The following is a 144,179-nucleotide window of genomic DNA, read 5'->3' on the forward strand; positions in this document are numbered from 1 at the left end:
CCTGTCGCCTTAAAAAGGATTTTTAAAAGAGTCTTGATTAGAAAGTATAATGAGACTGAGAGGAACGCTGCACACTATCTCTCCAGAGGCTGATGAAAAACAAATTAATGTAGCTATTTTGTTTTAATTCCTATTTTTCCACATTAGTCCGCAGCGCGTCCTGAGTAGTTGTCATCGTCGCCCACCAGAGCCCATGCAGCCAGAGTTATTGATTTTCTGTAGACACATCAAGGGAATGCAGAGAGTAATCTTCTGCCTTTTTTTTTCCAGCAAAAACAATAACCATCCAGCACAAAAAGAAGGAAGAGGACAAAAGGAAAGGTTGAGGAAAAACAAATGAATCATTCTTCTTCCAAACCTGTAAATTTGTGTCATTTGATCAAATGGGCTGGAGTGTTTTATAGTAACACAAACCAACTAACACCACAAAACATCACACATTTCATCAAATCCATTGAGAATATTAGTAATGTTTGAGCTGCTGTTTTCACCAAAATGATGTCACTTCCTAGACCTCGAGGATGATGATATTTGTTTATACAAGTTAAGATGACACAAATATAACCTATAATATTCCCATGCAAGAAAACAGGTTTTGTTTGAATCATTTGGATTGGAGAAAGAAAAAAAGAAAGATCTGGAGATGGGTCAATGACGTGACAGGTCATTTTTTGTCCAAAGGCCTTAATAATAATAAAAAACAAAGATATGACATCTAAAGTATGTAAGTCAGTACAACTAGATCTCTTTTATTGAATCCCAAAGGTTTTAATTATATTTTGCTACATATAAATGTATTTTAAAGATTTTGAAGTCTCAAACGGTCATTCGGTTTAACCCAGCAATTTCATTTGTGATTAAAACATCTTAAAATGTAAATATTTTTTATTCTGGCAGGATTTTATAACATCATATATCAACATAGTGCAAAATGGAATTAAATTAAGTGTATAAGTCATTGCTTTTGTTATGAGAAAGAATGTCCGGAAAAATGAATTTCATTGATGTCATTCGGAGCAACCAATATAAAGGGACCATTTTGGATCAAGTCATGTGTTCAATATCATGTGATCATTCAGACACCTGCAAAGGACCACATGGTCGTGAAGCAAAGTAACTAACTGTCTTTTATCAGTGTTGATTGATTATAAAACCACATAATCTCATTGTTAACACTTAATAAATCTTCAAAATTAATTATATCTCCATTATGTTTTTTTTTTTTTTACACTTTTAAAAACCTTATTCGTCAATGACCCACATACAGTAGAAATGACCCATATACTCTTCTTAAACACAGTTTTTTACACAATTTTGCACTAAAAAAAATCTAAATTAAGAAACCCACAATCTTGCCATTTGTTTGCTATTGCACTATTAACCTGCATTAAATTAAAGACAGAGTAACTGTGGCTTTGTCTCTCTGGTAAATGTTCTCTTAAATAGAGTAATTGCTCTATTATTGCAGATGAATCTGACAGTGGCAGGAATTAATTACTGTCAGATTGTACGGTGCGTATCATTTAGATGGGTGACTATTCAGCTGCTTGCTGACATGGATAATGTATTCAAATATTCAAACGATTCATCTCTCAATGGTGGTTTTGTGTTTGTATTTATAAATTAAAAATACCCTTTTATTTCACTGCACAATTTACATATGCATATTAATAATTCATGCATTCGAAAACGAATGAAAGCAAGCACATTTTGATTGGGCATCAAAGCAGGATGAGCATTAAAAGAGCATTTGAGTTCGGTTTTTTATTATCTGATGGAGAAAATCATTACTCATTTATATTACTGGAAACATTGTGTGTCTTTGTGGCCAGAGATACTGATACTGACAGAAAAGAGATGTTGAGTTCTGTGATCTCTAATGACTGTGCTAATTTGTGAGAAAATGTACAGTCAGCTGGCCATTATCTCAAACTAAACCCAAACATGTTGGTCAGGACCCCAATGCACTAACCAACTACTTAAATATATCAACATGGGTTGAAAGCAGTACAAGACGAGAAACTAGAAATGAAAACATGTTGGATTCACTTGGCTGCTTATATATATATATATATATATATATATATATGATGACAAATAAAAATTGCTAAAACATGCCCTTACTTCTTCAAAACTAACCAAAATCACGAATTGAATGTAAAAATAATGACCCCTGGTGGATTATATTTAAAGGGACTATATGTAGAATTCAGAAACCCTTGTTATTAGCGACACCAGTGGCCGTTAAGTGAACTGCAGCCATCATCTTATTGCTCGTGCACAAGTAACGTACAAGAGACTGACCGTAATAGAAGGTTCGTTCTTTGCTAAGAAGTAAAAAGAAGTTGGAAATACCTTAGCAGCGATATACGGCTAACACAGGAAAGTGTTACGGCGAACATCCAGACGCCGTCCACGCTACCTAGAGCGATGTTTAGATGAATATGTTCTGCGTGCTTTCAACAAAATAAACAAACAACAAATACGACAGCAGTTAAGAAAGTATTTGATCATAGCGATGTGGATATGTTTGCACCAGCTCCGCGATTCACCGGCGTCATGTCGACAGAGATGAGGTAATTAAAACTACACTGTTATGAAAGTTTGATTATGAAGTATGTTTGAGACTATCTGGCTATGTGAGACTATAGTTTGAATTAATCCCTTTTTTTGTATGACACATTGACATTACAGTACAGAATAGCTCTTTTGGCATTGCATAATCATTCATTTCATGTGTCATTGAACGGTTCTCGGGACCGCGCGTAACCGTCACATCCTTTGAATTTTCCCGGCAAAAACGTCCCGAGTCCTTCACATAAAAATAAGTCTACAGGCATTCATAGACAACCTAGGAAGTCGGAGAAGGTCTCGTTTTTAAAGTTTCGTTACAAGCTGTTCAAACATTTGCAGTATAAAGCGATTAATACATGAAAATTCTCACATATAGCCCCTTTAACCATGATGCATGCATTGATATTTCTAAATGAATCATCCAGGACAGAATCCATTTTAGGGATTTTATTTCAAATCAACCAGTGTTGATTTCATTTTGATTATGTGTTGTCTTGAAAAGCCAACACACACAAACAGAAAACTGAATGTTGTTGAGACCAAACGACTTGTTAAATCTTCCAAATCAAGAGAACAATCTGGCCATTGCAAGAATCAAGTGTTATCATATGACCCTGGAAAATCCCCTGCTTTTTGTCAGGCAACATTAAGGAACGTTCCATTAAGGAAACACATATCATCCAGCGAACAGCGAGAGCAGTGTTGATTTGACAAGATGAATGAGTGCAGGATCACAGGACTTGTATTACCCAGCAGCCTCTTGGTTCCTTCCAGTGGGCGGCCGTCTTAATGGTCCTGCTTGTTTTGGCTCTGTTAATTGGGGCATGCTCACAGATGAAGGCCATGCCGGAGACGGCAGAGCACGAGAACAGAACAAAAGGAAAGAGAAGCACTATTGTTAAGAAATAATAATGAGTTTAGCTCGACCAAAAGAAACAGATGTGAACGGAAAACTAACTTTGAATGATATTTTTGATGTTTCAACATTCTGATTAGCTCTGTGTTTGTCTCTCTAAAGCCTCAGAAGTGCTTTAGAGGCCTTAAGCCACAAATGTGGCTAAAAATTCTACATTTTGTGAGGCATACATGTGCCCTTTTAAGCTATCTATTAGCTCTACGGAGCACTGCAGTGATGATGTATTTTTGTAGGCCAACCCAGTTCCCTCGACAAAAACCCAACAGGATTTTTCCATTAGCTTTTGGATTATAGCTCTGTGACCAACAAAAGTTTGTGATTCTTACACGTTTTGTTCATAATGACAATCTTCCCAAATGAACACAACTTTTATGAAGCCTAAATACGATCACCAGAAGTAAAAAGCTAAACATAGGCTATAAATGAACTACACCATGGTCGCATGGCTTCAAAGTCACAACAATTAAGCTTCCGGCAACTCTATCGGTTTTTATTTAAAAACATTTTCATTGAAAGTTTGAGTTAGAATAGTTTGCAAGAGCGTGACTACAAACACAATGAGGCCGTGAAAGTGGATGACGAGTTTACCTGTTCAGCATGATGATGTTTAATGTGCCTGACAATATTTGTAGTCCTAATTACTCTTTTTTTCAAGACAAGTAAAATCACAAAGGGAGTATTACTGATGTATTTTATGTTGTGGAATAAAACGACTTACAACACCCTACCATCATGCAGGTGACTTCTGCATAGTAAGCTCCACTCTTTTTCTTTGGAAAATATAAAATCAAATCATCTAGTTCTAGGTTAATCATGCAAATCTGTCATGCAGTTTTGTATGCAAACACCATATTGTCTTAACAAAGGACGTGAGAAAACGGCACATGTCTGGTGGTGTGCACACAGCATCTGGCATGCACATTTCCATGCCAACTGTCAGTTTGTGTCTTGTCATATTAACGCCGAACGTTGTCCCTTTTAATTAGCTGTGTCAGGTCAGCGCTAACCTTTTCCTCCTTCGTGCATCAGCATGAGAAACGAGAGACGTGCGAATGAGATGCCTTTGGTGTTATTTGATCAAAAACAGGCCATTACAGCCATAATCACAATGGTGGCAGGCTTCTCCGTAATGTATGCTCCTCAGAAACCATCCATCTCCTGGACAACAGACGGCTGGAAAAAAGTAAAGAGGGAGACGGAAGACAAAAGCCAAGGTCTGTTTGAAAAATCAAGCACCGCGTGACACCGTGTAATTAAAGTGGAAGCGGGTGGCATCATTTTAAAGGACTCTGGCTTTTCCTGCATTTGTACCAAATTAATCACGGAAATCATCCAATTTGAAAATGCAATGCAGGAGGCACATAATTCATTCATTTCCAATGCTATAATATTTTTTAAGCAGCAGGAGGGATTATTTTTTATAGAGTCAAATTAATTAAACAGTGGAAGGGTCACAATAAGCACAAAATCATCACAAATAAACAGTAATTTACTTATGATAGAAACCTTAGTGAATCTAACCAAAACCATTTCACCCTTAAATCAAAAAAATAATAATAATAATAATAAAGAAATTATATTTTGCATAAATAACATGAAACCTATTTTCGGGTCAGTTCATTTTTTGCATTTTTTTTCATGACATTTAAGTTTGTTTGTTTTTTGTAATTTCCATTAGATCCTCTTTAATACATTAATTTTGTATTACAAAAATATTTAAATAAGTATAAATTTGTGCTGTCAAATTAATTGTATATATATATATATATATATATTAAGGCTGTGCATTTAACGTGATAATTAGGTTAATTAATTACGGTGAAAAATAATGCTTTAAAATTATTAACGCATTTAACGCAGTTGCCCCGCCCCAGACCTACTTTTTATATATATATATATATATATATATATTCAAACTTTTTTTGTTAGATGTGATTAATTGCGATTAATTGATTTGACAGCACTAGTATAAATGAAAGGCAGTACATAAAACAATACTATGATGTAGAAATAACTTGAATTATGAATAATATATCATATTTTTTTTCACATTACAGTAATGAGAATTAGATTGTTTTGCATTATAGTAATGAGAATTTGTGGGGGGGAAATGTGCTTTATTGTTATGAAAATAATTAATGGCTGACTGATAAGGGTTTTTTAATACTTTAATGCCAATACAGAGAGACTGGCTGATGCCCGTTTGCTGTAATACAATTTAATGATGACAAACGAGACACACAAAATTGCTGAAACATGTTTACTTATTTATATACTTATTTATTCAAAACACAACAAAAACATGAATGGAAGGTCTTAAAAATCTTTTAAAAAAATCCTTTAAGCAAAATCAAATTTCTTTCTTTTGATCTTGGGGTGAAATATGATTCAGTTTTGTGACACTTACCCTTGTAAGAATACTGCTGCCCAGTTGAAATCTGAAAGAAGAAGAAGAAGAAGAAGAAAAGAAAACGTACGAGTCACTCAAGGGAAACACTTGGGTTTGTCTATTGTTTCATTATTATTATTAGGCCGCGTCTCTTTCTCTCAGACACACAGATGCAGGATCCTCCCCTCTGTACTGCCCCTCTCCCTGAGAGCAGCTATTGTGTCCCCCTCTAATAAATTAGGCTTTGTTGACCTGGCTTTTGTCATGTCCTAAGAGGTCCAGACAGCAAGCTGAACCCTGGGAAAGTGTGAGAAACCAGTACAAATCACCAAACCTTCCTCAGCTGCCTGGAGTCTGACAGCATTTCTGCCCTTCACACCCACAACACCCTAGCAACCGCATAGAAACACACCAGTGACCACTCTTAACACCTTCGCACCTAGCAACTACACAGCAACACACTAACAACCATTCAGAACACCTTAGAAACCACATACAGTAGCAACGCCCTGGCAACCACCCAGAACACCCTGGCAACTGCATAGAAACACACCAGTGACCACTTTTAACACCTTCGCACCTAGCGACTACACAGAAACACACTAACAACCATTCAGAACACATTAGCAATTACATGACAACACCCTGGAAACCACATGACAACACACTAACAACCACAAAGAACACTTTAGAAACCACATACAGTAGTAACACCCTGGCAACGATACAGAACACCCTAGCAACTGCATAAAAACACATAAGTGACCACTTGTAACACCTTCACCCCTGGCGACTACACAGCAACACACTAACAACCATTCAGAACACATTAGCTATTACATGACAATGCCATGGCAACCACATAGCAACACACTAACAACCACAAAGAACATCTAGAAACCACACACAGCAGCAATGACCTGGCAACCACCCAGAACACCCTAGCAACTGCATAGAAACACAACAGTGACCACTCGTAACACCTTCACCCCTAGCGACTACACAGCAACACACTAACAACCATTCAGAACACATTAGCTATTACATGACAACGCCATGGCAACCACATAGCAACACACTAACAACCACAAAGAACATCTAGAAACCACACACAGCAGCAATGACCTGGCAACCACCCAGAACACCCTAGCAACTGCATAGAAACACAACAGTGACCACTCGTAACACCTTCACCCCTAGCGACTACACAGCAACACACTAACAACCATTCAGAACACATTAGCAATCACATGACAACGCCCTGGCAACCACATAGCAACACACTAACAACCACAAAGAACATCTAGAAACCACACACAGCAGCAATGACCTGGCAACCACCCAGAACACCCTAGCAACTGCATAGAAACACAACAGTGACCACTCGTAACACCTTCACCCCTAGCGACTACACAGCAACACACTAACAACCATTCAGAACACATTAGCTATTACATGACAACGCCATGGCAACCACATAGCAACACACTAACAACCACAAAGAACATCTAGAAACCACACACAGCAGCAATGACCTGGCAACCACCCAGAACACCCTAGCAACTGCATAGAAACACAACAGTGACCACTCGTAACACCTTCACCCCTAGCGACTACACAGCAACACACTAACAACCATTCAGAACACATTAGCAATCACATGACAACGCCCTGGCAACCACATAGCAACACACTAACAACCACAAAGAACATCTAGAAACCACACACAGCAGCAATGACCTGGCAACCACCCAGAACACCCTAGCAACTGCATAGAAACACAACAGTGACCACTCGTAACACCTTCACCCCTAGCGACTACACAGCAACACACTAACAACCATTCAGAACACATTAGCAATCACATGACAACGCCCTGGCAACCACATAGCAACACACTAACAACCACAAAGAACACCTTAGAAACCACACACAGTAGCAACGACCTGGCAACCACCCAGAACACCCTAGCAACTACATAGAAACACAACAGTGACCACTCGTAACACCTTCACCCCTAGCGACTACACAGCAACACACTAACAACCATTCAGAACACCTTAGCAATCACATGACAACGCCCTGGCAACCACATAGCAACACACTAACAACCACAAAGAACACCTTAGAAACCACATACAGTAGCAATGCCCTAGCATCCTCCCTGAACACCCTAGCAATCACATGGCAACTACACTTTAGAAACCATGTGACAACTACCCATAACACCCTGGCAACCACTTACCAACATACAACTATTCCGGAAATCTTAACAACCACATAACAAAGGCCTGGCAATCACATAGCAACACATCAGAAACCACAAAGAACACCTTAGAAACCACATACAGTAGCAATGCCCTGGTAACTACCCAGAAGACCTGGCAATCACATAGCAACACAGAACTATTCAGGACACCTTAACAACCACATAACAAAGGCCTGGCAATCACATAGCAACACACTAACAACCACAAAGAACACATTGGAAACCACATAGCAACACCCTGACAACCACCCAGAAAACCCTATTTTCCACATAGCAAGACACCAACAAGCACCACACCCTAACAACACACCAACAACCACAAAGAACACCTTAGACACCACATAGCAACACCCTGGCAACCACTTAGAATACCATAGCAACACAATAACACGCATTTAGAACACCCTACTTGGAAACCACATGGCATCCTGGCAACCACCCAGAATAACAACATCTTAGAATACCTTAGCAACCACCTAGAACACCCTAGCAACACACTAAAAAACACTCAGAACACCTTAGCTACCACATAGCAACACCCTGACAACCACCCAGAATGCTCCAGCATTATGATACTGAGTTTCAGACATGCAAACACCAGGTCTAGTGTTTTCTATAATGTTCAAAACGGTTTCACAAGACTGGAGACATGCAGGAAGCACAAACTGAACTGCGTGTGTGTGTGTGTGTGTGTGTGTGTGTGTGTCTGTAGTTGGACTTTGCTCTGACAGTTACTTGCAAAATGATTCACAATGACTAAACCACACAAGATAAGAACTGTATTTCCCATCAGCTCAAAGGCACTGTCCTTTTCATCAGTTCACAATAGATTCATAATAAAACAGCAGGACAGGCCTTCTTCTTGAGAAACAATCTGTTAAATCTTAAATCTGTTGGCATACAGTATGTGTTCTTAACCGGATGTGTTTGATGCTGTTGTGTGTATTGATATTTTGATAAACTTTGGTCAACTTGTGTTGTTTTTAAATGTTCTATAGAAATGTTGTTGTTGTTGACTTATTTGTAGTCTGAACAGCAAAACTTGGATTTTTACAAAAAAGTTTCAGACACATCATAAGTAAGAATGTGTAAACATACAGCAATGTCTTTATTGCTTACATTGTCTGATGCTTGAGTTCTGCATCTCAGTTGTCTGAACAAATTGATCTGATTTCATTACTCACAGAACAACAGTGACAAGAGTCTGTCCTAAAGATTGGATTGGAGATTTGTGTGCAGTTTGAAGCCTCATGATAGTCATTAATGTTTCATTTATTCACGACAAGTGCAATAAAACTCAGACTTTGTGTCTTTCTAAGCGTCTTAGTTCCTTGCTCAATCTTGCATCTTGCTGAGGTTTGGTGTTGTTGACGTGACTGCAAGTCATTACTAATTCACCCAACATAAACTTAAAACCCTAGAAATATGTGCAAGGTGAGTGCTTTCAGTTCCTGCCAAGAACAGAGCGTTTTATCTGTGGCAATCTGTGCAAAGAGGCATATCGCTGACTCCTTCTGAACTCTCTTTCCCTGTGCTGAGAACTGTGAAAAAACTGACCAAGACACAATGACACTTCGATATCCTGACCCAGACTGGACACACAGATGAGAAATACATTCATATTATGAATCTAGAAATGCATTAAAACAAGAGAAGTGAACAGGAAGAAACTGATTGTGTATTCAGTGAAATTGTGTCACAGGTCTTTTCTGATCAGTTTGAGGATATGCAATACTCAGTTGCAACTAATCATGCATAGTTAATATGTTAAAGAAGGAGAAAATATATCCTACTCATATCTTTTCTTGTTGATGTCAAAGGTTGTGTGTCAAACCCTACAACATTTTTGCACAAAATTCATCTGTCACTTGATTTCTCTGGCCTGGCACGGTCTGTCTAAATGTATCATTTCACAAGTAACAGCGTCCTCTAGTGGTCATCAGTGACAACCTTCAATGTCAGATGAGGACAGTGCACCAAAAAGATTGTAGTTTGCATGAATCTTAATAAATCCACATTTATAGCTGCAGAACAGTTACCAGTGCTGATGGAAAGTTGGATTAATTATTGCTAGCATTACTATTAAATCAATAATTTTGTTTATAAATGAATTAAAACAAGCCTAAAGACTCTTACAAGCCATATTATATGAGGATCTGTCATTTTCTCCAGTGAAACCACTTTGGAAATGTCAATAGAAAGCAGTAAAATGATTTATAATTCTAATTTATAATAATAATAATAAAAAAAAAAACACTAAAATGAACAATATATTAAAATAAACATGTCCCCCCTATTTAAGAAAGCTTTAGGTTTAGCTTTTAGTTTTGAGAAGGGTTATTGTGTTTTAAAACAATTCTTGTTTTTAAACTGCTGTAACTGTGCCATATAATGAAAGTTCACCAGAAATGGAGAATGCATGTTATTTCTGTAGCTAAAGTTATTAATATCAAGTTATTGTGGCTTTTTGCTTTTTCTGTAATATGATCAAAACAACTAACAGCACAAAACATCTCAGAATTCATCAAATCCATTGATGATACTTATTGATGTTGGTGTTTATGTTGTTTTCCCACCAATACAGTGATGACTAACAGGATGGAAAGTGACATTGAGGACACAGGAAAAACCTTGATTATCAGCCTCGAATTGTGTGCTGAATTACTGCACAGGTTTAAACACAAATTTAACTTGCAGTACACAAAATCCTTATGCAGTAGCAGTTATAACATGAACAAACATGTGCAGACGAAGCAGCTGGAGATACAGAGAGAAACTGACACTTTCAGGGTAGAATAATGACAGTGATCTATAAAAACCCCAGAGGGTAATTCATCTGCCCTCAATTAGCTGTCCCACTTCATCCTGATCTCTCTCTCATTACACATCCAGCACACAGATTCATCTGCAGCTCATCTGGACACAGGAGTCTGTTTATTTGAGAGTGTAGGAGCTTCTTTATTCAGAAACTGCCTGCTAATTCTGCAAGTCTGCACTCTAAAAAATGCTGGGTTTAAAACAACCCAAGTTGGGTTGAAAATGGACAAACCCAGCGGTTGGGTTAAATGTTTGCCCAACGTGCTGGGCAGTTTTATTTATCTCAACTGTTGTTTAAATTTATTATATGGCTGGCTGGTCTGATAAAAACCAGAGACATAAATTACTAGAGGCAACAATAATAATCAAAAGGTGAACATTTATTACACTCTAAAAAATGCTGAGTTGTTTCAACCTAAATTTGGGTCCAATATCGACAAAGAAACCCAACCGTTGGGTTAAAGGGGTCCTTGATTATGATTTCACTTTTTTAACTTTAGTTAGTGTGCAATGTTGCTGTTTGAGCATAAACAACATCTGCAAAGTTACAACACTCAAAGTTCAATGCAAAGGGAGATATTTTCTTTTACAGAAATCGCTTTTTAAGGACTACAACAAACGGCTGGTAGGGACTACAACGAGCTTCTTCCCGGGTTGGTGACATCACTAACCCTAAAATTTACATAAACCCCGCCCCTGAGAACACACAACAAAGGGGGTGAGGCCATATTGGGCTGCTTTAGAGAAGAGGAAGAGTTGTTGTAGTAGAGTGTTGTTGACATGCCGTCATTTTATGCCGGACTGCTTCACAAACGAGGGTCAATTCAACGCTGGATTTGCACAAAAGATTAACATGACGGCACATGCTAGTCGATGAGTTGAATCAACTCCACAGCAACTACATAAATTTATCCACTAACCATTCAGAAACGTCCAGTTTCATTCTAAAAGTTGTAACTTCTTCCTGAGTCTCTCCATCAGTGTCGACTCCGGTTTGAACAATGTAAGGCTGAACACCGTTACTGACAATCCTCATTTTGGCTGCGTGAGATTCTCCAGCTTTGTTGTTGTTGAGCAACCGAAGCGTGAGCTGTTAAAGCTCCACCCTCTTCTGGAAAGGGGGCCGGGAGCAGCAGCTCATTTGCATTTAAAGGGAGACACACAAAAACGGTGTGTTTTTGCTCACACCCAAATAGGGGTACATGTAAACAAAAAAGGTAAAATGTGAGACTACATACGTTTTCCTCTTTGTATAGTAATAATTTAATAGAAATACAATGTAATACCTTAATTTCATTCAGGAATTTCCCTCAGGAAGTTTTCTCTCAGAACAGAAAACAAAATGGCCGTTAAGTTCCAGTTTTAACCGGTTTGACACAGACAACCCAGCGCTGGGTAGGTGTGTGAGGGCACCCCAAATTACCCAACACCTGGGTAAAAATATTAAAAATAACCCAATAAAATTACCCAGCAGGCTGAACCCAGCATTTGGGTAAAAATAAATAAATAAATAACCCAGCATTTTCAGAGTGACCCAGCAAATGGTTAAAATATTAAAAAATAACCCAATAAAATTACTCAGCAGGCTGAACCCAGTATTTTTTAGAGTAATAAGCAATTTAATAAACATTTGTTTCATTATTATTCATTTAACATACTAATAAATGTTAATTTCCATCATAATTTGGATTAATTTTAAGCGAGCAATACAGTAATTTTTAAACAATAGTTTAGTTAAATAAAACTACCCAGCAGGCTGGGCAAACATTTAACCCAACCGGGTTTGTCCATTTTCAACCCAACTTGGGTTGTTTTTAACCCAGCATTTTTTAGAGTGTATTTTCAGAGGTTTCAATGAGCAGCCGTGTGCTTGAAGTTAGCCTGCAGCATTAAATCTAAGCTCATCCGTGTATTCTAGGTTTTAGATCAGACAGTAAAAACAAAAAACAAAATGAAATGTTTGACAAATCTTTATTGGCTTTAAAAGACCAACAGCTGATTAGTTTCTCTTTGAGAAATGGCTCGTTGTTCATGTATGGACAAATAAAGCCTTAATCAATGTTTACAAAATGTGATTCATTCATAACAATATAGATACAGACGACTGTTAGTGGCAAATCCAAATCATAAAAACAACAACATTTATAAAATATTGTGATTGGTGATCAGGAAGTATCCATATCTAAAAACGTATACAGTGCTAGCAGTGACAAACATGTATTTGTAACCTTTTCAACTGAGAATGAAAGAAAATAAACACTGGTCCTACTGCAAAAAAACAAACAAATCTGACAAAAACTTCCCATTTTGTAAATCTCACAACAGGAACAAGCAAATTTGGCACTCGAAACATTAACACGTGATCTCTGTTTGATTTGAGAGCTGCAGCAAGGCAAGATTTCACTGAATTATGACTAAAACGTTCAGTCCGTTTCTCACACAAATCTATAAACTGACCTAGATTATAGTGCACAAAAATATATGGCATTTTTAGCCCTTTTCAGAGCTTGATAATAAAGAAACTAATCTCACCAATTTGACACAATGCAGCTCAGAGGAAATATTAGTAAAGCAAAAAGAGTCAATAACCATTTGAGTCTTGAGGGAGAAAGAAACATGTGCTTAATTTTCCTGTGTAACGAAGCCCCAGCAACTCTTTCATGTTTATTTCACACATGGCATTCATATTTCCCCATCCAGTCCTCCATTCCACCCAGGAGAGATCATTTGACTTGTGTTTTGCTCTGTGTGGACCATAGCTGAGGAACCCTGAGGAACCAGTGAAGAGGGAAGAGTTCACTGTCTCCATGAACGCCTGCTGCTTATTCTAACATCATCATCACCACAGCATTGAGCTCTAAGGCATCTCCTCAATTTCTTCAGCTTCTACCAAGCAGGTCTGATCATTGGACGGGGATCTGAAGGGCGGGTGGTACTCAATCAGGTTGAGGATGGATGAACCCGGGTTGTTTCTTTGTTGAAGGAACCAAATTACTGCAGAAACGACCAGTATCAGAACCACACTGATGATGACCAGAGCTGAGAGAAGAGGACTGTTCTCTGGAGAGGAGGAGAATGAAGAAGTGTATGATGAACACAAAAACAAGATGATTTACTCCAGTCATGATCACTCCAGAAAAAAAAAAAAAAAACCCTGAGTCAGGAATTAACACATTTTGGTATGGAAGTTTGTCTCCGCCACTAAATTAAAAAAGGTAATTGTGACTTTTTAATCTCACAATTCTGACTTTTTTCTCACAATTGTCAGTTTACATGTGAGGAAAAAAAGTCAGAATTGTGCATTATAAACTCACAATTGTGTGATACAAACTCGCAGTTCTGAATTTTTTTCTTGCAATTCTGACTATACCTCGCAATTCTGACTTTATAACTCGCAATTCTGACTTTATAACTCGCAATTCTGACTTTATATCACTCAATTCTGACTATATCTTGCAATTCTGACTATATCTCACAATTCTGACTTTATATCTCGCAATTCTGACTTTATAACTCGCAATTCTGACTTTATATCACTCAATTCTGACTATATCTTGCAATTCTGACTTTATATCTCGCAATTCTGACTTTATATCACTCAATTCTGACTATATCTTGCAATTCTGACTTTATATCTCGCAATTCTGACTATACCTCGCAATTCTGACTTTATATCACTCAATTCTGACTTTATATCTCACAATTCTGACTATAACTCGCAATTCTGACTTTATATCACTCAATTCTGACTTTATAACTCGCAATTCTGATTATATCTCACAATTCTGACTATAACTCGCAATTCTGACTTTATATCACTCAATTCTGACTTTATATCTCACAATTCTGACTATAACTCGCAATTCTGACTTTATATCTCACAATTCTGACTATAACTCGCAATTCTGACTTTATATCTCACAATTCTGACTTTATATCTCACAATTCTGACTTTATATCACGCAATTCTGACTATACCTCGCAATTCTGACTTTATATCTCACAATTCTGACTTTATATCTCACAATTCTGACTTTATATCTCACAATTCTGACTTTATATCACGCAATTCTGACTATACCTCGCAATTCTGACTTTATATCTCACAATTCTGACTATAACTCGCAATTCTGACTTTATATCACTCAATTCTGACTTTATATCACTCAATTCTGACTATATCTTGCAATTCTGACTTTATATCTCGCAATTCTGACTTTATATCACTCAATTCTGACTATATCTTGCAATTCTGACTTTATATCTCGCAATTCTGACTATAACTCGCAATTCTGACTTTATATCACTCAATTCTGACTATATCTCGCAATTCTGACTTTATATCTCGCAATTCTGACTTTATATCTCGCAATTCTGACCATAACTCGCAATTCTGACTTTATAACACTCAATTCTGACTTTATATCCCGGAATTCTGACATAAAAATTTTTTTTTAAAAAAATCATACCTCGCAATTCTGACATCTTTTCTCAGAATTGTGAGATAAAAACTCGCAATTGCGAGTTATAAAGTCCAATTCTGAGGGAAAAAAGACTGACATTTTTTCTCAGAATTGCGAGTTTATATCTTTATAACTCACAATTCTGACTTTATAAGTCACATTTGCGTGATATAAAGTCAGAATTGCAAGATACAAAATCAGTTCTGAGAAACTCGCAATTGCGACTTTGTCACGCAATTCTGAGGAAAAAATTCAGAATTGCGACTATCTCGAAATTCTGACTTTATAACAGAAAAAAAGTCAGAATCGTGAGATAAAAAGTCGTGGTTATGTCTCTTAAAAAAAAAAAAAGATGGGAAAAAATTAGGAAAACTCCTTAATTTATGTGTACAGGTATAATAGTTAGATCGCATTCACAAGAAAAAAAATATTACAAAAAATAAGATCATACTTACTGGGTGGGGGTATCCAGACTGCCTCTGAAAAACATATCAGAAAGATTGAGGGTCAAGTTACACCAAACATTTTTTTATGGAAATTGATAGTTAAAAATAGATGAAACACCTAAATGTTTACCTGCCATAACTTTGGAAAAATAAGCGTGCATAAGCATGTTCTTTCCACAAGTGTACCACTTCATGTTACTTTCTGTTTATTTTAGCAAAATTATATTACACCTGAAACCTATGTAAGGCCAAATTACTCAAAATTACTACCAAATTACAAATCTCTACACATATCAATACTGAACTGAGTTCAGCTGAATAATGACACTATTGTTTTTTTTTAGAGCTGCTTTACAGCAGAATTGAACTCTGTTTAATCATCGAATCATTTTCCTGTTATCACTGTAAAGCTGCTTTGAAACAATCTGCATCGTATGAAGCGCTACAGAAATAAAGGTGACTTGACATATCAAATTTGAGCTTTTCCGCTGTGTCCCTAGTTGTCAGTACAGTCAGACATTTATGAAAACATTTATAGCATGTCCCCATTAGCCACTGAATTAGTCACAGAATTGTGAACTTACTCGACTGACACACTACTCCGTTCTCGGGTTCATCCGTGCAGCTGATGTTTTCCCACTTCCCCGTGTTGGAGTGAAGAACGACACACGTGTCCATGAGAGGCAGATCTGTGTCATCATAGCCGCCGTCCTCCCAGTTATTATAGCGCAACACGCTGTTATCGTCATGCCACTTGAAGACGTCTTCTGCAAGGTACATAGAGACACAGAATGGGAAAGTAATGCTTAAAACGAGACATGTTTCATATAAATATTCTTAGTGAAAATAAATTATGCACTACATGGCTTAACAATAATAGATTTCACTGTGAAATATATTTCACAAGATCACATAATCCTTTAGTATAACGAATGTAAACACATAAGCTTGATCACTAAAGCCCACCCGGACAGCTCAATAATGAAGTTAGTAATAAATTAAAAGAAATAAAGGTGGTTTTGGAGTGGTAATTATGCAAGCAGCTGTTTATATATATATATGTGTTGTGATGCGTTATGACTGACAGGATTACGTCCTCCCAAAACTTCATTTAAAACTCAATTTCTATGTGTAATTTCTTATGTTTTTAACTGTCAATAATAGATGGAATTTATAATTCATTCACATATTTTTGCTGGAAAACAATGACATATAGTAACTTGTTTATCATTTTCAACCCAATTGCATTTCATTCTTTCACTTCAAACCTCATCTAGATGACATTATCTTGACATAAAGCCAGATGTTTAGGTTTGACACTCATAAAAATACATGCAAACACCTGATGAAAGAAACATTATGTAGCGCTTGCTGAATCTGTCACACCGGTCATCGGGTCATTCTTCTTGAGCCAAACTGATGATCAAAGTTCACATTGTCCTTTGGATCATTGTTCAATAACTAAGTGAAGTCTTTCATCATGAAGCCTAAATAGTCTCATGCAAACATGTGGCGTCTGGAATATGTTTCTATAGTTTTCACTTGAAAGCATCTGGACTCTGGGTGTGGGTGATGTATTCTTTGAATCCGCAACCCCTCGATCAGACCGTAAAAAAACAGGATTTCCTTGTGTTGTGACGACACGTGTGAAAAGTGTACATTATGTATGGACTAGAGATATAACCTGAAGAGCAACTTTAAAGGGCTAGTTGTCACCATGCCATTCAAACACATATTAAAACACATTTTTGGCGTCAGTGATGTCAAACCTGGCACAGGGATCAGAACAAACACAAAAGAACAGCTTGAATATTCTGCCTAAAATCTCATTTTGTGTTTCATGAAAGAAACAATGTGAAACTGGTGCCAAAATGTTTGCTTAATGAAACATTTGAAACAAAGTAGCTACTCATGATTCACTCAATTATAAGTTATACAAACTGTCAGCAACACCAGGCGTATAATCCTCTATAACTAAACAGACTGGTTACGATTTTTCAAAGCACTCCTTTAAAGGTCGAAACTAAAAAGCACTGACTAGGCAACAGTCTGGTAAACAACTCTTTTCCAAGGCCCTGGGATTGAGCAGATTAGTGAAGTTCAGCTGCATTCCAGTACAGAGAAGCTGGACCGCGTCCAATAACATGCTTAAGCATATACTGCATACATTTTTAGAACGTATAACTTAAGAATAAAGTAGAACCCGCACATTAAATCAAATAGTAAAAATGATTTACTGAAGAATTAAATAAGATTTACATAGTGAAGAACAAAAAATGTGCATAAAGTGCACAACAAAAAGCGATAATGTTTTTAAACTATTATTTAATTTTAAAAATTCTATAAATTACTATTTATAATTTCACACTCAAACTTTAATTTTTAGGTGAAAAAAACACTTTAAAATTACCATGAAATTGTATTAGATTACCTCTATAATCTTACATATTTCTTAGTGAAACGGGATATTCAGTGAGGAAAAAAGAATGCAAGGCGGGACTTGATTTTATTCAGGAAATTGATTGGCTCCTGAAAAGTAAGTGTGTTAAGGCCTGTTCACACCAAGAACGATAACTATAAAGAAAAATATATAGTTCTAAAAATCGTTCTAAATGTAAAATAGCAGAGTCCACACCACAACTATAATAATAATGGCACAGGGGAACGATATCATTGGAATTACTTTCAGAACAATTTTTTCCCAGCTGATGACTGACTAAAAACATCGACAGCCAATCAGAATCCATCCTGCTTTAAAGAGCTCTAACATTTAAAGCGACGGACGACAAAACTGCAGCGCGCTTATAATAAACAGAACTGTATCGTCTGCTGGTGTGGTATCGATAATTATCACGATAAATGTCAATCTTTATTTCTTTCAAGGCAGATTTTTGCTCCTGAGTGAAAGTTGTAGAAACCAGACAGTTAACTGTGTTTTTATCATCAGAATTAGGGATGTACCGAAATGAAAATTCTGGGCCAAACTGAAACCGAAAATTCTTTGCCAAAAACCAAAACAGAAAATGCTTTTTTTATTTTAAATTAGCTTTTTTTGTATAATTGTATTAATATTAGACTTTTTCATTAAATTCAGTCATTTTAATGATACTGAATTTGAAAAATACAAACCAATAAAATAAAATAACCACACATTTATCAAAAGTAACTAAAATTAAACAGAAAAAAAAACATTAATATTAAATTTCAATATATTATTCTTTATTCAGTTCTATGCAACAGAACTATTTTTGGGCATTTTTCTTTTTTGGGCATTTTTCTCTCTTGGCCCAAAACTGAAAATGCCATTTTCGGCATGCGGAATTTCATCCCTAATCAGAACATGACAAACACTTGTCAGACAGGTGAACATTTCACAATATTACATGTTTTGTTTCTTAGAAATGCACATTTGACAGAAGCTTGAGCTGAGTGACAGTAGCAGTAGTTTGAGATGCAGATGTAAATTTATGTTCATTCACAAAAATAGAAACATCTATAAAAAGTTTGGACATTCAAGCGATTTTAGACGATCAGATGTGTATTATTATATTGAGCTACTGTTCTTGCGCCGCTGCATTGTTGCACACGAACACTCATATAAACAGTAGCTGTGCAAAATGTGAAGATCACACGCAGAAACTAGTTGTCAGCGCTGTCCTTTGATTTATCACTAAAGTAGCTTAGAAACTCAAAACTTATTATAGCATATATTTTTCTACTTTTGAAGGAACTATTTACAACCCTACAACAGCTTCACAGTTATAGAGACGGTATGACTAATTCACACACGCAATCGCTGTCATTACTGGTACTGCGCTAATTTATCTTTATCTGATTTACAACGAGCAGAAATCTGTAAGAAATGTTACAAACCATAGATAAAATAACTGCTGAAAATGAGCCGTTATGTCAATCACTCTTTCAAAAGAAAAAAATATCCCACTTTTAATGGTCAAAATGAAGATATTTTTGATAAAATCCGATGGCTCAGTGAGGCCTCCATTGCCAGCAAGATAATTAACACTTTCAGATGCCCAGAAAGCTACTTGTTTTTTTTTGAAGCACAAAAAGTATTCTCGTCGCTTTATAACATTAAGGTTGAACCACTGTAGTCACATGAACTTTTTGAATACGTCTTTAGTAGCTTTCTGGGCATTGAAAGTGTTAATCGTCTTGCTGTCAATGCAGGCCTCACTGAGCCATCGGATTTTATGAAAAATATCTTAATTTGTATTCTGAAGATGAACGAAGGTCTTACGGGTGTGGAGCGACATGAGGGTGAGTAATTAATGACAGAATTTTCATTTTTGGGTGAACTAACCCTTTAATAACAAATACTGTAATTATATTCCATTACTCCTTTAATAAATTTAAGGTCTACATTATTAATATAGTAAAATTCGATACGAACATCCCACATTTCTGCCACAATAACATGGTTAAAGCTGGTGTTACTAGAGGAAATTCATGGTAAATGTTGGTGATTTGTGGATTGAAAAACCAACGTTTCTCCTGTTTTCCAAGTCAGTGTTGTTGATAACGGGATTAGGAAAGCAAATATTGTCCATTCTGATGTTTAAAGACCTATATCACTAGGCTTTGAGACACAGGGATGTTTATGGATGAAAATTAAACTTACCGTCGCTGTCATAGTACATTCCAAGCCAAACGTTCATTTTGTCATTCCAGATAGAAGAGCTGTACCTTACGATGAAGTCATTCTCCTCAGCACTTTTTACTGTCAAGAGATCTGAAATTGTAATGGGAAGGTTAAACTGTACCATATAGTTTATAAAAACAATACACAAGTTTAGATATCGCAAAATGTAAAAAAGCAATTACCATATCCTCTGCACATCTCTTTTGCATCTTGAATAGTGTAGCTTTTGGCAACGTCCTCTACTCCATGGACGAAGTGATAGCAGTTGAGTTGGAAAGGCAACCATGTCCGTCCATCTGCAGGGCAGTCTGTACAGACAGGACATTTTTTAGTTAACATTTCAAACCTAACCAGGTTTGTACACAAGGTAACAAGTGATAAAAGTTATCTCTTCCATGCTAACTTGAAGTTTTGCTTTAATCTGAACTACACACCGAACATCAAATATGTCATGGACTAGTGTAACAGAGCTTAACACCGTTGTTGCGTCGCATTGTGCCGCAACAGCTAAAAGCTGTCTACACTGAACACGACAAACCGACCGTTGGACTATGTCAGAAGAAATAGAATGGGGAATCCGTTTACTGTCGGGAATTTGGTTGTGTTGTGTCGCATGCAAGTAACTGACGGTCTTTAGCGGCCTCGTTAACACGCCCATCTCCCATGCAAAAAAATGGCAGTTTAAATCCTGCTCGGAGCAGTGCAAGTAGAACTGAAGAGGTTACATTGGTGCTGTGACCCGGATGCAAATGAGGTTTAGGGGGTGAGTGTAACGGAGGCCAGGTAGTAAGAGATGTGAGAATAAACCTCACTCCCTTGGCCTTGAGAGGCGTACTAGCAGCTAACAGTCTTTAGCATCCTTGTTAGCGCACCTGCCTCCCATGCCGAAAACGGCAGTTTGAATCCTGCTTGGTGCAGTGCGAGTAGAACCAGATGGGTTACATTAGCGCCGTGACCCAGATGAGAGTGAGGTTTGAGGGGTGAGTGTAATGGAGGCCAGCTAGTAAGAGCTGTGTGAGTAAACCTCACTCCCTTGGCCTCAAGAGGTGCATAGCGACTGCTGTAAATGCCTGTTTGAATCTTGTTTGGAGCAGTGCGAGTAGAACCGGAGGGGTTACATTGGTGCCGTGACCCAGATGGGAGTGAGGTTTGGAGGGTGAGTGTAATGGAGGCCAGCTAGTAAGAGCTGTGCGAGTAAACCTCACTCCCTTGGCCTCGAGAGGCGCACTAGTAACTGACGGTCTTTAGCGGCCTTGTTAGCATGCCCGCCTCCTATGCTGGAAACACCAGTTCGAATCTTGCTTGGAGCGGTGCGAGTAGAACTGGAGGGGTTACATTGGTGCCGTGACCCAGATGAGAGTGAGGTTTGAGGGGTGAGTGTAATGGAGGCCAGCTAGTAAGAGCTGTGTGAGTAAACCTCACTCCCTCGGCCTCAAGAGGTGCATAGCGACTGCTGGAAACACCAGTTTGAATCTTGCTTGGAGCGGTGCGAGTAGAACTGGAGGGGTTACATTGGTGCCGTGACCCAGATGGGAGTGAGGTTTGGGGGGTGAGTGTAATGGAGGCCAGCTAGTAAGAGCTGTGTGAGTAAACATCACTCCCTTGGCCTCAAGAGGTGCATAGCGACTGGTGTAAATGCCTGTTTGAATCCTGCTTGGAGTGGTGTGAGTAGAACCAGAGGGGTTACACTGGCTGTGATTGTGTCGTGTCATGCAGCATTTGATTCCAGCAAGGACAGATTTTTAAATTTTTTCATAGAACACTTAAGACATTTTTAACTTGAACAACAGTTCATAGTGACATCTGTCAAACTCAAAAAAAATTCATAAAAGTATCACAAAAGTTACAGTATCTTAGCAGTAGTTCACATGACTTTATGAACTTTATTTTAAAATGTTCTGAAAAAAAAAAAGAAAAAAAAAAGCTGCTTAAGTTCTCAAATCAAAAATAGCACCAACATTTGGTAATAAGACATGCACACTGCAAAAAATTGTTTTTGTCTTGTTTTCCAGTACAAATACCTAAACATTCTTAAATCAAGATACATTTACTTGAGTTGCAAACTGTTTTAAGATATCAAGTTTTATTTTCTGAAAAATGAATCCAAATTAAGTGAGTTTTTGCTGAAAACAAGTAAGAAAAACAAACTTGTTTTCTCGTTTAATTAAGTTCTTACCCCATTGGCATATATTTTTTTCTTGTTAGAATATTTTTTTTCAGAAAACAAGACTTAATATCTAAATAATTTTCTCCAGTAAATGTATCCTGATGTTTAGATATTTGAACTGGAAAACAAAACAAAAATACTTTATTTTTGCAGTGCAAGAACCAATGATGTTTTGATCATGTCATTAACGTCTTACTATAGTTATCATATGACTTCAGAAGACTATATAGTGCAACAGGTTTGGATAAGTAAATGAGTACATAATGATAGAGTTTTCATTTTTGGGTGAATTATTAAACACATTTAGAGGTCGCAAACCCTATATGCACTATATGCATTTCGATTACTTTAAAATAAAGATAAAATTAATTTCAATGACTTTCATATGCATGAAAATAATAATCTCAGGAAAATCAAAATTCGCCCATTCCAGAAAGTTCTGTCACTGTCACCAAAAACTGAAACAACGTGACAGAAAACTTCAAAAAGCTCATTAAGGAATTCATGCGGAAATTAATTATGGTTCTACATTATAGATAATTATCAGGCTTACTAATTAATGGTATTACTAACAAAACGTATAGGGCTTCCTCTTTCATTAGAGCCTGACTGGTTTTTTCCAGTCTCACTAAGTTAGTAGTCAAAGCTCGTGACATTGTGATTCAGAGCTACTGACATGAAGAGAAGTTTGTCATATAATTCAATATAGACAATGTAATAAAAACTCTGTTTCTTGTGGCGAGAACAGTGGAGATCTCAGATGAACTCTGAAGTTCACGACTGTTGTTTGCATCGCCATTAAAGCCAACTGTACAGTCACGAGCTCTGCGTAAACGCTTAACAAACCAAACAATAATGCAAACTACTCACCAAAAGCGTCCTCTCCTCGTGCGTAACGAAACGTAAGAATAAGAAGAACGGTGTAAAACAGTGTAAAATAACGAGTACTGGACTCCATGTTTTCAACACAGCGCAGATATCATGGTGCTGATCGCGTCACATACACACAAACACGCGCGCGCTCGCGCGCACACCGTGTCAACGATAAAGTTTTATTTTCATGATTGCTACAATTTTGCAACATTGCCAAAGTAAATAAACCACTTATAGTGCAGAAATATACACTATAGACGATGAATAAGGAGAAGTAAATTAATTTAAATAAATAAGCACGCATGACCCCCCCTTAAATACTTGAAATGACAGTGAGTCAAAAAACAAAACAAAACATTAAACCATCATAAACTGGTGTGCTAGTCTTAGTTGGTTTACACTGGTTTAAGATGATCTCCCAGCCGGTCAATCTGGTCTTCGGCTGTTCTAGCTGGTCTCCCATCCAAAAACCCCAATAAAACCAGCAAACAAACCAGTCTGACCAGCAAAACAACTTGGTTAGTTCAGGGTTATATGCAGTGTTTCTAGTTTTGTAATTGCATTGCTATGTCCACATACAATCTGAGACTTTTGTGCATTATCATGTTTATTTCTGTGTGTTAAAGCACAGAGAGATGACCGATGACCTTTCAGATATTATTTTGGCTCTGTTAACTAGACTAAAGACCCTCATCAAATCCCACAGGAATGTGTAGACGTGACTACAACAGTAAATGGATACCATGCACTCACAAGGGATAAAACAACCTGTCTGACTTAAAGGGATAGTTCACGCAAAAATGAAAATTCTGTCATCATTTACTCACCCTCAAGTAGTTTTAAACCTGTATGAATTTCTTTGTTCTGCTCAACACAAAGAAAGATCTGGCGAGATCTGTTCAGCCTACAAATGAAAATGGTTTCCCAGATGTTTACCATTTTGAATTAAATGTTTAAAGGGGACCTATAATGCCTATAATTTACAAGATGTAATATAAGTCTCTGGTGTCCCCAGAAAGTGTCTGTGAAGTTTCAGCTCAAAATTCCCCACAGATCATTTATTATAGCTTGTCAAATTTCCCCCTATTTGGGTGTGAGCAAAAACACACAGTTTTTGTGTGTGTCCCTTTAAATGCAAATGAGCTGCTGCTCCCGGCCCCCTTTCCAGAAGAGGGCGGAGCTTTAACAGCTCACGCTTCGGTTGCTCAACAACAACAAAGCTGGAGAATCTCGCGCAGCCAAAATGAGGATTGTCAGTAACGGTGTTCAGCCTTACATTGTTCAAACCGGAGTCGACACTGATGGAGAGACTCAGGAAGAAGTTACAACTTTTAGAATGAAACTGGACGTTTCTGAATGGTTAGTGGATAAATTTATGTAGTTGCTGTGGAGTTGATTCAACTCATCGACTAGCATGTGCCGTCATGTTAATCTTTTGTGCACACTAACTAAAGTTAAAAAAGTGAAATCATAATCAAGGACCCCTTTAAAATGAAATAAGATGGGGATGTCATTAATTATACCATAAATTATCACATTTATTCCAGCAAAAAATAGACACATTTATTCATGTTTTCAATTACAACCCACCTCAGTATTGGTATTGAAACAACAGCACTGACTGTACTTGACACCAACTTAGATGGTTTAGGAATACTTGAAAGATTTTAAAGGAAACTTTATTAAATAAACTTTAATTTTAAGTATGCACACATGGAAATATTATGAATATTGTATATCAAAGTCTGAGACACAAAAATAAAACAGAGTTACAGTTGTTTAAACAAATGAAACAATCTCTCACTCCCCAGACGTCTGTGGAATAATAACAGGAATAAAATGAATGTGTGATCATTGCCAGCTCAACGTTGCTGCTGAGATGCTCTTCTTTACATTTTTAAAGAAACATATTGTAGGGATAAGTGTAGAAAGTTCAAAAGAACAGCATTTATATTCTATTTATTAAGCATTAAACCCGGTTTGCTCCAGGTAAACCTGGCTATAGAGAAGGCACTTGGGATTTCTGCCTAAAAACAAATGATGCTCAGTCTCAAATCCAACTTTGTGCTGTGACACTGACATCTGCTGGTTGAGGTGAAGTACTGCTGAGAGGGACACACTGGTCACGTGGTAAACAGCAGGCAGCTTGAGCTTTCTTCAATTGCCATTATGCTAAAGAAAATACCATAAAAAATATCATAACAGTAGATGCTTTATGTGAGTTAAAATCTGAAATTTAAGTCATAATCGACTGATCTTTCTTTTGACAAGAGGGTAAATAATGACAAAACAAGTAAAGTTATTGTCAGATGTTCTCGACGCTCTTTGGATCTTCTCAAATCCCGCTGGAGAACATGATCATCAGGTTTACTTCCAGTGCTGCTGTCGTTAATGCAAAAGAGACACACCAAATACTGAAACGTTCATTTTTGAGTCAAACAGATATGCTAATAACATAATTTCTAATGCAGAATGTTATATTAAATCAGAAAGGAAGCTGCGAGATCAAGTGTGAATGAACGACACGACATGAATAAAACAAAAATGTGTGTTTTTATTCAAAAATTCTCAAAGAAATGAACAGAAATAAAGCTTAATTAACAATCTACTGGAAACAAAGGGTAAAAGAGGAGAAAAAAAAAAGCTTTTTGGCTTCAACAAACACTCCCGAAAACAAAAGAAAAAATACAGAGGAAGGTTTCTGATAAACCGAACATACAAGATACCACTGGCAAGCGTGTGGCACATGTAAAACAGAGAGAAAGAAATTACAAAATCAACTCTCATATAGATATCTCTATGAAAATCTTTTTATTGTTTTTATTTTTTCAAACAGTCTGTACAAAACTTCTCTCTTCATAAATTATTACTTTTTTTTTCATATAACTTAATGGCTGTCTAGTACATGATTTTTCATATTCATGAGCAATTTCTCTCTGCACAACAAATCTTTTCAACTCTTTGACCCAGACACAGATTGGCACTTCGGATTCAGATGTTACTAGCAGCATGAGCCACACAAGAACTCCACAGAAACACACTCGCTGCCACACACACACACACACGCACGCACGCACGCACGTCAAGAATGGACTCGGCTGTGAGCTGAGCACCACGGATACGCCGTTAAAACTCTGTCTGGACTCGGTCTGAAAGCAACAGTATGGAGGCACATTTCTGCCACATGAGAACAAAATCATGCTTCGGTAAATCATAATCATGAGATAAAGTCAAATGTATGACATACAAAGTCATAATCATGTATGAGGTAAAAAAATGGACATAAAACGTTGAAATTTATACAGTCATAATTATGACATAAAAAGTCAAAATTATGAGGGAAAAAAAGTCAAAATTATGACATGCTAAGAGTCAAAACCTTTGTCATAATTTTGACTTATTGTCAATTTCAACTTAGCGTGTCATATTTTCACATTTTTATCTCATAAATTTGGCTTTTAAGTTATAATTGACTTTTTATCTCATAATAATTGCTTTTTAAGTATTAATTTAAACTTTTTTGATCTCATAATGACGACTTAGAGTCATAATTTTGACTATATTATAATTTCGACTTGTGTAATAATTATGACTTTTTTCCCCCGGTTTCACAGACAAGGTTTAAGCTAGTCCTAGACTAAAATGCATGTTTGAGCTGTTTTAACTGAAAGTAACTTGCACTAACATATCTTAAAATATGTCAGAGTCATTGTTTAGTCTCAAGATGTACACCAGTAATGTTTTTTTCTATGTTTATAAAAGCTACTTAAATATCCTAATTGAACTAAGGCTTAATCCTGGCTTAGCCTAAGCCCTGTCTGTGAAACTGGGCCCTGATCTCATAATTATGACTTGTCCCAATTTCAACTTTTCATCTCAAAATTTACTTAATTTTGACTTTTTACGTATTAATTTCAGTTTTTCATTTGACTTTTTATCTCATTTTGACTTAAGTCAATTTCGACATGTGAATTTTGACTATCTCATAATTTTGACTATTAATTTCAACTTTTCATCTCAAAATTGATTTAAGTGTCAATTTTGACTTTTTATCTCATAATTATGACTTTTTAAGTATTCATTTACACTTTTCATCTCAATTGATTTTTGACTATAATTTTAACTTTTTAAGTATTATTTCCAGCTTTTCATCACAAAATTATGACTGTGTGTCATAATTATGACGTTTTATCTTGTACTTTTGAGTTTTTAAGTCATAATTTTGACTTTTTATGCCATAATTATGATTAACCTGAGTATGATTTTTGTTGTTGTGCTGGAAACGGGCTTCCATACAACAGTGATGTCTCGGGAAAACCGCAACTTTCAGCATCGCTGTTTCTCACTCGCTCTCTGTCTCTCTCTCTCTCTCTCTCTCTCTCTCGCGCACGCTTTCTTGTCTACTTCCTATGGACTACTGGAATATCTTGTGATGAAAAGCAGCATTTTTTTTGCTTTCGAAACGATGAATCTGAATGCTAAACGACACTAAAACAAACGCTCAACTTTCCTTATAACGATAACAATAATAAAAAAAACCTTTTTCGTTTGAAGAAGAAGAAGAAGAAGAAGAAAAGGATCAAAGTATTTGAAAACAAAAAACCTGAAAGAAATCAAGTGTACATGGACAGCTCCTGAGCTGGCCGTTTGGTCTGGAGGGGCGGGCTGAACCTGCTAGCCCGACCAATTAAAACAGAGGACAACAAAACTCTGAGGTAGATAACCGGTCAACAAGACCCACCAGGTCAAAAAACACAGTCTTTTGGAAGACAAATTAATGAATAAAGCCTATATTGTGAGTTTAGAAGAAAATAAAAAGTCAAAAATCAAAATTATGAGATAAAAAAAAAAATCAAAATTAAGAGATAAAGAGTCAAAATTTTGACATGCTAAGTCATAGTCAAAACTTTTGTCTTCATTTTGACTTTTTGTCAATTTCAACTTAGTATGTCATAGTTTGGAATTTTTATCTCATAATTTTGACTTTTTAAGTCATAATTTCAACTTTACTATAAAGCCTTACTAAAGTATATTGTGAGTTGAGAAGAAAATAAAAACGTTTTCCTGTAATGGATGCGATTATTACTTCAAAGACCGCGTCCTAAAACCTAGTGAGCTGCCTAGCGTATTTTCAGAAATTGTCACGTTTTTAAAACGTGAAACATGTATTCAAAAGCGACTTATTTAATGCTATTAAACACAGCATGAAACGGAAGTTGCGCTAGTTTTTCTTCCCTATTGTGACGCATATCCAAGTGAAACGGCTTCTAGAACAAGAACAAATGTAGGGTGGGGCTTCATTTTGTCTGTGGGGAATTGATTGGATGGTTGTGGTTTGCTATTGGTGGATCTCATGTGAGTGACAGTTTGCCCCGCCCTCATTATCAAGAGGAGAAGAGATGTCACTGCAAGAGGGAGGGGAAGTTATTCTGATTAAAGATAATGAGGCACATACATTTTTTTTTTATAAATATGGCAATATTCCATAAAAAAACAATTTTGATTCCATGGTGACTTTTTAATGTCAAGTTTGGTAGTCGCTGGTAGTTTGTTTCGCTTTAAATTTATTTAGGCTTGGTGTTTATAATGAATGCCACACTATAATTTATGTTTGTTTTATGTTTATATTTTTGTTTCCTGTTTTGTTCTGAATACTGTTAAATTTAAAGGATTGGTTGTGGAGTGACGGGAAATAAAATACATGTTTATAGTGTTTATAATATTTTTAAACGTTTCAGTTTATTTACCGGTATTTTACATAATTTCTGAATTAGTGCACTAAGATACCCAAGGCGGCATCGCATGTATCCTTCATTGAGAAGGCAATCCCATAATGCATTTCGAGTGAAAAAACTGAATATAATTTACTCAATACAGAAAAGAATAGCTAAAAAATAGTTGATTCCAATGAAAAAACACAAAATATTTTGTGTGCTTTGTAATTTTACTGCAGCATGCCAATGCAAAACTCGTGTAGATCTTTACCAATCATTACAAGTTATGATGCTCCCTTAGAAGGCAGCTGTCTATGTAGGCAGCTCACTAGGGTTTTGGAACAGTGCCGTCGTTTCAACCTGTCCTCGTCCCACATTTTAGTTTCAGTTGTCTCTGCTCTGTAGTGATGTTTTCGTTTAGTTTGTGGCACTTGCTGGATCCAAATCGTCCTTCACGCTATCGGTGTCCGCACCTCGACGACTAAAGACAGCTGAATGCATATGTACAAAGAAGGCACATTCTCCAGAACTGCAATCTAGTCTGTTAAAAAGTCTCAGCGTGGCCCGCCTCCAGAGAAAACGACGTCACGTCCGCACGATCCGCCTGCCGACTGTCTTTGGTGAAGTAAACTTGAAAGTGCCGAGAATTGTTTGCCTGCTTTAAACGAGCACTAAAATCTACACGTTCACCTCTCCCGAAGAAGCCCGCTGAACCGCTGCTGAAAGTTGTCACTTTTTCTTTTAGGAGGTTTAACTCTGAACGCATCAAACGATATTCGGTCTGACTGACAGGCCACGCCTCCCTCCCGCCCCCAAAATTAGAATACGAGTCAAAGCACCTCCCCCTCCCACACGAGTTCATCTAAAGCTAAACTACAACACCGAGATTTATAAACGAAAGTAAAAGGCAATTATCAAAAATGTGATCGTTCAGCAGAATTTCTACCACATTCAAACAACCAAAGGATCATCGCCTCTGATTATAAAAACATTAAATCCTATGAAAACTCCATCAATGTTATCACTCGAAACGGTTTGTACTCTAAAAGATCGGAAAAAGCAAAACACAGAAATCCAAGCGCAGCGGAATTTTCCTTTGCGAGAATGCTAAAAAAGCCCTATTCAGCTGATTTACAAGGCAGTAGCCGGACGTCTCTTCTTCGGCTACTGTACGGGAAAGAGTTTAAGGCAAATCGTATAAGACGGACAGATCGGTCAGACCGAAGATGAAGCACACAACAGAAAAACACATCAACGACACTCACACCGCAAGCACAAACGCATCTTTCTCAGGATGTCCGGCTGACAAATCTCTAAGAACAAACATCTGTTTCAGTACAAAAGAAAAGAGAGAGAGAGAAAAAAAACTAATCTGAAATCATAAAAACAAGAATAATATCCATGCACATTGAGTCGCATGATGAAGTTCCTGCATCTATGTGACAATCCTTGGTAAAAAATAATCAGTTTCCTTATTAAAATAAAACTTTTCTTTTTCTTTCCATTTCATTTGTGTGTGTGTGTGTTTTTTTTTTTTTTTTTTCTTTGTTAGCATCCTCTGATGAAATGAATCCTTGATTTGCACCTAATGGAACTTATACCAAAATAGTTGAAGTAGTTTTATTATAAAACCAAGGAACTCATCGTAGAACCTGTGCAAAATGTTGATTCATCGGTAGAGCCGGTCCTTCAAAGGAAGCTGTTATTGATTTAGCATTCGTCTCCTTCTCTCTCAACCTCACGCAACCCTAGAAGTGAAACAAAATGAAGTAAAATTAATACTTTTATTCAGCAAGGATGCATTAAATTGAGAAATAAAGACATTAATAATGTTACAACAGATTCTATTTTAAAATAAATCTCTTGAACTTTCTATTCATCAAAGAATTTTGAAGAAAATGTATCACTGTTTCCACAAAAATATGAAGCAGCACAACTGTTTTCAACATTGATAATGATCAGAAACGTTTCTTGAGCATCAAATCAGCATATCAGAATGATTTCTGAAGGATCATGTGACACTGAAGACTGGAGTAATGATGCTGAAAATTCAGCTTTGGTCACAGAAATAAATGACATTTTACGATATATTACAATAGAAAACACTTGTAATAATATTTCACTTTTTTATGTATTTTTTTATCATATAAATGCAGCCTTGGTGAGCAGAAGAACCAAACATTTAAACGACAGTGTATAATACAATACATTTTCCAACATCTTTGAACAATTTCTCACCAACAAAATATTTTAGATCTGAGCATTACAATAAAAATATATATTCAACAAAAATTTCCAGACATTTTAAAATTCCATTCTTTTTCCAGGTTTTCATTATATACTTCACTCTCATTCCAACCTCTTATTTTTTCTTCCTTGACACGCAAAATGAGATGTTAGGTTGAATCTTCCTGTCTGCAAGAACAATGTTGTTCATTTGAAAAATCATGCCATTAGATGAATCACTGCAGGTTTGAGATCACTGATTCCCCCACGTCAATGACTGAACGTGACACGATTCATTTAAAAATTCAGTCTAAAGGCCCGTTCACACCAAGAACGATAACTATAACGAAAATATTACCTATAAAGCCAGAGCAGAACTGTTATGTGTCTCCAAGCAACACAGCAGTGTTTCGTTTCTGATTGAATCTACGTTTCAAGTGAATCAATTGGGTGAATCAATGATTCAATGGCCCGTTCAAAAAGAGAGCCATTTACTTAATTCCTGAATGAATCAGCTGTTTGAATGAATCTAATGAATGACTCACTGACTTACTCAATTAGACATTTACTGCCACCTACTGGCAGTTTTAGTTTCTTATTTAGAGCGTCATTTCATTAAAAAAAAATAAATAAAAAATTCATAGTTCACCCAAAAATTAAAATTCTGTCATCATTTACTCACCTAGTTATTGTGTAATAATTTCCATGTTGGATCAGATAAACATTTTGTAATGTCTATTTGATGCTTTTCTCATTTAACACAATAATGACTTTAAATTATCTTTTGGGAGTAATTTCTCAGCCAAATTTAATGTGCGATTAATTTGAGATTATTTAGATGAATTAATCTCCACATCATCTAATTAATTAGATTAAAAAATTTTAATCACTTGATAGCCCTACTATAAAGATAACTATAACAACAACTATATTAGCGTCCATACCAGTTCACGATATCGTTCTGTTTATTCAAAGCGTGTGCTGCAGTTTTGTCGTCTGCCACTTTAAATGGATTCTGATTGGCTGTCAATGTTTTAATTATTCATCAGCTGGGAAAACAACATCTCAAAGTGATTCCGGTGATATCTTTTCTCAGTGCTGTTATCGTTATAGTTGTGGTATGGACCTGCTATTATTTTATATTTAGAACGATATCTTTATCGTTATAGTAATGAGCAGGCTTTAAACCAATAGGTTGTATTGACTACTTTTAAAATACTTTTTTGTCCTCTTTGGATCTTTCCAGTATGAATCACCATCAAATAATAAGTAAACTAATAAAAGTCTGAAATGAGGCAAGGGTGAGTAAATGAGGAAAGAATTGTCATTTTTGGGAGAACTTTCCCTTTAATTCAGACACAACACACAGATCAGGATCAGTAAAGCGTGACTGCAGGTGGCACAGCAGCAAACTAATACCACATTAAACCTGTTTACACTTCCAGAGCAAACACATGTAAACCGATGATGCATCAACACTTGAAATGACCTCTAAACATTTAGATAAGAATTCTCATGCAATGCTACCACATGCACAAGGCTTTACCCAGAGTCATTCTGATCGTCTGTAGAGTACATTCGTTTTTGTGAATTTCTTTGAGGACGTGCATCTGCGTCCTAGGTGCATCTTGAGAAGGACATCCTGAGCTTTTCAGATACCAGATAGATTTGGGTTTGACAACTACTTCTCTTTGGTTGACTGACAATTTCCAAAAATTTAAGAAAAGAGGAACAGCAAGTCTATTTTTTAATCCTTATTAAAAGTATTTCATTAAAGGGGTCTTATTAGGGCTTTCTTTAGTGTGTAATGTTGCTGTTTGAGTATGAAAAAGGTCTGCAAAGCTCCAAAGCACAAAGTCCCTCCAGTGGGAGTTATTCTCTATATCAGTGTCACTGTTTCTGAACTCCCTGAAATGCCTCCATTGTAATCTTGAGTTTTCTTCCAGGAATGAACACGTCATAATATTCCTCATTTAAATAAGTCCCGCCCAAGGCATATGCAAAATAAAGGGGCGGGGCCTGGTTGAGTTAGTTAGTAGTGTGTTGAAACTGGCGGTTATGGTAAGAGGCGGGACATTTCCCAAACACACTCAAAGCACTTGACCAATCACAACACACTGTTCCAGCCGACCAATCAGAGCACAGTGTGCTTTTCAGAAGGAGGGCTTAATAAGAGGCTTTCGCAGTTCCTATAACTATTGTCAGAAATATCTGCTTTTTGTCATGTTCACACCGCAGGAACTGGGAAAGATTTTCGTTACAGGAACGCCTTTTTGGGAGGGACTAAATTAGCTCCTACTTCAGAAAATGGTCTAAGTCAGCAAAATAGGAACTACCAGTGATGTAAGTGTACATTGAAAATGGCCCTAGGGGAAAATTTAGTTCTCGGTGGACAGCCTTGGTGGCTAGTTCCTATGACTGAGTTCCTATAACTACCCGGTGCGAAATCCCCTATAGCAGTGGTGTTTTAAAATGAGGAGGCAACGGACTCATTTATGTCCCTGTTACACAATTTTCCTGGTTAAGTTAACATTACATAAAAAGAGAGACCAAATACAATTCTATTTTGTATTTTTACACTATGTTCTATTTATTAAAATCAAATATAAATATTTATAAACTAATATTCAGCTTTTCTTTTTAATAGTCAATTTATTTTCAGCAGTCATCAAGCTTGTACACACTGGTCACTCACTCACAGACACAAAGATGTACCTTTAATTTCACCACACTGATTGCTCACTAAAAACCCCACAGTCATCATGTTTTCAGGGTTTGATTTTGACATGAAATAAAGCTGTGATATCTAGCTTAAGTGACAGTTGTTTACTTACTTTTTAATTAGTTTTCCCATTAACGCCATCACTGTCTTCATTCAGGCCGATTCGACGAGAACGCGCACGTAAACAAGAGGCGGGATTTATCGCACGTACCAATCGTAACCGATCATAGCGCGGTGGAGGCACTGCCTCCTCTCACGTGACTTTCCCCCATTCATTCCCAATTACCCCCCACTAAACCCACCGCACGCTTTAGGGGGTTCTGCTTTGTTTCTATGAGCTGAACGTAGGCACAAGAGACGCGGACTCCCCGCTGTAACTTCACCTGCGGGTGTCGCCGTTTGACAGTGTTTCTTTAGAAAAACGAGTGACTTTTACACTTTCTAATGTCAAATTTTGTAACACTTGCGTTGTTTTACTTCTGTAATATCGATTATTTTTTCATCCAGTTTTTTTGAGGAGGCACTGCCTCCCTTGCCTCCTTGGAGGAAACGCCCCTGCCCTGTAGAAATATACTAAAAAGGGTGTGTTTCCTGAAGCCAACTATGGTTTCAAGTTCCGTCGTTACCAACACAATTCAATGGAACTTGCGACCATAGTTGGCTAACGATGCTTTTGGGAAATGCACCTCAGAGCAGACTGAAAAATATATGTAAAATAATGTTGTTTTAACATTCAAGCATGAAACCCTAGTAGAGCTCAAAACAAAATCAACACATCATGTTGTGCCGCTACATGATGTATAAACAGTGTGAGTTATAGATGTGAGTTATAGTACCTCTTCATCACTTGGCCTGCTGATAGGTATAAGGTGAATGATCACTGGACGAATCCACCTGAGGTTGTGGACTGTTCTCCTACAACAAAACATGCTGCATTTAGGCACCAAACCAACACAAGCAAAGCATGTCATCATACAAGCTGAAATCAGAACAGAGATCTGCAGCACTAATACAATACAAGTCAGAATATAAATGACTGGAATTAGTTTTTTTATTACATGCATCTTTCAGTGATTATTTTAAAGGCAATTAACATGCGCTAAGAAATAAATGTCACAAAAACATGCTCATGTGACCACACACACACACAAAAAAAAACAAACATAAAAGTTAATTAAATAATATTAATTATTTATAAAAAAAAATCTGTTTTTATTATTATTATTGTTGTTGTTATTATTATTATAATGCATCATAGTAATGAGGATTTAGGGAGAATGTGCATAATTGTCATGAAAAGAATCTCACAGTGTACAAAAAAAAAATAAAAACAAGTTTTATTTTCTTTAAGCAAAATATTCTATTCAATTTCTTTTGCTTGACTTTAGATTGAAACGTTCCCTGGACATGTTCTTAACAGCTTTTGTGCGATCCACTCAAGAACATTTCAGCACAGTTGCACAAGTCCAGTCTGTTCTTGAACTTTTCTCCATTTATGGCGATTGTGAATTCAGGAAGTTCTTCAGTACAGGACAAGGTTAAATCTGTGTCTGGGAAAGTGTTTGTCGACATGAACTCACCTCTACTGAGACTGCGGTGGTCTGCATGTGAGTGTATGGAGGGATATACGGCCCCTGGAGAGCCTGACTGGCTGGCATAAACTACAGGAAACACACACAGAGAGAGAAAACATCAACATATGCTGTTTTGTGCTCTCATTCCGTCAGCGGTTTTTTATTTGGTTACTTTTGTGTACTTCTGCTGAGATCAGCTGGAGTTGTGCATGATCCATGTGTAGCCTGTATATGTTTAAATATAGGCCTATACATTTTTTTTTTTGCAGTGTTTAGCCATTATATGCCGAATCAGTGATCCATGCGTCTTTGTAACCCAAAATAATATAACCCATTTAAAGGTTCACTCTGCAACTTTTTTTTGAGCGAGTAAATCATGAATTTGGATTCAGACTCTTGTGTTATGCAGGTTTTGTTGGACCTAAGCACAGCATTTGATACTATTGACCATCACATTCTTCTTGAATGACTAGAATGTATAGTAGGTATCCGAGGCACTGCATTACAGTGGTTTGCCTATTATCTTGAAAACAGGACTTTTTCTGTAAATTTAGGAAAAATGTTCTCATCATCTGCATCTGTTTTGTATGGACTGCCCCAGGGATCCGTTTTAGGACCTTTATTGTTTTCCCTTTATATGCTTCCCTTGGCCCACATTTTTCAAAAATACAACATTTCATATCACTGTTATCCGGATGATTCTCAGTTTTACCTTCCAGTAAGGCTTGACACCACGGTTTCATTCGATGTGTTATTGAAATGGGTAAATGATATTAGGAGGTGGATGACAAGTAATTTTCTTCAGCTAAATGAGGATAAAACAGAGGTTTTAATTCTAGGTTGTCCTGCACATTCCTCTCCTGCTCTGGATCCCAGTTAGGTCCTCTTTCAACCAGTGTACGCAAATAAATTGAAACCTTGGAGTGATCTTCAACTCTTCACTATTTTTTGATAATCAAATTAGTGCTGTTATGGGAGCATAAAGTTTTTTCCATTTGAGATCTATTGCAAAGGTGAAGATTTGGAATAGATCTCAAGTAAAGGTTTTTATTTGGGTACTTTTGTGTATTTCTGCTGAGATCAGCTGGAGTTGTGCATGATCCATGTGTTGCCTGTATATGTTTAAATATAGGCCTATACATTTTTTTTTCAGCGTTTGGCCATTATATGCCGAATCAGTGATCCATGTGTCTTTTTAATCCCAAAAAATATCATTGCACTATAAAATTTTCAACCTAAAAGTTTGTTAAAGGTTCACTCTGCAACCATTTTTTTGAGCAAGTAAATCATGAATTTGGATTCAGACTCTTGTGTTATGCTGGTTTTGTTGGACCGGAGCGCGGCATTTGACACAATTGACCATAACATTCTTCTTGAATGACTAGAATGTATGGTATAGTAGGTATCCGAGGCACTGCATAACAATGGTTTGCCTAATATCCCGAGAACAGGACTTTTTCTTTAAATTTAGGGAAAATTTTCTCATCATCTGCACCTGTATTGTGTGGTGTGCCTCAGGGATCTGTTTTAGGACCTTTATTGTTTTCCTTTTATATGCTTCCCTTGGCCCACATTTTTCAAAAATACAATATTTAATTTTTATTTTTATTGTGTAGACCTACTTCTGCACACTGTACAGCACTTTGGATCGATTTATATTGTGTTTAAATGTGCTTTACAAAAAAATGTTGTTGTTGTTGTGAATCCATCTTCCAAACCATGTTTTTGTCTTATCCTGGATCACTACAGTACGCCTATAATAAGTGTTTATATTCGGACTATTTTAGATCGAGCGGGATGCCAACCGCTGCGGAGTAGCCCAGTACCTGCGTGACTCGTCATACATATAAACAGAGAAAAGTAGCTCCGGCTATAATGCTCTTCCACAAGACGCATGAAGTTTTGTTTATTAACCGCTAGAGCACCAAAAGTTACATAGTGCACCTTTAAATTGTTCAATACTATTATTTACAGAAAATGTGTTCTTCCTGGTTGTGGCCTTTTATGTTTTAATTGCAACTTGATAATTCACCAGTAGGTGGTGCTCAAACACTCAAGGTCAGATATGGGCTGCATCCAAAATCGCATACTTCCCTACTTTATAGTACGTGATAAGTAGTATGTCAAATTCACAGTACTCATAAAAGCATAGCCAAAAAGTACCCGGATGACCTACTTCCTCCAACGAGATTCTGAAGTGTGCATACGATGGATACTTTACTATCCCATGAGGCCACGGGACAGGATTTGTGAATGGCAGAGAATCGATGCAACTGACGGTGGTAGGTCACGTGATAATGACAACAAGACAAATGTAGTACATCCGGATTACTCATACTATATAGAACATACTTTTTTAGAGGTCGCAAAGTAAGTACTTGTTCAAAATAAGTACCTACTCGAGAGAGTATGCGATTTCAGACGCAGCCCTGCAGATCGAAAATCACGTGAAGTTTCCTGTTTCTCTGAATAGTATACTAACACACCGTTTCCGCAGTATACAGTATGTACACTGTGCACAGTACACAAATTTGTTTGCATGGATACCCGGATGACCTAGTGCAGTGGTTCCCAACCACATTCCTGGAGGCCCACCAACACTGCACATTTTGCATGTCTCCTCAATCAAACACACCTGATTAAGATTATCAGCTCATTAGTAGTGATTTAAAGATTTAAAATGGGTGTGTCAGACAAAGGAGACATGCAAAATGTGCAGTGTTGGTGGGCCTCCAGGAATGTGGTTGGGAACCACTGACCTAGTGCATTTGCCAAAATGTGTAGTACACAAGAAAGCACACTGCATAAAAAAAAAAACTGTATCCCATCATGCAATGCACTTAACTTGAACTTTTTAACAATGCAAGTAAAAGTAATATCAAAAATATATGTGAATTTTAATATTTCTGTTTTGCTTTATTATTTTTTAATAACAAATGCAAAATAACCTTTTTTATCTAACTGCCACTTACATGCAACAATTTACCATACTATTTGAAATATTTATCATTGCACAAGGCAGTATGCAGGGTATACTGCAGTATGCATAAGGCCACTCCGTTTTGAACACAGCCAGAGACTTGGACAGCTGCAAATGATTTAGCAGATTTTGAAGAAACAGAACAACACATGTGACAGCAGTGTGAGCGCTCAAGTGTTGACTGTGGGTAGTGCTGCATGTGCTCACCGTTCCTGCGTTGCCCAGAGAGAGGTGACTCATCTGCTGAGTGAGAGGACTCATCATGGACGTGGGCTGCAGAGACATGGAGTGATCTATAGAGGGCGATATCACTGCTCCCTATGACAGAACGGGACATTTACAGTACATATATTCACTTAGGAAGAAAAAGCAAGAAAGCTACATATAAGGCACATATCCACAAATATACATATATTTAATAAAAAGGGCTAAATTAAATCTGTTCATCATATAAAAGCGATTGAGCCTTTTCAGAAAATTTGGACTAAACCACTCAATTTATATGGATTAGTTTTACGATCTCTTTATGAACTTTTTAAAGCGTCAAAGTTTCAGTTGCGTAGCTGTCAATGGAGGGACAGAAATCTCTCAGATTTCATCAAAAAGATCTTTTGTTTTACGAAGATGAATGAAAGTCTTACAGGTTTGGAACATCATGAGGGTGAGTAAATGATGACAGAATTTTCATTTTGGGGCGAATTATCCCTTTAAAATATGTATAAATAATACTTAATTATTTTACTCAATATGTGTGTAGTATGTATTTTCAAGCATTTGCAGTATGAATTTGCTGATATGCTCTTTCCAGTGTTTTTAGTGTTTTAACTAAACCTATTAAAAAGCATTAATTGAAATAAAGCTAATATATATATATATATATATATATATATATATCAATCACAGTTTGTCTTTATAATGTTTGACCAATAAAATAAAATAAAATAAAAATATTAAATGAAAAACCTTTCTGTTCACAGTTTGTCTTCATAATGTTTGACCAATAAAATAAAATAAAATAAAAATATTAAATTAAAAACCTTTCTGTTCACAGTTTGTCTTCATAATGTTTGACCAATAAAATAAAATAAAATAAAATAAAAATATTAGATGAAAATCTTTTCTGTTCACAGTTTGTCTTCATAATGTTTGACCAATAAAATAAAATAAAAATAATAAAATAAAATAAAATAAAATAATTCCCTTACAGAATTGCCCTCAAAGAAATAAGCAACTTAAGGACCGGCTGCTTCCCAAAATTCCTATGTTTTTTTCCTATGTTTCTCACTATTGAGCTTTTTTTGAAAAATAATGTTAACTAAAAAAAACAAATACCAAACAGATCCTGGTAATACCATGTTTTTCTTTGAAATATATGATAAATAACGGCTCATGATGTTTAATACGCAGTAAATGATTCTGTTTATTCGAGACAGAGAGTGCGTGCGCCGTACGATGTGGCATCTGTAAAGTGCACACAGTCAGAGATTGGTGCGCACCCCGGGTCTCTCTGGGATGTGCGTGATGACTCCTGCTTTCTTACGCTGTGAGTCAGACTCTGCAAATCTTCCGTGTATTAAAGAGCTCTGAGACATCAGCACCATTACTGGCCTTTAAATGCCACAGTTTCCTCATTTATGATCCACGCCGCTCAGCTCTATACATACTGACTCACGCAAAATCATAAGCCCATTATATCACACATCACTTATACACATTATACACACCCACTCAAGAAGAAAAACACACAGTCTCATTTAGTCTCTTTCTGTTTGTCATTCATGCAGCTGAGCTTCACTTAGTTTCTGCATTCATCACTGATCTCACACACACACACACACACACACACACACACACACATCTCAGGTTCTTGATGTTGGCGTGGGCTTCAACGACACTGTAATCCAGCATCTGAGTGTGATTTAGCGTTAGAGCACTTACGCAAACACACACTCACACCAGTGTTTCCTGCACAACAGTGGCGGCCGCTGCTCTTCAAGAGTAGGAAGCACACGTCACATATCAGGGACAAAACGTGAACTTTTATTTTGTTATAGGCAGCTAAATTTTATTATAAAAGTTTGTTATAAAAGCAGCTTCTCAAACAACGGAATGGAAATAATTGACTAAAATTACTGGGTTTTGTATGTTATTTAATATACAAGACATGACATATTCATGACCGTCTGATGACTTATGATGTCCAACTGTGTTGTTTTTGACAGTAATGTTAAAAATGCAAATTTGTAAGGTTATGGAAATTTAAATCTGTCTAATTACTAACTGGTTGTTCATATGAAAACCTACTGTTAAAGACACATATTCAGTTTTGGTAAATGGTTTTTTTATCTATCTATCTATCTATCTATCTATCTACGTATATATATTTATTTATCAATGTATACATACTAATATATATATATATATATATATATATATATATATAACTAAAACGTCTGATTCTGAAATGAAAACTATTAAAATTTGTTGTCATTAATTGACAAAGCTGAAATAAAATAAAAATAAATATTCAATGAAAAACTTAAACTTAAAAAGCTTAAATGAAGAATATAAGAGATGTTGCAACTAAATGAAATAAACTAAAATAAAAAAATTTGTATACTTGACTATTTTACTCAATATGTGTGTAGTATGTATTTTCAAGCATTTGCCGTATTTGCTGATATGCTCTTTCCAGTGTTTTTATTGTTTTAACTAAAACTATTAAAATTGAAGTAAAGCTAAAATAAAATAAAATAAAATATAAATGTTAGATGAAAAACTTGTTACAAGTAATAAAATAAAGTAAAATAAAATAAAAGTAAAATAAAATAAAAAAAAAATAATAAAAAACTAAAATAATAATAATAATAATAATAATAATAATAATAATAAAATAAAATAAAATAAAATAAAATAAAACAATTCTCTTACAGAGTTGCCCTCAAAGAAAAAAGTTGGAAATAAGCAAATTAATGACCGGCTGCTTCCCAAAATTTTTAAATTTTATATAATTTGGTATTTTAATTTTATATAATTTGGTATTTTTATCAAATAAAAAATGAACTATTTTATTTTATTATAAATAAAACAAAATAAATAAAAAATAATATAAAATAATAAAATAAAAAGTAAAATGTTAAAATAAAATAAAAATAATAAAATAAATAGAAATTAATTCTAAAATAAATAAGATAAAAATAATAAAAATTAACTAAAATAAAATAAAATAATATAAAATAAAATAGGCCATTATATTAATAGTGGCGTGCAGAAATAAAAAGAAACATTTCTTTATAAATAGAAACTTTAGACTCTTAATTATGTTTGGATGAGCAATGTTCTCAAATATTGATGTGCCAGCCGATGGTTAGACTTATTAACTATTATTTGGCATAAGTTTGTTTATTCTGATAATCCATAATAAATTGGTGTGGTTTAGTGTGTTTGTTTAGACTCTGTCTGTCGAAGTCGCCCACATTCTCAGTCTATGACAGTTCAAGTGTATTTCTCCCACACACAAACACTGTTCAGCATGAAATGGATAATGAGAGACAGGCAGTGAAGAGACTTACCGGATGCTGCATGATGTAGGGCTGATGGGTGACCCAGGATGGATTCTGTACCTGAACGATAAAAATACAGATTACCAACGTCCCTTAAGACAGTTCTGATACATCCATCTCTGAGACCTCAATCGGTCAGACTCTGTAAGCAGTAAAGTTTGATCTGAGCTGGATATTATGTTACCTGGTATGTGGACATAGGTGAGATGTATGGAGACATGGGGGTCTGTGTGATCATTCTGTTTGTAATACTGTAGGCGGTCGGATAGAATCTGTCGAGAGAAGAAAAGGGCATATTTAAGCGATGATGTACGAGAGGTTGTGCAATATTGTAAATATAGCATTGAGTATGCTGCTTTCTAAGATACATTATGTTATAAATATAAGTATAATTCATTCAAGTTTTAAAAAGTTTAAAAAATAGTTGATTATTTTACTAAATATGTGTGCAGTTCGAACTGATGTGCACGGTCTTTCCAAACTAAAACTATTAAAATTCATTAATTGAAATAAAGCTGAAATAAAATAAAATAAAATATAAATATTAGATGAAAAACTTAAACAAAAATTACAAATGTTGCCATGGCAACTATATGAAATAAAAATTAAAAATAAAATTAATAATAATGTTGTTATTGTTAACTGAAACCAAAACTATTAAAAAGTATAAATAAATATTAAATAAAGCTGATTTAAAATAATAAAATGAAGAACTTAAACCTAAAAACCTTAAACAAAAAATAGAAATGTTGCAATTAACTGAAATATAATAAATTAAAGCTAAATAGAAATATTAAAAAAACCTAATAAACTAGAATTAAAATGAAAACTGAAAATTAGTGCTGTCAAACGATAAATCGCGATTAATTGCATCCAAAATAAAAGTTTGTTTACATAATATATGTATGTGTAAATATTTACATGTATACATATATATTTATATATAATTTACTATATTATATATAAATATAATATATTTTTGTTAAATATATACATGTATGTGTGTATTTATATACACATAATAAATATACACAGTACACACATATATTATATAAACAAACTTTTATTTTGGATGTGATTAATCGCGATTAATCATTTGACAGCACTAATGAAGATATAAAAATTAAAGCTAATTAAAAAATATTAATAAATACTATAATGCTGTACAAATACTGCAGTAACACTGGTTCTTTCTGAGCTCTTGTTGTTTCGTACCCATTTTGCATAGCAGCTGTGGTGGGGTCGTACGTGAGGGTCATGCCAGCCTATGAGAGAGAGAAAGAGAGAAATAAAACAACTCTTACACTATTCAGCTCATAGCTGCTTTTGAAGTGTTAAAAAATTTAAGACAAAAAGTGTTGTGCCACTTTGTGCTTGTGAATCTTCCACTAAAATACACTGAGAAAATCTGATGAAGAAAAGTGTTAATGTCAGCAGAGATAAAGACACTTGCTTTGATATTTTGTTACTTAAAGGTGTGCTATGTAACTTTTTTTGGTTCAAAATGAAAAAGAAGTCAATACACCATCAATCCTTCTTCCAAAACTTTGTCTTAAGCCCACTTTTTACGCATACGCGAGGGTCAGCGTACAGTTCACGTGACGCAAACTGCAGTAATTAGTTTATCCACAAGATGGCAACTGTGCCCTGGGGATGTCGATTCACAAGGTAGTCGAAGAAAAACTGCATAAACAGAATAGACAGGAAGCTACAGCGACGATGGAGGCCAACATAGATGAGAGATTGTGTGAAGAGGTTAGAAAGTAACCTCATTTGTACAACTCTAGCATGAAAGAATACGAAGATGTTTACATGTGTTGTAACTCGTGGTGAGAGATTGCTCAAAATTGCAAATGCGTCGAACGCCTGTGTATGCGTATGAGTCAAATAAAAGTATACTTTCCAAGGCTGTGTGTTCGACCGTGCACGTAAAAAAAATGAAGTATACCCAGGGCTTTACCCTGATTCACTACGGTAAGTCTATTATAAGTGTTTATATTTTAGACAGAGCGGGATGCTTGTACATACACCGCTCCTCCAGTGCGCGTCTCGTCATATCCATAAACAGAAAAGTTGCTCTAGCTACTTTGACGTGTGTCTGGTGTGGGAGTGGCAGAGGTTAGTTGTTACAACAAGTGAGAAAGTTTGACATGGAGCCGCTAAATCTCTAACCACACCTCTGGTAAAACAAACGGCGAACAGAGGAGAGTCTGCTGGCAAAAAGAGAATGTGACAGAGCTCGTAATAAAACAAGAACCAACATAGGCTTCGCTTTTCGGAGATGGCGAGAACTGAGGGATTTGAAATGTTGTAAAAGCGATGCGGAAATGGCATTTTTATTACTTAGGTTAGTAAGGTACTTTATTGAACAGATAAATTGCCATATGTAGCTCTCTAACAGAGTTCATTGTAAAGCATTATCGTGAAGGGTTATTTCATTATGGGTTGTTGTACGGCTGTGCTGGAGTTTATTTTCAAAGAAAAAAAAAACGTGTCTATTAATGGGTAAAGCTACAGTAACGTCTTCAGCTAGTCATCTTAAAGGGTTAGTTCACCCAAAAATGAAAATAATGTCATTTATTACTCACCCTCATGCCGTTCCACACTCGTAAGACCTTCGTTAATCTTCGGAATGCAAATTAAGATATTTTTGATGAAATCCGATGACTCGGTGAGACCTTGCATAGCCAGCCATGACATTTCCTCTCTCAAGATCCATTAATGTACTAAAAACATATTTAAATCAGTTCATGTGAGTACAGTGGTTCAATATTAATATTATAAAGAGAATATTTTTGGTGTGCCAAATCATGATTCGGATCACGTCAAACCGCCAAACTGCTGAAATCACATGACTTTGGCGCTCCGAACCGCTGATTCATAACGCTGATTCATAACGCTCCGAAGCTTCCTGAAGCAGTGTTTTGAAATCGGCCATCACAATATGTCGTTATTTAGTTTTTTTGGCACACCAAAAATATTCTCGTCGCTTTATAATATTAATATTGAACCACTGTACTCACATGAACTGATTTAAATATGTTTTTAGTACATTAATGGATCTTGAGAGAGGAAATGTCATTGCTGGCTATGCAGGCCTCACTGAGCCATCGGATTTCAACAAAACAATCTTAATTTGTGTTCTGAAGATTAGAGAAGGTCTTACGGGTGTGGAACGGCATGAGGGTGAGTAATAAATGACATTATTTTCATTTTTGGGTGAACTAACCCTTTAACATCCTCTCCATCTAAACTGGTTATATCTATTAAACATAGTAGTGAATGTTTTATGAGCAGTAGAATAACAAAGTCAAAACAATGTTCTTCCACAAAATGCATGCATATTGTTTTTTTTAACCGCTAGAGGGCCAAAAGTTACATAGTGTACCTTTAATGCAATTACATTATGTCATTAAGTGTGGCTTAAGTGTACAAATGCGTGTTGGGACTACAGTACGTTATACAGTAGTTGCTGACAAATAACTTAAAATGATGCCACTATTCTCCCCTCAAGTTTGAAGCCAAATGTGTTATTTTACACTTTTGTGCAGCATGCACGGATAAAAACCCATCTATGTTTTGTATGTGTATATTATATATATATATATATATATATATAATTTGTAAGTCACTTTGGACAAAAGTGTCTGCTAAATGATTAAATGTAAATGTAAAGCCATAAAATTGGTTTTACTGAAATTATCTGGCGTGACAGAAACCCATCTTGCTGTAATTACATGCAGTCCACGACCTTCTCTGAGCATGGCTTGCCCATGATAAGCAGAAAAAATGAAAATGTTCAAAGTAATTTTTATTATAAAAACCACAGTATTGACTCAATTAAGGACATTTGTGATGTGATGTGATGTGATGTAATACATTGTAATGGCCAATGAATGGCCATATGACACTGTGAATACTAACTAAAGGAACATGACTCTGCTCCAAAACCTAGTGAGCTGACTAGGCAGCATTTTAAGGCATCATATGTGCAAAAGGCTGTTAAAAGTCTGCTAAGGCGCTTCTTTTGACCGAATTTTGTCACATCTATTGCAGAGAAGGCAATCCCAGAATGCACTGCGACAAAATCACTGTAAAATGGATTATAAAGCAAAAGAAATATTAGTTATAAATACAATTAATTCAATCCCGAAGAGAACTGTTAATAAAATAAAATAAAATAAAATAAAAATGTTGATTACAAATATGATTAATCAAAATAATCCGAATTAAATAAGACAGAAAATAAAAAATAATAAAATAATATAAAAAAAAAGTAAAATAAAAAAATTCTTTATAAACAGATAAAACAAAACAAGATAAAACAAAATAAAATTACAATTAATTAAATGATCAAATAAATAAAAAATACATAATAAAATAAAAAAATTAATTACAATGATCAAAAAATGTACTTTTTCCCCAATATCTGCATGTGCTTGTTTTATTTTTATACTTATTGGAGAATCACACTGCTAACAAACTCTTCTGACATTAATTGTGAGTCGAGTCTCCTGTCACAAATCAGTCACTTATGAGGATACATTTCAGTTAGGATGCTGTATTACAAGGCAGCTCCCTATGTAGGAAGCTCACTAGGATTTGGAACAGAGCGTGAGTGTCATGATGGGTAACATCAAGTGACTCAGCAGTTTACACAAACACAAACACAAACACACACACACACACACACACACACACACACACACACACACACACACAGTCTCAGTATCACTTCTGTGGTTCACGTAATATATGACTGTATTAGAGTTGATTGTGTAAACACACACACCCACATGACCACCGTTGTGTAACATCCCTGCTGTCCATGTGTTCGCTAACAAGCTGTGGCAGGTGATATATGGCTGCAAAAAGTGATACGGACACAGAGCAAAAGAGCAGTACTCACAAGTCTGCTGTCCCCGTCTCTGGCCCAGGCTCGTCCGTTCTGCACATATTTATTTTGACTCTGACGCTTCTTCTGGCCTCCGTCCGCAAACTTGCACAGCAAGGGTTCTGACGGGGCTGCAGAGAGACACGGAGGAGGTGATGAACTCTCAGCGTGATGCTGACTGCTCACTCATAGTATGGCCAAAATCATCATAGTGTGACAGCAGAAATGGCTTAGAGATTTTGTTATACCACAGCAGGACTGCTTTATGTTATTTAGTACATTAAACACTAGGGATGCACGATATATTGGCCACAATATCGGTATCGGCCGATATATGTTCATTTTTAATGTTATCATTATCGGTCCGATATATTAAAGTGGATAAATAATGGATTATTTCCTTCAGCTGAGACACTTCAGATGCGCACTGTTCGCCATTTTTTTGTAATCAGGCTCTCAAAAATTATATAAACATTTGGATTTAGATTTATCGGACAATATATCGGTTATCGGCTTTCAAATATAAAGAATTATCGGTTATCGGTATCGGCCAAAATGTTCATATCGGTGCATCACTAATAAACACAGAGTGAAAATATGGAGCAGGACATGTTGCAAACAAGCCAAGACAATTTAGAAACCTCTAAAACGATTTTCCTTTTGGATGACATCACAAATGCCTCCTATTTTTCAGCCCCTCCCCATCAGACTCAATTCTGGTATATAAAACCCACCAATGTTATTTTAGTATTATTTATATACTTTTATCGCTTTTTATTAATATTTTGAAATAGCTTTTGTTATTATATTTTAAGTTATTATTTTTGCCAATTTGTCTAGTCTTTTTTTTTGCCAATTTGTTATGCAATTTTGTAGTTATTATTAGTTTTCGTTCATTTTAAATATTACTATTTAGGATTAATTTATTTTTTGTTTTAGTTTTAGTGTTTATTCATTTTAAGTAACTAATTTCATTGCTTTAACTTAAACTTGTTTCAGTTATGTGCCAAGGTAACTAAAATATTTTATTTTATTTTATGTAAGTTTTATTTCAGTCAATAAAATGTTTTAATATTTTTAGTTAATGATAATAACCCTGAAGCCCACTTTTCACAATTCAATCAATTCCTGATAAGGATGCACAAGATATCAACACCATGTCAGATATCATTTAAATTTTTTAGTTGATTTAATTAATTTCAACCTATTTTAAGATTTAAGATTCATTATATAGCACTTAAATTAAAGTGATAAACTTAAAACGACAACTTAAATTATGGAAAAGATAAATTTCCAGGGAATGCATGAACTGATCAAATGTATACCTTGAATGTAATGCTTTGGATAAAAATGCATAAATGTAATTGTATAAAAATAGTTTAAGGAAAACATGAAACTTTTTTAAAGAGTTCTTTCCCTTTAAAAATGCATTTCATGTTAATTTAATATAACATTACATGCACCCTTAAAGGAAAAGTGCTTTAGTTGGCTATTTTTGTTATTTTTCTTTTTTTTTTTTTTTTAACAAATCAAGATAGATTTACAATATCTACCATTTATCGGTTACATTTTTATGGAAGCTTGTTTCTGCCACTAAATGAAATAATAAAAAAGGTAATTGCAACTTTTTCTCACACAATTCTGACTTTTCTTCTTGCAATTGCGTCTTATAAAGTCAGAATTGCGAGTTTATATCTTGCAATTCTGACCTTTTTTCTCATAAATGTTTATATCTCGCAATTCTGACTTTATAACTCGCAATTCTGACTTTATATATCACAATTCTGACTTTATATCACAATTCTGACTTTAACTCACAATTCTGACTTTATAACTCGCAATTCTGACTTTATAACTCGCAATTCTGACTTTATATCTCGCAATTCTGACTTTATATCACGCAATTCTGACTTTATATCTCGCAATTCTGACTTTATATCTCGCAATTCTGACTTTATATCACGCAATTCTGACTTTATATCTCGCAATTCTGACTTTATATCACGCAATTCTGACTTTATATCTTGCAATTCTGACTTTATATCACGCAATTCTGACTTTATAACTCGCAATTCTGACTTTATATCTCGCAATTCTGACTTTATATCTCGCAATTCTGACTTTATATCACGCAATTCTGACTTTATATCACGCAATTCTGACTTTATAACTCGCAATTCTGACTTTATATCTCGCAATTCTGACTTTATATCTCGCAATTCTGACTTTATATCACGCAATTCTGACTTTATAACTCGCAATTCTGACTTTATATCTCGCAATTCTGACTTTATATCACGCAATTCTGACTTTATAACTCGCAATTCTGACTTTATATCTCGCAATTCTGACTTTATATCTCGCAATTCTGACTTTATATCACGAAATTCTGACTTTATATCACGCAATTCTGACTTTACATCTCGCAATTCTGACTTTATATCACGCAATTCTAAGAAAAAAGGTCAGAATTGTGAGATAAAAAGTCACAATTACCTTTTTAATTTTTAATTTAAATGGCAGAAACAAGCTTCCATAGATTTAACATTAACTTTCATTTACATTTACTCATTTAGCAGACGCATTTATCCAAAGCGGCTTACAAATTTTAGTTGCACTTTATTTTACAGTATGTGCACTTTCAATGTACTTACAGTGTACTTACCCACAAAAGTACTGACTAATGTAAGGTAACTACATGGATTAAGTTAAGGTTTAGGGTCAGTACCAGTCAGTGTCATTACTACAATACGTACATAATATGTTCATGTGAATCAGGACTGTAAAATAAAGTGCTATTTTTATCAGCCATAGTATGAAAATAATTACTGCATTAGACAGAATTTCAATATTGGTGCATCCCCAAGTCCTGACACATACAATCAAGTATTTTTCTTTCTGAATATCATGTTTCACTCAGAAATATGCCAGATTATAGAAGTAAAATGGGTTGCAACATGGTGTGACTTGAAGTTGCAAAGTTGCTCTAGCTGTAAACAATTAAACTTTGTGCCCAACAAACAACCCTCATTAACAACAGTTTTAACATCTATGTTTCATTGTTGCACATTTAAAGGCACAGCAAAATCTCTGCCAGTTATATACCGCCCATCACTGTCTTAAAGCCTCTGAGGCTTCCTGAATCCATCTACAATGACTTTCCCACAATGCTTGGAGAACAGGCATCTAATTTGGAAGCTGTCTTCGTATAATCCCCTTCCTTCCTTTCTGACATGGTCAGTGGAGACTATTTCAGTCTAATAATCCAATTAAAATGCTTAGAGAGGCCACGCCAGGCCTAGATTCCACTCAAAGACTTGCAGTAGAAGAAAATTAGCACACATTGCTTTCACTTGAACCCCAAACGGACCTCCATGGATCAATAAGCTCTCACTGCAGAATTATGTACATCCAGCTCCTCCCAGCTTTGTATTATTTCAGTGTTTCGTGCAGCAAGCCTGAATCTACATTCGTGCGAAAGCCGTTTGGTATGGCTGAATGGTTGCGCCACATGCCCGAAAGCCTGTTTCCATTTAGACCCCATCCGAGGAGAATCATTACCAGAGAATGAATGAATGTGCTCCAACAGAGCAGCGCTGTGTGTTTATGCACAAACAAATAGAGTTAAAACACACATTCGAGGAGTGGATCACCCACAAATGACAATTCTGTAATCATTTACTCATATTATATGGAGAAAAAAGAGGCAAGGATATTCTTCAGAAATCTTTTGTGGAAGAAAAGGATTTGGAAACAACATGAGGGTGAGCAAACAATTTTGAATTCGAGTAAATGTGAAGCATGCATATGCACAGACACACACTTACCCATAACTCCAGCTGGTGTTTTGAGAAATTTCCCATTGAAGTGAGAGATGACAGCTTCACATTTCTCTGTTGACTCCATCCTAGAGAAACATTATCGGTTTATAGGTTTACACATTTTACTGTCAGGTTGTATTAAACATCATTCCCATTATCTGCACCTGCTGTCAATGTTGAGAAACGTGTTAAAGTCATATGAAGCATAGCTATAAAATAAAGCTAAATTTTGAATATGACACTATTTTTAATGCACGGCTGGTCATCAGTCCTTCCTTTTCTTGTTCAAACAAAGCTGTTTTAACGGCATCTCTCATTTAAACTTGATTTAGAGTCAGATTTGGTATGACTGATTCATTTCAGCGAATCGATTCAAACGGTTTATTTTAGTGAATCAATTTAAACTTCTGATTCAATGATTCATGTGTGCCATCACTCAAAAATGTTCAAAGAATCAGGGTTATTACAGTAAATTAAAACTAAAACTTAAACAAAAAACATTTTCATTACTTGAAATAAAATAAACATTAACTGAAATAAAATTAAATATAAAAAAAAAAAAATGTAAACTTATTTTATTTAAGCTAGTTTCTAAGGCACCATTTCTCATTTTAATTTAGTTTAACTTGATGTACTAAAATAACTAATTTAAAATTACTAAAAACCCCGAAAACACAACAAAATGACTTTTTTTTTTTTTTTTAAATATTAATAAAAACTATAATAGTATCTCAATTACACTAAAATAACTCTCTGCATGGTATTTTATGTATAAAAATGTTTTTTTTTTTTTTTTTAATTTAACCTTAAATGTATGTATTTATATGTATTTAAATATTGCTGTTTATTTCTATATTTTGTTTTATGTGTGCATAATATAAATGAAAATGGTTAAATATCATTCTTCCTGAGCACCTTGATTATTTTAACTACAAAAAATAAATTACATTGTAATCAATTTTAAAACGATTACAGAGATTTGTATTGAATATCATCAAGAGGGGGTAGAAATTGAGATTTTCATAAATGTTTGGATATGTGGAGCTATGAAATCCAACATGACAGAAGTTTTGTGTTATTACAAACTATTAACATTATTTATATTGTTTATATTTAAAAAACTTCTTCTCTGGTTAAATCAACAGTTCATATTTCTTTGAGGAGTTTTTCACTCAAACGAATAACATTTAGGTTAATACAATCAAGTTTTAACTTGCATTGCGTGTCATAAATGTACCAAGAGAGGTTCAGAGAGTTCAGTTGTTCTGGCTTCGTCGTGCGGATATGTCAGATACACAGATATATTTTAAAGCAACTGACTGGCACTAAGAATCATGGGAGGGTCTGAAGTGTTTGTGTTGTGGTGGGCAGAAAGCCAGGGGCTTTCCAGGACGTCTGATTCCCGTGCCCTGATCGACGTTACAGTTTTGAACCATGGTTGGTTCACTGAGGGGGAATTCACAAAGAATGATAGCGTGACAACACAAGCTGATATGGTGATTTGGGGTCAGGTATGAGGACCCTCACCTGGCAAATCCGACCCCTCGGCTGGCGCCGTTGCTGTCCCGCAGGATGCGTGTGGAGACGACCTGACCGAACGGCTTCAGCATGGCCTCTAACTCCTGTTCATCCATGGTCAGCGGCAGGTTAGATATGTACAGGTTAGTGGGGTCCTGCTCTTGTTGCTGTTGAGAGTGCGACAGAGAGAAAAAGAGACAAAAACTGTTAAACTTTTGCCATTTTATTTGTTATCCGATAAAGGCTATGTCGATTAGCATTGAAGTATAAATATACTTTATTATCATGAAAATACCGGAGAAGGCTTGAAGAACTCAGATAAACCATATATTGTCGTAGCTGTGTTTATTAATCATGTTTAATCAAAGTGTTTCAATCTTCTATTTATTCAGCTACAGATGCCCATAGGGATTTCAGAAACGACGTGCGTTATATCATACTTCTGCGGGGCATATTGGGAGTTTCTGCATGAGAGCGCCCTCTGGCTTTCAGATGGAGCAGCATTTGCTACTGATCACAGAGCCGTGCTTCACTGAGAAGCTGTGCATAAAAAAAAATTCTGGGCGATTCGGAGTGAATTATGGTGCTAATAGAGTCTCATGAAGTAACAGTCGAGCACAGAACGGCCAAGGTCAGGATTTTTGTTACATAATACATTAAATTTCGGTTTGTTTTTCACCAAACCCTATCGTAAACCCCTAGAACACTTGGAATATACGACACGTGTTGGATGGGATCATTCTGTAATACTTTTGTTGTCCGAAAAAGAAAGAACTAGAGGTCGACTGATTGATCAGTTTTGCTGATTAATCGACACCGATAACCGATTGCTGGAACAAACGGTTATCGGCAAAAATCAATACCAATAGTTTTTCCGGGCTGCGTCCGTTGCTGGAGCAGCTGAGAAGGGTCCGCTGTCATTATGCAGTACGAGAGCGGCCTCTAGAGGCGAAATAAAAACCATCACTGACGCCTTGTGGAGTTTGTTTTGACACGTGAGACAAGTGAGAGCGGGACACTTTAGATGCGTATTTAAAATAAAGACAATGAAAGGGAATGTATACAGTACACTATCATACGTGTTCAGTTTTTATATCATTATAAAGTAATTAATTTGTTGATTAGGTGCTGCATTAGTAGAGAAAGAGTATGTTTGCCATCGAGGCTGAGAAGACGATAACATTAGGACCTAAAGCGGTTAAATGAATGTGACAAAAATACACACAAGTTGACCCAAATGTTTAATGTCACGATTGTTACCATCTATTTGCATTAGTTTATATTCAGCTGGTCACTTTTATGCATTTCTTATGTTGCAAATTTAAAGTAAATTTAACATTATTTGAATGAATAATCAAGGTATAATTAATATTTTAACATTTATTTATATTTAAAAAGTACGGTACATTTTCATGGGTTCAGTACTGTTTTTTAATTTTCAATTCAGCACTATTTTATGTGTTATGTTTGTTTTAATTCAGTATCCATTTTAAAAATATCGGTTGATTAAATCGGTTATCGGCCAGTGTAGTTATCGTTAACGGTAAAATCAACTATCGGTCGACCTCTGGAAAGAACGACATACTGCATCAGAACACCAGGGTGAGTAAATGATGCTTTCTTTTTCGTTTTAGGGTGAACTATCCCTTTAAGATTTCAGTTTAAAAGGGTGCTAATAGTCACACCTGAGTAACACACACCTGTAAACACACCTCAGGCCCTCAGATCTTATCATTCAGTTCAATTCACACACTGCCAGAGCTCCGTCACAGTATATAAACACTTTATCAGTTAACGGACGAACACCTGGAGATCTGACAACAGAAATCACTGACCATCCATACTTGCCATCCAATAATCACCCTGTTCTAAAACCTAGTGAGCTGCCTACATAGATGTCTTCTTACACTTACTAACAAACTCAAAGCAACAAGCAGTGTGTCTGCCCACACTTTGAGAGCAAAATATATAATATAATCACAGCCAATTAGAATTTGACATTTAATATACAGTTATGTGGAACAAGAATGTGGACAAATAGAATTTAACTGTGGGCGGAGCTACCCAGTGCAACATGGACAAATAGAATCTAAGCAACCAACAAACTTTCCTGTCATTTGTTATTGGTTTTGGCTGGTTATATATGGGTCATTGACGAATAAGGTTTTTAAATGTGTAAAAAAACATAATGGAGATATAATAAATTTTTCTTAAGTGTTAACAATGAGATTATGTGGTTTTTATAATCAATTAACACTGCTTTTGTCATTTTTTACAAGATGGACAAAATTTGTCACTAAAAAAGTCATTCGGTTTAACCAAAATTTCGGTTTTACCGAATGACACTTTTGGTTATACCGAATGACAATATTTTCAAACAATGCTAACAGGCTGATATCTAGCTAGCTAGCTAGCTAGCTAACAAAAGGATAATCAAACATTTTATATTTAGTACAAGTTTTTAAAATATTAAAACATTTTCCATGTTTTATAGTGGTTGTACCGAATGACCTGATGTTTTGGGACATGCGTATGAGAAAAAAAAAAAAAAACATGAATTTTTCAAATAGTTAAGAGAGAGTTATATGTTTGCTTCACAACCATGCGGTCCTTTGCAGGTGTCTGAATGATGTCACATCCTGTCACATGATACTGACCGCATGACTTGATCCAAAATGGTCCCTTTATATTGGTTATTCCGAATGACATCAATGAAATTCATTTTTCCGAACATACTTTCTCATAAACAAAGAAAAGACTTCTACACATCATTTTAACACCATTTTGCACTATGTTGATATATGATGTTATAAAATCATGCCAGAATAAAAAATATATACATTTATTACATTTTAAGATATTTTAATCACAAATGAAATGGCTGCTTTTGGACGGTTAAACCGAATGACATTTGGCACTTCAAAATCTTTAGCAAAATATAATTAAAACCTTTTGGATTCACTAAAAGAGATGTAGTTGTACTACCTTACATACTTTGGATGTCATATCTTTATTTTTTTTATTATTATTAAGGCCTTTGGACAAAAAAATGACCCGTCACGTCATTGACCCGTATATATATGGTGATCAATTCTCACTTTTAACTAGTTGCTTATTATCTTGCATATTAATAGAGGATTGGCGGCTTATTAGTACTTATAAAGCACATATTAATGCCTTATTCTGCATGACCATATTCTACATCCCTTAATCTAACCCAATACCTAAACTTAAATGCTACAACATCTACCTTAATAACTATTAATAAGCAGTAAATTAGGAGTTTATTGAGGCAAAAGTCATAAGTTAATAGTGAATATGTGTTCCTCATCTTGTGGAAACTTATCTCTGCAAAGGATACATGCAATGCTGCCTACGTTTTGGAAGGCTTTGTGTCGATGCCTTGAAATGTTGTCTAGGTAGGCAGCTCATTATGTTTTGCTAGAACTGTGAATGAAGACAATATCTAAATACTTGCACAGTACAGGTGAATTAAATTCATAAAAGAGGCTAAAGTGAAAACATGTCTGCCTCTCCATACTCTCTAGCTAATAAAGGGCGAGCATTAATATTGATGAGCAGCTCATTTGCATGCGGCTCTCGGCCACCCCCCATCCAAGCGCTGAAATGTCGACTGATTTCCTGCCGTAGTTTCCCTTCCATCAGCAGAAACGAAAAGAGAAACAGGCAGAGAGGGAGAGAGAGACTCTCCCCAGGGACAAAAGGGCCGCTACATTAATATTCATTAACATCCTACTGCGTTCAATCTCCACCCCTAAGAGATGGAGGAAAAATGAGCAGAACAAAGAGAAGACAAGGGAGAGGCGGGATTGGATTACTAAAGTAATACGCTGACAGAAAAAATCAGCATAGCACCATTAGGGAACAATAGCAGAGTGCCGGCGCTGAGCTGTCGTACCCAGAGACCGCTGCTCCATCACGGGTAACGGACGGAAGAGCAAACGGGCGCTGGAGATCCTAAAGAGTCATTAAAAACTATGTTTATTTTATTTTTTTAAAAAAGATGGAGCTATTACAAATGACAATGTCTATAACTTAACACCGAAGGTCGAACGCTGGAGCTAATAGCGGGTGTTTTATGGGCCTGTTTTTGAATGGCAAATAAATTCACAATGTGCTTGGCTTGCTCCAGGGGGAGAACTAAAACGCTGGCGTGGTTTTTAAACAGACTTATCCAGACTGAAATCTAACACCAGAGCCACATACCGGTGCTAACCCTGATCATCAGGGTCGGGCTACACCAGCCATACGGAAGATGTTATTTAAAAAGGTGCTGTAAGCAAAATAGCATGAATAAAATGTACTAAAATATGTAGAATGATATGAAAAAAAATGCATTAGATGCCAGATCAGATTGATCAAAAGTGACACAAAAGACATTTACATTATTACAAAAAAATTCTATTTCAAATAAATGCTGTACTTTTGAACTTTCTTTTCATCAACGAAAAAAAAAAATCACGGTTTCTCTCTCTCTCTCTCTCTCTCTCTCTCTCTCTATATATATATAACATGTATTTTAATCAATATGAAGTATTGATTTAAGGTTTGAGGACAAAGTATTATTGTTTGTATATGTATTTAAATATACATTATATTACATATATAATAATTGAATATATAAATACAAATATAAAATATACAGTACCAGTCGAAAGTTTGGAAACATTACTATTTTTAATGTTTTTGAAAGAGGTCTCTTTCAAAACAGTTGTGCTGCTTAATATTTTTTTATAACCTGTGATACTTTTTTCAGGATTCATTGATGAATAAAAAGTTAAAAAATAACAACATTTATTTAAAATAAATATTTTTCATATCAATGTACACTACCGCTCAAAAAGTTTGGGGTCAGTAATTTTCTTTCTTTCTTTTGTTTTGAAAGAAATTAATACTTTTATTCAGCACGGATGTGTTAAATTGATCAAAAGTAATAGTAACGATTTTTATTGTTATAAAAGATTTCTATTTTGTATAAATGCTGTTCTTTTTAACTTTTCATTCATCAATGAATCCTGAAAAAAGTATCACAGGTTCCCAAAAAAATACTGAGCAGCACAACTGTTTCCAACATTGATAATAAATCAGCATATTAGAATGATTTCTGAAGGATCACGTGACACTGAAGACTGGAGTAATGATGCTGAAAATTCAGCTTTGATCACAATAAAAAAAATATATATTTTAAAGTATATTAAAATAGAAAACCTTTATTTTAAATTGTAATAATATTTCACAATATTACTGTTTTTTTCTGTATTTTTGATCAAATTAATGCAGCCTTGATGAGCAGAAGAGACTTCTTTCAAGAACATTAATGTTTCCAAACTTTTGACTAGTACTGTATATGCATTTTGAAGATGAATTTCTTCATAAATCTTACATTTTTGTAACATTAAAAAATAAGTTGGCTTGGTTGGAGCAAACATCATCAAGTGTGCATCACTCCCATTCTTCCATTTGTATTATTTCAGGGTTTTCATGACATTTTCACGACCATTATTAAAAAAGGTGTTCAAAATCTACATACACCTATAGGCTAAGTTACGGCAGGCTGGTGCAGCTGGCCTCAGATTACCGGACAGAGCGAGGCTGTTCAGACATGGAAATCAGCTCAGTGCTGGAACGTCCTGACGCTGAGCCGCTTCAGGCACGCAATGCTGAATTACATCTCTCAGGTCAGGCATTAAGAGCTTAACGCTGATATCAGTGTACAGATACTGAGAAAAGACACAGTACATCAATCTCACACACATCCCTATTAGCTGATCAGCTGACATTAGACACCAAATACCAATTTCCAGCACAAAAAAAAAAAAAAAACATTTTAAAACAATGAATCTTTAAAAAATTAAGTCTGAAATATCATACTAGACTAGTATGAAGCAATACTCCTGAATAACAGTGCAAGAAACATTGGTATCTGTGTGTGTGGGCTTGCATGTGTGTCACCTGCTAACAATTTACTCAATATGAACCATGTGACTTCGACAGAAAAAGCACACAATATGCGTATGGAGTAAGTGTGTGTCAGACACAGATGGTACAAGAGAAAGTGAGAGGAAAAAAAACTAAGTGTATATGTGTGAACGAGAATGCATGGCATATGTGAGGGTGTAAGAAGACTATGTTCAGAATATATTACTCTTACAATTCCTGCACTATATAGTATGTATACCATGCACAGTATGTGAAGTTTCTACATGTATAGAATATCCAGATGACCTACTATGCCAAAATGTGAAAAATACAACAGAAAACACTATGTGAAATACTATATTGTAGCTATCGGCAAAAACCTAATTTCTCCATATATATATATATATATATATTTTTTTTTTTTTTTCATAAATCATTACTATTGGTCACCCTGTACATCTCTCTGTGGGTTTTGCTAATAATTTACTAATAAAAAGTATTAAAAAGAGCTTGTGACTAAACCTCGTAACTCCATTGGATTCTTAAACCGTCAGTCAAACATCATAACTCCGCCCCGCCTAACGTCATTGCTTGTTTGCAATGCAAGGGTAAATAAAGAACTGGTTGTTTGAATAAGTACAGCATTTTCTTTACTCAAAAAACACTATATATATATATATATATATATATATATATAAATAAAAGGCTAATGTTTTATGTATTTGAGGAGCAGAGAAGAGTGTTCGTCTAGCATTTGTCGTTGATTCATAGCAAAATTTTGTCTTAAATAGCCTGTGCGACGCACTTACTGCCTCAGATGTGTCCGTTCTAATGACAGACAAAACACGTATGTCAGAAATGCATTGATTAAAAACCTTAACTCCTTTTGAGCTTGATTGTGTTCAAATGTTGTGAAATAATATAATGAAATATGCAAGCGTCTGACCATATATAAAGCCACAATATCAACTTTGACAACATAGTGTTTAATTATTAGGGCTGCCCTCAACTAAAGATTTTTCTAGTCGACTAGTAGTCGTTTATTTAAGCGATTAGTCGACTAATCGCGCATTTATTTTGATAAACCATATAAATCATAATAATGAGCCTTTAGTTGCCTATATATAATACATCGCCTTATCAGCGCTCAAACACATACATAAAGCTTGCAGCAGCGCACCGGTGTTGTGTCGAATTTTGACCCCAAATTATTAACCCCCTCGTTGAAGTCCTAATCCTAAACCCTCCCCCACACCTTATCCTAAACCTACCAATACTAGGGGGTAATAAATTTGGCACAACACCGGCAAACGTAATGATTTTGAATGTGGCATGAAAAAATAGAAGGAGACTTCTGAACATTTTAATAATTTATTAATAAACTAGCGTTTTGTGTGTTTTTGGCTGCAGAGATGAAGTCAACGATGCTGACTCGTCATCTCCGCAGTAGTTGACGCGCCTATATGCACATTTCATTTGGATTACCTAATCTGAGAATATTTGTTTTCGATTTGAATCGGTTCATTTAAAAGTAGACATTTCAAGCTTTCCATAGATATATATGTCTGTGGGGCCAAGTATACACTGAGTTTCGGTTCATTTTTGTGGCGTGCTCAAGTTCACTTGAAACTGAGACGGCAGAAAGCACATCCTGTTTGTTTTCATTATTTTACAAAGGCACAACGTTTTGTTGTTATTGTGAGTTCACAGAAATAAAAGCAAAGCATTTACAGTTTCGAATGTTGTATTATTCTTATCTGTATGACCAAAAACGATGGAGTATTTTAAGTTAAATGCAAGTGATCGCGCCGGCACCTCAATGTCATGCAGCAAGCGAGCGGACTTGTAAAGTTGCTACTACTTTGATGTTTCAAGTGATAAGCCATATTTGAGGTCGATGAATGATGAATAGTAGGCGAATGTTTGGATTTCCTGCCTGTAACGATCTGTCCATCACAGACTGTCGATTTCGCCACTTCCTGTGAAGGGTTTTTTTTTTTTTCTGCAACTAACCGACTAATACCAATTTTGGTCGACTAAGCCTCTTCTCATCAACTAACGACAAGATATTAGAGGGCAGCCCTATTAATTATTTTAAAAAATAGTGTTTTTTTCAGTTTCCTGAAAAGTAGCGGTTTTGGACATCATCGTCGATATGCAATGCATATGCAATGATATTTAATGACTCAATATTTGATTAAAATGCAAAAAGATCTGGATCTAAAATGCAATTTCTGATATGATAACTGAAAGACACTCGCTGAATTAAACATGCAACGGTATGAAATCATGTGACAGTAATGCAGTATAAGACGTTTTTCAGAGATTTATCATTGCATAATGTGTTCTCAGTCACATACATATTTTAAAAACACAGTAGGCAGTAAAAAGTACATACTTAAAAATAGTAAGCTAGTTTTCCACTGCAGACAAAGACAGCGTCCAGGGTTCAGACACAGTGCCTTGTCACTAGGTTACTCCAGGGGCTTCCTGTCTGAGATATTGATGTCTAACCATCTGTTTATATCATAAACAAGGTGAAAGGACGATACATCCAAGGACAACACGCCAAGATGTCTGCGCCAGAGTGAGAGCATGAAAAAAGCACAACTCTCACCCATTCCTAAAATATTGTTCAGGGAGAGAGAGACAAAACTTTCATTTTTAGGTGAACTATTCCTTTAGGATTTAGTCATAATCAAACACACATAACTGTGCTCTTGAAATCACAACACTGTCAGTACTGATATATCTGTTTTAATACACACTTGCCCTTTAAATAAATATGCATGCAAATTCTGATGCTCTAATTAACTTGTTAGTGAATCATCACAAAGAACAAGAACAACAAGTCAGAGTCAATATAAGTTGTCTTTACGAAACAACAAATGGAATGCATTTTCGCAATATACACCCTCCTTTAACAAAAACCAGACTTCAACTCCAGGCAATCAAATAAAATATCTTTCATTTGTTTAGAAATGAAACTGGGGAAAGAAGGAAGCATGCCTTAAAATGCTAACTATGTAGGCAGCTCACTAGATTTGAGACTCCTTGAGTCACTTGAACAAGGGAGTGGAATGAGACACACCCTGACTGAGGCTTTTATAGAGCCTGATCGTCAAGGCTTTTAACTTCCACAGGAATGTAAACCACACAATCGCAATGCAACACAAATGCAACGCTTTGCCAACTCCAGATATATATCATATACTCATATAGATAAAATGTAATACTCATATATATAAAATGCATCATTCATTTTTATACACTACAATAAAGAGAATTTGGTAGAAAATGTGTTTAATTGTCATGGAAATATCACAAAGGTTTCTGTTTGTCTTTGAAACATTCAGCGGGTTTGTCTGGATGCTGCACCTGTGAGGGCGTGTCTGCCTCCCTATGAACAGCACAAGTTCATACATTCACACTCACAAGCGTCTGCCGCTGACATCACAGTCACCTGACGTCACACGGATTCAGTGAAGCGTGTCAGGAGCAGCTCGCTGCAGGTGACAGGAAGAACAGGTGTACACAGGTGTGCTCTTACCTTTGCCATCTGAGCCTGAACTCCGCTGGTCTTCAGAGCGCTGACGGCTTTCTGAGCAGCAGCAGGGCTGTCAAAGTCCACAAAGCCATACCCTGAGAGAAAGACAACCACAACATGGTGTTAGATACAGCTTCAAAGAGACAGCTTTAAAGAGACAGCGCACATGAATAACACACAGTTTCAACCTGAAAAACAAGGTGTTCTAGGGTGAATCTATAGGGTAAAAATGTAAAAAAAAAAAAAAAATTTTAAAATCTGAAAAAAATATTAATGAATACTGTTTTATTATTTATTTTATTTTATTATTTAATTTAAATTCCAACACTATAAAATACTACTCTAAAATACTAAAAAATAAATCAAAATACTCTATTTTATTTTAGAGCATTTTATTTTAAACGTATTTAAGTATTTTATTTTAGAGTATTTTATTTTAAAAGTATTTGAGTATTTTATTTTAGAATATTTTGTTTTACTCTAAAATACTCTGCTCTAAAATACTCTAGACTAATATAAATAATTTATATTAGTCTAGAGTATTTTAGAGCAGTTTATTTTAGAGCATTTTAGAGTAAAGTATTTTATTTTAGAATATTTTAGTATTTTAGAATATTTGAGTATTTCATTTTACTCTAAAATACTCTAAAACTATAATATAAAATATAATATAATAGAATGATTTATATTATAATATATATAATATAAAATTCTCTAAAACTAAATACTCTAAAACTAAATAATCTATTTTATTTTAGAGTATTTTATTTTATTTTAGAGTATTTTACTTTAAAAGTATTTGATTTTTTTTTTGAATATTTAATTTCACTCTAAAATACTCTACTCTAAAATTAAGAGTATTTTATTTTAGAGTATTTTGATGTAGAGTATTTTATTTTAAAATTATTTTAAAGTAGAATATTTTATTTTAGAGCATTTTAGAGTAGAGTATTTTATTTTAAAATTATTTTAAAGTAGAGTATTTTATTTTAGTGTATTTTAGAGTAGAGTATTTTATTTTAAAAGTATTTTAGAGAAGAGTTTTATTTTAAAAGCATTTTAGAGTATTTTATTTTGGAGTATTTTATTTTACTCTAAAATAAAACAAAACAAAATAAATAAATAAAATTATAAAATAACAAAAAAGGTGACAGAATAAAGTCCAAGACCTCTGTCATAACCAAACAGTTCTAATATAACACGAAGTTCTAATAGAAAGTTAGCGTTCTTATTCATGAAATAATAATATGTTTTTTCCTGCTTAATTAGTTAATCAACTTTAAGCTCGGTCATATCTTCCAGAAAAACATAAACTGATCAAGTGCACATTTATCCATGTAAAATGTAATTTCATGAAACATTCTGGAAATGCGCAACTCTGTTACTGAAATTTTAAAGAAACTTTGTGACAAGAAATTATGTAATTTACAGGAAAAGTGATGCAATTTACCAGACAATAAAGCAAGACTCAAAAGATCTTAAATGACACCATCTGATGGGTATATACTTTTTAATGCACAAAACGGCAACAGACACAGGACCTCTTGAGAGCATGTGCAAAGAGTGTATTGGGTGAACACATTAGCGGTTTCCACTTTAAGAGCAGGAAGAACCAAAGCGGCGGGTTGAAGAGAGTATCTTATCTCAGCGTGTGCGAGTAAGTGTGCTGTGACTCATCTATCACAGAGCCCTGAGTGAGAGAACCGCTGCACTATCAGTGTTTGCTTCCCCTAATGAGAACAATTAAATGGACACGAGGAAGCTGATCCAAGATAAGTCCTTACGTTCAGCTCCTCCCTTCACACTCCTCTGCTGCAGCCGGTTGCTATATTTAATCAGCGAACAGGTCAAACCACAAACACAGCCAGCACAGAACATCCTGACTAACAGCTCAAATATATATATATGACGTACAGGACAAAGAAACACTCACTAAACGCAGCCACAGGTATGATCCATCTGCTACGGGCATCAACATCATTTCATATCAGATCAAATTGTTTAGATGTAAGAGAAAACACAGTGTGGTGTTTAGTAAAGCTGGTTTAAACCTCTTTGAAACAGCATAAAAGAGTGTTTCTTTTTTAATCAGAGGAACCAACATTTCAACCGAGCAATCACTATAGTGAAGTAGATTCAAAATGTTTAATGAAAGAAGTAAAGTAGATTTATACATTTTTAAATATAAACACATTTATATTTACCAATATAACAACACATAAATAAATGGCAATACTTTCCTACATATATATTTTTACTAAAACATTTTAATATATGGAAAATGGAGTATTGTTAAGTGATGCTATAAATGATTCAGTGAATCAGGTTCAAACTGATTCACTGAAACTGACACTTTGAACTGATTCATGGAAATGAATCTTATCATATTCATATTTGATGCATGAATTTCTAAGGCCTCTGATCAAAACGGTGGTGAAAAATCTACTACATGCCTTTTGTCCTCAAATTGATAGTTTTCTTTTGTCATCATACTGATAGTTTATACATTTTTAGCAAGTAAAGGCCTTTTATTATAACTGTAATCATCGTGTTCATGTGTCTTTTTACTGTGATTTATTATTACTGATTTTTATTAAGTAAGCATAAGAATAACTTTATATTGTTAGTAATATTTCAAGATGAACACTTACTGGACTGAAGCAACTTATTACTTGATTATCCGTACCTCATTTCTTTTAGAAAAATCCTGTTACGCGTGACCTTTCCAACGTGATTACGTAATGCGTGGCGCATCGCAGAGCAGTGCAAGATGAGCATTTGTGGTTAAAAAGTACATAAATTTTATTTTTTTTTAAAAATGGCCGAAGATTTTTACTAGATAAGACCCTTATTCCTCGTCTGGGATCATGTAGAGCCCTTTGAAGCTGCGCTGAAACTGACATTTGGACCTTCAACCCGTTGAACCCCAGTGAAGTACACTATATGGAGAAAAATCCTGGATTTTTTTCCTCAAAAACCTTAATTTCTTTTCAACTGAAGAAAGAAAGACATAAACATCTTGGATGACATGGGGGTGAGCAAATTATCAGGGAAATTTTAATTCTGAAGTGAACTAATCCTTTAAATATCATCTTACTAAGACATATTGGGAGATATAGAGTCACGACTGATATTTAGCCCTATATGCATTTTATGTACACAGTCTGCTATACTGTTGTCAAAATCTCATTGATTTACATTACAAGCAATATTTTTGTCAATATAAATATCTGCATATGCACTAAATTGCATATTTTTGCTCAGTTTGGGCCTCTGAATAACATTGAGGTGTTTTTCCTCCTCAAGTATGAGCTTCATATTTTCACTATATCATACTATATGAGCCATAAAAGCCTGATGTATCAAATATAATACTCAACAAAAACACATATGCAAACTTTTTTTTTTTTCACAATATTATATCCAAAGGTTCAATTTCATTTCTGACTATCATTCCACATTTTTACATGCTTAATCAACTTAAATGTGAAACTAGTCTAAACTAGAAACTTGTGGTTGTTAAACTAACGTAATGACATGATCTTTAGTCAAATAAAAAGCTTATTTTTACACTCTCAGCAAAATCACGTCGAAATTATTACAAGCATACAATATATAACCACCAGCTTAGTGTTTAGCAGTTTGATGTGAAAGTGAAAGCCGGGCTTCTCTGGTTAGACTGTGGGTTGGGTTTAGATCATTTGCATTTGTGCAGCACAGTGCGACTCGGGGTTAACATTTTCCATCCGGCTTCTTTGAAATTCGTGCGGGGTTGAGAAGGGCTGGACTACAGGAAACTAAGACGTGAAGCCAGTCCATCAACACCCTCCTCAAGCCTGACTGAAATTACTCAGCACATAAATAATCCACAGCGTTGTGACTCAGCCACATGCTCCAGGGCAGTCCTGCCCCGAGGTGCCAAGCCCAGGAACAGAGCCAGGTCCTGGACGACACCGGCCTGGAACAAACCCCAGAGGCCTCAGTCAAGACACCGAGGCCAGGACAGGAATAACAGCGAGGGGTCTGGGAAACAGCAACAGACTGACTGGGTATCTGTTTCCTGATACACCCACGGCAGCATAGCTGCTCAATGACGGAAAGCAGGGCGTGAACACGCAAACACACACACTAACCCCACAAAAACACTCACACATTGCAGAAGTGTGCGTACACACTTATATAATATACTGCAATGATTTTGCTGGCAATATAAAATAAAGCAACACTGGATATTGCAACCTTTTTAATGTGTTTTTATTTGTCCATTAAAGTGAGGAAGATGCACTTTAATGTATTTTAGTTCTTGAAATAGGCCTTAGTCAGGGTAGTGCCATATTTAATTTTTGACAGGAATGAAAACAAGGCTGTGAGAGAGTGCGTTCAATGGATTGTTGTTTAACATCATACCGATTGTTTAGCTGACAAATGTCTCACAAAAACTCAAAAACCCTATAAAACGGTTTTAAGTCGTAGGACTGGGTAAAAAAAAAAAAAAAAAATATCGATTTCTCGATTTAACTGATTCTCATTTAGATGAACCGATTGATCTTTAATTCTTAAGAATTAAAATTTCCTGATAATTTTCTCACCCCCATGTCATCCAAGATGTTTATGTCTTTCTTTCTTCAGTCGAAAAGAAATGAAGGTTTTTGAGGAAAACATTCCAGGATTTTTCTCCATATAGTGGACTTCACTGGGGTTCAACGGGTTGAAGGTCCAAATGTCAGTTTCAGTGCAGCTTCAAAGAGCTCTACATGATCCCAGACGAGGAATAAGAGTCTTATCTAGAGAAACGATTTTAATTTTCTAAAAAAAAAAAAAAAATTAAATTCTATATACTTTTTAACCACAAATGCTCGTCTTGCACTGCTCTGCGATGCGCCACGCATTACGTAATCACGTTGACGTAGGTGGAAGTACGGCGGTAGGGCAAAAAACTTCTTATTTTCGTTTTACCTTTATTTTTGTAAAGACCTTTTGACTTAGTCTTTGCACGTTCCCTTTGTAGACACTGGATCGGTAATTCCGCTTACGTCACGCATGATTACGTAATGCGTGGCGCTTCACAGAGCAGTGCAAGATGAGCATTTGTGGTTAAAAAGTATATAGATTTTAATTTTTTTTTTTTTAGAAAATGACCGATCATTTCTCTAGATAAGACTCTTATTCCTCGTCTGTGATCATGTAGAGCTCTTTGAAGCTGCACTGAAACTGACATTTGGACCTTCAACCCGTTGAACCCCAGTGAAGTCCACTATATGGAGAAAAATCCTGGAATGTTTTCCTCAAAAACCTTCATTTCTTTTTGACTGAAGAAAGAAAGACATAAACATCTTGGATGACATGGGGGTGAGTAAATTATCAGGAAATTTGACTCCCTGTATAGTTCACAGCATTAGTTGAGAGATATTGTATTGCCATGTACTATACCTGATATATATCCAAAATAATCAATATCGAAACAAACTGAATTGGAATCAAATCAAATGTGAATCGATTCATGAAATTTGTGTCAATCCCCAGCCCTATTAAGTAGTGAGTTGTGAAAATGACGTGATCTAGGTCCTTTATACAGTGTGTGCCATTGTAAAGTCATCCTTCACAGCCTCGTTTTCATCCACGTTAAATTCAATATGGTGTCTAAACTGACTAAAGTCTATAAACATCTTGAATTTAGGCAGCTGTTTTATTTATTTAAAAAAATAACTTTTTTAAAAGAAAATGAATGAATATTGAGATATACTGAAGATTATCAATGGAATTTTTTTAGATATATTACTCAGGTCTACATGCAGACTAAATCAAGGCTGCAGTCCAGCGGTCATGAATCATGACGTGAGTGTGGTGAAAAGCATTAATGACATAAGCAGAGGACCAGATAAAACACTTTGTGGTCAGCAGAAACAGGATAAGACGCAACCCAGTCAGAAGCGTTATATACATGACGGCACCATGAGCTGAAGGACCTGAATTTAGATATAGATATATGGCAAAATCTGCATGTTTTGTGAATAAGACCTTTCATGAAAGTGAATAAAACCTGAATGTGCATTGGGATTGACACTACTTTGAAATTCTACAGAATTGCTAGTTTTTCAGCAGACTTTGTTCTGGACTATTTTGTACATAGGCATTTTTAGAAATTTGGCATCATGATTTTTTCTCTTTATTGGATTGTTCAATACAGAATGATAAATGTTCAGATAACACCCATAAAAAGCCATTTTTGCGATCTGTTAATTAAATTTGAATTAAAAGTTGGTGTGCACATCAATACAATAAGCAGCTCTCAGAGGAATATGAAATCCCATCTTAGGGAAAAACACTAAACTGCACAGATATTGAGATACACAAATCAGAGGGCAAAACATAAATGTACGTACCTTTGCATTTGTTTGTGGTTTTGTCTAAGATGGCCTTGGTTGATACGATTTTTCCATACCTTTAACAAGAACAAAAAGAGATTCGTTATGATTTTTAAAACACACACACACACACAGATATAAATGACAATATATGATCACGCTCTTATTCATGCTTTTAAGCCATTTAAGCGTGCCAAAAGAGAAAAAGAGAACGCACTGTCTGAGAATGTCCTGTCACGCGCGTCAGTGTCGTGTGCGTAGACGGCGCAACAGAATCGAGTTCTCTGTCATGCTTGAACGAACAATAACACACACAATAATGCCAAAAATGTTCGTTTTGTAGAGTATCTTCATAAGAGCAGCCTTGAATGAGTTAAAATCTTAAACGAAAGTAAAGAGCTGTGAGAAAGTGGGACGCGTGTGAGATCCGCGTCATGTGCACTGTCACTGTTCGGTAACTTTATTTAATTTCTATATTTTTCCTATTTGTTAGACAGGTAGGAAGGGTACAGGTAAATATGACATTTATTATGGGTTTCTGTGAGGATTACTCTAAGTTCACTTAAATTAAAAGTTGTTATATTTTTGAAGCTTTTCAATGTTGAATGGCTATAATTCATGTTTAAAATTGGGGGGCGGGGGGGGGGGGGGGGGGGGGGGGGGAATCCGTATCATCGAGACATCAATAGCAGTATTAGTATCAGTGATACTGGCCTTCATTATTACAAATTATTACATTATAAAATATATTAAAAATGTATAAAAACGTAAGTGTTTTTAATTGCGATTAATCGTGATTAATCACAGAAAAAATGTGATTAATCGAGTTATATATATATATATATATATATTAACAAAAGCTATAAAAGTATATTAATGATCCTAAAATAACACTAATATGTACTTGCAAATGAATACTGAATATTGCATATGAATGAATTTATGTGTGAGAACTAGAGTTGGACGATACAAAAATTGAAATTAATCAATTTTATTGTTCTTTTTCTATTTTAATTGCCAGCAAAATCACATATTGAGAATATATTTAATACTTAAGCAAGTAAGAATGCATTTCTGTATTACAGTTGCTAACTGAACAAACAAAAGACCTACAATAATATTTGAAACAACATAAGAGTGAGTAAATTACATTATTTTTATTTTTGGGTGAACTATTCCTTTAAGGTTTGTGTCTAAAAACCTAAAATTTGTAAAAGAAGTGAATGTTTAACAATGCTTCATTGTATTGAGGTATATTCTGTACACTTCTGAGCCAAAAACGAGCTCTGCAGGAGGAAGCATCTCTGGAGGAGAACAGAATGGGTGAAGGAGTCCTTGGGGGGAAATGTGATTGATTTATGAGGGGGTTATAAAAACTGCAGTGGAATGCTGTAAGGAACATGTGAGTGAAAACATGACCTTTGACCTCACAGGATGGGCACCTCGGCACCAATATGACCTCATGTGTACTTCAACAGCCACCGATGGCAAGAAAAGGAAAAAAAAGGTCATTAAGCTCTTTCAATTAATAACCAAATAGGAAAGCCTTCATGAGATTTGAAATCCAATTACAGCAGACTCCTAAAGTCTGTGACCTCGAGGTCTTCTTCTCCAGAGGGGGGTGAAGGGTTTGCACCAATTGACCTAATATTGATCAATTACGAGGATCTCGTATCTTCCTCCTGCCTCCCGTCGTTTCCTCCTGAGCGGCTTATAGAAGCCGTGCTTCAATCAAAAGCTTGGAGGTGTTAGGAAAAAAAGTAATTCGAAGCTTTCAGGGACTCTGAGGACACTTTTACAGCGACCTTGGATCCAGAAGAATTTTTCACCATAGGGATTTTAAAAAGTCTTTGATAGAGAGTCACAAGCCATGAATCAAACCAACCAGTGAGGGGAATCACGTAACAAACTTTTATTTGAAGCTAAAAAGTGCTTGAAAAACGGACAGAACGTCAAATATACAAGACTGTGTAGTAATTTATTTATATAGCATTTTTCACAATGCACATTTTTTCAAAGCAGAAAATCGTAATGCACATGTTTACAATATATTAATATTTTCATGCCTTATATACATTTAGCAGGGCGATAATATAGTTTACACTTTGAGACGATATAAACAATCAAGTAGTGATGTACCGATATGAAAATTTTGGCCGATACCGATAATTCTTTATATTTGAAAGCCGATAACCAATATATTGGCAGATAAATCTAAATCCAAATTTTTATATCATTTTTGAGAGCCTGATTACAAAAACAAAAGTCTTACTAATAAAAGCCGTGTCCCAAGCTCACAATTATGGTGTTCTCATTATAATTTTATGTAGCCTATATGACAGACGTAACTTAACTGTATTTTCCTTTTTGAAGTGATTTCAATCATATTTCAAACAATTCAAAACAATAATGGCGGACAGTGCGCATCTGAAGTGTCTCAGCTGAAGGAAATAAGCCATTATTTATCGGCTTTAATATATCGGCCAAATTTTCTTATCGGACCGATACCGATAACATTAAAAATAAACATATATCAGCTGATACCGATATTGTGGCCGATATATCTTGCATCCATACAATCAAGCATTTGAGATATGCTACAAAGTAAACATCGCCCTATGTAAGTATATTGTATGTATACAGATAAAGTTGGACATACTTGTATATTCAACTTTTTATAAAGAGCTGGGAGACAATATAGTTACATTTTGCAATGGAAAAACAAAACCAAACTTAACTACAACTTAACTGAGGAAATATCTACAATCCCATATATTTGTCTATATTTATAGAAACAACATATTTTACATTAATTGCAAAAATTGCATATACATACAAATATTTAAGTAGTTTGAGAGCATGGAGAGACTCTATGTAATTTGCTGTGATTGAGTGGGCGGAGCTAAAGAGTTCTTTTGGCGCAATTTTCTGTTCTGATTCTCTGATTGGTGGAGATTTCTAAACAGAATCATGGGTAATGTAGTTTTTCACCAGGAATTCCACTGTGTTTAAAAAAAGTTAAAATAATGCAAGCTAATTGCTTCATCAAAAGCATATACGATTGATTAACAACCTTGTGGCTCAGTAGGTCTGTCTTTAACGGTTAATTAACAAGTTATTGTTCAAAATCAGTTCCCCTATGGAGAAAATGAATGGGATTTTTACTTCTGGAACCCAACTGTTGCACAAAAATATACAGCATACAAATTTCAACATTTGAAATAAAGACTAATAGTGATGCTGCCTTAGAATTTATCCAACTTTTGAAACAGACTTTTTGTGCATGTATGATCCCTTAAAATGCTGCCTACGTAGGCAGCTCACTAGGTTTTGGAACAGAGCGAACAGGTTATGAAAAGTTGACAAATGTCATTTAGTAATCTCGGTGTCCAGAGAGACAGCACAACAGCATTTATAGGCCTTTTTATGCGCTTCATCGCCTGGTTTACCGGAAAACGACGAGGCCATCAGGAGAAAAAACCCATCCTAATAGGCCACCTCTCCATTAGCTTCCGCTGAAAATCTATTACAATTGAATTGCAGCGGCCAGACAGTGGAGGAGAGGCCGAGAGACGGATAGAATGACCGAGAGAACAATGTGACTGGTGTTTCACCTGCCATTTCAACCCCAGTCTTGATCCCATTATAGAGCCTGACGGCAGCTCCGGTTACCCTCCACCAGAAGCATATTGATCTCTATAGTAAGAGCTCAGGGCGACGTTTCATAACTCAGCTTAAGCAAACAGCAGGGGCCTTTTCTGCTCTGTGAACACAGTCTTCCTATATTTGTTGAGATTAACAAGAGATGCACAATATATTGGTGACCATAACCGATATGTATATATATATATATACATACATACATATACACATATTACGCAAATAATACTCATCTTGCAATGCTCTGCGATGTGGCACGCATTACGTAATCACGTTGGAAAGGTCACGCGTGACGTAGGCGGAAGTACTGAGCAAGTGTCTACAAAGCGAACGTGCAAAAACTGAGTCAAATGCCCTTTACAAAAAAGATAAAACAACGATTTCATACGATTTTGAAGTTGGAGGAGAAAATGAGATGAATTTTAATCGTCCTACCACAATACCTCCGCCTACGTCAATGTGATTACGTAATGTGTGGCTCATCACAGAACAGTATAAGATGAGCATTTGTGGTTTAAAAGTATATAATTTTTTTTTTTTTTTTAGAAAATGACAGATCATTTCTCTAGATAAGACTCTTATTCCTCGTCTGGGATCATGTAGAGCTCTTTGAAGCTGCACTGAAACTGACATTTGGACCTTCAACCCGTTGAACCCCAGTGAAGTCCACTATATGGAGAAAAATCCTGGAACGTTTTCCTCAAAAACCTTAATTTCTATGTGGAGTATGATTTTAGGCCAATGAGATCTCATGACGGTGCAGAAATGGAAACTCGTGTCACTCATGGCACCTGGTTAATAAGACTCGGATAAACAAGGAAGAGTTAGCTTTTATCTAGTCACTTCATTGCACCACATCTGGATAGGATGCAGTGCTAAGTGACCTGGCAAAAGAGCGCACAACCCTTGAAGAATGTTAGAGGAATGTTCCCTCCCTCGGAGAACTGCCCTGGTTTTGGTTCATTTCCAACTAGACAGCATTTCCTTAAGGACAGACTCTTTAATCTATTCCAGTCTGGATATATGCAAAGGTGAAAGGGTCTTGAAAGCCACATCCTTTGATTTGCATGAAAATGCGACTTACAGGCGCTTATGTTAAGTGGATTTTTTTTTTTTTTTTTTTGGAAGAGTAAAATCCTCTCAGCAACAATTCACAAGCACAGTTCTCATGCTGTTTTTATCTTCAATAACATATAGAAAAGAATGAAAATGTAAAAAATACACTCCAGCATGCTTTTAAGAAAATACACAGAAGCTGAATATATAAAAATAAACATCATCTATGCACACTTTTAGTGTACGATAGTGAAGACGATATCCCAAGATTCACAGGATAATCAACACAAAGCAAACTGGACTGATTCCAGTAACAGATCATATTCACACTATGTGTTTTACGCTGGCAATTTTTAGGCTGCCAAAGTATATATATATTTAGCATATATAGCATGATGTGTAAAAAAGGTTTGAATCTCAATTTCAGCATGAGGTGTAGCAACCATAAAAAACAAAATTATATATATATATATATATATATATATATTATATATATATGCTGGGTTAAAATGGACAAACCGAGCAATTGGGTTGTTTTAACCCTGCGGTTGGGTTAAATGTTCGCCCAACCTGCTGGGTAGTTTTATTTAACTCAACTATTGTTTAAAAATGACTGTACTGCTTGCTGAAAATGAACCCAATGTATGGTGGAAATTAACATTTATTGATATGTTTAATAAATGAACATTTATTAATGAATAATAATTAAACAATAAACATTTATTAAATTGCTTATTAATAAATGTTCACCTTTTAATTTTTATTGTTGCCTCTAGTAATTGTGTGTCTGTTTTTTAATTTCCAACCTATTTTGGGTTCATTTTAAGCCAGCCATATAGTCATTTTTAAACAATAGTTGAGTTAAATAAAACTGCAGCAGGTTCATAAGCATTAAACATTTTGAATATATTCGGCTACAAATGAATAAATAAATAATCTTTTAAAACAGTTACAGAGCAAATACATCAATATTGAGACTAAACAGCATCAAACGGCTAAAAAAACATTAAAACAAATGTAACTATATCGCCCAGCAGCCCTGATACAATCATATCGGCAGTCAAAAAAGCAGCCAAAGAATAGAGGATCAAATCCAAACACTGATCTGATGTTGCACGGTCCAACATATTATTTGATTCTCAAAGCCCCATAAGCTTGTGTTATGACATTGATACCTCTGACCTCATATCTTTCCCAGGGATGTGCCCTGGAAAAGGTTACATCTGAAAGGTCAAAGGACAAATCGCTTTAGGCATCAGGATGAGATTAAGCTAAATACATCGAAAGGGTTAGGCGATCACACCACTGACCCTCCAGTGAAAAGCCCAACACTAATCCAGAGCCTCAATCACGGCCATAGATGAACTGTGCTGCTCTCTTTACACTGCAGCAGCTTTCTAATTAAAGACGGTGATTGAGTTCCTTTGAGGACAAACCTGTGATCATCACAAGGCATACAGCTGAAATGTTGTTTTCAGTGATGCAAATATCAAAAGCTGTTTTTTTTTAAAGAAGCAAAGTGACATTGGGTTCAACAGTCCTAACATGTCTCTCCACTGCAGACGTTTGAGAGGCAGGACTAAGGCACATTAGGTCATTACTAATTATTCCAATGATTATTACATGCTTACAACGTGATGTAAATGAGTTTAGACTTCTTAGGGTAAAAAATGCATGTAAAGGTAACGCTATTGCATAAAATAATTAAATAATTAAATTCATAAGTAAGAATGTGACGTATATCAGTATTCACAGCAATATTTTTAGGTATCAAAAAAAATTATATGATGCACATTTTAATAATTATTTATTATATTTTCACAACTTTTTTAGGCACACACGCGCAAATATAAGTGCTGTCAATCGATTAAAAAATTAACTAGTTATTCGCACATTTTTCTGTAATTAATCACGATTAATTGCACCTAACATTAAAAGTTTTTAATATATTATTATATTGTAATAATTTCACATTTAATCTCCAAATTAATGTAGAAACAACATAAAGACAGTATATTTTAAATATTTAAATTAAGTTATCAAACACTTCACAGTCTTCACTGCATAAATTATAAATTAAATATAGATCATTCCTTTTTAAAGCTACAAAAGTTATTCAGTCAAGAGCAGTGAGTGATTTTCTCTTTGTCTTTTGTTCTTTGATTAACATTAATGACACAGACAGCAGCAGGATTATTAGGGGCCATTCACATATCCCGTCTAAAAACACGTGGAAATCGAGCCGCATATATATATATATATATATAAATAAAATTAAATTGCTGGCCAGTGCAAATATCTGGCCAGAAAAAAAAGGTTATATTGTTGAGTCCTGCTTCTGTTCCTGAATAATGAGGAAACACAATGTATATGTTAGCCTGAATGTGTTACAAAGTCGATGTTTGTTGATATGTGTGTGCGTGTGCGTGTGTGTGTGTGTGTGTGTGTGTGCGCGCATAGAGTGGGAGGAAGTTTGATGAAGGGCTCAGAGGAGGAAAATGAGACTTCAAAGTCACATCAGTGGTCTTTCATCCACTCACCATCCGTGATTCAGTAACAGGATCATTCTGTGCTCTGCTTCTGCAGTGATGCACCAAAACAAACCTTGTGGTCCTTTGAAACTATACACCTCTAAAGATCCTGCGCTTGTTCTTGGAGTTTGAGCAAACAGTACATATAATATGACCATATCAATTTGTCTGACTTTTGTATACTTTTCTACACCCTTTACACCACGATCAGCGGGCAGGACTGATTCACGTAATTTACATGTGACAGCAAAGAACAAACATGGACTACTGCAAAAATTCAACGTTTTCAATTGCAACGTGGCACATTAAAGCGGTCCTATTATGCCCCTTTTCACAAGATATGATATAAGTCTCTGGTGTCCCCAGAATGTGTCTGTGAAGTTTTAGCTAAAAATACCTCACAGATCATTTATTATAGCTTGTCAAATTTGCCCCTATTTGGGTGTGAGTAAAAACACGCCGTTTTTGTGTGTGTCCCTTTAAATGCAATTGAGCTGCTGCTCCCGGCCCCCTTTCTAGAAGAGGGTGGAGCTTTAACAGCTCGCGCTTCGGTTGCTCAACAACAACAAAGCTGGAGAATCTCACGCAGCCAAAATGAGGATTGTCAGTAACGGTGTTCAGCCTTACATTGTTCAAACCGGAGTCGACACTGATGGAGAGACTCAGGAAGAAGTTACAACTTTTAGATTTTTCTGAATGGTTAGTGGATAAATGTATGTAGTTGCTGTGGAGTTGATTCAACTCATGGACTAGCATGTGCCGTCATGTTAATCTTTTGTGCAAATCCAGTGTTGAATTGACCCTCGTTTGTGAAGCAGTCCGGCGTAAAATGACGGCATGGTAACAACACTTTACTACAACAACTCTTCCTCGTTTCTAAAGCAGCCCAACATGTCCAACATTTATCAGCATCAACAAAAGCCATCTTGACACTGCAAAGATGGTATTTTTTTGCCCCCTTATTTTGAATTGGCTGGCATTTTTGTCCCAATCCCCTGTTAATTTAAGCTATTTTTGCACTTATGTCAGACTTCAAATCCAATCAAAATCCAAATAAAATTGAAAATATTTAAATGTGATAAACCATCTTTCATTTCTAAATTATTTCATTCAATTGACTATCCTACAAAAAGTCATCACAACAAGGCTATTCAATATATTTACTATTTTTGTGTTAAATGTTCAGCAAAAATGACTAGCTAATAATATATTTACTCATATCATTTGGTCATACCACACATCCTAACTTAGACTCACCGACAACATTGGATTGTTCTGTTCCTAAGTGTCATTTCTCACTGCAGCAATGCAGTATGGTCTATCTGTCAGTCTTCTTAGCGCCTTCACTCACAGGAGTCCTCTGAGGACCGGTTCTGTGATTCTGCTCGAAAATCATATCAAATCATCCAATAGACTCAAAGCGACACAGCATATGCCTCATCTTTTATTGATGGCATTCATCCCAGACCTCTTAGAGGGGAAAGTCACCCTCCAGCCCTTGACACAGAGTGACCGAAATATGAGAGTTCATTGAGCCGCAGTGCCAGGCTGTGTGAGATTACAATACTAAGACCACAGAGCAGCAATGACTCTTTCTTTATCCAACACCGTCCCAGATACTGCCAGAACATCCTGCGTGTGCTCTCGTGTTCAATCAAAGTGAAGCACTAATCGACAGAATTTGTGGCATAATTATGTTGCATAATTCCTGTTTATAAAAAAAAAAAGTCTAAAAAGTAATTGAGGGGATGTGTTACCATAACTTAAATAAATGCATGGTTGCAAGTTAAAAATTCTAATGTATTGTTTTAATTCAACCTTTTAAGTTGCAAACATTATTTTGTAGAGTTTTTGTTGACATAATAATGTTGATCATTACATCAACTTAATATTGTCTGTAATTTAAACTCAAATTTCTGCATTAATTGGCTTTTGTTTTTTTATAAATTACGTTGCAGTAACTTAATGAAATTGTCTTGGTAACTTCAGAAATCAGGCAGTGGATTTCTAGTAGTTTCCAGCATGCTTTGCATAGGACTGGATAAGGAGAATAAATGTTGAAATTAAGTGTTAATTTATTTGTTTTTAGTGAAGGTAAAGACCTGTTAGTGTTTAATGCTGTTATGTTTGACATTTAAAAGAGTTTCTGTAATGTTGAAGTTTTTGTGGTTACCATTGTGCTGAAGAGATACATGAAGGTAAACACTATAAGCAATGACTGTGCTAATGCCAGTTACAAGTAATATCTTACTTGTTCATTAAATATACATGTTAAATAAGTTATGTTAGCATGTGCTATGATAGCTGTTGATTTGAACTGAAATAGATAAGATTAATTGGTTCCAGGGCTACAACTCTGGTAGTTGGATTATTTTGAGTAATCAACTTAAATATTTGTGTTTATGCTACAAATAAGTTCCTCTAACTCAACGTAGCTTGTTGGTTGAACGTAAATTCTCTCAAAGTTGTCTTAACTCAAAAAAATTAATGCAAACTGTTGCGTTAATTTTTTTTGTTGTTGAGCCAAAAGATTATTTTTAGATTGTAGATATTAGATATAGAATACTAGAAATAGAAATACAAAAATACTAGATATTAGGGATGCACCGATATGAAAATTTTGGCCGATACGATATCCTATAATTCTTTATATTTAAAAGCCGATAACCGATATATTGGCCGATAAATCTAAATCCAAATTTTTATATATTTTTTGAGAGCCTGATTACAAAAACAAAAGTCTCACCATTAAAAGCCACGTCCCAAGCACACAATTATAATGTTCTCATTATAACTTTATGTAGCTTATATGACAGACTTGAGCTGTACATATAGCACTTAACTGTATTTTCCTGAATTGAATTGAATTGAATTGATTTCAAGCAATTTAAACCCATCATGGTGAACAATGCCCATCTGAAGAGTCTCAGCTGAAGGAAATAATCCATTATTTATCTGATTTAATATATCGGCCAAATTTTCTTATCTGGCTGATAACGATAACATTAAAAATGAACAGATATCAGCCGATACCGATATGGTGGCCGATATATTGTGCATCCCTACTAGATTTGCACAAATATTCAAATTCTGGCCAATACAAATGAGTCAATAATTATTTACATTATATGGCCAATATATGGCCATATTAAAATTCAACAAATAAATAAATTAATAAATATAAATAAATTAAAAATAAAACGCTGAAAATAGATTGTTTCGGATGCTGTGAATTCATGTATCACAAACGTCTGAAATAAAAAGAAAAATGAATTAGAATTTTTAGAATTATTCAATTAAGGGTATGACAATACTAAATGTACTAAAAATGGAAATGTTTTTCCTTTTTGTTTTTTTTATGTACAGATGACAATGTTGTCAAAACGATCTCCGTTCACAAGTATCCGTGAAAACGACTAAAAACACTGCATTCTGCTGCCAAGCCAGTAGTTGGCGACGTCACTTTGTAAAGAAACACTACGCACCTAAAGACTTTTTTGCAACATTTTTTTGTGGAGACGATAACGGTATCGTTTTCAGAATCTTGCACTTTGAAGCCTGTTTTCAAAAGTTTGAGTTTTCAGGCCCCCAAAACGCTATTGTTGTGTAAATAAACAGCTAAAATGCATAAAAAGTTTTCCATTTTTATTTTAAAAAACTGTGTTTTTAAAAAACAAACATTAGATGTTGGCAAAAGTAATGTAAAAATAGGCGAAATGAAAACGCACAATTAAACATCCAATATCGGGCAATATATGTAGAATATAGATACATTTTAAAACTATTCTTGAATATTAGCTGATTACCAATATGATTCTGATATATTCTGCATCCTTGGAAAATACACAGTTTCAAAAGAAGATATAAGACTTTATACTAGCATGAGATAATCATTTACTTATCTTGTCTGCGTAAAGTTTTATTCAGTCTATTCAACGTCAAACGCACATAGCTAATGGAGGTAACTTAAGTGCAAGAATACCAGAAAGAGACTTTTCACATGGAGCAAACTTGATGAATTACATCTATAATCAGCAGAAAAACAATCCCGCTTCATAAAGATATGTGAACAAACAGGAATCATTCACATAAGTGCTTTAATAAAAAACACAAGCTGCACAATTCTGCTTTTACAATGGAAATGTTGCTCCATAGGCTTGTACTGTCAATACTGGCTCACTTTAACCACAAACTGTGCCTTTTTATTTAAAAAAAAAACAAAAAACACAAAAACAGAGTCAAAATTATTTTCTGTGATAATCGGCATCATGCCACAGATGCTGCAGAGTTTAACTTGCATTGAGTGTGAAACAGTCCTCAGATCACAGGCAAAGCAATTACACTGCATGTCTCTCAATAATCTGCCTCCATTTATGAACGGACAATCTCTGATAAATAGACTGACCTCAGAGCCATTCAACCACATTGAAGCATTCATCAAGCAATAACTGCACATTGTTTCAAAAAGAACCAAGTACAAACATGACCCTGTAAAGCAAGGATTGGATTGTTGATTCAACGGCCACAGTAATCGATCTCCATTTGGAGGAGCCGCCGTCTCACAGCGAAGCTGGGTTTAATGAGACACATCCGGACAAACCGGGGCACTGGAGGCCACGCTGTTCATCTTATCTTCTACTACAGCAAATAAAACACCCCTCAAGGCCGTTTCTTAAATCATAAAGTCTTTCAGTACTCTGAAGTGAGGGCTGTATGATAACAGTAGCTAAAAAATAATATCCTGATTTGGGTTGCACGCTAAATTGTATTTTAATCGTGATTTCTGATTCTCTTGATTAATTAAGCATAATTATGTGATATTTTGGTAACAAGCCTCCACATGCTTACGGTTGCCAGATTTCAAGAGATTAAATTCCCCAATCAGAGCTTTTATCTTAAATACATTTTCTGGCCAGTGTTTTATGCAAACACACGCTCTCGCTGGGCTGCAAAAAGAAAAAAAAAAGAAAAAAAGAAATCAGAAATCACTGACAATCATGTATGTTGGAGTTTAGCAATCTCCACTGCGATATTTTTGCTCAAATTAATATGTAATAGAGCTGTTTTCTTTCACGCGGTTGTTTGCTGCGAGCAAACCTCAGTAATGACCTGAAAAATAAATCTGAACATGAATCTTGACCATATTGTTTGCGATTGTGGTTGCTGAATATGCATATATATATATGAATAATGCACTTATGCAACCTCGGAACCACAATGCAAAGTAGTGTTGTCATGATACTGGAATTTCCAACTTCGATACGATACCTTGAAAAATATCGATAATCGATATATTTTCGCTACCACGGGGAAAACTGCCATACCGTCATACAGACAATGTGTTATTATCTCATAGTTTTTTGATAATTTGGGTAATTTTGTTGTAATAGCTTACACATAGCACAAGGAGGCTTATTTAAATGATTGAACTACTTTTACAAAAAAAGACAAGTAAACAGTCAGTAATACAATTAGAACAAAAAATGATGGCACAAATAAATACAATAGAATAAAGAGACAAATTAAATAAACATGTTTTAAGTTTTCCAGGTGGGTCTAACAGTAAAATTCAGGTAAGAAATAATACAGAAATAAAAGTAATCAAATGTAAAATAACACTGGATAGTTTTCATTGTAAAAATGAAATACAGATTGATGCTTATAGCCTAATTGCTTATAGCCTAAAGTTACAAAAGTTTTCCAGTCAAGAGCATTGAGTGATTTTCTCTTTGTCTTTTGTTCTTTGATTAAAATGACAGACAGCAGCAGGTTTATTAGGTTGCTGTCCTTTTAAGAGCTTAGGCAGGGAGGATCCAATATACTGTTACACAACATGCGTTTTCTCTCAACTTATTACGTTCCAAAACTGACTATATTTACCTTAATACTCGGCAAGATGGGCATTGACATAATTTTGTATTTAATTGGAATTGTTGGAATTAATATTAGCAGGGTTCGTACTAATATATTGCAAAATGAAATTTCCAGGACTTTCAAGGACTTTTCAAGCACTACTTTTTTGGTTTTCAAGGACTACAATCAGAGATCTCAGTTATCAAACAGTATCTTTATTGTCTTTCAAATTCTCTAAAAGGTAAATAGATAAATAAAAATAAACAAAATGGTAGAAATAAAGTGCAGTACATACAATAACTTTAACCATTGAAAGGATACTATGACAAAGATATCGCTTTCCTTATTCAAACTGATTTTTTCCCCCATGAATATATGACTGACCTAAAGAATAAAAACTGTTTCATATACTTGGATATTTATATGAGCAATATCACGCTCACAGCCATGCGAAATGACTCTCTATATCAGACGGCTGCAGCATTAATTTTGTGTGAAAAGATTGTTTTATTGATAATCTAAACACTAATCTGTCTTTAAATTATTCAAGCACTTTGCAAGTACCTTTTCATAATTATGGCTGTTTTCAAGGGTTTTCCAGGACTTACATTTTCAAGTACTTCAAGCACTTTAAGCACCCTGTATGAACCCTGTATTAGGCATTTCACTTGTGCCAATATTTTTGAGAGAAGCTTCTTGTTTTCATAAGGTAAAGAGTGTTAATTTAAGAGATAAATATAATACATAAAACTATCTGAGGTAAAATAAACCATGCAAGAAGAGTTGACGTTCTCAAAATTTGTGCTTAAGTGAAATAAATTCTGAAATTTCTAAAATGACAATAATTTTGATTAATAATTGTAATTCTAACATTTGAGCAAAAATAATCATGATTATCAGTTCAACCATTCCAGTGCAGGCCTAATCCTGATATTTGTCTGTTTTTTTTTTATCTCCAGTTAGGGTGGTACTCACGGCTGACAGAGCTTGACCAGGTCATGATCGGTGGTGGTTGGCGGTAACCCACGAATGTAGAGGTTAGTTTTACTGAGCTGCTCCCAGCCGGCCGTGCTGCTGCTGCTGCTGCTGTGATTGGTGCTGCTGTTGGTTCCAGGACTGGGCGGAGCCATCGGATGGGAGGAGGGGCCAACAGGGGGCTGGAGGGAAGGACACAAAACAAGCTGCAGTCAGAGTGGAACAAGGTCAAAGAAAGCAGGGAAGCAAAAGTAAACCGTGAGAAAGAAATAGGCAAAAGAAGCAAGGAGAAGTACTGTATACTGGACAGACTAATACAGCAAGCGGATGACTCTTTGACTACTGACAAGCAGCATTTCCCCAAATTTTGAATCAAACGCAAAATAACAAATATAAAAAAGCTGAAATGTGTAATAATTTGATGTTAAAATACTTCCATACAGTTAATCAAATGTATATAATCACAATATACGTGTTTTGCTTGAAATTCAAAGAACAAATATACCTCATTTTATTAAACACTTCCCCAAATTTTCAACAAAATCAAACACAATAACAAAAAATATTACATAATATGTAAACTGTGTAATTATTTGATGTTAAAATGCTTCCTTATTGAGAATCATTATTGAGAAACGATTCCAGAAACACAGTTTCACTCCCATGAGTCCAAATGATAAACCAGGTACACATTTACATTTGTTGGTAAATTTCTGGGACCTTGGGACAAACCCTGTAAAACTGGGATTGTCCCGGGTAAACCGGGACATCTTGTGATCCTATTATAAAATGAAATTATGAGTTATGAGATGAACAAGACTGTCAAAGAGCCACCAAACCTTCTTCACATTGCAGAGCTCATTATACTGTACAGACTAAGAATGAAGTTAAACAACCTTTAATTTAGGTTTGTTTATACTTTGTTTTACATGAATACCCCATCTTAAAGTGAAAATAAAGTAATTATTTATTTCCCCCTCATGTCGTTTCAAACCTGTATGCGGTTATTTAAATGTTTTTCAAACTTTTAAACAAAACGTTGGTCTATTTTGATTGTGCTTTCAGAAATTAGTAAGTGTTGTACTCTCAGCTGATTCGAAACATTTTACCATGTTTATATCCACTCTGTGTCAAAATGTAAAAATGTTACCAGGCTAGGCCCATTGTAGAGATGCACTGAATTTCGGGAACCTAAAAATATCATCAATAGCATCAAGAGGTCAATTAACCAATTACCCAAACTAGGACAGAATTACGAACAGCTTGCGTCAGCGCAAACCTTCTTTTGGCGTTAAAAATGATTGCCAGTATTTACTAAAGACATGCAGTGAAAAGTTAGCTTTGGTTTTGGCTAAAAGTAAACGTTAATTTCGGTAAACAAAAACTCATTTCAGTATCATTATTAATTAGTGCTGTCCAAAAGAGAAGGTACTAGCTTGTTTTTACAAGTTCTACAACCATAACAAAGAGTAACTCCAAGTCTAATCTCCAAGAACAAACACAAAACACCAGCTTTATCTGAGAAATTATACAGAATACAACAAATGCAAAATAGGAAAGCAATGTCGCAGCTCTGATAAATCTGGACCTAAAGGAAGTGTGTTTACAGTAAGGTTGGGAATTTTTAGGCCCTCACAAGTGGATTCGAATTCAAAACAATTCTTGATACATTTAAAATATTTAGGAGAAGTAGATGGGTGCAAATCTTTGGCAAGTTAAGATGGCTCATGCCCACATTTCGTAAAGATTGCAAAACATGTAAAATATAAAATATGTCTATTCTGATTCACCAAAAGAATAAGTTTTGCATATGCTTTTCAATAAGAATAATTTAAGAAGGAGATGTAGCAATGCATTGATTTTTTCCTCCAACTCTAGAGTACAGGATCTGCTTCCTGTGTGCCCTGAATCTCCTCAGCTCAAATGCTACACTGCTCATGTTTGTCAGTACTAGGATGAGTATCTGGCAGCGCTGTGATCCATATCTGCAGTGCAGTCTCTTCTTCTTCAGAAAGCAGTTGTCAGCATAAAGTGGGTCCACAGGGGCCGGAAGCTCTGACCTAGGAGCACAGCTGATGGAGAAGACGCTTTGAGAATCTAAAGGAAGTGAATGCGGCACAGGAGCCCGAAGGGTGAGTGCTGAACATTTCTATGCGCTGAACCCTTTTGTAAGAGCTTGATATATGCAGATGTACAACAGACCCTTTCCTCTCTGATATTCAACGCAGGTGAATCCTTGCATTAAAGGGGTGGTTGATTATGATTTCACTTTTTTAACTTTAGTTAGTGTGTAATGTTGCTGTTTGAGCATAAACAACATCTGCAAAGTTACGACGCTCAAAGTTCAATGCAAAGGGAGATATTTTCTTATACAGAAATCGCTGTTTAAGGATTACAACAAACGGCTGGTAGGGACTACAACGAGCTTCTTCCCGGGTTGGTGACAAGAACACACAACAAAGGAGGTGAGGCCATGTTGGGCTGCTTTGGAGAAGAGGAAGAGTTGTTGTAGTAGAGTGCTGTTGTCATGCCGTCATTTTACGCCGGACTGCTTCACAAACGAGGGTCAATTCAACGCTGGATTTGTACTAAAGATTAACATGATGGCACATGCTAGTGGATGAGTTGAATCAACTCCACAGCAACTACATAAATTTATCCACTAACCATTCAGAAACGTCCAGTTTCATTCCTTCCCGAGTCTCTCCATCAGTTACGACTCCGGTTTGAACAATGTAAGGCTGAACACCGTTACTGACAATCCTCATTTTGGCTGCGTGAGATTCTCCAGCTTTGTTGTTGTTGAGCAACCGAAGCGTGAGCCGTTAAAGCTCTGCCCTCTTCTGGAAAGGGGGCCGGGAGCAGCAGCTCATTTGCATTTAAAGGGACACACACAAAAACGGCGTGTTTTTGCTCACACCCAAATAGGGGCAAATTTGACAAGCTATAATAAATGATCTGTGGGGTATTTTGAGCTAAAAATTTCAGACACATTCTGGGGACACCAGAGACTTATATTACATCTTGTGAAAGAGTAATTATAGGTCCCCTTTTGGTTTTTGACCACTAAAAATGTGTACAATTTACCAATGTACTCATGGAGCCGCATTAAGATCTCCATATCTCTGGGATTGAACCATTGAGGGCCTTTAAAATGAAGATATCAAAAGAAAAGTTTGTTAAGAATGAGAATCTAGGAGGATATTAAGATATCCTTTAATACTTCTTGAGTTACAGGCAGGCAAACTTGAGGCAAAAAACACAAGAAGTGCTTTTTGCCATTTTTGAACTGTCACCATTGGCATATAATGAAACAAAGATTGCTAAAGTCAACAGATTTTACTAACAGACCTAAAATAATGATGCTGCCATCTTTTTAAAGTCATTTTTACACCGCTCTAATTTGGCTCCAAATCTCAGGTGAAAATGGTCATTTTGACCCTTCTCTACAAAATAGTGGATTATTCAAAACATATACATCTGTGACATTTAATATTTTGGCTTTCATCACGATTTATGTTTGTCTGTCTTCAGAAAAAAATATTAACAAAATCAAAAATTTGAGCCAGGGAAGTTGTTTTTCCACCACAATCTAAAAAGAAAGAACAGAAACAGGACACCATATGCTTTTGCATTTGTGTTTTTTGGTTCTCACAGATGCAATAAAGATATTTTTAGTTATATTAGTGGTTAAAGTGTTGTGGTTTATCATGCATGATTTGTACACATGCTAAATTCAGCACAAAGGGAAGGAATATGAACTAGCTAAAACAGCCTACTACACAAAATATCAGGTATGAAAGAGTCTGATAAAGCTTTGTACAGTAAGAACTGGACCTTTGGATTGATTTCTCAAATATAAACGCAAAGCCCAAGCTCCACTGCTACTACAAACATCAAGTAAATGCCACGATGATCCATACGAAACCTTCATTTAATCAGAACCCAAATGTGCACTGAAAATCTTTGGGAATTTGCGGATCTGTTGAGGTCAATGCTTTGCTGGCTTCATTCTCTGCACTATAAAAGAGTTCTTGTGTGGTAAAGACATCACTTCCGTCCTGTTTGTATGGACACAGATGTTCTGAGCTGTGGAGGTCTTCCTGCTCAAGTGCTCTCGCAGTTCAACAGTGATTATCCCGCTCGCTCTTTTGTGGAAGTAACAAGGAGGAGGAAGCGTTTGGAATCTCTGGTATGCAGCAGTGACACAGTTCACTGGATGAGCTCCAGAGAGCGGAAAACTGTCCTCCAGTGTTCCCATCCTGCCTTTTACGCAACTTCTGCTCCATCAAAAAACTAACAGAAAGTTCATTGTGGGAAGACATTCCCACATTGTTTTACATGACAGTGCACATGGTATTATTTCACATCACATGACCCAAAAACACTTTCCTGAAGGTATAACTACCAGGAAAAGCCATTAATCTTCTGTCTTTGTCTGCACTCCTGAGACCCATTTAAACCCAACTATATGCAATAAAAATGATACAATATGTATTTGCTACAACAATCTTAGTATGAATTTTGCTGCTATGTTCTGAAGGTACCATTCTGATTCAAAATAAAGCCTGTATTCCTTGTTAGTATGTTGTTTGTTGGGCTTGATTTTTGTTTCTGTGTTTTGAAAATTTAATTAAAAAAGGAAAGTCTATATGTAGAACGCTGCAAGTTTTTAAAAACATGAACGTGTACTGTAACATGACTTAGCGGAGGAAAATCAACTTTAAAAATGATCTGCATTATGTTATTTATATGCAAATGCAAGCTGAGCTTGACTTTCATTTGAGAGTAAAATACTCTCATATAATAGCTTACATTATTTGTACTGGATATGAGGCGTATAAGTCAAATTAAATATTGGGAATAGTGCCATGGGTTTATTTAGATGAATATTATTTCATACTATGCCGTCTCTGAGCACTTCTGTTTACATCTATTAGTAATATTTCCACTTTGACTCGCATTTAAAAGGAGCAATTCACCTAAAAAATAAAATGTTTTCATCATTTACTTACCTCCAAGTTGCTTGGACCATGTATTAAAGTAGTTTATATGATTTATGCACTATTTTTGAAAGCGTTGTCTAAAGAATAGACTGAAATTTAAGTCATTCACTGAGAAACCTCTCAAAACATAGCAGTCATATGAACTACTTTTATGATGTCTTTTGTCTTTTTTTTATGCGTACTTTGGGATATCGCATTAAAAAAAAACTTTGGATGGAAATGCCAAGATGTGCATAAATTCTAAAAATGCACATTAAAAAAAAAGTATGCAATCAATTGAGTCGGATACATTTTTTTATCTGATAAGAAAACGTGTGCATAAACTACGATGGAAACACATTTACCGAATAAATTGTTTGATGCACATCAAAAAAGACATGACTTGGTGCAATGGGATGGCATAACTGGACCAATCAGCAGTCCGATCTCGAAAATGCTGTTTTGGTCATTCTGAAATGCCTGAGCAAAGTCTGTCGTCAAAGTGATTCGGTATAATTACCTCCCAGAACGGTCTCATTGTGTTCCCAAACATCCGCCTCCGAAAGCAATAGATAACCACATTTATTGGATTTCGTCTGCAAGTTATTTATTATATACGTGAATTATTATGTACAGTAACTTCTCTGCAGCAACTTCTATTTTTCTTAGTGATATTTAGCGGCAGTTTATCAGTAAGTGACGATTTTGTTCTCTTCGACTCACTGGATGGAAACGGTGCTTTATTCGCAAACGTTTTATGCGATATTCCAATGTTGCGCATAAGTTAAATTCACAACTTTGAATGGAAACATAGCTAATGATGACTAAACTTTAATTTTCAGGTGAACCAAATCCCCCACAAAAGCAGAGACAGCAGATTGGCAGGCGCTGAAAACTACAGATCTGAGCTCCATGAAATCCAGTAGTGCCGAACAAAATATCATTTCATTAAAAGGTCCACATAACAAAGACAGCATTTAGGGGTCAGGACAGAGTCAATGTCCTATTGAAACGGCCTGGCAATCTTTTGGCAGCTCTTTCTGCCATTGTCTAATGCAGCTGCGTAAAGACTGGATAAATAAGACAAGCTCGAGTTTAAAAAGAAGGCGGTGGATTATTAAAGGTCACTAGCAACACTAAATCTGCCCTGATATGAATTCCTCCAACACTACTGATACTGAACATTTAAAGGATTAGATCACTTTCAAATGAAAATTAGCCTAAGCTTTACTCACCCTCAAGCCATCTTAGGTGTATATGACTTTCTTCTTTCTGATGAACACAATCAGAGATATATTAATAAATATCCTGATGCATCCGAGCTTTATAATGGCAGTGAACAGGGTTCACGAGTAGGAGCTGAAGAAAGTGCTTCCATCCACATCCATCCATCATAAACATATTCCACACGGCTCCAGGGGTTTACTAAAGGCCTTCTGAAGCGAAGCAATGCATTTGTGTAAAAAAAATATCCATATTTAACAAGTTATGAAGTAAAATATCTAGTTTCCACCAGACCACCTTCCGTATTCAACGTACAAAGAAAGTGTACCCGTTGTACCCTATTGAAGTCCACTATATGGAGAAAAATCTGAAATGTTTTGCTCAAAAACCTTAATTTATTTTCGACTGAAGAAAGAAAGACATAAACATCTTGGATGGCATGGGGGTGAGAAAATTATCAGGAAATTTGAACTAATCCTTTAAGTCACACCAAAGTTATTTCTCAAGTTTAAATTAAGTTAATTTTCTGTCACTCTTAGCATGTATTTCTCCATTCATGTCATGCTTTTTGAGCTTAATGAAAATGTAAAAAGCTAAAGGAAGGCTTTATTTGTATCACAGTGAAAAAAGGGGTAATTAAAATACTATACAATGTGACATTACACAATATTGCTTTTGCTTTGTTCTAGTACTGCTGATTCTCATTCAGTTTTTTCTGAGAAGGCTCTGCTTCCCTGGCCTTGGAGAAAACGCCCCTGGTTTCTATTTTAGATGAAAATAAACTCGTCATCCTGTAACGCACAATGACTTTATGCTATTAGTCAAGTGTTCTGAGAGGATACACTGGAAAACAGCACAGTTAGTCACGTTGCCGGTCAAGCGGGAAGTCCTTGAAGCGTGCTAATCTCTTTAAACGCTCACAGGATGAATAGTTTAACAGCATCACATTTTGACATCCTAAATTCTAAACCTTTATTCATGCAAAATAAAGCAGCTCTTCCTGTTTACTTCTTCATTTAGAATTAATAATCACATATCGGACACCACAACAACACGCCCTTTCCAAGAAAATAGTCGGATTTTTCAGGCCATGACTTCAGGACAGACCTCAAAAACAAAACAAGGCCACTCATCTGATCTTTGCATTGGAGAAACAGCCGTGCAAACAGGAAATGAGGCACAAACAGGGCCTACAAGCGGACAAAGAACATCTTTGAGGACGAGAAGCCAGTGTTTCCCCTCGAAGGTCCTCTGCCCTGACTGAAACCCACACATTCCCAGAGTGGAACGGGCTTTTCTTAGGAACTCAAAGCTTGTTTGTATCTCACATCTGTTTGACTATTCAGCTCTGCGGGGAGAGACTGGCTTCTTATCAGAGTACCGCAGACCTAGTCAGCCCATCATATCCGTGCTGGAAATACGCTGAACTTCCAGTAACCGCCCTCGCCCTGCGAGAGATCCTGCTCTGCTGCTGAACGGGCCTATGAATATATGCATAATCCTCTTGAGTGACTATCAAGCCCTTCCTCTTCACCCTCCTTCTCCTTCCTCCTCTATCAAGAGGTCAATCTCTCAGCATGCTGCTGATAAATAAAATTTCATCATTAGGAGATGCAATAAAAGCGTAAGAATCGCAACAAGGCTTCTGCAGATGCTGCAACTCGAAATGGCAAGACTATCTAATCGCAACATGATGTGCTGATATGACAAGGTCACCTAAAACCATCTTCACCGACCTCAGAGTTATGAATCACATGAAACACATCTGACCCCAAAATCATATTAAATATTATATTAAATTAAAGGCATTGAGATTTTATTTTCATGACAATTATACACATTTTTGCAGACATTGCAGACATTTTACTTTTCAGCTTCTTCGTAATTCCCATTACTCTTAATTTTAATTAATGTGATATATTAATGCTTTAATGCATTACAGTAAAAAAAAGTTCATTTACAACAAATACTTGCATGAAATGTAAATGTTTCACAAATTATATATATATACACACACACACACACACACACACATTGTTTTTTGCATTAAAGTAATGAGAATTTGAGAGGGAAATGGACTTAATTGTCATGAAATTATATATATCAATGACATATTAATGTTTTAATGCATTGCAGTAAAAAAGTCATTTAAATTAGTTACAATAAATACTTGCATAAAATATAAATGTTTCACAAATATATATAGTTTTTTGCAATAAAGTAATGAGAATTTGAGAGGGAAATGGGCTTAATTGTCTTGAATATATATATATATATATATATATATAAATATTATTGACATATTAATGTTATATGTATATAATAATATTTAATTGTCATGAAAATGTGTCATTTTCTTCATGCAAAATCCAGAAATACAGCTGAAATATGAATTGAACATGTTCTTTGCAGGTTTCCCTCAAAAGACTTTAAAAAACTGAACATACAACCACAAGGGCCACAAATAAAGTCAAATATACCCGTTTTCAGAATTTGCCAATATCATCCTTAACAACCGATGGATTAATACATTTCCACCAAATGTTTATATCTTGTACGTTCTTGTCATGAAATTGGTCATTTTCTTTATGCAAAATCTAAAAATAAGGCTGAAATTTGTCTCGAACATGTACTTTTACAGGTTTCACCCATAAGACTTTAAAAACCGAACATATAAACACGAGAATTTGCAAATATCAATCTCAACAACTGATAGATGAATACATTTCCATCAAATGCTTCCATCTTGTGTCATTTTCTTTATGCAAAACAAGGCTGAAATATGGCTTGGACATGTTCAGGATGGTACATGTGAAATGCATGGTGTGAGATTAGAGAAGGCTTTAATGAAGAGTGTCACACAAGGTGCATTAATTCAGCACTGTGACTTTTGACCATTACAGGTCGGTAAAGTAGATTAACCACTGAAACCAAACCGTCCATCAGAGCAGGCAGGCAGGGCTGTGAATGTATATTGCCATCAGACGAAAATGCAGTGACGTGCATGAGACACGCAAAAACTTGTTCAAATAGAGGCCTATTTTTAAACTCGTGGGACGGGTTTGATTAGGAGGGGGGAAAGGTGTGATAAAATTGTGAATGAGCTGCTGCTATAACACAATAAAATTAAAAGCTAACACAACAAAAACACACCCATCGGAGTCGTGCATTTGATTGGAAGGGAACAAATGACAGCTATTCTTTATGGATTAGTTTCATGGAAGTGCTGCTTTTGGACACTACTCTGTCGATCATCACAAGTCAATCATCATATTTATTTTGGTTATTGTCATTATTACTACTACAATAAAAGTGCAAAATGCACTGTAACAGTTTCCACAAACACATTTAGACTTTAAAGCCCCACTTTAAAAAAAAAAAACAGGCCCACAATTAAAGTGAAATAAGATGTTTACCTGTTTACGATTATATGACGTCCTCACTGTGTGGCCAGAATTTGCAAAAATCATCCTCAACAACCGAATATCCACTGACGGATGAATAAATTTCTACCGAATGCTTCTATGTCGTATGTTCTTGTGTATCCAGGAGGGTAAAGTTGTGTTTGTGGCTCTATCAACCATAGAGACCGAGCAGTGCTGTCATATAGTCTCACTTTGACGTATCTTTAACACCGAATTGTCGCGGGGGAGAAATATTATGTCTTGCGGAAGGGTGAGCAGCATATATCCCACGGACGGTCGCTGTAGTCGGCTTGCCCAGCCCGTCTGTTCCGCTCAGTTCATTGATCTGCGGTGACTTCTCCACAAAACTACACCTCCCACTATGGAAGAAACCACTGCACTCTCTTTGGAGGGGGGGACGTGCACACAAACAACACTTAAAATCCTCACAAACAGCCTCTTCACTCAAATAACAATGCAGACTGCATGTGAAGTAGGCATGTACGCATTTACATGCACTATGTAAAGTGCACAACATTCCGGTTTCTGAGCAAGAGGATATGACATTACATCCACCCCCCCTTTGGCTGCTCTTGGTTTCCTTTGGCTCACATACTTCACATTCCTGAGTGAGGCCATCAGGTTTTGTGGTTTTACAATTTCATATGTGCTATATGGACTGATTTTATGTGTTTAAAAGCGAGAAGCCAAACTGAGTGTAAATGACATAAAAATCAATGCCAATGAAATATAGATGGATATATTCTTAAAAAAAAAAAAAAAAAAAATTTTAGTTATTCCATGTTATGTGATTGCAGGAAGAGCTACAACATGTAAGCTGACTCTCCTCAATGGGTGTAGTAGGAGTAAATCCCGTGAAAACATGTTCAGGTCACACTTAAAGGGATAGTTCACCGAAAAATGAAAATTATCCCATGTTTTAATCCCCCTTAAGCCATCCTAGCTAGGTGTATATGACTTTCTTCTTTCAGTCAAACACAATCGGAGTTATATTAAAAAATATTCTGGGAGTGAATAGTAACCAAGATTTTGAAGCCCAAAAAATCTATCCATTATAAAAGTACTCCACACGGCTCTTGGGGGGTTAATAAAGGCCTTCTGAAGTGAAGCGATGCGTTTTTGTTAAAAAAAAAAAAAAAAAAAAAAAAAAAAATAGGGTGAGTAAATTATGGGATAATTTTCATTTTTGGGTAAACTAACCCTTTAACCTTTTAAAAAGAAGGAATAAATCAGAAATTATATTTTAAATAAAGAAAATGAAGAATATTTTTAGGAACATTAAGTCTTTGCATTGTGACATTATTTTCATGACAATTAAACAGTTCCACTGTGAATGTTTTACTTTTTGTAATTAATTTCATTAAATGATATTACATATAATAAAATAAATTAAAATAAATTATAAATAAAATAAATTATAAAAATAACTGTATTAAATTACATTTAATGTATAATATAATAAATTAAATGTATTTTTTATATATACATACATATATTACATTTAATTGCATAATATATATTAAAAGCTATTTAAATAAAACATTATTATTATTATTATTAGAATTATTATTATTATTTATGGAGCCCTGCACATGACATGCAGGAAAAAAAAAAAATTCTGCGCATGATTTACTATTTCGTTCCCTCGATTTGCTAAATAGTGCGCACGATTTACTATTCTGTTCCCTTGATTTGCTAAATCCTGTGCGTGATTTACTATTTCGTTCCCTCGATTTGCTAAATTGTGTGCACGATTTACTATTTCTTTCCCTCAATTTGCGAAATCGTGCATGCGATTTACTATTTCGTTCCCTCAATTTGTTAAATCCTGTGCGTGATTTACTATTTTGTTCCCTCGATTTGCTAAATAGTGCGTGCGATTTACTATTTCATTCCCTTAATTTGCGAAATCGTGCATGCGATTTACTATTTCGTTCCCTCAATTTGTTAAATCCTGTGCGTGATTTACTATTTCTTTCCCTCGATGTGCTATATCATGCGCGCGATTTACTATTTCGTTCCCTCAATTTGCTAAATCATGCGTGCGATTTACTATTTCGTTCCCTCAATTTGTTAAATCGTGTGCGTGATTTACTATTTTGTTCCCTCGATTTGCTAAATCATGAGCATGATTTAGCCTAATATATTTTGTTCCTGCATGTCATGTGCGAGGCTCCATAATTATTCGATTCTACCAGAAATATTACCAGTCAAAGAAAAGGAGTTCCCAAACTTAATCCTGCAGAATCCTATGGTTATTCATCAGAAACAAGAATTCAGATATGGGCTTGGCAATGAAATTAACAAATACGAAATGAAAAAAAAACCCAACAACAACAATTTCTGAATATCCACTGGGTCACATCTAAACTAAATCTGCCTCAACAACAACAAGATTTAAGAATTAATCCAGTGCAATGATGACATTAAATTTCAAATGCATAAAACACCAAAATCTGTTTCCAAGCAAATCAATGATGTTTCTGTGCTACTGATGTCAAGTCTTCGATATCTGGCTGAATTCAGGGCCGTTTCTATGCATAGGTGAACTAAGGCGGCTGCCTAGGGTGCCACCAGCTGGAGGGGACGCCAATGAGCACCACCTCGCCCATTTAAAATGTTAACATAACGACCCTGCATTTTAGCAAAAATTCACCACAGGCTAAGTACACTTAAGCAGCTGAATATTAGCATAAGAAAGATATATATTTTTAAATGCTATTAAAAATCCAAATATTTAGTGTATATTGAAATTATATTTAAAAAATGAATGACAGCAACAGCTAAAGTGTTGGGTTGGTTACAACAAAATTAAAAAAAAAAAAAAAAAAAAAAAAAAACATGTGTCCAAAAAACAAATAAGTGTTCCATTCACATGTGGAAATAAAATCTAAATAATGGTAATATACCAATATCTATCTCATATAAAATGTTTTTAAATAATCACATCAATCAACATGTTAGCTGTGTTATATCCAGGAAATTAAACTTAAGTTTAAAACATAGTGGAAATGTCTTTGAAGCTTTTGTTTGGTTCACAGAATTATATGGCAAGGTTCACTAAATTCATATTTGTATAACAAAAAAAGTGATATTTTTGTTTTCGTTAATTTAATTACTGAACAATAATTTAATATATGCTTGGCCTTGGGCTAATTTAAGTGTTTTAATAAAGCATGTTTATGTTTTACTGAAAAAAAATAATAGGGTACTGTTGCATTATTGAAAGTGATATAAACAGTTGTATTTCTATTATTTCTTATTTTAATTATAAACATTGTCCATTTATTTTTTATTTATTTAATACTTTGTGTGTTGGCATTATTTAAAAGCACAATAAAATAATTTTGACATGAAGCAAATACGTTGATCGGGCAGCGATTGATGGAGGAGAGAAATGGTCAGTTAGAAGTCAGTAAACTCAAAGACAACTTATTTATATAATTTTTTTTTTAAAAAAAAGTATCAAATCATTGCTTTTTAAGTTTTGAAATAGTCAGAAACAACCCTATTTGAATACTTAATTCAAACCTGTTTTAGAATAATAATAAAGTCATCATCCAAATGAAAGTATGGGAATGATGTAGTGACACAAATAAAAACTTATTTGAGCTTCTTCTTTGTCTCGATTCCATTCATAAACCGACTTCCTGAGGTGCATCATGGGATGCTTTTAAATGCTAGTGAAGGAGGAACGCATGTGATGAGCACTTGGTGCTCACTATAGATTCACTATATCTGCTGCAAGTGCAACTAGTCAATTTATACACAATTTGAAGTAAAAATGTAATTCTCTCAATACACACAGCACATCATGTCTTTCTTCGTCTCTCTCTCTCTCTCTCTCTTTCTTTCTGAGGCTGTGATGAATGTAAAGCACGTCCTCACACCTAAACACTGCATTTCCTGTTGTCTTCTTAAATAACTTCCACTGAGCTCATCAGTTTTCGATTTCAGTCTGCCGTTTTGAATATAAATTTGATCTTAGAAGCACTGAAAACACCTTGTGGTATCAACAATCCCCAGCCATGCCTGATCGCGCTTAGACAGCAGTTTACGTCAGATAGTTAGAATGTAAATAGGTCATTTAAAATCCCACAGAGAGCATAAGATCTTTGCCCTTGGATCCCATCCCTTTCCTTTTTTGTGCCGAAAAAAAAAAAAAAAAAAAATCAGACTGGAAAACATCTGCTATTCAGGACAAAGCAAACATGAGAACGTCAATGCAAGCCACAGGTTACTATCTTTCATCAAAGCAGCATCAGAAATTTACAAAAAATAAAAATTGCACAAAAAAAAAAAAAAAAAATGCCCCAGATAAATATGGGCCAAAAAGGTCACTGTAGTCATATTTCACGTGCTACTATTAAAAAGTTTGTGATTGGTAAAATTTAAAAGGTTAGTTCACCCAAAAATGAAAATTCTGTCATTAATTACTCACCCTCATGTCGCTCCACACCCGTAAGACCTTCGTTCATCTTCAGACCACAAATTAAGATATTTTTGATAAAATCCGATGGCTCAGTGAGGCCCTCATTGCCAGCAAGACGATTAACATTTTCAGTGCCCAGAAAGCTACTAAAGACGTATTTAAAACAGTTCATGTGACTACAGTGGTTCAACCTTAATGTTATGAAGCGACGAGAATACTTTTTGTGCGCCAAAAAACAAAATAAGGACTTTATTCAACAATATCTAGTGATGGTCGATTTCAAAACACTGTTTCATGAAGATTCGAAGCTTTACTGTAGTCACATGAACTGTTTTAAATGTGTTTTTAGTACCTTTTTGGGCATCTGAAAGTGTTAATTATCTTGCTGGCTATAGGGGCCTCACTGAGCCATCGGATTTCATCAAAAATATCTTAATTTGTGTTCTGAAGATGAACGAAGGTCTTACGGGTGTGGAACGCCATGAGGGTGAGTAATAAATGACATTATTTTCATTTTTGGGTGAACTAACCCTTTAATAATAATAATAATAATAATAATACTTAAAATAATAATAATAATAATAATACTTAAAAATAATAAAATAATAATAATAATACTTTTATTCAGCAAGGATGCATTAAATTAAGCAAAAGTGACAGTAAATTATAATGTTACAAAAGCCTTCTATTTAAAATAAATGTTCTTTTGAACTTTCTATTCATCAAAGAATCCTGAAAAAAAATATGTAGCACAGTTTCCACAAAAATATGAAGCAGCACAACTGTTTTCAACATTGATAATAATAAGAAATGTTTCTAATCATCATATAAGAATGATTTCTGAAGGATCATGTGACACTGAAGACTGGAGTAACGATGCTGAAAATTCAGCTTTGCAACACAGAAATAAATTACACTTTAAAATATATTCAAATAGTTATTTCAAACGGTAATAATATTTCACAATTTTACTGTTTTTACTGTATTTTTTTTGTCTTGGTGAGCAGAAGAGACTTCTTTAAAAAGTGTACTTAATAACGTAACTTGTGATTAGTTTAATGTCTCTGCAGCAAACATTTCAACAATCTCTAGCTATCATTTACTGTCTCAAAAGTGAATATTAAATATTTAACTAATATGAAGTGGTTTTTCACACACAAAAAACAGCAATTACATCAAAATAACAGTATAAAGCTGTATAATCAAACATAGGGACCTGCAATTGTTTACTATCAGAGCATTTACTGTATTACGCTCCCATGTGTATCACTGACCCTCAGCTTAATCATTCTGCTAATACTTCCATGCAATTGGACATTTTCAAAACAGTCAAATTGATATGGATATGTTTAAATTGTTACGTAGGTGGAGGGGTGGAATAATGTGGTTTTCTGCACTCAAAAGAACACCCAGGGTCATGACACTGACCTGCTGCCACCTTTCGCTCTGTTGTGTACGTGTTTGTATGAGTAATGCCAGCCGGTCACAAGCAAATGAGGTGACAGAAAGGGCTGATTTAGCAAAAACAGAGGGTCAGAGTGCAAAATTAAATGAAAGGACAAAGGAAGAGCGAGGAAAGGGGTGGCCATACTAGATTTTAAACATGCAAAATTTACAAAAAATAATAATTACAAAAAATGTAGCATTTTAAATTAGTTAAAAAATTTTTTTTAATATATCAAGTGATATCAGCTGCTCATCCTCTGACATCACTTTGTCACAGACACAGTCACATGACCAAAATAGATAGAGGAGGGAAGCATTCTGGGGCACAAACAACTATAATGATAACGATAAAGATATAGTTCTGAAAATCATTATACTTGTAAAACAATAGCAGAGTTCACACCACAACTTTAACGATAACTGCAGCTGATGAACGATAAAAACATGGACAGCCAATCAGAATCCATCCTTCTTTCAGAGCTCGAGCATTTAAAGTGGCAGACGACAAAACTGCAGCGCGCGCTTAGAATAAACAGAACGATATTGTGCATTGGTGTGGACGCTGATATAGTTATTGTTATAGTTATCGTTCTTGGTGTGAACAGGCCTGAAGTCTCTGAAGTCAACATTTGTTAAATCAACAAGCAAAGCGATGGGTTATTGAAAGAAAAATACCCATATTTAAAACTTTATGAACTAAAATAACTAGCTTCCAGCAAACGAACGTATGCATACTGCGCAAGTTGACTTGCGCCACAAGAGTAACCCATGACGCGATGTATAACGCAGGATGTAGGAGTATCGTAAGCTTAGACGCCTCTTGCGTTTCAAACAAATACGACTGGGCAACAAACTCAAGCTCCTCTTCTCTTATATTGAAATCCTCCAATATTTCTCTTTAAAAATAATCGTTTTAGACTTCTAATTTGTGACTGGTGATTTGTTTTGCTCTATCCTCTGCACTTCTGCGTTCATCATTATGTCATGCGTCGGGTCAGAGGTCACTCTTCCACAACAAATTGATGTGTACGGCCGAAGCTAGTTATTATAGTTAATAAAGTTTTAAATATGGATATTTTTCTTACAAAAACCCATTGCTTCGCTTCAGAAGGCTTTTATTAACCCCCTGGAGCCCTGGATTATTTTTATGATGGATGGATGATTTTTTTTTTTTTTTTTTAAATCATGCTCCCCCATTCACTATATTATAAAGCTTGGAAGAGCCAGGATATTTTAAAATAGGCTATATATCCGATTGTGTTCATCAAAAAGAAGATATCACTTTAAGGTTGTTCTCTGAGAGGGCAAAAGTGATTTACATTAATATCAGTTCATTGCCGTGAATATCAGACACTGAAAAAAAATAAAAAATGACGCAGTATGTTTGTGAATGAGCATTCGATTTACATTCTAGATAAACTAAAGAGAGTGTTAAAAATGTTAACTGAGCCTCCCGCCACCACACAATCTTCATTCTAAAAAATGTTGGGTTGAAAATGGACAAACCCAGTGATTGGGTTGTTTAACCAACCTGCTGGGTAGTTTTATTTAACTCAACTATTGTTTAAAATGACTGTATGGCTGGCTTAAAATGAACCCAAAATAGGGTGGAAATTAAAAATCAGACACATAATTACTAGAGGTGAACATTTATTAATAAGCAATTTAATAAATGTTTATTATTTAATCATTATTTATTAAACTTATTAATAAGTGTTAATTTAATTTATTAAACATATTAATAAATGTTAATTTCCAACATATTTGGGGTTCATTTTAAGCAAGCAATACAGTCATTTTTAAACAATAGTTGGGTTAAATAAAACTACCCAGCAGGTTTGGGCAAACATTTAACCCAATCACTGGGTTTGTCCATTTTCAACCCAACTTGGGTTGTTTTTAACCCAGCATTTTTTAGTGTAGTTATTTGGCTTTTATCCATCAGGAACAGACTGCATTGTAAAACAAAGTGAGAGATATGCATACTAAGGGCTGAAATAAAAGGTCTTGGCGATATCATCCGAACAAGAAAGACATTTTAGAGGTGGAACAAGATTACCAAGACAAATATTTATCCTTTGGAATATCATGCACAGAAAGACCAGGAAAATGTGAATTAGGACAATTTTGGGACATTTTTGTTGACATTGCATGATAAACAACTGAGTCCAGAAGCAAAGCCAGTTAAGAACTGCTGGTTTATAATACCAAGGATGTTTAACAAAATCTAGAGGAGGTTTAATCCTACAGGAAAGCAGCCCACAAATCAGTCCTAAAGTATCCCTGCTTGACATGGTACAGCTGTCCATGCTGAATGTGCAGAGAAAACAAATGAAGAGGAAAGCGTTAGCCTCCCCCACAGGCTATCAGAGCGACTATATATCACACTCTAACCTGCCAACATGTGAACACACATGCATGTGCATAAATCCATGCAAACGTACACGTACTCACACATACACGCGGTCTCTTTCTGTGCTGTTGCTACTGTGCCTAAAAACACACATAAAACAGGAGAAGCTTTTGAACTCCAATGCAACTCTAAAGCGCCACGTTAAAGCGAGTACGCAACTTGCCCAGACCACATTCTCGAAATTCTCCCTGCCTTCTGCTGTAATGGAGAAACATTTCAGCCTGTGACTTCCTCACAGAGTATCTATGTCTCGGTCCATTTGCAAAGTATAAATAAAATGTTGCAACTTCTGCGCTGTTGAAACTGTGCCGCCCTACGTACCTTCCTGCCTCTGCCGTCTGGCACGAATCGGGGGCCCCATCTTCTTGGCGGGGTCCACATTGTAGTCGTCAACAGCGACAGCTTCAAGTTTATCGCGGCAGGCGCTGGCGCACTACGAAAGCAGCGTGTTTACATGTGTGTGCGTCTGTCGCACAGGAAGACGCCTTCTTCACACGGATAGTCAGCGACAGAAAGAGAGAGAGAGAGAGAGTATGGATGTGTGCAGGACTGTTTGGAATGAAACACTAGCTTACTACTTGCTGAATACTGCACAGTATGCACTTGTATTATAATATATACACTTGTATTTTATATATACATTAAATTTAATTTTTTCAGTCCAAACAAATAATGAGTCAAGGAAACTGGTGTTAAAATGTGGCTGTATTCACTTCCAGTTCATTCACGACAGATTAGAAATGAAAGGTCATGTTGAGGGTATTTCATTGTGGTTATAGTAAGTGAAATTAGTGATAACATGCGCTTGCATGATGAGAAGAAACCTAAAACGTTTCATAACCTGCATACATTCACCTCTGACAGGGTTTGATGTCGCACGATCACCAAACAGTGAAGTGCAGTCTGATTTAGATGATTGTTTGATTCTGATCTGTTGCTGATTTGAGTGGCACGTGCACATTCGTTTAGTGAAGCTCAAAAGAGACTCTTTAGAAGTTCAAAAGAGAAGTTCATTTAGAGACTCCCTTATGGTAAGGACGAACAGTTTTGCATAATGAAGATGTGCAGTTTCGTTTTGTTTAGTCGTGTTCGACAATCACTAAATGATCGCTAAACTTTTGCAATGAAAACACATTTATTTTTAGAAATTCTTAATTTTATATTTTAGAAAACTGAATAGTCAGTAGTCTGGAAACTAACTATTTTTTCCATCTTTTTTTACATTCTTATCCAGACCTGGAAATTATTCAAATCAAATTCCATACTTTTCGATACTTTTCCAAACTGCGTAGGAACACTGTTATTAGTAACTGAAAGTAGCATTTTTTTAATGATATTTAAAGAGCAGTTGGCCAATATAATGCATTATATATATATATACACAGTATCTCACAGAAGTGAGTACACCCCTCACATTTTTGTAAATATTTTATTATATTTTTTCATGTGACAACACTAAAGAAATGACACTTTACTACAATGTAAAGTAGTGAGTGTACAGCTTGTATAACATATATATAACATGTATAACATATATATATATATATATATGGGTCATTGACAAATAAGGTTTTTAAAAGTGTAAAAAAATATATATAATAGAGATATAATTAATTTTGAAGTTTTATTAAGTGTTAACAATGAGATTATGTGGTTTTTATAATCAATTAACTCTGCTTTTGTCATTTTTTACAAGATGGACAAAATGTGTCACCAAAAAAGTAATTCAGTTTACCCAAAATTTCCGTTTTACCGAATGACATGATCAAGTGAAAACATGAATTTTTCAAATAGTTAAGAGAGAGTTAGATACTTTGCTTCATGACCATGTGGTCCTTTGCAGGTGTCTGAATGATGTCACATCCTGTCACATGATACTGACCGCATGACTTGATCCAAAATGGTCCCTTTATATCGGTTACTCCGAATGACATCAATGAAATTCATTTTTCCGGACATTCTTTCTCATAACAAAGCAATGACTTCTACACATAATTTTAATACCATTTTGCACTATGTTGATATATGATGTTATAAAATCATGACAGAATAAAAATATATACATTTATTACATTTTAAGATATTTTAATCACAAATGAAATGGCTGTATTGGCCTTAAAACCGAATGACCTTTTGACACTTCAAAATCTTTAAAATACCTTTATATGTAGGAAAATTTTAATTAAAACCTTTTGGATTCAATAAAAAGATCTAGGCTAGTTGTACTGACTTACATACTTTGGATGTCATATCTTTGTTTTTTATTATTATTAAGGCCTTTGGACAAAAAAAAAAAAAGACCCGTCATTGACCCATATATATACTGAATTTTTTTTACATGATTTAATAGTGTACATCGGCCCCAGTGCCCACATAAATTTACATAAAGTTACACAAATATAATTTGTTCGTGTAACTTCAACATGATGAAATTAAGTAATTTTTAAGTGACCCAATTAAGTAGTCTCAAAGTGAATTTTGTGAGGTTCCCTGACATGATTTATTCATCCAAATCATTCATTCATACATCCATCCATCCATCCAATATGTTCTTTTATTTAATTCAACTTCATATGTGTTATGTGACTCAATCATTAGACTGTACTAGGTAGTCAACAGCCTATTAGCTAACAATAGCGCACACACAAGCATGTTAAATGCTTACTTTTAGCGCAAAGCAGCAACTGAATGCGAAGTGCCTATCTACAGCCTTAGCAAATGCTCCACTCTTCTCCACAATGGCAACTCCAATATAAGTGAACATTATTGAACAATATCAATCATGCCCTGTTTTCATCTTACTGCAAAACACATAAAATAACATCTAATTTCAACATTTTCTCTCTTGATCCAGCTATATACAATGCATTCTGGGAACTAACAAGCACTGACCAGTTTCAGTTAAAGCAACAAAATTCATTCATGTATTCCCAACACAAATGGATTAAGTAAACTTCAATATTAGATATATTTAAGTGGACTGAACACAATGAAATTAAGTTGAATTGTGTTGATTTAGCTCATTTTAATTAAGTAACTTGAAAAAGCAGCAAAAATTTATTTTTCAGAGTGTAGATAGATAGATCTGTGGCCTAATATGAGTTTTTCAATGCTGATATCTAAAAATAATGCTGATATAGACATGATGCAATTTAATGAGACATGCACAAATGTGCGGAAATGAAATAAACTGATTTTACGCAATATTTACACAAAATTGAAAATAAATTGTTTACCCATTGTCAAGGCTGTTGGCAGATTTTGAAAAAGACACATGGGGAACAAATACTTCAAATTGGTCAAAAACATGATCTCAAATCTAGATTTTGGCAACATTCAAATGAGAGAATATTACTTTGACTTTGAATAGGCTATTTTAATTAGCAGTCCAATCAAAAAAAGATGAGAAATTAGCATACCAGAAGATATTTTGGTGCACTGCTCAGAATTTAGAGAGGGAGCGGCCATTTTAATGCGTCTGGCTTCCGGTGTCATTTGCTTCCAGTTATTTTGAGCTATACAAAACAGCTTGTTATGCTGCTTGATATTGCAAACTGGTATTTCTTACCATATTATCTATTGTTTCAATTATAAGCACGCTGGTTTGTAGCGCAAACAGTTTTACAGTTTGCTGCACTTTGATATTCTTCTCATTTTCTAAATCTGAAGTTTTGCACATTCACAGAAAACACCTTACTTCCGCACTGAAAAATAAGGTGGATACGTGTAATTTATTTATCATAACAGCATGCTGCGACGAGCTTTATGAGCGTGGACAGCTTCTCTGATGATAACGGGAATGATCTAGTTTCGTCCAATTGCACCGCATGCATCCAGTATAGACAGGGATGTTAGACGTGTTAGGCTGCAGGCCTTTAGCGTTGGATTTTGCCTAAACTGGAATTGGAAAGGGGCTCTGAGAGAGATTCAGTAAAATGAGATCCTAAAATTCATGACTTTAATATCATTTGTTTATTTGCATGACACAAAACACCATTTCACTCCTGCAAACCCACACATGTCATTTTTAAACGATCACAACAGATGAGACATTTCTCCAGAGTATATCTGGAGATTAAAAATGACGAGATGATTAAGAAGTATCATTTTTGCATCATTTTTGCATTAATAATGCCGCCGTCCTGTGAAATATTCATCTGTAAACTCAAAATGAGTGTGTAAATAACTTTCATAATAACGCTTTCATATATATTATATTATTTTATATAGTAAAATAGTTTTGTCTCCAAATTCTGATGATGAACGTGGATGAACCACATTCAAATTTTCTGAAAAATGGACAAAATAGCACTGAGATCTATATAAATGTTGAAACGCAGTCACACCCGCTTTAGCTTTTCCCCATTTTCCTTCATCGTTCCCATGTGTAAATGGTATAAAACAGTCCTGTCCACTGATACGCACACAAATATATCTTCCACTATAGCAGAATCACTACCAGCTGACAGATTTCAGTATATACGGTCACGCAGCACTATTCGACAGGACTCAGATAGCCTTTCTCCCCGCAAAACTATTTTTACCCCATTCGATCTTCGCATATTTACTTACACATTTACTGAATTGCCTGTTTACACAAAGTAACAAAGCAGGTCTATTAATACCAGACGAGTCTGTGTGGGTCTCATTGACCTTGTCAGTTAAGCTGAAGGGCTTTTCGAGCTCTCCGCCTGCGTCTGTGAGACAAGCCCTTGGCAGAGTGCTTCACCACCATGGTGGTTATTATTGTGAGCTGGTCCCTCATTTTCCTCATGTCAAAAAGTTCCCAGAATGACTATCGTAGGAGAACAATTGGAATTCTTTCAGCTCGGCACACACATAATGAGCTGGTTAATTGTGTACATTCCGCTGCCAGGCAACTCTTCAGACTGTATTGTAAACATTGTATAGGGCTTTTTAAGGCCCTTCACAAAGGCTTTGTTTGCAGGCTCTGTGTGTAATGTCCAATGGCAGTTAATGTGCTAAAACCCACCCCTCGATCACAGGCTCATGTTGACACGGCCAGCCCACCTACAAGCCATGGAAATACTTCAGAGCTGGTGGAAAAATTGGTGCCTTTTAATTATTATTATTCATATTATTAATGACGCAGGGCTCATTTTTGAACAATTATGCACTGGTGATAATGCAACAGCATGTCTCCCTCGACTTGTAAATGTAACATGAATAAATTTGTTACAGTTCAGTTGCTTCTCATAATTCCTAGTCCATTTCATGCATTCTCAAGCACATTTAAATGCTGGAGAATCTCACAAAAACATGTTTGACAGCAAAATGCAAAGAAATTAAGCTTTTTAAACACCATTTACACTTGTTGCATTGTGACATCAATCTCATGACAATTAAGCACAAATTCGCCCATAATTACCATTAACGCATTTGGATTTTTTTACTTCCCCTTATATTCTTGCTAAAACTTGCTGTAGATACAGTTATTCTTATTGTTCACAACTGTAATTTTTCTCCTTCTCAATGCAACTTTTTGCACTTTCTGTTACACTTTCTGGATTATATTTCCATTTTGCACATGCTATTTAAAAACCCTCATTGCCAGTTTGCACAGTTCAATGACAATATAATTAAATTTAGTATAATCACAAAATGTCTGTAATATTACAAATGCATTAGAGTATTGAATTTGGCAGGAAATGTGAATGAAAATAATGTCATAATGCAAAAACCTTAAAGGGGTCTATTAATGCCACTTTTACAAGATGTAATATAAGTCTCTGCTGTGTATGTGAAGTTTTAGCTCAAAATACCCCACAAGTAATTGTTTATAGCATATTAAATTTGTCATTTTTTGAGAGTGAGCAAAAACAGTGTGTGTCCCTTTAAATGCAAATGAGCTGCTGCTCCCAAGAAGAGGGCGGAGTTTCAAGAGCTTGTGTTAGCAGCGCCGATTACCTCACGCAGACTCACTGAAAATGTCAGAAACTGTTCAGCCTTTTATGTTCAAACCTGATTCGGACAGTGAGAGAGAGAGATTCAGGAAGAAGTGACAACATGTGGAATGCAACAGGACGTTTCTGAATGGTTAGTTGATGAATTTATGTAGCTGATGTGGAGTTAACTATCATAAAGTCATTGATTAGCATATTCAGTCAGGATAATCTATAAATTGCTCATGTGGGAACTGTTGTAAGATCCTACAGAGCCAGAGAATATATGCTGCATGAAGATAGAACAGGTATAGTTTAGTTTAATTACAGTTATAACTTGTCATGTTGTCATCTTGCTTTTATGACATGCTATTGCATTTGTGTTATGTACTGTATTGCAATAACATGACCTCACCCCCTTTGTTGCGTGTTTTCGGGGGCGGGGTTTATGTTAATTTTAGGGTTAGTGTTAGTGAACATTGTAGTCCCTACCAGCCGTTTGTTGTAGTCCTTAAAAAGCTATTTCTTTAAAAAAAACTTTCACTTTGCAGATGTTGTTTATGCTCAAACAGCAACATTACACACTAACTAAAGTTAAAAAAGTGAAATCATTATCAACAACCCCTTTAAAGGGACAGTTCACTCAAAAAAGAACATTTTGTCATTACTTAAAGGGTTAGTTTACTTAATATTTGTCATTACTTAAAGGGACACGCTTATTCATAACGCTCCGAAGCTTCCTGAAGCAGTGTTTTGAAAATGGCCATCACTATATAAGTCGTTATTTTTGGGGTTTTTTGGCACACCAAAAATATTCTCGTCGCTTTATAATATTAATATTGAACCACTGTACTCACATTAACTGATTTAAATATGTTTTTAGTACATTAATGGATCTTGAGAGAGAAAATGTCATTGCTGGCTATGCAGGCCTCACTGAGCCATCGGATTTCAACAAAAATATCTTAATTTGTGATCCGAAGATTAACGAAAGTCTTACGGGTGTGGAACGACATGAGGGTGAGTAATAAATGACATTATTTTCATTTTTGGGTAAACTAACCCTTTAATCAACCTCAAGTTGTTCCAAACCTGTATGAGTTTCTTTCTTCTGTTAAACACATAAGACGACATATTAAAGAATGTTGGTAACCAACATCTAGCAGTTGACGGCACCCATTGACTTCCATAGTAGGGAAAAAAAAATACTATGGAAGTCAATGGGTGCCATCAACTGTTTGATTTGGAACAACTAGAGGGTGAGCAAGTAATGACAAAATTATCATTTTTGGGTGAACTATCCCTTTAATGGTCCTAAATATAATATGATGGAAACATCTTTTTGACATTTTGTAAGACTGACCTTTTAATTACACCAATAATCACAATTAAATGCACTCAAATTCATTGCATATAATTTGTTTGTTGTCTAAGCTGCACGTTAGGCTGTAAACAGCGCCACATAAATGTGTTCTACCTTTCCGGCTTTCAAATAAAGACAAAAGCTGCTGGCTTTCAGCCTTGAAAGAAATCAAGCTGCTGTAATAATAATAAAAAAAGGCCGTTCCTCCCTTCCCTGTCAAGGCTTATCTTACAAAAGCATCTCAACTTCCAAGCTCCTACAAGGGCATGTGTCCAAAAATAGAAAAACAGCCAACAAACAAACGCTGAACACGAAATGAAAATCTAATTACAAAAAATAAGAGATGAAGGACGATGAATGGCGTGGACTAAAAATGTGGTCTATTTATTCTGGCCACTTCACTGTAGAGTTTATGGAGCGTTTTACGGACTCTATCCTGTATAGCTGTAAGTACGGCAGTATTTGGAGTTTCAGGATGCTTTTGTATATACAGCCGGTGTGGTGAGAAATCGAGTCCCCCCCCCAGGAATTGGGTCTCCTTTAGGACCCCGAGTGATCCCGTTGGTTCAACTGACTTTTAATGGATAGTATTTTTAGTGCCTGATTATAATTCCTGTAAAATCACGTTATGATTTAAATTGTTTAAAAAGGCGTTATAATGGCCATTAATGTCTTCTAAATTAATAACTGAAGCTATAGGTTGTGAAATCAATCATTTCTCATTCTTACTGTTTTTTTAGTTAGCTTATGTACTAGCATACATTTACCTGATTAGCCTGCTAGCTTAGCTTATATAAAGTATGTTTTTTGCTTTCAATATCTGTTTCTATTTTGTTTTATTATGCAATACACAGGCATTCATTTTATATTTCAAACATGGCACTTGATGTAATTAACATACAAGAGTGAAACAGGTTATAATTATGATATCACGATAACAACGTTTGATCAGGCATTACCTACCTGGGTCCTAAAGGAGACCCGATTCCTGGGGGGGACTCGATTTCTCAACGTCGTCAACATGCTATACAACAACACCGCAAAGCTTCCTAGCGTCTCCTGTGCCATCCAGCTCTTCCCTGGCTCTCCTCCACAGCAGAATGACAGTTATCCTTCTTCCTTTTGAGCCAACTGATACAAACTAAAGCCACGTGAAATCAAAATTTACTTGCTGGTCTTATTGTGCATGATTCTTCAGTGCATGTTAGTCTACAAAATCTCTTTTGTCATTGCAATATATATCAAAATGTCATTTGATATGCATCTGAATTAACTTTCCTGTTTGGATCACATCATTAACGACTCTGCATCTCTTCTCCAACCACCTGACTACATATAACATCCAATTTTTACAATCCAATCAATACCCGATGGATAAAATCAAGTCCGGTTTAAAATGTTTCCCTCAGAAATACGTAAGATTGACTTTGATATGGGGCTGCATGAAAATGGTTAAACTGATATTCACAATCATGATTATACTCATTGGAAAAAAATTATGTTTATAATTATATATAATTTTATGCAATTATACAACCATGCATGTGCATAGCTGCCAGATTGAGAAGATTAAGTAAAACACTGGGCCGAAAATGTATCCTTTTAAGAGAAAAGTCCCGTTTGGGGGGGGGGGTATATTTTCTTGACATCTGGCAACCACAAGCAGGAAAGATAATAGAGGCTTGTTTCCAATGCAAGATAACAGAAATGTCCTAATAAAAATAAAAGTATAAAAATAACCAGCTGGGCAAATATTGCGATGATTATTTTTAATTAATCGAGAGAAGCAGAAATCGTTATTATGATTAAAATACAATTAATCGTGCAGCACTACTTTGATAAGAGTGAAATATGAGGCCTTGCTGGAGACAAGTGCATAAAAGCTCAAGATCTGATCTCACAGTATTCTGTCAGCAGAACTTTCATCCACATCCATATTAACTGAGACTTAACTTGCAATGCTTTGACTGACAAAAACGTGTGGTGGTTAAGATTTATGTTTCTTCTATGTCACAAATCAATGCTTTCATAAATCTTTGTGCAATGTGACATGTTTTTAGAAGGAACTATCTTCTGAAAAATGAAACCCAATTAGTATCATATCCATAGTCAGGCATCATGGATGTACTCCGCCCAGTATTGATCAGCTGTGATGTCTGATAAACAGCAGCAACCTTCCTCTGCTGATTCTCACATTCTCCTTTAAAATAGCTGCATGTCTTATGTATCTTTGATCTTTTATCTTTTTTCTTTTTTTTTTTTCAAATTACTGGTCAACCAATATCATTTTTTAAGGCAGATGCTGATATCTAAAGTGGAGGGTACATACCTGAAAATAAAAACACTTTAATAAACAATATTTACTCAAAATTGACAACAACAACAACAAACATTAAATGTTTTTGGCCAATCAACCAACTGGGAAAGGTTATCGGCTGATACCAAATTCTCTAAAAATTACAAAATATTCAGCTGTCTGCACTAAATAAAACAGAATGCACAATTCAAAAGAATATCTGTAGTGACAGATGAGCAAAACCAATCAATCAGCTATTATTTCACCATTTAAAAGATTATTGGCCAATGACCCACTTGGCTGAAGTAGCCGAAGAACTTAAAGTTTTCATTTCTTGTCAACAGATAAAAATATTTTGTTTTCTTCTTTATTTGAGAGTGAGAGATTTAATATTTAATATGAGTGAATATTATTTTAAATAAGTATTTATTAGATATAATAAATAATATTATTTAATACAATAAATAAATTATAATAATATTAATTAAATATTTTAACATGATTAATTTGATATCTCTAGATATCTGCATTAGCCACTGGAAATACTCTTTTTTTTTTTTTTTATATATAAAAACGAATGTGTTTATTTAAATTAAGTAATTTTGATTTTTGTATCGGCATCGGTCCACCCATAAAATTGCCCAATGAAACACCATATCGGTCGACCATAATGACTGTGTAAACAAACAACATATTTTGTCTTTTTACAATTACACTATGATTATTTTGTACTACAAAGCACAACAATGATTCCCAAGTTGATAAACTATGATAAATGACTAAATTCACATTAGAGACGATCACAACAACACTAGAGCTGGAGTTCACAGAGATTGACTTCAGCCAGCGCGCGATGTCATGTCACAGGAATTCACTGGCCGAGAGAACGGACAAAACATTTAATAACGCTATAAAACGACGACCACAAAGAGTTTAAACCAGCTCATGGTACTCAACAGCAACGATTAGGTTATATCTGGATTTAACTGTTCATATCTGATAAAAACTCGATTTAAAATGTCCGCCCGAAAATCCCCTCAAGTGCGCTACAAACTTAAAGCAGCGCTGACTACAGTGTCACTCGATCCATATCGTACAAAATCCAATAAAACACGATACACAGCAGTCATCTACAAAAGCGATATCAAACAAGAGGTAAATCTGATTTTCGTACCTTGGCTTGCAGGTAAGGGGGGTAATAGTAGGTGTATTGGGGGTACATCTGCCTCCACACCTTGCCCATGAAGATTAGCGGTAAATTTAGACGTGGATGTCACTACTGTGTCAGACCTGAAATCCGGAGAAAAAACAACACCGACCGCTGCTGTCGACGTCCAAACGCGGAGACTGGTGAGGTGGGCGGTGGAGCTGCAGTGGAGCAGGAGCAGAGCAAAACAGCCACCCTCCGGTACACTCAAACTCTGCTGGAAAGTCTGCAAGACAGACTAATAAACACCAACCAAACGCTGTACATTTAAAGCACCAGAGTAACAATATTTGTTATTTTGTGATAAATGTTTTTAGATTTAAATATAGATTCACTAATGTTGTATAATGTCTTGATGATAAGCCTATTTTGAATTATTAACGACGATCTTTTAAATAAGACATCAAATATATGATATTATTTGAACCAGGTCATCGTTATGACCGTCATGACCATAATCGTGTTGTTTATGAGCCAAATAGTGGATATCAGGGCAAGTTGTCAGACGTTTTTAAATGCCAGTTACTGTTTCTGAGGGTGGCTTTATTTTTCAGTTTCAGTTGTCAGTTTCTGTTGACAGAAACCTTAAAATCTTAGTCATCATGAAATCAAAATTGACAATTCTTGTTTTTTAATTTTTTTAAGGGAATATTGCAAAAGATTTAGGACTATTCAAGCACATCCTTATCTTTAAAAAATCCATGTGCCCTCATCAGGGTTGCCAGGTTTTCACAACAAAACCCACCCAATTGCTTCTCAAAACTATCCCAAAACTAACCCAGTCGCATTACAGGGGGGTCCCACGGTAAAAATCGCGTCCGGGTGGTAAAATTCACGTTTTTTGCAGGGCTCCCCTGGTAAAATTCGCATTCCAGTGGCTAAATATCACGTTATTTTGGGTCGATTCAACCTGCGGACATGAAAAACAACCCGCGGCAACAGTGTAAAAGTAGCCCAATTCCACGGGAAAACCGCAGACTTGCCAACACGTAATCTTTAATCAAAAATAACTTCCCCTCCCTCTTACATAAGATCGACCAATAGCAAACCACCCAACCATCCAATCAATTCCCCATGGACAAAATCAAGTCTCGCCCTACATTTTTTCTTGTTTGAGAAGCCGTTTCCCTCGATATATACGTCAGTGTTGCCAAATTGGGCCACATTTACACTGTTGCCGCAGGTTGTTTTAAATATCCACGGGTTGAAGTGACCCCAAATAACATGATATTTAGCCCCTGGGATGCGAATTTTACCAGGGAACCCTGCCAAAAACGTGGATTTTCCTCTCTGGAATGCGATTTTTTACCGTGGGACCCCCCCGAAACGCGATTGGGCTAGTTTTGAGTAGCAATTGGGTGGGTTTTGTTGTGAAAACCTGGCAACCCTAGTCAAAATAGAGAAGGAAGGAAAGAATACCGCAGCTTCCGTTTCATGCCGATATTAACTACAAAAAAAGAAAAAAAGAATATCTTCACTCTTATTGACCAGGAAAAACAAGATACAGTTAATTTAAAACATGCTGACCAATAGCAGGGTAAGTCACAATGGGAGCCAGCCATTAAATAGTCCTTTATATTATAGGCTTTTCAGGAAAATTTAAACAGTAAAGCAATTCTGAAACACTTAAAACTATTCCTGAAACAGCAAAAAAGGGTCATAATAAGGCTGAAAATAAAAACCAAACCACATAGCAAGACCTGAATGTGAGTTTTCAGTAGACTGTTAAGGACCACTGTCATTTTTGAGGAGACTTTTTGAATGAGACCTGGAAGCTGAAGGTCAAGGTTCAGTTTCAGATCTATCCTTATTTTATATTTTTGTCCAAACCTTTATAAAATGACTATTAATTGACCCTTCGCAAAGCCCCGCCCCCCTTAGTTACTGCTGCTTTGTCTGACAAGCCATGGCGCTGTCACGCCACACAGAGTGAAAAATACATCGCGGAGCAAAGAGGACACTGACGACACATCGACAGACAAGACAGAGCAGGTTACTTATGATATTAAACAAAGTCCCAGCTTTCAAACTGTGTAATTTTTTAAGATATTCGAACAATAAAAACCGTTTTGTGGCTCTTTAATGTGTCGTGACAGATTGCTGTAGCGCCTCAGTTCAAGAGGCTCGTGAACCGATCATCTCTTCCTACTGGTTAATTTATAGCATCACATAAACATGAATGAACACAAGAGGGAATGTTGTTTCAAACGTGGAAAGACGTCAATACACACCATTTTTCAAGTTCAAGTCCACCGAGGTTAATCTTCTAACTCCTGACTGCTTTGTTGGACAAAATGGCAGATTCGGCGTTATGATTGGTTACATCGCTTGTCAATCAAACTCCCGGGCGAAGGGTCAATTGGCATTAAATCACTGTTTTACCAAGATTAGCATGATTTTACAAACATGATTGCTTGATTTTGAATGGCAGTGAATTATGTAAAATTCTGCAAGTACAGGGTTAAATGCTGCATTAGCAACACTTTGCAGGCCTCTAGTTTGGAGTCCAGCCAGACGCTCATGTGAGTGATGCTTCCTGTTGAGCTTCAGGAGACAGGAAGCATCATGCATGTCTAAGCGCCCTGTGAAGAAGGTTTGGACCAAAGCCTGCTGTAAAAAGCCAAAGCCTTGATGAGTGCAAGATCTTAATCCCCTTAAATCTAGACGACAGAGATAGAGAGACAGAGAGAAAGAGATGACTAAAGCTATAGTCATATAATTAGGCGCATTATATACCTGAAATTGAATGTTTCAATGAATAGCTGTCCCTTTCCAAGTTTACATGTGACTATTGTCTCAATTGCCTTGCTATTAGTCTCAGACGGCACTCCCACAAATCTGTCTGATGCATTTTGCACAAACAAACGTGACTTTTGTGTTATTGCTTAAAACTTTGGCGCAAACTTCTATTATACTTATTTGATATGCATTAAACCGGCTCAGAACAGCTCCTCATCTGTGACTCTCCCTTTTGCATGCATGTTTTTGTTGAATGAGGGGTAATCACAGAATGAGACGCAATGTCATCCTGTATGATGCGTGGGAAGGGCCTCTTCAGGTCACCTCGTGTTTTTTGTTTTTTTTGTTTTTGTGCATGTCCTGCCCAATTCATTACCCGCTGTTCCTCTGCCCTGATACCAACTTCCAGATGGAGCTGCAGGACATACTCATTTATCATAGAAATGCACATTCATGGGGTTAAGACAAAACACACACAGACTCTATACACTCATTTATTGCGGTGAGACATTCATTTGCTTTAAATTCAATAAGAAATTGTTTATAATCACATGGGTATGAATACTCTAGACACCTGAACACAATCAGGGAACAAAGACATCATATATGATCCTAATACAAGGCCTTCAAAAGTTTTAGATTCACACAACCAACATAAAAACAAGACACAAGACTGTGAACTGCATTATCATAAATCAATTCAAATATTCAAAAATTTCAGCCATATTCAGTTGCATACTGTCAGGCCTAGTGTAGTTTGTGGTGATATTAATACATTTCAGTGTAGGACTTTTTTGCTGACATCTTGTGTGATAAACTATTTTGATGCTTTGTTGGTTCACCACATGATGTCAAATGTAAAATTTGAGTGCTGAAGTGAAATCAGTTGAGCTAAATGAATAAATACACATCTACATGTAAGTTTATATGCATTTTATTGCTCAAAGGTTCTCAGTTCTGTTGTTTTTAAAAAATTACTTAGAAGAAACCAAAATAGACCCAGATGAGGTAATTGTTTGCATACAGTAAGAGTATAGACATCAAATAAATGTAGATAACATAACTTTATGTTTTGTTCTGTTGCATTTCGGGTGTGGTTCTGTTCTTGTTCCCTGCCATTTGTATGTTGCCCTAAGTTTCCTGGTGTGTGCCAGTTAGTCATTAATTAAGTTCACCTGTTGTTTATTTGGTTTCCTTGTTAACCTTGTGTATTTAAACACCGAGTTCTGTCTGTTCCTTGTTTCTATGTTGTCGTTAACATGGTTGTGGTATTTTATTTACTAGTGTAATCTCCTGAGTATTTTCGAGTTGGATTTAAAGAGGACCTTTTCACAAGATGTAATATAAGTCTCTGGTGAAGTTTCAGCTCAAAATACCCCTCAGATCACTTATTATAGCTTGTCAAATTTGCCCCTATTTGGGTGTAAGCAAAAACACAGTTTTTGTGTGTGTCCCTTTAAATGCAAATGAGCTGCTGCTCCCGGCCCCCTTTCCAGAAGAGGGCGGAGCTTTAACAGCTCGCGCTTCAGTTGCTCAACAACAACAAAGCTGGAGGATCTCACGCAGCCAAAATGAGGATTGTCAGTAACGGTGTTCAGCCTTACATTGTTCAAACCGGAGTCGACACTGATGGAGAGACTCAGGAAGAAGTTACAACTTTTAGAATGAAACTGGACGTTTCTGAATGGTTAGTGGATAAATTTATGTAGTTGCTGTGGAGTTGATTCAACTCATCCACTAGCATGTGCCGTCATGTTAATCTTTTTTTCAAATCCAGCGTTGAATTGACCCTCGTTTGTGAAGCAGTACGGTGTAAAATGACGGCATGGTAACAACACTCTACTACAACAACTCTTCCTCTTCTCTAAAGCAGCCCAACATGGCCTCACCCCCTTTGTTGTGCTCCCGGGGGCGGGGTTTATGTAAATTTTGGGGTTTGTAAGCATGCTTTGCTCAAATTTTTGCCATGGTACACTGTTGTTGCTTGCGAAAAACAAAATGGCGGTGCCGTGGGTGGAAACGTGCAGATTAAGGGGCGGTAATATTATAATAAGATCCCCTTCTTACGTCATTAGAGGAGCGGAATCTGAGCGGCTCATTTTTTCACATGCTTGCTAAGAAAGGCTTGCCAAAACAAAGTTACTGGGTTGCCCTTTTTCACGTTTTCTGGGTTGGTAGATGCACCGGGGACCTGATTATAGCACTTAAACACAGAAAAAGTCAGATTTTCATGATATGTCCCCTTTAATATTGAAGACTGTTTTCGTTTGATTCCTCATCTTTGTGCACATCATTACAGCCACTAACACCGTGTCTACACCAGATGTGACCGTTGACCGTTTCTGGTACCATTATCGTCTCCGTGTAAACTACAAAAACGTGAATTTGTGAAAATAGTGACGTCATGCACATGCATATTACGTGTTCAGTCTATAGACGCATAATGTTTCTTTATAAAGTGACATCGCCATCTACTGGCCTGGCAGCAGAATGCAGCATTTTTTTGTCATTATCGCAGAACTGTGTGAACGTTGTTGTCTGTACACGAAAAACGCAGAGGAAAATTTTTCCATTTTTTAATACATCGTTGTTGTGTAAATGTACCCTTAGAAGATAAGTTGGTATTGGAAAAACTGAATGAGAAATGTTTGAGTACATGATTTTTGATCTTTGGTGAATCTGAGAACAGTGTGAGACTTTGCTGAGATCTCTTTTCAAACTCTAGAGGAGATGTGACATTTGTTTATCTCAGGAGAAGTCATGCAAATGTCTTAATTTGATCTTTATTTAGTCTCACTGCTGATGCTGTTTGTGATTTTTTTTTTCTTGTTTATGTACGCCATATGCAAACCTCCCTTGATTTGGGGCAAATGCAGGAACATATTAAGTATCAAGGTTCACATGAAGTAACGGCTCAGTGAATGCATGTGTTTCTGAGGACGTTCATTCTGCTGACCTGTGCTTTGTGCTGTCATGGCATTTTGCAGAGCTCTCATTCTTTTAGTTTGTTTTTTCTCTTGTCCATCAACTCTGTGACCTTCATGATGGTGCAAGCTCATTGGTCAGCCCGCTCCATAGGCCACACCCCCAGGAAGTTTAGAAAACAGCAGGAACATTTTTGAACAATAGAACAGTGTCAGTGCATAGCTAATTTAAGAATCTGTGACACAGTTAGATTCCTGTGACAGGAAATGACCGTAGGAAAAATCTCAGAAGAAAGCACTGACTACTTAAGTTTCACTTTTTGTGTTTGTAAAAAAAAAAAAAATTAATAATAATAATAATAATAATAATTATCATTATTTTTATAACCATGATTCACTTGGAAATAGAGAACAACAGTCAGGTTCCAGAAGTAAAAATGAAATTATTTTCTAAATGGAGAAATTGTTTTTTAATGATATACTGTTTAACATTCAAGACAGATGTGTTATAAGCTCTGTGGTTGGACAGTAGTGATATTTGCTTAGCCATAAGCCATAATTCATTAAAAAAAAAACTATCTATAATCCCGAAGAGCAATCCACCATACAGATAGTTACACACAGTGACCACTCACATGATTGTGAGTCAGTCTCCCTACACTGTTGAACTATATTTTACAATAACATATATTGTTTTTATACTCTTAATTAATGACTGTAAATCGGTTGTTTTATTTTATTTGATTGCCACTCACAATGCTTCACTGGATTGCACTTCACTCATAATATCTTGTATCTTAGGCCTTTTTTTAAAAATGGTTTTCATATAATTTTTGCTTCAAATCAAAGTTGTTATTCATCTCAGAGTTGATTGTTTTGGTTTAAGACTCTTTATTGATGATTTTAAATCCCAAAGTAGAAAATCAATGAGGAATATTTAGGGATGCACTGAAATTTTGACCGATACCAATAACCGATAATTCTTTATATTTGAAAGCCGATAACCGATATATTGGCCAATAAATCTAATTCCAAATTTTTATATAATTTTTGAGAGCCTGATTACAAAAACAAAAGTCTCACCATTAAAAGCCATGTCCTAAACACATGATTATAATGTTCTCATTATAATTATATGTAGCTTATATGACAGACTTGCGCTGCACATGTTGCACTTAACTGTATTTTCCTTTTTGAAGTGATTTCAATCATATTTCAAGCAATTCAAAACCATCATGGTGGACAGTGCCCATCTGAAGTGTCTCATCTGAAGGAAATAATCCATTATTTATAGGCTTTAATATATCGGCCAAATTTTCTTACCGGGCCGATAATGATAACATTAAAAATGAACATGTATCGGCCGATACCGATATGGTGGCCGATATATCATGCATCCCTAAGGAAAAATACTTACAAAAAGTACCACAGACTTGTTTAACAGCGTTGGTTGCATCAGTATTTTCCCGTTCTGTTACACTTTCCAGGCTGGGAAAAGTCATGGAAATTGGCTAAATCTTCATCATCTTGGATATGAATTTCTGATGATGAATTTTTATTGTTATGCACATCTCAAAAATATTTTGATTGATTGAAATTGCTATTTTTTAATGCAGTCTCATTTTACAAATTCACAAAATTACAATTAAAAATCATTTTCCATGTATATACACACACACACACACACACACACACACACATTTCTGTGGTCTGGGCTTTAGTTTGGACATGTTGGCACAGGATGCTCAGAAATGACATAAAGAAGTGAAACTTCTGAGCAATATGATGCCAGTTGAGTCATCACCAAAAATAGAGCATAAAATCCAAGCCAAATGACTAAGTTCCTTAAATGATTTTTTTTTCTGTAGGTGTACTTATATGTTCAGCTAAGAAAACTCTTTTTTATTTTCCCTGACCGAGGAGATCAGAGTTTTGGGGACCTGTAAACATGTTAAACTGGATTTTTACAAACCTCACCACCATGATGTTATGGTTGGTTGATATGTGGTTGCTAAAGTGTTCTCAGTGGTTTCTAGTGTGTTTCTATATAGTTGCCAAGCTTGAAACATTAACATATGACTGACTGCCCATCAATGTCTATTCTGTGTTCAGAAACTAGCTAGATACTATTATTCCTGAACAGCAGGAGAACTAGTGAACATTCTCTCGGCTCATCCTGTGGCTCCGTGAAATGTGATCTTCGAGTGTTCGCTCTGCATTCCTGAGCAAGATTCCTCATTACGTCTCCTTCCCATGGGACGCCCGGCTCTCAGCCGTGCCCTTTGTCTGATCCCAGACCTACAGCAGTCTGTTTATTCTGCGGTCTCTGAGACATGTGGGGGAAAACAACCGATGTGACAAAGATTTACCAGCACCGGCATGTCAGCTTGTCATTCTGCATCACTCTGACTGTGTCCATGAAAGAGGGATCAAGAGAGAGAAAGACAAGATAAACAAAGAGATAGAGACCCTTTGTTTTCTAAATGCATTAATTGCTGCTTTCTTTGTTTACTCTGCATTTTTCAGTGGCTGATGCTAACAGCTACAGATGTAACTTGATTATACTGGACATAATACTGATTTTTGTACTGCACAATTTTTTTTTACTCAAAATTTACTAATTTTGTATTATCCATTAAATGAAAATGGCTGAATAGTGAACAATTTATCGGCCAATATATCAGACTAGATATTGTCACTAGATATTTTAGTTTTCATTTTTTTTTTATTTTACTTTATTATTATCATTATGTAATTGTTTTATAGTAAACTAATGTTCTTTATCACTATTATTTGCACATTTAGTCATATCTTTAGGTTTTTCTTAATTATTTGTTTATTTAATATAACTTTTTATTAATTTTAATCAGAATTTGGTAATTGCTCCTTTCTTAGTTTTTATTTCATTTTATTTAAAATATGTATATATTTTGCAATACTTTGGCCCAGAGTTTCACATGCTTTATATAAAGCAGACATGATCTGCACATGCAGACCTGCCCATGTGAAACTCTAGGCCAAAATATTGCAAAATATATACATATATTAAATAAAATGAAATAAAAACTGTGCAAATAGCACAACTAAGAAAGGAGCAATTACCAAATTTTGATTAAAATGAATAAAAAGTTATAATAAAGTTGTTTATATATATTGTAAGTTGTTTTATTTGGACCATTTCTAGTTTACTGTTAGTAACTAACGATACTAACAATAAACTAACGATACTGTCTGACTAAACAGGCAAAAACCTGTAGAGATAAAAGAAACCATGGGTGACTGTTAAACCCCTGCCGACTACGCCAAAATGTTAGATCGGATGGATCTCCACCACAGAAATATCAGATATATTAGATCTGACCCCGGATGCTGAATCCCTATCCTATCCCAGAAGATATCAGTCTGAGAGTTTGACTGAAAAAGCCAGGGAAGAGCAGAAGCTGGAGACGAAGTGATGATAATAAAAAGAGCAGAGTTTATTGAATAATCTTACTGCTTCACAACATGGTCCTGTGATGTTAAAAACCTTGAAATGGAGACATTCTCTTATCTCTTACTCATGAAAACAAATATCCCTGCAAACAACAATAGCAAGCATTGCAAGAGCAAGGAAATAAGTAAAATAATATGTAATATAACATATAAAAATGACATAAATGAATAATAATAAAATGATAGAAATCACATACTATAATAATATTAAATGATAAATCAAATGACAACCACATAAATGACTAATGATTATAAATATTTATAATATTAAATCATATTAATAAAGAAAATAAAATGCAAAACAGTTGTATGGTTTCTCTCTTAAAGTAACACACACAGGTTTCTATTGAGAATCCTTTGATCCTTCAGTGACCCTTTGCTAACACTCATGTCATCTCTGTGCCACACTGAGTCACACTGAGATCGGTGAATTAATGAGGGTTTTTCTCAATGAAACTGTAAATCTACTGAAGGGTAACAAGACATTGCACGTAATTTTGGATCTACTTTTGAGATCTGTAGTGATGTCTTCATGTGAGAATAAATAAGATTTCCCCTGGAAAATACCTATGAGCAATTATAGCTGGTTCGTCATCACCTGACTAGACACTTGAGAATGATCCTGTCAAACATGATATCCGACAGAGTATAAATTCAGCTGGACATGCAAAAAATTGCATGTCAAAGAAATGCGACACGTAGATGTCAAGTGGTGAGGAGAACTGGTGATCTCAGGTTGTGGTCGTGGTTTACACAGCCACTGAAACTTCAGAAAAAACACTGTGGCAAAGGATACAAATAAACTCTTTGATTTTGCATTTTACATGTGGTAGAGTTGTATGACATATGTCAAGAACATGTCCAACACAAATGAAAAAAGTGTATATCAGCTGCCTTTCATCAACTCACTGCAGACTTTAGTTTCCAGAGTTTGAGCAGAAAGTGCTGAGAGATGCTGCTTTTGTGAGTTTCAAGAGCAGTAACAGTCTGTGATCTGCACACACACACACACACACACACCTCCTGCTAATTACAGGGAAGTGAGTGCTAGTGTGAATATCTGAGTGTGTGTGATTAAAGCACACGGCTGTGACCTAAAGGAAGGGTGTGGGAACACTGTGGATGACAAGGCAAAGATACTTGACAAGGGAAACAGCAGCAGGGTCTGGCCAGCGGGCAGATGGCTGTGTTTGTTTGCAGTTAAACCATGGCATGCAGAGAGGTCGGCTGTCAGATCATTGATTGGGAAGCTGTCGTCGAGTGGAAGAGAGCATTGTGTTCATCACAGGGTGTGATGGAGGAGTTTAGTGATATTTCTCCCCACTCGTAAGTGCAACTTAAATGATTATTTCATAGTTTATTGTGTTTTGATCATTGCAAAGTCATTATACATTGTATTCAAGATTAAAAAAGTCATGAACCTCATTGGTTCTTACAGAAGCTCAAACGTGCTGCGTAACACGAGAATGAACCTCATTGGTTCTTGCGGAAGCTCAAACGTGCTGCGTAACACGAGAATGGACCTCATTGGTTCTTGCTGAAGCTCAAAAGTGCTGCGTAACACGAGAATGAACCTCATTGGTTCTTACAGAAGCTCAAACGTGCTGCGTAACACGAGAATGAACCTCACTGGTTCTTACAGAAGCTCAAACGTGCTGCGTAACTCGAGAATGAACCTCATTGGTTCTTGCGGAAGCTCAAACGTGCTGCGTAACACGAGAATGGACCTCATTGGTTCTTGCTGAAGCTTAAACGTGCTGCGTAACACGAGAATGAACCTCATTGGTTCTTGCTGAAGCTCAAAAGTGCTGCTTAACACAAGAATGGACCTCATTGGTTCTTGCTGAAGCTTAAACGTGCTGCTTAACACGAGAATGAACCTCATTGGTTCTTGCTGAAGCTCAAAAGTGCTGCTTAACACGAGAATGAACCTCATTGGTTCTTGCTGAAGCTCAAAAGTGCTGCTTAACACAAGAATGGACCTCATTGGTTCTTGCTGAAGCTTAAACGTGCTGCTTAACACGAGAATGAACCTCATTGGTTCTTGCGGAAGCTCAAAAGTGATGCGTAACACAAGAATGAACCTCATTGGTTCTTGCTGAAGCTCAAAAGTGCTGCTTAACACGAGAATGAACCTCATTGGTTCTTGCTGAAGCTCAAAAGTGCTGCTTAACACAAGAATGGACCTCATTGGTTCTTGCTGAAGCTTAAACGTGCTGCTTAACACGAGAATGAACCTCATTGGTTCTTGCGGAAGCTCAAACGTGCTGCTTAACACGAGAATGAACCTCATTGGTTCTTGCTGAAGCTTAAACGTGCTGCTTAACACGAGAATGAACCTCATTGGTTCTTGCTGAAGCTTAAACGTGCTGCTTAACACGAGAATGAACCTCATTGGTTCTTGCTGAAGCTCAAAAGTGCTGCTTAACACGAGAATGAACCTCATTGGTTCTTGCTGAAGCTTAAACGTGCTGCGTAACACGAGAATGAACCTCATTGGTTCTTGCTGAAGCTCAAAAGTGCTGCTTAACACAAGAATGGACCTCATTGGTTCTTGCTGAAGCTTAAACGTGCTGCTTAACACGAGAATGAACCTCATTGGTTCTTGCGGAAGCTCAAACGTGATGCGTAACACAAGAATGAACCTCAGTGGTTCTTGCTGAAGCTCAAAAGTGCTGCTTAACACGAGAATGAACCTCATTGGTTCTTGCTGAAGCTCAAAAGTGCTGCTTAACACGAGAATGAACCTCATTGGTTCTTACAGAATCTCAAACGTGCTGCGTAACACGAGAATGAACCTCATTGGTTCTTGCTGAAGCTCAAAAGTGCTGCTTAACACAAGAATGGACCTCATTGGTTCTTGCTGAAGCTCAAAAGTGCTGCGTAACATGAGAATGAACCTCATTGGTTCTTGCTGAAGCTCAAACGTAGTGCGTAACACGAGAATGAACCTCATTGGTTCTTACAGAAGCTCAAACGTAGTGCGTAACACGAGAATGAACCTCACTGGTTCTTGCTGAAGCTCAAAAGTGCTGCTTAACACGAGAATGAACCTCATTGGTTCTTGCTGAAGCTCAAAAGTGCTGCGTAACACAAGAATGAACCTCATTGGTTCTTGCTGAAGCTTAAACGTGCTGCGTAACACGAGAATGAACCTCATTGGTTCTTGCTGAAGCTCAAAAGTGCTGCTTAACACAAGAATGAACCTCATTGGTTCTTACAGAAGCTCAAACGTGCTGCGTAACACGAGAATGAACCTCATTGGTTCTTACAGAAGCTCAAACGTGCTGCTTAACACAAGAATGAACCTCATTGGTTCTTGCTGAAGCTCAAAAGTGCTGCTTAACACGAGAATGAACCTCATTGGTTCTTGCTGAAGCTCAAAAGTGCTGCTTAACACGAGAATGAACCTCATTGGTTCTTACAGAAGCTCAAACGTGCTGCTTAACATGAGAATGAACCTCAATGGTTCTTGTATTATTATATATATAAATAAATGTGTTTAAATATTTGTAATTATATATTAATAATTAATGTTGTATATTATATTTATATCTTGTATTATTGCTAGCACAGAAACATTGCCTGTGTTGTTGTCATATCTAGGTGAACTGTCCCTTTAATAACCCCTCCCTACCAGGAAAGCATTTCAGGAATTCTTCTTCTTGTTAATTAGAGTTTATGTCGACAATGGTTCGAGGGCTTAGTGGATAATATGTATGGATAGTTCCTCGAAGGTTCTTGGCAGCCAGAAGACCATTACCTTTCACAGCAGATCTTAAAACGAGGCAGTCATAGTGATTCAGACCACAAAAAGGCTTCGTGTAACATGGTGATTTTTAACTGAGAGAGGGATCTAACGTGACAGAGAGGAGCTTTGCATCTCTCGAAGCTGCGGGAAATTCTTCATCAGTACATATTCTGCCTCCAGCCTGCTGTCACAGCTTTGCTGTATTTCATTATGACAGCATTTTACATAAATTACTGCATTATAGTAATGTGAATCTAATGAGAATCACCACTGAGATGAACGTGAATTGCAAAAATGCTTAAAAGTAAAACATCCATGCATTAATCCAAACTAATCTCACAATGCAGAAAAATGCATTGGTCCAAAAAACAGGCATCATGATTTCTTGTTTTTCTTACAGGGGAAATGTGACCTGGAGATGTTCCTGACATGATTTATTATGTACAGAGGGAGGTGAACCTGTCTGCCTTTTAAAGCTCAAAACATGAAAACACACTTCAGAGGCCCATTTCATGCAAGATGCGTTTTATTGCTGGTTTTGTGAAGCCAAGTCCTGGCTTTTATCCTGCTAACCTCTCATACTGCCAGAGTGTTGTGCCAAATGCTGAAGTTGAACCCTCTGACCCAGCACTGTTCTGCTCTGTCTACAGGTCTCTTTGCAGAAGTCTGTCTGTACCGTCGCCCAATTCAACTCCCGATTAATAGCTGGTAATGCCTGTGGATTACTGATTGACAGGCCCCGCTGATGACAGTACACGCCGGCTTCAGACGGTCCAACAGGAAGTCGAGGATTTGATAGGGCAACAGTGTAGATTCAGGTTACTGTGTGCTAGTGCAGGTCAGGTGGTTTGGTTGACTGCCAAAACAGATTGAATGTACCTGCGATGAGTTCAAGTTTGAAATGAATGATAAAAGTTTAATTTTAGCTCAAAGATTGGACACAAACATTGTGTTGCTCTGTAATTAATTTATGCAATTTCCTTAAAGGGGTTGTTGATTATGATTTCACTTTTTTAACTTTAGTTAGTGTGTAATGTTGCTGTTTGAGCATAAACAACATCTGCAAAGTTACAACGCTAAAAGTTCAATGCAAAGGGAGATATTTTCTTTTACAGAATTCTCTGTTTGAGGACAAACGGCTGGTAGGGACTACAACGAGCTTCTTCCCCGGTTAGTGACATCACTAACCCTAAAATTTACATAAACCCCACCCCCGAGAACACACAACAAAGGGGGTGAGGCCATGTTGGGCTGCTTTAGAGAAGAGGAAGAGTTGTTGTAGTAGAGTGTTGTTACCATGCCGTCATTTTACGTCGGACTGTTTCACAAACGAGGGTCAATTCAACGCTGGATTTGCACAAAAGATTAGCATGACAGTACATGCTAGTCGATGAGTTGAATCAACTCCACATAAATTTATCCACTAACTATTCAGAAACGTCCAGTTTCATTCTAAAAGTTGTAACTACTTCCTGAGTCTCTCCATCAGTGTCGACTCCGGTTTGAACAATGTAAGGCTGAACACAGTTACTGACAATCCTCATTTTGGCTGCGTGAGATTCCCCAGCTTTGTTGTTGTTGATCAACCGAAGCGCGAGCTGTTAAAGCTCCACCCTCTTCTGGAAAGGGGGCCGGGAGCAGCAGCTCATTTGCATTTAAAGGGACACGCACAAAAACGGCGTGTTATATATATATATATATATATATATATATATATATAACATTTATTTATGCATCTATGCATTAGATTCATTTTCTGCGACCACATACATTCAATTTTTTCCCTATTTTTTGTGCCTTGCAGTATTTCTAGCACAGAAAAGAACATTGTCTACATTGTCACGTTTATATTAATTAGATGACATCCTCAATATGTTGCATATTACTTTTAACTTTGTATGTAGTAAGAATATAAATTAAATATAAATTATGTTATATAAATATATATAAAATATATATAAATATAGTCATTTATATTAATGCATTATATAATATATTTTTTTAAATTTATTTATTTATTCATGCATTGGATTTTTATGTAGTGAGAATATTCATTACATATAAAATATTTTATATTTATTGTATATTTTTATAAATAGTCAGTTATATTTATACATTATTAAAATATATATATTTTTCTAAATCAGTACATATTTAAAATGTTCATAATTTTATATTAAGCTTTTGTTTTACTTAATTAAACAAACATAAAAAATAAATATTTTTGTATTTATTGTACACAGGAACATCCATGAAAGCAGAATCCATTAAATCACATGCACACGCACATGCAACAAAGGTATATACACTTGTACAAGTCCTACATAATAATGGAGCAGTGGTCAAACAGTCATTTGGACACATTAACATTCATGCCAACACAAAGAGAAATACTCCTGCTTCAGAGAGCTGCTCACCTCGCAATTTATCCTAGTACTTTAATGAATTATTCAGAGTGGCGTCTCAGACTGTAGCTGAGGCGTCAGACTCACCTGCTGGAGACTTCTGGACCATTATCAACATGAGCAGATCATTTCTGGGTTTGCAAAGCTGGAAACTTTAGTAACATTGTGAATCTCATGGAGGAATAAATAATAATAATACATGTCAATTATGTCCCCTTTTAACACTATTCTATTACTGCTGTGCAAGTTGTCCGTTTTGAAAAAGAAGCACACTTTAGCATAGGCCTACTTTTAAAAAGGGTACTTATTACTGAAAGTACTTACGTGCAAACTGTAATGTTTTCAGACACCTAAGTGCATGTTATTTACAATTAAATGAAAATGCATTGTAGTTTAAATTATATTAAATTCAATTAATTGAACTTTAGAGTGTTTTTTTTGACCTACTTAAGTACATATTTATATGTAATTAATTTCATATTACTTCTAATGTCTTTGAAATACGGTTAACGTGTACTGCCGAATGTAGTGACAATCATTTATTGTAAACTAAAATATACTATGGCAATATGTTATTTGAAACTTGTATGTATTAGTAATGATTTGTAAGGATGAAGTTTAGTCCATTTAAAATCTAAAAAATTTAAATGTAATATCAAAAAACACATTACAGTTTAAATTACTTTATGCTTCAGTATGTTAGTCAACACATCAAAATAAGTGTGTACTTCTTTAAAGCACGACAAACATGATTTAAAATGTACTTCAAAGTAAAAGTTTTAATTTGACATTATTACAAAGTACACTTTTTTAAAAGTGTACTTAAAGGTACAGTAAGTGATTTCTGAGAAACACTGTTGATTTTTTAAATAGACACCCAAACAAACACACCCCTCCCTTCATGGCTCCGCCCACAAAATATGCAACACAGCTGGCCCATTAGACAGCTTGCGCAAGTATGGATGAATCAACTGTGATTCAACAGCAGCATTTCTTGGTTTTGTGAAACATAGAAAAACCAATGTTACTCAGAAACAAAGTCTGTTTTCAGGCCTTCCCGCTCTCTAGAAAGCTTTTCCAATATTAACGCGGGTCCTATAGCTTCTTTCCAATTATATTCCTCTGACCTTTTTCTCTTTGGTAACATCTCAGCCATCTCTCTTTGTATCCGCTTGCTTGCTGTCTCTCCTCCCCCTTCATGAGCGGACATGCCCCCTACTGCTGATTGGCTACAAAAGTGTTGTGGCGCTCGGTCTGATTGGTCCAATTCACTTTGTTTTTTCTCCTGTTTACACAGTCAGGACTATGTACAAACACAGCATTTGTTTTTCAGCACACACACAGAACAGACATCTAGCAAATATTCACAAAATTGTTTGTTTGGGTGTTGATTTAAATTTTCAACGGCATTTCTCAGAAATTGCTTACTGCACCTTTAAGTGTTAAACAGTCTACTATTAAGTGGACATTTTATTTAATTAATATTATATTATCTGCAAGTAGAGTAAAGTTTTTTTAACTGCTGTAAAGATGTGAAGTGCACATTCACTACAATTAAGCACACTTCTTTTTTCCACAACGGGTAGTATTTGCTTCAAGAAATGTAGATGTTGTCATTTCTGCAGCACAAAGACTTTGTGTGTTAAAAACAAAAACTTACAGGCATTTATAGTAACCAGCATCCACACAATCCGAATTTACCAAAACTGAGAACTCTAGTTTACATGCGGGTGTCTACAGGGGAATGCATACCTTCAAATAGCAGCCTGCTATGATTTAATCTACTTCCTGTCAGTAAGAGAAGATACTTGAGTGAGATGTCAGTGTGAGATAGGAATGTAAAGCATGTGTGGAGTGTGTGTTGTTTAAACGTTTGGTCTTAAGGCGGTGTCTCGCTATCTGCCGAGGTGGGGCACATTCTTCATCTTCATCTTCTTTGAAAAGCTGTTTGTGTTAGACTATTCCATTGTAGCTGTCTTAATATAATGTCATTTTCTAAATATAAAAGAATAGCAGAGCCCACACCACAATTATAAAGACTAGAGATGCACCGATACTAAATTTCTCTGTCGATACCGATAGCTGATTATTCACAATGATATCGGACGATACCGATAGTTTGGTTTTTCTTAAGAAAAAAAAAAATCTCTCCGAAATAATGTTGCAAACTATACAGGGAACCCTCTCATTTGGTACACTACAATATTAGAGGTTACAATTAACAACAGAGTTATTATATTCAGCTGATGTTTATTTTCAGATATAATAATTACACTCAAATAAAAACTGAAATGTATAAAACTTAGTATCACATAAGGTAGTTTTCACAAGCACTTGTTGTCTTCATGGCAAATTTACACAAACATATAATTAACAGTAAATAAGCTCCTCTCTAGTGTTTTTTTATTTGTAGATAGCTAAGGAACTGTGAACATTAGAAAACATTCCTGAGGTAAATGTGACATGATGTGATATATTGTTCACAAGCTGTTTTATTGACGTCTTTCCGCGGTTGAAACACAAATAAAGAGATAACATGAGACGTGATACATTCTGATCAGTTGTACAATATCTTTTAACATACTTTTGAACATACCTTTGATGTTCATGCATGTTTTTCGAGATATAACTCGTATTGAAGAGAAAGAAAGGACTCTCGCTCCGCGCTGCCGCCTGAACTGAGGCATTACAGCGATCTGACACGTCACATTTACGAGCGTCAAAACGCCATTTATTGTTTGAATTTCATGATAAAATGTACAGAATTTGAAAACAGAAACTTTCATTTTTATCAGAAGTAATAAAGCACAAAGCTTTTTGCGATTATTGGATGAGAGGCGCTACAAATAGCCTAATATTTGATGCAGGAAAAAAAAACACAGACCTGGCAACCCTGGCTTGAACTACGGGTGATTCATAGGGTCAAAAAGAGCCTGCTTTAACGTCACTATTTTTAAACTGTTAATGCGTTAAAATTCAACACACAAGCTTTCTTCACACACAGTATGTATGAGTTGCAGTCTGAATACGTCTTTCCGGACCTTTTTGATTGACAGGATATAATTGGCCCTGATGGCCGATAGTGATAATATAGCTTTTATCGGCCAATACCGATTGTTGGCTGAAACATCGGTGCATCTCTAATAAAGACCCTTTTAGTCACAGCAAAAACGATAACAAGTTTGTGTCTGCCCCTTTAAATGCTCGAGCTCTTTAAAGCAGGATGGATTCTGATTGGCTGTCAAGGTTTCATTCATCAGCTGGAAAAATCGCTCTGAAACTGATTCCACTTCCAACTATCCTTTCTCTGTGCCGTTATTGTTATAGTTGTGGTGTGGACTCTGCTATTCTTTTACGATTTTTAGTACTATATCTTTACCATTATCGTTGTGTGAACCGGCCTTAACAATAGGTTAACGGCACAGAGAAACGATATCATTGGAATCACTTTCGGAACGATTTTTTGAATAAAAACTGACAGCCAATCAGAATCCATTCTGCTTTAAAGAGCTCGAGCATTTAAAGGGGCAGACGACAAAACTGCAGTGCTCTTAGAATAAACAGAACGATATTGTCAGTAGGTGTGGACGCTAGGTTATCTTTATAGTTCTCATTCTTGGTGTGAACTAGCTTTTATGCTACAACTTTCACAGCTTATCAAACCCAAAGGAAATCCTACAAAAGAAGGAGAATTAGAACAATGTGTATGGATTTATACTGTAAAAGCTGGTTTCCTCTAATGCAGATTAAGCAGATTTAGTCCCAGACCAAAATAGGATTTTCAACAGTGAATTAATATTGACAGTGTGCTTAAATCCAAGGCCAGGCTCAAGCTAGTTATTCTCTGGAAAAATTACCCCATTTTCCTTGCAAAAACACCAACATCATAGCGCTGTAAATGTAAATGCTTTTCTGTACATGCAAACTAGATCTTGAATTATTTACCAGGTTGTAACTACTTACACGGCAAACACTTGTCTAAACAGTCGCCTTAGGCTGTGCATCTGGCCCTGGGAGAACAGAGACAGGAAATAAACCTGAAAAGCCAATTAATATGCAACAGCCAAAAAGCAAGGCATAAACAAAGCAAAAGAGCGTTGTCATGCACTTGAGAAAAATGCAGCAGCAAAAATCATCCTTTTTATCCATCTGCTGACAGCAGATCTCGAGATCTTTCCACCAGCGTCAGACACACACGTGTGAAGTCATACATTAATGCATTGCGCACACGTCTCGTGTTGTTAAATACATACTCTGTGGTGAGAGAGAGGCTCATCTGAAGAATGCAAGGAATGAAGAGTTGCAGCCGGATGTTGCATGACCGGTGACGTGCTGGAAATATTTTACCCTACTAAATGACTGGATCAGTTTCAATAACTGATTGATTTCTAAAAAAGATTTAAAGGGTTAGTTCACCCAAAAATGAAAATAATGTCATTTATTACTCACCCTCATGCCGTTCCACACCCATAAGACCTTCGCTAAGCAATGACATTTCCTCTCTCAGGATCCATTAATATACTAAACACACATTTAAATCAGTTCATGTGAGTACAGTGGTTAAATATTAATATTATAAAGCAACGAGAATATTTTTGGTGTGCCAATAAAACAAAATAACAACTTATATAGTGATGGCCGATTTCAAAACACTGCTTCATGAAGCTTCGGAGCATTATGAATCTTTTGTGTCGAATCAGCGGTTCGGAGCGCCAAAGTCACGTGATTTCAGCAGTTTGGCGGTTTGACACGCGATCCGAATCATGATTCGACACAAAAGATTCATAACGCTCCGAAGCTTCATGAAGCAGTGTTTTGAAATCGGCCATCACTATATAAGTCCTTATTTTGTTTTTTTTGGTGCACCAAAAATATTCTTGTCACTTTATAATATTAATATTGAACCACTGTACTCACATGAACTGATTTAAATATGTTTTTAGTACATTAATGGATCTTGAGAGAGGAAATGTCATTGCTGGCTATGCAGGCCTCACTGAGCCATCAGATTTCAACAAAAATATCTTAATTTGCGTTCTGAAGATGAATGAAGGTCTTATGGGTGTGGAACGACATGAGGGTGAGTAATAAATGACATTATTTTCATTTTTGGGTGAACTAACCCTTTAACTAAAGTTATTACTTTTTTATAGGGTACAATAGTGCTAAATGCCCCTTGGGATGAAAGGCCCTTGATTTCATGTTCTCCCAAAACACTAAATAATATATATATATATATATATATATATATATGTGTGTATATATATATATATATAAAACCACCTTCCTAATATTGTGTTGGTCCCACTTTTGCTGCCAAAACAGCCCTGACCCGTCGAGGCATGGGCTCCACTAAACCCCTGAAGGTGTGCTGTGGTATCTGGCACCAAAATGTTAGCAGCAGATCCTTTTAATCCTGTAAGTTGTGAGGTGGAGCCTCCATGGATTGGACTTGTTTGTTCAGCACATCCCACAGATGCTCGATTGGATTGAGATCTGGGGAATTTGGAGGCCAAGTCAACACCTCAAACTCGTTGTTGTGCTCCTCAAACCATTCCTGAACCATTTTTGCTTTGTGGCAGGGCACATTATCCTGCTGAAAGAGTCCACAGCCACCAGGGAATACCGTTTCCATGAAAGGGTGTACATGGTCTGCAACAATGCTTAGGTAGGTGGTACGTGTCAAAGTAACATCCACATGGATGGCAGGACCCAAGGTTTCCCAGCAGAACATTGCCCAAAGCATCACACTGCCTCCGCCGGCTTGCCTTCTTCCCACAGTGCATCCTGGTGCCATGTGTTCCCCAGGTAAGCGATGCACCCGGCCATCCACGTGATGTAAAAGAAAACGTGATTCATCAGACTAGGCCACCTTCTTCCATTGCTCCGTGGTCCAGTTCTGATGCTCACGTGCCCACTGTTGGCTCTTTCGGCGGTGGACAGGGGTCAGCATGGGCACCCTGACTGGTCTACAGCTATGCAGCTCCAAACGCAACAAACTGTGATGCACTGTGTATTCTGACACCTTTCTATCAGAACCAGCATTAACTTCTTGAACAATTTGAGCTACAGTAGCTCGTCTGTTGGATCGGATCACATGGGCCAGCCATCAATGAGCCTTGGTCGCCCATGACCCTGTTGCCGGTTCACCACTGTTCCTTCCTTGGACCACTTTTGATAGATACTGACCACTGCAGACCGGGAACACCCCACAAGAGCTGCAGTTATGGAGATGCTCTGACCCAATGGTCTAGCCATCACGATTTAGCCCTTGTCAAATCCTTACACTCGCCCATTTTTCCTGCTTCCAGGAAATATTATCTCTTCATGTAGACTTGTATCATTGAGATATTAGTTTAGATATTTTCTATATGCTTTGTAATTAGTAATTTTTTTGTGCGTGTTTCTCATTTTTATTAGTTTTTTGTTTTTCTGAAGTATGAATAGTTTCATTAATTTTATTTCATTTCTAATTATTTTAGTAGCCTACAACAAGTTAAACCAAATGCTGAGATAAAATACGTTTTTTTAAAATTGTTTTATAATATATTTCACTTAAAGTTTATTTTATTTCAAGTAACGAGAGCTGCTTTATGGTTTTAGTTTCAGTTTTAGTGATCTATGATCACCCTGTTTGATTCAAAGATGAGTAACGCGGCCATCTAGAGGTCATTTTGTGACATTACATCCAGCGCGCCCGGTTTTGTTTACATTCTGAATGGTGAGCTGAAAGTTCAACAGGCCGGAGAGGTTAAAGTGCAATGAAATGCTTGTTTTTGCATCAGCTGAAATCCACAGTCGAGGGTGATCAACAGTGTTTTCACTATCAACTCAATTATTCGTCAATGAACCAAACTGCTTTTACATAGAGTCGCTTTAATGACAGTAGCAACATCTATTACTAATCAGATGTATTGAAGGTGTAGTTGGTGGTGAAGCAGACAGGAAGTGACACTTGTTACTTGAGCCCTTCATTATGACATACGGATGACTGCATGGGGGAATGCCTCACATTCCTCTGCGCAAATAGAGAACAGGTCCTGTGACACTTTATGTAAGCGTATGGGTTAATCTATATTTAGAAATTGTGATTCTGAAGTTCATTTCTGTAGGACGTTATAGGGTTATTAAAGTGCATTGTGCCATATCAAGCACTTTAAAATACAGTATGTTGTAACATAACTGTGCTTTCATATATTTTGTTATTTTTAATTTGCCTCCTATACTGACAAACGCAAGGAAAAATAAGATAACGTACATTTATTTGTTCTAGAAAAGTTCACTTCCTGACAGGATGATGATGTCGTTATGACAGTTTTGTTGATTTTACACAGAATGTTTCAGTACTTTAAAAGAGGGAAAGTTTGATGGTTGATGACGTGTAACATTATAACTTACAATACATAATGTTCGATTGCTACCTGTATAATATACAGAAAATATAAAGAGATGTTTATAGAATAAACAAAGTGCTAATAATGCAAACATGGATATACACGGATGGGCATTTGGGCCAAAAGAAAAAGCATCTTCAATAATAAAAGAAAAATAACAAAAAATATATAAATAGAATTAAGTCACTGTATATTTTATGTTTTATTATGTGTATCTGGCATCAGATATTCATTATTAAAGACATTTTTAGACACAAATGTCATCCATTTTCTACAGTGACCCTTTACTCAAGTACTCAACACATTTTTAAAGAGAAAGAAAGAAAGAAAGAAAGAAAGAAAGAAAGAAAGAAGGCCTACACTGTAAAAAAAAAAAAATTTAATTTGTTATCACAACATTTTTTCTTTTGTCAAATCAACTTAAATACATAATGTGGTTCAGATAACACAATATTTTGAGTTTCTGTTCGCCGTCATTGTATTAACTCAAATTTTTAATTTCAATGAACTCAAAATTTTAAGTCAACCAGGTAACCTACTTTTTTTTAAGTTAAACCAATAATTCTTTTTTTACAGTGTACATTTGACCTCACCAAAATCTGCATTAAATAATATTAATTTCAATTTAGTGTGCTCACTGGAACGCCAAAACGATAATAAAAATATATATCAACACGCTATCGTGTGTTTCAGTAGATCAGACTGGATACACAAGCACAGTGATATTTATAACAGACCTAATGCACACACACACAGGCACAAAAACACACTCGCAGCTGATTGGTGGAGCCTCGGCAGGCGGAAGTCGAAGGCGCTTGGGGATTCCCCGCGAGGGAAGTTCCAGCTCATTGTAAAACATACAAAATGTTCATTTGTACGAAATAGTTCATTTCCTCCCGTTAAACGCGTAAATATACGTGTGGAACCGTCGCGATGTCCAAACTGCGTTTAAGTGTATGCGTTTGGGCTGTTTTGGAGTGAAGGTAAGACGCCAGTGATGCACACTAATGAGTGCACTTACTTCATTCACTTCAGTGTGTTCAGATATGAGGATGTTTGATGGGTCGCTTTTGCTTTTAGTTGGTCGAAAACGCCTCGGGTTTTCTGTCACTGGGTAGTTTGGGTGGGTTATTGTGTTATATTTCTGTTGCTTCACTTGTTTTATTAATATTGAAAGTGTTTTGTTAAAGTGTAAAGTTTACTGGCTGTTCCTAGAAAACTGTTTTGAAACACATTATATGTTGTAGTGTCTAGGCCGGGGCTAGTTGTCACAAGGTCTGTTTCTCAATAGCTCTTTTGAGTTTTGAGGGGTTTTTTGGTTTCAAACACATTGTGAGTTCTGTCTTCCCAACTAAAATTGCGATATCATCATGTTTTGTATCTGCTTGCTAACAAGTGAACATAATAGACAACTATAGTCCCTAAAGAAACTGAAATGTTGAACTGAGTATTTAACTTAAATGTCAGATTAAGGCTGGCTGTCACATGTTTTATATATTGGGATTTTTCACAATATATATCGGCCAACAAACAATGGTGTGTTTTCATTTTACATTTCTGCTTTTTCATGAATAATTTTGTGTAAGAAAAGCCTACAATAGGTTGTTAAATACCAAGTTCCCATTGTGACAACTTGCCACACATAGTCAGTATGTGTCTTGAGGCTTTTCCTGGGCAGTAATGGTGAAAATGTTCGAAAGGTTTTAGTAGCTAAGATTTAAATCGATATGGAAATTGGCTTTAAAAAACAAATATGAACGTCTAACAACTAGCCCCGACCTCCCTATAGACCCAGAAATGAAATTTGTTTAGACGTTTTAAAGTTACACATTAAATTATTCCTCGTGTGACATTTATTTCAATCTTTGCTTGTTTGGCAAGACTAAATACTGACATTAATCTGAATCTAACTGAACACATTGTTTTTATTAATAACTTGTATGCATGTTTCTTAAGTTACAAAAAAATGTGTTTATTCTTCAACACCAGCAAAGTTTGCAATGTGAAATTAAGATAGAAAGGAGGGAAAAATACTTCTAAAAATTGTTAGCCACAATGTTTTGTAATTTAATATGTATAATAAATAATGATATTTATATTGAAGCACTAATGTAGACCAGGTGCTGGAAAATAAAGGACTTTCACTGAGTGGCTTTTGTCATGTTATCAAGTTTATCACATTCATGTGATGTTGGCAAAATATAAGACGTTAAACTGGCGATTTATGTTTTTAGTACCTCTAGCAGTTTGAAAATCTGTGTTGATGAAGCTCGTGTGTGTTTTTAGCTGTTACTGACAGGTCCGGTTGCTGATCTCACTCCTCTTGAGTTAAAGAAGGGGTTTGTGTGTGCCTGGGACGAGGGCCCGGGACCACCCGTTCGGAATGTTACTGAAGGCCCCGGAATGGACAGGAACATCAGTGAGCAGCTCAACAAAGCCTTCGAAGCGTACCGTAATGCATCTATTGAAAAAGAGTTGGCCAGAAAGGAACTTCAGCATAAGGTGCCGTTTGTGATCTATCACTTTCATCAGAAGCGTTTTATTTTAATCAGTTTGTTTGCGTGAGAGTGGGCAGACAGAGACTAACGCGGACCCATTGTTTTTGCAGACCGAGCAGTATCAACGGCACACTCAGCAGCTGGAGAGACAGATAGAGGAGCAGGCCAAGACCATCTTAAATCTCAAAGCTGAGCTCAGCTCGCTCCGTAAACATGCACCAGGTTAGAAACTTAGATTTGCACTATAACAACTGATTCAGCTGTCTGTAAATCAACTTAAAAGCATCAGGTGGAAATAGTCATGAGGTGAATAAAATGAGGTGTGTAGATTTTAATATAATAGTAAAGTCATTAAAACAGTGAAGTAACACAAATGGAAATATGGGAACTATCTGATGTTTGAACTTCTTCAAAATCGCCACCCTTTGTCTAGATTCACCAGGCAGTGAAGTTCATGAGGTGCAATTATTTATAATTAAATGTTTTATTCGTTAAAGAAATTTGTATTTGGACACAATTTATTTGCTTTTAACCAGAAGCCTTTAGATTAAGGTTTTTTATTAATAAATTCACATTTTTGACTGATAGCGTACATTGTGCAAATACAAATTGAAACGAAAGATTAAGAAAAATATAATGTATATAATACATTTATAAGTGAATATTTATTAAAAAAAACATTTATAATAGGGATGCACGATATATTAGCCAACATATCGGTATCGGTCGATTTATATGTTCATTTTTAATGTTATCATTATCGGCCTGATAAGAAAATTTGGCTGATATATTAAAGCCGATAAATAATAGCTTATTTCCTTCAGCTGAGACACTTCAGATGCGCACTGTCCGCCATTATTGTTTTGAATTGCTTGAAATATGATTGAAATCACTTTAAAAAAGGAAAATACAGTTTAGTTTAGTAAAGTGCAAGTCTGTCATATAGTCTACATTATATTATAATGAGAACATTATAATCGTGTGTTTAGGACATGGCTTTTAATGGTGAGACTTTTGTTTTTGTAATCAGGCTCTCAAAAATGATATAAAAATTGGGATTTAGATTTATTGGCCAATATATCGGTTATCGGCTTTCAAATATAAAGAATTATCGGTATCCCTAATTTATAAGGATCAATTTCTGTTGTCATACTCTTTATCTGGAAAATAAATATATAAAATATGTTTTAATATGGAACAATAAAAATTGGTTGTGTAGAATCAAGAAAAGATTTTGCTCAAAATAAGATGAAAAATGTTTAGAAATCATTCCTACTAATTAGAGATGCACTGATATGAAAAATTTGGCCGATACCGATAACCGATAATTCTTTATATTTGAAAACCAATAACCGATATATTGGCCGATAAATCTATATCCAAATTTGTATGTAATTTTTGAGAGCCTGATTACAAAAGACAAAAGTCTCACATTTAAAAGCCATGTCCTAAACACACAATTATAATGTTCTCATTATAATATTATGTAGCTTATATGACAGACTTGCACTTTACTAAACAGTATTGTCCTTTTTGAAGTGATTTCAATCATATTTCAAGCAATTCAAAATCATAGTGAACAGTGCTCATCTGAAGAGTCTCAGTTGAAGGAAATAATCCATTATTTATCAGTTTTAATATATCGGCCAAAATTTCTTATTGGGCCGGTACATTAAAAATGAACATATATTGGCCGATACTGATATTGTGGCCGATATATCGTGCATCCCTACTACTAATGTCTTTTCTGTATTCATATGTTGTAAAAACAATTTTCTTTGTATACACTATATAAACCAAACCTGAGCTGTCTTTAAGACTATAAAATAAACTTAAAAAGCATCAGACAATTTAACAAACTGCATTATGCCCATGAAAATCTTCGAAGTTAAATTATAGCTTTATTATTACAACTTCAAATATAATTTAACACAATCTTATGCACATAACTAGATCATTATGCTCAGAATACGAGTGTTATTTTAGCATGTTACCAGTCACATGCACGCTTTGATTTGGTGACTGTTATTGTTGATGAGTTTGACTGTGATAATGTGGCCCCGTTTTTTTTTTTTTTTTCTTCAGAGGAGGTCTGTGAGCCTGCGTACAGAAAACAGGAAGTAGAAACCTTGTCACCTAGCGATCATCGCTCTGACAACCCATCCAGTTCCCACAGGACTAACCATTTCCTGGTGGGTGTTTTCTCTTAATGTCCATATAAAGGGATGTGACTCTGGCCAATGTTTGATTTCAGAGTTTTGCATTTCCCCTCGGTGACTTGCAACACTTTGTCCAAACACAAGGATATGCACCATGTTGTTTTTTTTCCAGTTATTGTGCACATGCACATTTGCTTGTGATGTAATTGTTCTGAAAGGACTTCTCTGACCGTGACCCCAGACCTTCCAGACTTTATATTGTGTTATCATTGTTAACCGCCTGTAAGCACAGACAAACCTAATAGCTGAGTTTGCAGTGCTTTGCTAGTTATCCACAGTTCACTCGAGGGTTAAGTTGTGAGAAATGTGTGAAAAAGATGTAGTTCTCTCTCTTCACAGTTTGATATCATTTTTCATCGCTATCTGTCCATAGTGAGAATGTTTCTCTAATTGAATCCAGTGTGATAATTCTTCTCAATTGTTTTAATCGCATACACATTTTAACCCACAGGGGGCACTAGAGCATAACGCTTTCTTGTGCTCGACCAGATCTCTAACCAGTGTAGCACAGGCACTGAGAATTGAGTTCACTCTTATGAAAGGAGGTGTCACTTTTTTTAGATGACTGTTACTGAAAGATATAGACATAACGGTTTGAAATGGCCACTTTCTCCTTTTCCTGAACTTAATCTTGGGTAGATAATGGCCTCCATTCAAAATCTGTAGTGGGCCGAACCTGTAAATGCAACAAAGTATGTTATTCTATAGCAAATTCACTCAAAGGTGCCATAATTAAGGAAGTAGGTGGTTTTTTTGTGAAATTGTGCAGACTTTTGAGCTTTTTAATGGACTTTATAAAGTATTTTCTGCTGGGTGAATCAGACGAAACCTCTTTAGATTCAGACATTATTTTCACAACAATTAAGCACATATCCGCTCCGGTTCTCATTACTGTAATGAGAAAAAAAAGCACTTTCAATAAATTGTTGAACATTAATATAAGAATTTGTTGTACTGCCTTAAATTGGTGCTTATTTAAATTGTGTGTGTATATATATATATATATATATATAATTTATATATATAATATTTATATTCTAATGTAGAAACGTTTTAGTTTGATTCATCCAGCGAAGTTTTATAGCTTTCAGTACTACATCTTGTTCATGCATTTAGAGAGAGAAATGTGAAATAAATATTTGATCATTTTGATTTTATGTGCTGACATACTGTAGCCATATATATTTGTTTTCTGTTTGTTTTTGTGCAGATAAACGAACCCACAGAGTATTCTGGGATTCTTCCTCGTACAAAATCTGCTCCCTGTGCAATGAAGAGGTAGATGAATCATATCACTTTAAAAAATACTTAAATTTTAATGAAGGATTTTACACTTCAGTCCCATGGGCACCCAGACTAAAGGTTTAAACTTGAACTAAAACAACTGATTAACAACTCTGTTAAGTTTGTTTATTGGAATTAGCAGGTCAGTATTGTTCTTGCAGAATATATCTTGTATAATATCTGAATAACATTCAAACTGATTCAGAGACAACACCCCGATACCCCGTGTTCATGAAATACTAATGCAGTTCAGTTGATGTGGCATCAGTTTGGATGGAACAGGGGGAGGTGAACATGTGTGTGTATATATATATATATATATATATACTTAAATGTCATGTTGTGTGAAATTCAGAAGTGGGGAGGTTAAACTTTATGGTTTATGGCTTTTTTGGTTTAACTTTAAGTTAACTAGGGCTTATGGGAGAAAATGTCACCAAAAGTGAAAAGTATGGCCCAGATATTTCAAATATGGCGGTAAAATGCTCCCGTAATGAACTCAATATGATGGAGTAATACAGTGTTCCAGCTGTTTATACCATATAGAAATGGCTGTAATGTACAGCACCTATAGAAACCAGCAATTAACTTCAAATTACATGTCAGGACTTGATATTCTAGTGGAAAGATGGGACTTAATGTTAAATAAAATTTATTTTTAATGAAAAATTGTGTTCTTTACATTTTATAAGGCACTCAAGGCTTTTATATTTTATGTTTTTATTTCTGTCTTTATTTATATAGTTAGGCATTAAAGTTATTTTCTTAGTTTAGTTATTGATTTCCTTAGTTTGGTTATTTGTTTAGTTATTTAAAACAAGTTACTTAATTACCTAGTTTAGTTAGTTAGTTCAGTTATTTACTTAAACTATTAACTTATTTATTTAGTTTTGTTAGTTCATTTATTTACTTTAGTTATTTACAAGTCACTTAATTACTTAGTTTAGTTATTTACATAGTTTGGTTATTTTCTTAGTTTGGTTATTTTCTTAGTTTGGTTATTTACTTATATTTGGTTATGTATTTATATAAAGTTTTATACCATTCATATTTTAATATATTTAAATGAAGTGTTTAAATGTGTTTCCAAAAAGTTCCCAGTGAATTGTGATTAACTAGATATTCTGGATAAAGTTATTTGTTTTTCTAATCTTAACGCTGGTTTTGTGTTTTATTAGCATTATTATTTTGAAAGACCCCAGCAGACATTTGACTTCTCTTTCTCTTTCGATTAGTGAGAATTTTCTGGACACTTGGCAGGAAATCCAGGGGACTTTCCAGAGGATTCAGACTCTAACCAGAAGGCAGAAAGATCACCTGAAGAGAATACACAAAGGAAACGAGACCTCTAATGGTAAAATCATTTTTAAGAACCTAATTTGAAATTTCTGACTAATATCCTTTATTAAATTATAGCTGTTATACCACCTCACCCAAGTGCGTTTCTTTCCATTCTAATTAAATTAGGTAAAATAAAAACGGCGGAGTTACAATTACTTTAGAAATGTCACAACAAATTAGTAATTATATAGCTAGTAGTGTAATGCAGCATACTAGTAATTATACATTTCATTGTTTGTTCTTTCACGCAATTAAAAGCAGAAATACTCGACGCAAAGCCACGGTGTAAGGGCTTTTTGCTCCAATGACCTCTGACCTCCACACAGCATTAAAATAGACTGAGCAGATGAGCGTGTTCAATTATCACTTTGATAAATGTTGTTTTGAAGCAGCACACTGTTACACAATTACGTGTCCTCTGTGAAATCACTTGGAAAACAATACGCCAGTGAGATGTATTTTTGGACGTGGTTGCATGATGGAAAGCTTGCAGAAAGGACGGTGTGTTTTTGCCCCGTGGAACTTCCATACATATTAAACGCAATTAGGAGCGTTTGCTAAGGCAAGCATTACTAATAGCTGATACTATTGCTCATACTCATGGTTAGGGCTTCTGGAAAACTGTACTGTAAATATATTAGTATTTGTCATGTAATAAAAAACACATTTAAGGACCACATCGCTACATCTTGGCAATCGCTGGTGTTGTATAATTCTGTTTTTTAAAAAATGCAAAGTCCTTTTTTTTCCACATCACAGACCAGTACAAATAACACTAGATTTATTGGCATCACTGTGGATATGTTGTCAGGTTAATTGTTGATGGATTATGGAAATAATAATCACCAATCATTTGAGTGAACTACTAGATCCCTCTAACTAGTTAGAAATAATATATACTTAGGAATAGCTCACCCAGCAAAATCAGTGAAAACCGCTTAAATTTGGGTCTGTTCCTCACATGAAACTATCATATGACTTTAGAAGACTTTGCACAAATCACATAATATAATATCATACTGTTTTGATACTTTAATGGTGCTTTTTTGTCATTTTTGGGGTATAAATCAGCACTTTTGTTTATGGAAAAGAGCAGCTCAGACATTCTGCCTAACATCTTTTGTTTCACTGAAGAACAGCAATCAAAATCTCAAAATCGTAGTCATAAATAATAATAATAATATAGGGATGCATGATATATCAGCCACAATATCGGTATCGGCCAATATATGTTCATTTTTAATGTCAGCGTTATCGGCCTGATAAGAAAATTTGGCCGATATATCAAAGCCGCTAAATAATGGATTATTTCCTTCAGCTGAGACATTTCAGATGTGCACTGTTCACATATGATTGAAATCACTTCAAAAAGGAAAATACAGTTAAGTGCAGCATGTGCAGCGCGAGTCTGTCATATAGGCTACATAAAATTATAATGAGAACACTATAATTGTGTGCTTGGGACACGGCTTTTAATGGTGAGACTTTTGTCTCTGTAATCAGGCTCTCAAAAATTATATAAACATTTTGATTTAGATTTATCGACCAATATTTCGGTTGTCGGCTTTCAAATAGAAAGAATTATCGGTATCGGCCAAAATTTTCATATCGGTGCATCCCTATAATAATAATATACTACTTTTTCCCACAGTGATCTCAGACTTGCTGCCTTTTTAGTAAATGTCTCCATCTGTTTACGAGGAGGTTGAATTATGGATGTCAGTAACTGAATCCGAGCCACGCTTTGATAATTATGATTTCATAATGTTACATTACTAGCCTTCTCAGTGTGATAACAGACTTTGATCAGGACACATTGGAGGTGAATTTCGAGCTCTGTAGTTGATTTTAATTGCTCTTGCAGCGGCAGTGGCTGACATAGTTGTTATGGTAGAGCAATTCTCACTGCATTGTTTGGTGCTAAAATTGACAGAGTTCCTCATTAATAGTCAGCGTTGCATGGTGTGCATATCACTGCTGTGCTTTCTTTGCATTTGCATACTAATGTCCTCATATCTATATGAGCGAGAGAGAGATTGACAAGAGAAAAATGCTTGATTCAGAGCTGTTCCTTGATGCTAAAGCACAATCAGTTTATCTTCGATCTGGTTCTAATTGCAGGGAAAGTTTGAGACTTTTCTCCACCATTTACATGAGGCCTGTGTTCCTCTTAAAGGGGTCCTTGATTATGATTTCACTTTTTTAACTTTAGTTAGTGTGTAATGTTGCTGTTTGAGCATAAACAACATCTGCAAAGTTACGACGCTCAAAGTTCAGTGCAAAGGGAGATATTTTCTTTTACAGAAATCGCTTTTTTAAGGACTACAACAAACGGCTGGTAGGGACTACAACGAGCTTCTTCCCGGGTTGGTGACATCACTAACCCTAAAATTTACATAAACCCTGCCCCCGAGAACACACAACAAAGGGGGCGAGGCCATGTTCAACGCTGGATTTGCACAAAAGATTAACATGATGGCACATGCTAGCGGATGAGTTGAATCAACTCCACAGCAACTACATAAATTTATCCACTAACTATTCAGAAATGTCCAGTTTCATTCTGAAAGTTGTAACTTCTTCCTGAGTCTCTCCATCAGTGTCGACTCCGGTTTGAACAATGTAAGGCTGAACACCGTTACTGACAATCCTCATTTTGTCTGCGTGAGATTCTCCAGCTTTGTTGTTGTTGTTGAGCGACCGAAGCATGAGCTGTTAAAGCTCCGCCCTCTTCTGGAAAGGGGGCCGGGAGCAGCAGCTCATTTGCATTTAAAGGGACACACACAAAAACGGCATTTTTGCTCACACCCAAATAGGGGCAAATTTGACAAGTTATAATAAATGATCTGTGGGGTATTTTGAGCTGAAACTTCACAGACGCATTCTGGGGACACCAGAGACTTATATTACATCTTGTGAAAAGGG

At 35.7% G+C, this 144,179-nt stretch overlaps 3 protein-coding genes across 7 annotated transcripts in view; 1 reads left to right on the top strand and 2 right to left on the bottom strand.

The window, feature by feature from the left end:
• Positions 1-12,922: 12,922 nt before the first annotated feature.
• cd302 (CD302 molecule) lies at positions 12,923-23,738 on the bottom strand. The gene is made up of 6 exons (XM_051906269.1): positions 23,572-23,738; positions 20,717-20,842; positions 20,514-20,624; positions 16,459-16,641; positions 15,884-15,907; positions 12,923-14,025 (listed from the first exon to the last, which is right to left on the bottom strand). Exons 1-6 carry the CDS (start codon positions 23,657-23,659, stop codon positions 13,823-13,825), a joined length of 735 nt encoding a protein of 244 aa, XP_051762229.1. The 5' UTR covers positions 23,660-23,738; the 3' UTR covers positions 12,923-13,822.
• Positions 23,739-26,108: 2,370 nt separating this feature from the next.
• On the bottom strand, positions 26,109-111,433 carry LOC127518359 (RNA-binding motif, single-stranded-interacting protein 1). 3 transcript variants are annotated; one of them, XM_051904932.1, is made up of 14 exons: positions 111,175-111,433; positions 82,514-82,695; positions 68,457-68,515; positions 62,077-62,168; positions 52,596-52,753; positions 51,075-51,154; positions 47,263-47,378; positions 43,569-43,618; positions 42,538-42,625; positions 42,363-42,413; positions 38,998-39,108; positions 35,817-35,897; positions 35,073-35,151; positions 26,109-31,036 (listed from the first exon to the last, which is right to left on the bottom strand). In XM_051904932.1, the coding sequence occupies exons 1-13, from the start codon at positions 111,241-111,243 to the stop codon at positions 35,080-35,082; spliced, it is 1,209 nt and encodes a 402-aa protein (XP_051760892.1). In that variant the 5' UTR covers positions 111,244-111,433; the 3' UTR covers positions 26,109-31,036; positions 35,073-35,079. The 3 variants fall into 3 exon arrangements, with proteins under 3 accessions (XP_051760892.1, XP_051760894.1, XP_051760895.1); XM_051904934.1 differs by lacking the exon at positions 111,175-111,433 and adding an exon at positions 100,760-100,920; XM_051904935.1 differs by lacking the exon at positions 111,175-111,433 and adding an exon at positions 92,139-92,546.
• A 23,253-nt stretch (positions 111,434-134,686) lies between these two features.
• tank (TRAF family member-associated NFKB activator) overlaps positions 134,687-144,179 on the top strand; it is a 17,324-nt gene continuing 7,831 nt past the window's right edge. Inside the window, exons 1-6 of one of the 3 annotated variants that reach the window (XM_051905652.1) lie at positions 134,689-134,895; positions 136,199-136,414; positions 136,521-136,632; positions 138,496-138,602; positions 139,840-139,907; positions 141,149-141,267. In XM_051905652.1, the coding sequence (XP_051761612.1) occupies positions 134,869-134,895; positions 136,199-136,414; positions 136,521-136,632; positions 138,496-138,602; positions 139,840-139,907; positions 141,149-141,267 (649 nt within the window). In that variant the 5' untranslated portion in view covers positions 134,689-134,868. Of the gene's footprint in view, positions 134,896-135,014; positions 135,036-136,198; positions 136,415-136,520; positions 136,633-138,495; positions 138,603-139,839; positions 139,908-141,148; positions 141,268-144,179 lie in introns of those variants that run through there. The other 2 variants (XM_051905653.1, XM_051905654.1) reach the window with 2 other exon arrangements.

This window comes from Ctenopharyngodon idella, chromosome 9, assembly GCF_019924925.1.
Source record: "Ctenopharyngodon idella isolate HZGC_01 chromosome 9, HZGC01, whole genome shotgun sequence".
Classification (NCBI taxonomy): domain Eukaryota; kingdom Metazoa; phylum Chordata; class Actinopteri; order Cypriniformes; family Xenocyprididae; genus Ctenopharyngodon; species Ctenopharyngodon idella.

Coding starts and splice junctions, on each gene's coding strand:
- LOC127518359 (XM_051904932.1), bottom strand. CDS start 111,243: ATGGGCAAGGTGTGGAGGCAGATGTACCCCCAATACACCTACTATTAC. Junction 52,754..62,076: donor TTCAGGCTCAGATGGCAAAG/GTAAGAGCACAC, acceptor CACTCTCAACAG/CAACAAGAGCAGGACCCCAC. Junction 35,898..38,997: donor CTCTGGGCAACGCAGGAACG/GTGAGCACATGC, acceptor TGTTTCCTGTAG/TTTATGCCAGCCAGTCAGGC.
- cd302 (XM_051906269.1), bottom strand. CDS start 23,659: ATGGAGTCCAGTACTCGTTATTTTACACTGTTTTACACCGTTCTTCTT. Junction 20,843..23,571: donor ACGAGGAGAGGACGCTTTTG/GTGAGTAGTTTG, acceptor CTGTCTGTACAG/ACTGCCCTGCAGATGGACGG. Junction 20,625..20,716: donor AGAGATGTGCAGAGGATATG/GTAATTGCTTTT, acceptor TTACAATTTCAG/ATCTCTTGACAGTAAAAAGT.